The sequence below is a fragment of the Esox lucius genome, chromosome 17, assembly GCF_011004845.1.
Source record: "Esox lucius isolate fEsoLuc1 chromosome 17, fEsoLuc1.pri, whole genome shotgun sequence".
Taxonomy (NCBI): Eukaryota; Metazoa; Chordata; class Actinopteri; order Esociformes; family Esocidae; genus Esox; species Esox lucius.
In genome coordinates, this window is record NC_047585.1 from 17,475,826 (window position 1) to 17,620,004 (window position 144,179).

General features: G+C 42.9%; 2 protein-coding genes across 6 annotated transcripts in view; one reads left to right on the plus strand and one right to left on the minus strand.

The window, feature by feature from the left end:
- The first annotated feature begins 11,707 nt into the window (after positions 1–11,707).
- Positions 11,708–67,852, plus strand: sema3fb (sema domain, immunoglobulin domain (Ig), short basic domain, secreted, (semaphorin) 3Fb). Of its 4 annotated transcripts, none has more exons than XM_010882038.3 (19): positions 11,708–12,138; positions 14,545–14,700; positions 45,890–46,050; positions 46,391–46,453; positions 46,962–47,081; positions 49,402–49,491; positions 51,245–51,338; positions 52,808–52,924; positions 53,178–53,317; positions 55,370–55,484; positions 59,615–59,684; positions 59,818–59,962; positions 60,230–60,452; positions 61,846–61,934; positions 62,033–62,074; positions 62,710–62,867; positions 63,044–63,126; positions 63,499–63,632; positions 67,003–67,852. In XM_010882038.3, the coding sequence occupies exons 2-19, from the start codon at positions 14,583–14,585 to the stop codon at positions 67,444–67,446; spliced, it is 2,406 nt and encodes an 801-aa protein (XP_010880340.1). In that variant the 5' UTR covers positions 11,708–12,138; positions 14,545–14,582; the 3' UTR covers positions 67,447–67,852. The 4 variants fall into 4 exon arrangements, with proteins under 4 accessions (XP_010880340.1, XP_010880341.1, XP_010880342.1 ...); XM_010882039.3 differs by having other exon boundaries at positions 63,059–63,126; XM_010882040.3 differs by lacking the exon at positions 49,402–49,491.
- Positions 67,853–99,992: 32,140 nt separating this feature from the next.
- The window catches only part of camkvb (CaM kinase-like vesicle-associated b), a 59,511-nt gene continuing 15,324 nt past the window's right edge, over positions 99,993–144,179 (minus strand). The window contains exons 2-11 of one of the 2 annotated variants that reach the window (XM_034287120.1): positions 107,482–107,584; positions 107,139–107,270; positions 106,010–106,084; positions 103,291–103,429; positions 102,742–102,862; positions 102,255–102,330; positions 101,833–101,969; positions 101,551–101,629; positions 101,104–101,191; positions 99,993–100,902 (exon numbers count right to left, since the gene is read on the minus strand). In XM_034287120.1, the coding sequence (XP_034143011.1) occupies positions 100,516–100,902; positions 101,104–101,191; positions 101,551–101,629; positions 101,833–101,969; positions 102,255–102,330; positions 102,742–102,862; positions 103,291–103,429; positions 106,010–106,084; positions 107,139–107,270; positions 107,482–107,576 (1,329 nt within the window). In that variant the 5' untranslated portion in view covers positions 107,577–107,584 and the 3' untranslated portion in view covers positions 99,993–100,515. Of the gene's footprint in view, positions 100,903–101,103; positions 101,192–101,550; positions 101,630–101,832; positions 101,970–102,254; positions 102,331–102,741; positions 102,863–103,290; positions 103,430–106,009; positions 106,085–107,138; positions 107,271–107,481; positions 107,590–144,179 lie in introns of both variants that reach the window. The other variant, XM_013138304.3, reaches the window with a different exon arrangement.

Here is a 144,179-nt window from a genome sequence, read left to right on the forward strand (position 1 = left end):
ATCTTTAATTATTGGAGGCCAATAATTGTGAAAGGGATTGTATTCTAGTACAGTATGCTGATTTGTATGTTGATTTATACTCATTAAAATTCACTTAATGTATGCAATAGACAAACAATGGCGTTCTTTAAATAAAATTGCTATAGTGACATAATAATGGAGTTTTTAACATTTCCCAAAAATACTACCAGTCCGCACAAAGCACAGTCACCACATGCTGTTACCTCCCAGCAACTTCTCTTCAACGTACTACATTAATCAATACGGCATATTATACATGAATCATGAACCCCTTCAAATGTTGCTTATTTCCTTTTATCTGAGCTGTTCCTTTTTCCGCAGTATGAAATCACTAAATGTTTGGAAGATGGATTATTTGTTCAGATTTCTATCCCTTGAATTGACTTTAGTAGCCAAGAAGGACCACAGAAGTTGAGGCCTTACCCTTAAGAACAGAGGTTTATTGAGGAACACTGAGTAAGTGAGCCATGAGATATTGTCCTTGTGGCACTGTAATTGTGATTTCATTTCATTAAAGACTATTTACCTTAGACATATTTCAACATTGATGTAGGGCAGTCCTGAGTTAAAATGAACTCACCTATTCCGCATGCGTAAAAAACACACACACATGCCCACACCCAACCAAACACACACATACACACACATTGGGAAGTAGTCCAATGGTCTCTCTGGAATACTGTTTTATTTGTGCAGCTTGGACGAGGGCAGCTTACTGTACTCCTTACCTTCTCTATTTGATGTGTTAAATATGGAAGGAAATCAAATCCATTTCCTTAAATTGGCCTGAGTTTCTGGCCACAGAGGGTTGTGGCTCTTTTGAGAGACTGGCATTATGGAAACATGGGGGGCTTTGTCAGACTCTGTGAGGGAGGTGTTCTGCGTGCAGGGCTCGACACGCTGCCAAAACAAACATGGGATACTGTTGCTACATCACTCCAAACACAGGTATGGGACAATAGGGGTTCTGTAACGTAAGTGTTCTTGTGAGTGCTGTGATATTATGAGAGTTCAGAGAACATTATCAATCCGTATAATCTTTGAAACAGAGTTGATGTTTGGCGTTGGCCAAGCTGAGGGGCCAGCTGTGCAAACAAGCCAGGTTAGGTGGTGAGGAAGCACAAGAGGGTTGTGGTCTGTAGCTGAAGGGACCATCACACTGTGGGCTTGGTCTTCACTGCTGTCTGGTCACACCCACTCATTCACTCACTCACCTCACTCATTCATCTCCCTCACTCATTCACTCACTTATTAATCTCACTTATTCATTCGCTCACACATTCACTTCATTCATTCACCAATTAACTTACTTGCTTGTTCACTCATTTGGTTCTTTAGCCCATCCCAGGCGGACATTGGTGTAATCTCAAAAGTATTTTCATCTGAAGTTCTTGTGTCAACCTTCATTGAACTTTAACTACAGTACTTAGCAATAAACTTACAAACACTTTTTTTTTCTCTAGTCTTTACCTTAAACAATGCCGAAGAATGTTTCTCCAACAATCAGGGTCAGATGCTATTGAAAACTAATGTTGACAGCTACGCCATATGACTTGGAAAACAGCTGGGAAAAGATAGTTGATTGATTAAATCCATGGCAGAGGACTGAATAGTTCGATAATGCATAGCCACACAAGATTTAATACGTGAATATATGCACAGAGAAAGAAACCGTTGACTATTAAATCTGGTATTAAGTAGCTAGTTTCTGGTGAGGTGCTAGAGTAGCTCAGAAAAAATTTATCAATGTAAAATGAACCCTAGAAATAGTAGTGCTGGCAGATTTGGAAATTGGTTTAGTCAATCACTCAACAATATAAAAATGTTCCTCTTTAACATAACTTTTGTGAAATCTATGCATGTTGAAATATTTCTAAATGCATGTGAAATATCACAGTTGAAAGAATTGTGGCTTACACTAATAAAGAGATGGTAGTCTGCTGTGATTTGTTGAAGAGATTGAGAGAGACTTAGAACAGGCATCACTAAATGATGGTATTTTATCCTCTTATTCTATCGGCAGAACACCAGCAGCACCGGGACATAAGCAGAAATTTAAGAGCATCACCTGGGTGTTAGCTCTCCCCACACAACGAGCATGTGAAGCTTAACCATATTTGAATGACCACTGACACTGTAGGAATGTATTCCATCCCCACAGAGGCCAACAGAGTATCACAGGATTTTGTGACATCTACACAAATTTCTTATCCATTCCCTGAGCAAATTTGCTCCAAATAAATATCTTGCAGTTTTTGTGCAAACTAGCTACCGTAAATGCATGATCAGTAGCCGATGTATTGTATTAAATGCATTATAAAGACAATTGTGTAATACACACGAACAACTGAAGCCATTGTTGAAAGAAATAATGAAGAAAGTTGTGTAATATACATAAAAACAAGATCCGTATATGACATGAATCATTACGAAAATCGTGTCCTGTCCACAAAATAAACTGCCTTTTACGTTCACTAGAAAATTGGGTCCTGTACAAGAAAACGTTTTACGTGTGCATGTCACGATTCTGTAATATGGAATTTGTGTAGATCCTGTGATACTATGTTGCAATGGCAGGCAGTGATTCTGAGCTGGTACAACTTGCCTGCACTCTGACTGGAATGCAAACACTAACAAAGTCATACACTGCATAGTTAGATGCCAACGGCATTGTTTAATCATGTGCTGGCAGGATTTTTACCAAACATCTTATAGTTAACAAAATAATTTGGGCTGCAAAATGTTTACAACTCTTCTTGGATCTTGATCGAGCCATAAATTAAAACACAAGCAGACTGTGGGATCAGTTCTGACACCCAAGACTGTCTTCTTTTAGCTAAATGGACAGCTGTAGAATGTTAAGGTGCCTTTGCAGAACTCTCAGGCCCACCTCCCATCTCATCCAGGAAACCCGTTCTGCTTTCACCATTCGTGAATAGATAACTTGTCAGACCCTGCCTGAAGAGCTGAAGAGGAAGAAGTCAACTTGAAAATCATCAGGGCAATGTTTTCCATTCGAGCTCTGCCAAGTGGATTTGTAAGAGGGCCTTCATGGAAGGCAAGAATACATTAGAGATTGAGGAGTATAGAGTGAATGTCATGGCTCAATATGTGTGAACTTGAGAAGGACAGTTTCTTTTGACAGCATTGATTAAACTCTGGCACTTCTACCTAACTTTTCCTAACTCATTCGTTGCTTTAATTGGGAAACGCATGCATTTAATGAGATTAAATATAATAAGGAAATGATAATGCAGGTAGGAATGGACAGTAAAATCACCAAGTCTTTATAAGTAATAACTCAATGAATGCATTGGGTTCTATCAATTTAAATGGATGGGGAAATTAAACATTTAAATTGACATTTCCTAAACTTTGTTAAATACTGTAAATTACATTAGTTACCCTCTGACAATTATTATTTAAGTCATCACCATAAGTACATAAGAAAGATTACACAGTGACATTTCTAATATTAATCAGTGTTCTGTCTTTGGTCATATTAGTGAAAGTCAAACAATAATTGGGTGCTGGATCTGATATAAAGGAGGTTAAAAAAAAGTATGGGATGCAGTCAGAGACTTTTGGAGTTAACAAAATAATTTGAATAGAAATTTCAATAATTTCAATATAAATGTAAATTTCCCATTTTTGCTGGATGTGTAATCTGTTGTTTTTATATATGCGTCATCTCTTAATATTGTGCTGTCTGCTCCGTGTGGTACCACAGCTCCTCTTTCTATCCAGTCTTCTACCTCGCCGGAGTTCTAACCACCGGCCGGACTGTGATGACATCAGCGCACCCCAAGGACGCACAGGTTTCCACTCAGTCATAAGTTGTGTTGTGTTTTTTAGCAACTGCACAGCACAGATTACTGTTTCTGTCTCATTTGAACGTGGGGTTCATTATCTTTATTAAACCGATAAGATAACATAAAGATTTGAACTGTCTCATTTCTACGCCCGCTTGGCACTCGCACCGTCATAGTTAGCCATGACATTCTAAGTGTGGAAGCAAATGGTTTTGATGACATGGGGCACAAATCTGCATATACAGTGCCTTGCGAAAGTATTCGGCCCCCTTGAACTTTTCGACCTTTTGCCACATTTCAGGCTTCAAACATAAAGGTATACAACTGTATTTTTTTGTGAAGAATCAACAACAAGTGGGACACAATCATGAAGTGGAACGAAATTTATTGGATATTTCAAACCTTTTTAACAAATAAAAAACTGAAAGATTGGGCATGCAAAAGTTAATACTTTGTAGCGCCACCTTTTGTTGCGATTACAGCTGTAAGTCGCTTGAGGTATGTCTCTATCAGTTTTTCACATCGAGAGACTGAAATCTTTGCCCATTCCTCCTTGCAAAACAGCTCGAGCTCAGTGAGGTTGGATGGAGAGTGTTTGTGAACAGCAGTTTTCAGTTCTTTCCACATATTCTCGATTGGATTCAGGTCTGGACTTTGACTTGGCCATTCTAACACCTGGATATGTTTATTTGTGAACCATTGCATTGTAGATTTTGCTTTGTGTTTTGGATCATTGTCTTGTTGGAAGACAAATCTCCGTCATCAGGTTTTCTTCCAGAATGGTCCTGTATTTGGCTCCATCCATCTTCCCATCAATTTTAACCATCTTCCCTGTCCCTGCTGAAGAAAAGCAGGCCCAAACCATGATGCTGCCACCACCATGTTTGACAGGTGGCTTGTGGCAAACTTTAAACAACACTTTTTATGGATATCTTTAAGAAATGGCTTTCTTCTTGCCACTCTTCCATGAAGGCCAGATTTGTGCAGTATACAACTGATTGTTGTCCTATGGACAGAGTCTCCCACCTCAGCTGTAGATCTCTGCAGTTCATCCAGAGTGATCATTGGCCTCTTGGCTGCATCTCTGATCAGTCTTCTCCTTGTATGAGCTGAAAGTTTAGAGGGACGGCCGGGTCTTCGTAGATTTGCAGTGGTCTGATACTCCTTCCATTTCAATATTATCGCTTGCACAGTGCTCCTTGGGATGTTTAAGGCTTGGGAAATATTTTTTTATCCAAATCTGGCTTTAAACTTCTCGACAACAGTATCTCAGACCTGCCTGGTGTGTTCCCTGTTCTTCATGATGCTCTCTGCGCTTTAAACGGAGCAGTTGCATTTATACAGAGACTTGATTACACACAGGTGGATTCTATTTATCATCATTAGTCATTTAGGTCAACATTGGATCATTCAGAGATCCTCACTGAACTTCTGGAGAGAGTTTGCTGCACAGAAAGTAAAGGGGCTGAATAATTTTGCACACCCACTTTTTCAGTTTTTTATTTGTTAAAAAGGTTTGAAATTGCCAATGAATTTCGTTCCACTTCATAATTGTGTCCCACGTGTTGTTGATTCTTCACAAAAAATTACAGTTTTATATCTTTATGTTTGAGGCCTGAAATGTGGCAAAAGGTCGAAATGTTCAAGGGGGCCGAATACTTTCGCAAGGCACTGTATATTTTCGTGGACCCTTTTCGCTCAACAGCACCACTTTTTACAGCGAGTGGCCGAACAACACGTACTGCATCTATAAAGCTGATGCTTGTATGTGGTCTCACTGAACTCATGGCTATAGTTATGTTAAAATAAATATTTATAAACTGATTACAAGTAAACTGAATTCAAAATCTGAACTGATTACGACATATACACTGATTACATACTAGCTGAACTGCAGTGGCATTGTTAGGCCTGGGCGTCTGGGGCTATAGCCCCAGCTCTTTTATGAATAGCACCGGATCTCAAATCGACCCAAAGAAATTATAATAGAAAAATATAGCCCCTGATCTATTCATCTATAATTCCGATCGCGCATCATGACAATGTGGACGTGTAGGCCACTAGTGTGTACATCGAAATGTTCCACATGTACATTCAAAACCCTGATCTTTCTGTCCCGGGCTGGGCGGGAGGGTGGGCTAAGCCCCGAATGTATTGTGATCCTAGCGACGCCTCTGCTGAACTGATTACAAGACAAGCATTAGCAGTAATACATTGTAAGCACAGTGCATCTTCATTTGTCAATTATTTTCATGCAAAAAATGTATATAGTACTTTATACAACTTGTGGATCGAACAACCATCAATGTTGGGAAATGTATCCAACTGAGTAGTTAGGTAAAAATAAAGATAAACAATGTCAAAGTCAAGTCACCCAGTAAAAGATTACTTGAACATAGGTCAAAGTAATGGGTTTAAAATGTGCTGAAGTATCAAATGTACCTGTAATTGCTCAAATACACTCACCATTAATGCAACCATTAATGCAATTATCTAATCAACCAATCACATGGCAGTTGCTTCAATGCATTTAGGGGTGTGGTCCTGGTCAAGACAATCTCCTGAACTCCAAACTGAATGTCAGAATGGGAAAGAAAGGTGATTTAAGCAATTTTGAGCATGGCATGGTTGTTGGTGCCAGGCGGGCCAGTCTGAGTATTTCACAATCTGCTCAGTTACTGGGATTTTCACACGCAACCATTTCTAGGGTTTACAAAGAATGGTGTGAAAAGGAAAAAACATCCAGTATGCGGCAGTCCTGTGGGCAAAAATGCCTTGTTGATGCTAGAGGTCAGAGGAGAATGGGCCGACTAATTCAAGCTGATAGAAGAGCAACTTTGACTGAAATAACCACTCGTTACAACCGAGGTATGCAGCAAAGCATTTGTGAAGCCACAACACGCACAACCTTGAGGCGGATAGGTTACAACAGCAGAAGACCCCACCGGGTACCACTCATCTCCACTACAAATAGGAAATAAAGGCTACAATTTGCACAAGCTCACCAAAATTGGACAGTTGAAGACTGGAAGAATGTTGCCTGGTCTGATGAGTCTTGATTTCTGTTGAGACATTCAGATGGTAGAGTCAGAATTTGGCGTAAACAGAATGAGAACATGGATCCATCATGCCTTGCTACCACTGTGCAGGCTGGTGGTGGTGGTGTAATGGTGTGGGGGATGTTTTCTTGGCACACTTTAGGCTCCTTAGTGCCTACCTGAGCATTGTTTCTGTCCATGTCCTTCCCTTTATGACCACCATGTACCCATCCTCTGATGGCTACTTCCAGCAGGATAATGCACCATGTCACAAAGCTTGAATCATTTCAAATTGGTTTCTTGAACATGACAATGAGTTCACTGTACTGAAATGGCCCCCACAGTCACCAGATCTCAACCCAATAGAGCATCTTTGGGATGTGGTGGAACGGGAGCTTCGTGCCCTGGATGTGCATCCCACAAATCTCCATCAACTGCAAGATGCTATCCTATCAATATGGGCCAACATTTCTAAAGAATGCTTTCAGCACCTTGTTGAATCAATGCCACGTAGAATTAAGGTCAAACACAGTATTAGTATGGTGTTCCTAATAATCCTTTAGGTGAGTGTATACTAAAATATAAAAAATAAAAGTATAAAGGAAACCAAATGTATTATAACTATTACTAAATATTTTTTCACCATCGACCGACTATTGTTAAATAGTGTTGCGGTTAGAAGCGTGGACTGCCATGTAGTTGACAAGAGTTCGATCTTCACTACGTCTGAGACCGGGGAAGTTGTCTTTATAAGCATGTTGATTGGACCCTTTACTGTTAAGCATATTAATTGTAACCATGTGACAATTCAAATTTTTTGTGTCACAGAAAATGTATAGAATAAAAAGTATAATATTTTTATTAAGAATGTAGAAGTAACAATAGACGACATTAGCATTTTGAATACTTCACATAAGTAATGAGAAGCAGTCACCTGACAAACATTGATATTCTTAAAAATAAGAAACACATAGCAATTTAGTTTTCCTGTTGAATAACTTCCTTACACTTCATGTGTGGGTGACACATCAGGTTACTGACAGTTGGGGAGTTAATAATAATGCAGGCAGTTAATTAAACATAAAAATGTGCCCTCTTAATGGTGACAGTCAGACATTGTGACAGAAATTCCCAGGGAAGAGATAATGTTATGACACAACTAGAAGATTTTTTACATTACATTTTCAAGAGCTATTTTGTAACATTGGAAATAAAACAGATGTCATTGTTACAAGAACACGCCTGGCGAAACATGTAGATCACTGCTGTTTCATAACTGAAAGGAACCATTCAAAGGTGAATGCAGGACACTAAGGTGAATGATTTATTGAGCTTGTGTTTTAAGGCCATTTTCCAGCCTGATTAATGTGATGAAATACTGTGGTTTTGTACTGGACCTAATGTAAATCTGCCAAAAGTCTGACTTTAAAGTTACACAACATAATCCATTTACCTGCATTGTATTGACTCTTGTTTACATACAGCAAGATGTGTGCCTTCCTGTTGTATGGTTAGTGGTTGTCTGTCTTCAACTGTGTCTGCACCACCCCTACATTCCAACAACAAAGAATGATTTCAGGGAATCAGGTCAGAGACCCATATTTTATGGTTGCATACATTAATGTACTGTATGCTCCATCATAGGTAAAGCAATGTATTTTTATTCCATGTTCGTCTCTGATCATGATTCTACAGACTACCACTGAAAGCCTTAGGGAGAGGTAAGGTCTACAACTATGCTGAAGCAATACACTAGCTGGCTGTTGGATAACAGTGACAAGGTTTTAGGTCATATACAATAACATTATAGCCCAAATAAAACCTTAAATGTGCTTCAAATTGCACATAAAGCAATATTAATCATAAATAACAAAAATAACAACCGCTAAGCTGTCAGTAAATGAGGTAAACTACTAGCAGTGCCCCAAGTCCAATGGGTTGATATGCTTTGCCTTGTAGAAGTCCTGTCACGTTGGTGGTGAGCCAGGACATGGAGCAGAGCTGTACTACCTAGTGTTCTTCAAACACCAAAAGAAACCAAACCAGAGGCCCCAACCGAGAACTGACAGACTAACATGTAGCACAAACAATGATCCACACAGAGTGGAGAAACACCTTAACTTAAACAGGATCCCCAATTAGAGGTAACACAGTGCGGCTGCCTCTAATTGGGGACAACCAAAACTTTATTGCAGAGATGCCTAGAGGCACCTCTGCTGTCAGGCCCTGACTATCACCCCCAGGCGTATAGAGATGCCTGGAGGCACCCATAATCAGGACGTGACATGTCCTTTGTTTCTATAGACTGAATTATTCTGCAGGGTGTGCTAATATTCATCAGAGGAACAGTGAAGTGTGTAACTACAAAAAACATTATACAGATGACAAAATGTTCAGTCAGTAGTCACACATTGTTTGTTTTTTATATATATATACAACGTATACAAATGTGAAGAAAAAAAATCACTTTAGACAACAGTTTTTATACTCAACCCATGTCAATGATGTAAATGCTTCTGGGATGTAACGCCCTGTAAAGTTAAAATGTTCTGGGCATTTGTTTTTGTCATATATTGTATATAAACTGTATACAGCACAAGTCATTTGTACACACCTAATCATTGAAAGGTATTTTCCTTATTTTTCCTATTTTCCAGCAGAATCACTCTGTTGTCCAACTCATCCCAAACCATCTCAACTGGGTTGAGGTCAGGTGATTGTGGATGCCATGTCATCTGATGCTGCACCATCACTCTCATTCTTGTTCAAAAAGCCCTTAAAAAGCCAGGTGTGTTTTGGGTCATTGTCCGGTTGAAAAACAAATTATCCCACTAAGCTCAAACCAGATGGGACGGCGTATCGCTGCAGAATGATGTGGTAGACAAGTTGGTTGAGTGTGCCTTAAATCCTAAATCAATCACATACAGTGTAATCAGCAAAGCAACCCCACATCATCACACCTCCCCCTTCATGCTTCACGGTGGGGCCCACTCATGTGGAGATCATCCTTTAACCCCAGGGCTGCTCAACCCTGTTCCTGTGGATCTACCATCCTGTAGGGATTGGGCAGCCCTGCTTTACCCACTCTGCATCTCACATAGACATGGCAGCTGGAACCAAAAATCTAAAATATGGACTAATCAGACCAAACAGACATATTTCCACCGGTCACTGCACATAATATCCATTGATCATGTGTCTTGGCAAAACCAAGAGTCCTCTTCTTATTGGTGTCCTTCAGTATTGGTAACTTTGCAGACATTTTACCATAAAGGCTTGATTCACACAGTTTCATCTGAACAGTGGGTCTTCCTTTCCTGTGCAGTCCTCATGAGATTCAGGCTTTTGCATGTTTCAAAATAATGATGGACTGTCATTTTTCTTTGTTTATTTGAGCAGTTTTTACCATAATATGGACTACTGCAGTACAGACATTATGATGGTCTTCTGTATACCAACCCTTACACGTCCCATCAACTGACTGGCTCAAAAGCATTAAGGAAAGAAAGAGTGAAAGAAATAAAGTGTCCAAAGTTGTCATCAGGCAAAGGGTGGCTACTGTGAAGAATCTCCAATATATCATGTATTTGGCTCTTTTTAACTCATTTTCGGTTACTACATGATTCTATATGTGTTCTTTAACTTTTGATGTCTTTACTATTGTTCTACAATGTGGAAAATAGTCAAATTAAAGAAATACCTTTGAATGAGTAATGTAAAATAACTTTTGACTGGTAATGTATGTATGTATCTATCTATCCATATATATATATATATATATATATATATATATATATATATATATATATATATATATATATATATATATATATATATATATATATATATATATAAGCTAACACTGTATATTGCTCTGCATAAGGATGTCTGGTAATGACTAAATTATAAATGCAATATTCCCTTGATCTGACTAGTCAACATTTCAAAGCAGTTGTTAACTCACTTCGTTTTCTAGGAGAAGTTGAAGAGAAAATAAATACTAGTAATCATTTCTCTGTTTTCACTTGTTTCCATTTCAGTTCAACATTTTAATCAATACTAGTATTTTTTCAAAACTACTATATCAAAATTGTTACTTATTGCAAATCAATTTTAACTAGTTGCAAAATTCAATGGTGAATGTACATTTGAGTAATTTAGCAGGCACTCCTATTTAGAGTGACATTTGTAAATTCATACATACCTGGTTCGTGAGAATCCACCAGTATTACTTGTTACTGTTAAGTATATGCCAGTAGTATTTCAGCAATACTAGTCCCTAATTAGAATGGAGACATCAACATTTTATGTCATACTAGTCAACGTTTTTTTTTTTACTAATTACAATTACTTATTGATAATTTATTAAAATGTAGAATAAAAGTTAATGGTTTCAAATGTAATAGCTAGTAGGTCAGTTGTATAAATGCATACTAGATTCTATAATTAAAAAAAAGATTTTGTCCAATTAACTTTAGAAAAAGTAGCTAGTAGTTAATTAAATGTTTCTAGTCACCAGTGCAATCTATGAAATGACTTAGGAGTTACATTTTGGAAACCAAGTATTGGAATAGATTTACTACTGGTCACAATTCGGTTTTCAATATCCTCAACTTGAATTACAACGAATTATAATCAGAGAGTTGGTGTAATCTTACAGCTATTACAAGTTTTCTTTTTAATTAGAAAAAGTCTGTCCAAGCCAGGGAATAAATGTAAAGTGGCTTGCAGTTAGACTGTGTCCTATCAGCTCATCTAGAGGCGGGAGGAATGGGCGGTGCCAGTCAAGGTACTTCCCGCCCTGTGGGTGTGTTCAACGCTAATGGAGGCATTGCATCCACCTGCCAGCGCTTTTTCGAGCAGTCAGAAGCGAATACACTTTAACCAGTAGCACTGGCAGCGTGTTTAGACGAGTTTCAGACAACGAGTTCTTCAAGTTATTTTTTTTATCAGCGAACTGATACATTGGAGTTTCCATAATTTCTCGTAATTAAACTTAAGCTATTCGATATTGATTTGGAGAGACTTTCTTTTCAGATGCGCCTCATGAGCATTGGAACGGGCAGCGGCAAAGACACCGGACTCAGGTGTATCTCTACGTAAAGACCGTCCTGCAACGGCACCCCGGATCTTATACATTTTAAACTTGGGAGACTAGAAACTATTTCTTGGAAATCTGTTGGTTTCTTCGATGACTTTTAAGGTTGGACTTGGACTCAAAGTTATTTCTGGAGAGTTAAGCAAGTAATTATTCATAACGTTATCAGGTAAATATTCATAACGTTAATGTTTTTCATTGCATTGGCACGATTTTATTACTTTAAATTAATATTCGGGGTAGGCTATTCTGTGTAAACTACTGGTGTGTTACAGTGGACATTTGGTTGCCTGAAAATACCCTGACAAAATGGTTCTAATAGGTACTGTAGGCCTTACACAACTTATTAATATGTACATTTGAATTGGACAGAATCAGTCTGGAAAACATACATTATAATTATAATAATTCACTTTTAATTTTGAAAGTTACAGCATTAAATTGACACTTATTTTAAGAAGTTAATTTCACATGTCTTGAATGTCTGTGTGTTTTGTGATAATTGTTGATGTAAACAGGACTTAATGAAATACTTTTGATTTTACGCAAGTTCCTGTGCAATACGCAATTTATTTATTATTACATGCACTCCTGTGATCTCCTACCAGCTTTAGGTTGTTTAGCTTTAACTGACAAATGCATTTTCTAACTTTCCCTCTCAAGGCAACACATTGACGTAAGGGACATATTTTGTCGAATTATATATTTAACTTGAAACCTAGTCCTAGCTTGTCGTTTGGTTCGCGATGTAGAAAGTCTGTCAAAATGGGATAATAATTTAATGTTATACACATGATGCGATCTATTTTTAGAATAGAATGGCTATAGCCCCCAAATTGGAATTGGGCAACTGTTTCATAGGAAATCAGTTCAATATTTAGCTGAATGCACAGACACAAAAAACGAATGTGAAAATAAATGGACATATGTAGGCTACACTAAACTACTCTTGGAATACTACCTGAATTTACAAGCGCGCGAGGGTGAATGAAAAAAGCGCGTTTAAGTAGCGGTCTTTACCGCACTGCGCCCTGTAAATCATGTTCAACATGTGGCAGTTGTCTTTACTCTGGTTATTGCAATAATTCATGTTCGGCAGTCTAAAACATGCAAGCACTAGAACAGAGAAATAGGCATCACTTAACGGTCATGAGCATCCACAATGGCAATGAACCTATGAGGTGGATGTGTTGCGTTGTTTGTTTTTTACACTGTTGATCATTTGACAAGCATGTTGATTCCATTTAGTTTCAGTTATGCTTTAAACAGTGCCGTGCTATTAAAGTGCTATAAATTCATTTCATCAGGATAATAAAAAGGTAGATATTTAATGTGTGCCTTTCGATTGTTTCATCTAATTAATTTTGCTAGGATTTTGCATTATTTGCCAATGGGAAATAATTCGGTTTGGAATTTATTTTTTGGACTTATTTTTGTAGTTAAACTACAAAAATATTTGTAGTTTAACTTTCTTTGCTTATGTGAAAGATTGGACCAATCACTCAGAATAAACAGCTGGCCAGTTAACAAATCACCCTGAAATAGCTGAGGTTTGAACAGCTGGTTATAGGCCTATGAACATCACAGTTCAAGGAGAGCTTGGTCTATGCTCTTACTTCAGCTCTCCTGCTGGTGTTTGTGGTGGAACTGCCCTTTAAACTGTGCACCCTGGCAATGTTATGCAGAGTGGTTAGATGGCCTTCTATGTAAAAGTAATACATTGGGATTTATTTTCTAAACCCAGTGTGAATGGGATACATGTATTCTATAATGCTCCTTATGTGGAACTGCTGCTATATCTGTTGCTTTATTTTAGCTTTATTAAACAATTAGAGTTGCATCTGTCCTGCACTGTTTGAAATGAGACACATTTTTCAAATTTGGGTTTGTGTGTCTCTAGGCAACACCGTACTCTTATTAATCACGCATTATTCTGCTTGCCCCGTTTAACTTGATTTAATTGCTCATTTCTGTTAGGGTGGCTCCTAATACAAAATGTAATTGAAGCATTATTAGCGTTGAAATCAACAATACCCGTGGCAACACATCCGGGGATTCCATTCATCCTCCGTACCGTGTTCTCTATCGTTAAGCTGAGATTTAATCAGTGACAAAATTCTTTCACACCGGATTGTGTTCAGACAAGGTGTATTGTGAGAAAACAAGGTTGAACAGTATATTAGGTGACTACATAATTACAGAGTTGAACATAGAGTTTGTGGTCACGAAAGAGGAATGCGTTTGTCAGGACTAGGAGAGAACAACAATATCTTCCACAACAGGAAGGATGTTCGGAACGTTTTGTCACACATTGAGAAATGTCACACATCAAACATGACTTGTGCCAAATGGAATTGTTTGGAATTGGTTCGATTATCTTCTCTCAAAGGGGTTTCAGATCCAACGGCTTGGGTGTGTTCGCCATACATGACTGATTTCAAATGGTTATAGCTTGGATGTAGAACCTCTCAATAAGAGCTCTGTTTTGACATCTGTACCCAGATGCTGTGTTATAATGCCTACCGCTTTTGGGGGGGGCTGTAGTTTTCAATTGTGTAATTCTTCTTTCCTCCAGTGCTTTGTGATTGTTGTATTCCTGGAGGTTGGTTCACCATGCTGTTGGACGGTCTGTGGACGGTCCACATGCTTCTGGCCCTGGTTGTCGGGGCTCTGTGCAATCACAACATCATCGATCCTCACGCTGCACCCCGAGTCTTCATCTCCTTCAAAGGTAAGAGGCGAACGCCCCCGGCCTAATTCTCCCCGCGAACAAATCCCTACTTGTTTAGTGTTAGTGCTTTCCATGTTGGCGTCTTGAATTCATACTGACCCCCTCTGATATCGTCTTTCCTCCGTGTCGTCATTAAAACAATGGCGCCCAGTTGGCTGTTTTCTGCTGCTCTGTGATGTGCCACCGATTATTTGATGACAGGATGTTACTGGCATTGATAAGTGCTCCAGATTCCGTACGATGATTCAGAATATCAGGTTACACCAGCCCTGTCCCGGTGACCACTGACAAATAATCTGATTCTCATTTCACCCCCCCCCCCCCCCACATCCCGACATGGTAATTCTCAGCAGCTGCTCCCACTTGACTATATTGTACGAATGATAAAAAAAATAAACAGGCCGAAAAAAAGCTTCAGATTGAGGTGAACAAAGACAACATTTTATGTTGAGGACCCTTCTGCCTCTGGTAGCGAATGCGGTGGGAAGCGTGTCCTTGAAACAACAGCCTCACACGATTAGACTGACATGTTTTAATTGACTAGGAATGATCTAAAGGTGGACTGTGATTCATTAAAAAGATGTTGCCTGCAGCATATTAGCATGTCATAATAACACCGTGATGGTCCTAATCAGAACCGGGGGTCCCTACACAGAACAACACGTCTCAGGGCTTTGTTCACTCACTCCAGTGGTCATGTAGATGAGGTGGTTTAGGGCTTTGGGGCGTTATGGGGTTTGGGGGGAGAGAGTATTACTGAGAACAAATTGCCTGGTTCAGCCAAGCAGAGCGCTGTCTGTCCCTAAGGTCTGTCCTCTCAGATCCAGCCTACGATTAGCGTCTCGAGCAGAGCTGAGGGACGGAGCATCGCCTCTGTTTGCTTTGCCTTTCATTTCCCAGAGCTCCTCCACAGCAGCCGTGGACTTGATTATCTGGACTGGCACAGTTCACTATGAACGGCTCCTTCCCTCTTTATTAAAACCGGATTTAACGCATCACTGAGCATGTATTCAGAGCTCAGCAATTTATCTCTGCAAATATTGTTTAGTTATCTACTTTACTATATTAAAGTGTATTGTTTTAACTCCGCTGTAGAAACAACATTGGTCTTCTAATTTTCTTGGTTAAATGTTAAACTTAGAATTGATTTATTGTCCTTCAAAAGCTTTTCCGACATGTAGCATTGAAGTTGGGACCTGCTCTTTACTCGCATGCAAGGCTGTTCTAATGTTCTGCAAAACTGTCTTACTATAGTGCTGTTATATGGTTGATGAAAAGGCAGGAGAACCTGGCTCTCTAGCTTACCTGTTTGTTTTGCTCCCCAGTCAAGATGCATTTCACAGTCTACTGACTCTGCTTTTCTCCAAAGCTCTGGAGAGAGCCTTTCCTCCTTTTAATATTGTGAAATCCACTTAATTGCTTTTCTAGTCTTTTGTAAACCTCACCTTAGCAAAGCAGCAGCACTTTCCACCTTGTGTCATGGTGTTTTAATTTGCCACATCAGTTTCAGGGACCCATACTATATTGACCAGCGATTTTTATTATTATTTTTATGGACTGTTGCCAACTGGCTTTACATTTTATTTTAATAATGGCTTTGACATTGCTACATGAAGGTGCTGTATCAAAGGTGTTGTATCAAATTAAAAGTATCCCATATTAAAAACTTCAAGATGTTACCTGATACTCAATTCTCCCACTATTGTGAGGTTGGTTGCCGGCCAAAAACTGATTAATTCTGTTTCTCCCCAGAAGGGTTAAGGACCATGACCTCTTACACGAGGCTCTCACTTCCCTATTAAAACAGGTCATACCCACGTGGAGAGTAAATCAAGAGCCTCTTAATTGTTTTTTCCCTTGCCTTTTATTTTGCGCTCCACTGAAATGTTTCCCTGGGGAACGCGTTCTGGGATGTCCTGTCTGGTCGGCCCTGCCGACTCAGTGTCCATTAAATGCAGGACCCAGGACCATGCAGCTACTCTTCTGTAAATAAAACTATGAGCGTTAGTCTCAAGATACTCTCTATTGCATTGAAGTTGATGTACTGAATGTGTTTTAGAGCTAAATGTTGTGGCTGTTTATATAAACCACAATATTGATGATGTGGAGCCATCAAATGGACAATGCTCTGTAGCTAAGAGTAGACTTTGGTCAGGCTTATCATTGTCTCTGGCTCTGCTTGATCACAGCCAGGTGAAGGACTTTGATAGTTGTGAAGTCTGCCTCAGTTAGAAGAGCTGATAGGAGTCTGTGTAATCAATGCCTCACAGCTTATTTTAAATGGCCAAGCTAACTTGGGCATAAAGTGGAGTCGCCATAGATAATCAATTGCACTATGGGGGAAGCTCAAAGAAGACTTCTGTCGCCAGCATCCTCAAGAGAGAATGTGTATTTTTATGGAGCTTTCGAACTCTATAACCAACATTCTGTATTTCTATGTTTGTGAGGCATGGAGTGTAAGGGGATTATTTCCGATTTGGTTTTAATGAAGAAATTGAATCTAAGCCAACACATTTTGCCATGCCTTCCACCACTGAAGTAAAAGCCAGTGTATTAGCACACCAAAGGACTGTGTGAGAGAATACAGACCGACAATGTGTCAAATGATAGCCACTGTTTACATGCAAGACTCCTTCTAACTCCATTTAGAGATTAGGATAGATTTATCTACGCAATCGTAAAGATTACCCATGCTGTATCGCAGTTTTAATGGAGAACGACAAATCATTTGGCTGAACAAATCCTGGGCATTGTTCCAGGGATGTGCCTTCATTACTATACATTTGGGTATATATTCCACCCCATTTTAGTGGAAAATCACTTGTAGGCCTGTATAAGTGAAGCCATATTTTCGTGGACCGTATTTCCCCCATATTATTTTCGTTCATGCGTTACGGGTGATCTTTGTCTAAATCCTCGCTTATGGCTCTGCCTTGTGAGATCCTAAACTGAGCATGAACCCTGGTTACTGCTGCGCTGGTAGACACATAACTTACTGTGACTGAATAAATGGTCTAAAATGGCCATTGTTATTGTAAAACCATTGACTTTGCAGTATACTTTTGTTTGTGGAGAAAGTGCGAGCTGGGAATAAAAGCCATTACTGTCGTCCCTGCAGACACAGGCCCTTAGCGTTTGTCTGCTCAGATAAGGAGTCACTGTAAACATTAGTTAAGCATAAACAAAGGCACAGGGTCGAGGAGCCACACCGGCTGTAGATAATGACATGGCGAGGTGAAGGTGATGGGGCCCCTCCCCCAGCCTGCAACCGCCGTCTCCAGAAACCTGCTGTTAGATTATCGAACGCACTGTCAGCCGTATATATTCAAATAGTCGTTTCTAGCTTCCGGTAACTGCAGTGCTTTTTGGAATGCCGACTGTGTATTTATTATGCACCCGCACTTTAGCGGGGGGATCGCTTGTCCCTCTTACCTCGATCCTACGCCATTAGCGGTTACCATTCAGTCCTGTCCGGGCCGATTAGGTTTAGTGACAACCTCTCTGAGTTGACGGACGTTATGATTGGGGCATTCACCCAGTAAACAAATGATCGTGCTGGCAGTGATTCTGATGCTCGCATCGCATGTTTTGCGTTCATGTGTATGGACACGGGTCCTACCATGTACCGGTCAGGGATTCATGTCATCCCCGATGTGAAGAGAACGGAAAAAATGGCGTTCCTCCCCAAATTTGTCGGCGGCCACGTGTCCTTAGTTATCTCCGAGTTGATCGAGCAAAGGATACCATGTCAGACTCCTCCCTCTTACTCGACTCCTTTGTCAGCTCCTCCCTTCAAGCGGACGCCATAGGGTCTGTATACATAAGCTGAACAGGCTACATACAGCAGAGCCGTGTCTGTTTTTACTTTGGGGATGTTCAAGTTCATCCCGTCCTGTTTAATCCTTTCCCCTGGTTGGTTATTGACCTCAGAAACGGCTGTTCTCCACTGTAGTCGCTGGAATTATGGACCGTGTTGGGAATTGGATTACACCCCCATTGGCACACGAGACCTGGTTTGACAGGAAGGAGCCGGAATGTGCTTTGCTGTCACCACCATAGCAGGGCTCCTGATACCAGCGCTAGGTGTTTCAGAGCAGGGGTAACTACACTGTCTGGCCCCCATCTTTCATCCACACTTATCTGCACTCCTCTGGTCCGGACGGTGGTTAGCAGCAGGCTCCTATTTATACTGTCAGGCTCTGTCCTTCTATATGTGGTGCTGCCAGGGTTAGAAACACCTGATCAGGGTAAAGGCCCTGAACTCAGGAACGTCTAGGGCCCTTGAAGTCCAGAAGTAATGCGTCAGAATTGTGGAGTGTTTTCTGGGTTAACGCCTTGGAACCTGAACAATAGAAATGTAATAATCATAATATAAAGCAGCGCAAGTCTTTTCTGCTGCTTTTCTTTTTGGGGGGCGAACAGCTATTTTGTTTTTCTCTTCAGTTGATCTGCATGTGCCACCCTCTCACTGCCTCCTGTAGTCCCTGTTTAAATTACTACAAGATTAAATAGTCCCTGTTTAAATTACTACAAGATTCATACTGAGTACTGTAAATGGAGGTTAATACAGTTTGATCTACTAGTCCATCATCACTAGTTCTGCTGAGGCAGCTTCCAGTACATACCTGTCTCTCCTTGTTGCCTGGATTCCTATGGCAACTTGAGTGCTCAGACACACCTTCACACTGGCTGTTTCGCCAACTCCTAAGGGCCTCAAGAAGTGTTGAAGATATGAAACCAAACCACCGCCGTTGTCGTCTGGCATAGATTAGCACATTTGACTGCATTGTCTATTTACATTTAGCGGGCGTTCTTGGTCCCTGTTTCTGTGGCGGAGAGGTCAAGACTGACAAAGCGTATAAAACCACTACTACTTCGGCCCAGACCTCATTTCCTCCCCACAACAGTTATATTCAGTGAGAAACACTGTGCTCCACTAACAGAGTACTCATCTGTTATGCAGTGGTTAACCAGTTAACAGAGACCGCTGGGTTTGGATTTATGAAACACTCATCAAGAGTCACTTCTGTCAGGAAGGCAAGTCTTACTTGCTGTGTGTGCGTGTGTGCGCATGCATGAATGAGGGAGAGATTTGAACAAGAATGGATGTTCTTTTGGGTGGATTCATTTGTTAAAGAGGTAAATGGAATGCAGACCGTGGGGCATAGAAATATGCCTTCATACTTGTCTCCCCCTACAGCAAAAAACAACAATCTTACAAAGTGGAGGCCCGCAAGCAATAAGGAGATTCAGGAGCTTTCCACAACGATACATTTCCATTGTTTTAAGTCAAATCCATTAACTGCTTTACTGCATGTTATGTTTGTTAGCTAGACAGACAGTTTTATGAGACCGATTCGATACAAATATTAAGATAATTGCTAATATGTCAACATTCCATTTCAACATTCCATTCATTGCAGTCAATCTATAGCCACACACAGGCTGAAGTCAGCTGATGAATGAACTTAGATTTGTCTGCGACGGAAGTACTGCTATTGTGCAATAGAACTCACAACTTTCAGAGAACATTAACACATTATCAGTTTACATGTAACATCATTTATATTCTATTTATTGCAAATATTCCTATATAACCTGTATAAAATGTATTTTGAAATTATATAACAATATTGGAAAGAAAGTAATTTATTTGCTCAATTTCTTTTATAGTGAAGGGGTTAGTTATCAGTTTGTGCAACCATAAAACCTGAAGTCTGTTTCATTCAATTAACCATTCAGCATTAAATGGGTGCAGGGTGCCTGCCATGATACGTTTTTGGGTGGCAATTATGTATAACTGCCTTGTTCAGGGGCAGAAGTATATATCTTGTTTTTTTTCAGCCTAGCAACTGTCGTTACTGGTCGGATTCCCTAATCTCTAGGCTATGTGCCATCTTTCACATGCCTGCAAGTAAATTAAGAAAATGCATCACCTCTGCCATTTGTTTTCCCCCTTCTGGATCTTTGAGGGATTATGACATGCAGAATGTAGTAATTGACATTAATCTGTTAATTGAATGAGACTCCTACAGTGTTGAAGCTCTATGCTGTGAGGTCAGTAGTTTGAGGTATTGTGGACCACAACCCGGGTTAATCCTCCACTATAGTCCACATGACCCACAGGAGGAAGTGGAGGGGTGGGGGGTGGAGGTAGTTGCTGGGAGGCTCGGACACATCCAGTAGCTCCATGGTTTATTGGAGGGGGGGGGGTGGAGGTAGTTGCTGGGAGGCTCGGACACATCCAGTAGCTCCATGGTTTTGTTAATCTGCTGGACCTTCAGAGTGGCTCAAGGGAGGCAGTTTTTTACCCAATGGACGGTATTGATGATACCTGTCTTAACCGGGCCCAGATTCTTTTTTGACATTGATGTTCTCCCCTTGTGAGTTGCGGAGAAAGAGTATTCTCTTTTCAGCTGTTTCCAATATGTAGTCCAGGTTTTTCCTGCCGCTGTACTTAGGCTTGCATGCTGCCCAAATTACAACAGATGCAACAGGTCACCAGGCTGAAGTAAGAAAAACAAAGTAATAATAATAATCTTTTTTTTTGTGCTTCTCAGTCCTCCGGTTTGTCCCAACGGTTCCGGCCCCAGTGAATCTCTGCATGTTGTCCAACCCTGGGTGTGTTAGCTGGGTTTGTGGGGAAGTGGTTCAGCCCAGTGGTCACACTGTCAGTTCATATCTGTATCAGCCAGCCATCCATTCCGTTTTTTATTCCTCTGGCGAATCTGTTCTTTTGATTCATCCTCATATGTCAGTCGTTAAAGGCATCATTGTTTTCCCTGCGACGGTCTGTGACTGTTCATCGTAGGGATGAGTTGTAGAGTCACTGTTAAGTGATCTTGATGGGTGGCTTTTGAGTCTGCATGTGTCTTTCTACTGTGTTGCTATAATGTTAGAAAAAGAGTTAGTGTCAGAATCCACATGGGGATCTTTGTTTGATGCAGATGAAGCGTTTGGAATTTATTTGTGCTGAATGTTAGTGGCCTCAGTATATGCACATCTATGCACATCTGGGCCCATGTGATGAATGGTGCTTTCTGTTTCTGGTGCAATTTCTCATGTGTGTGCGTGTAAATGGATCTGGGGAGGAATTGGACACGCAGGCAGGTCCAATCCCCTCTGTGTTGGCAGGGACCTTGCAGCGGGCAGATTTTCTGGGGAAGGGAAGGTGACAGGGTGTCATCTAAATATAGTCCTCCCCGTCTCGGCCCTTCAGTTTCCTGGTGCTGTACCCTCTCCTCCCCCCTCTCCCCTCCTACCTCCCTTGACAAGGTAACAGCAGTTAATGCAGAGAGGGTAGAGTGGTTGGGATTCTTGGAGTGGCAGTTGCTCTTTACACACACACACGCACACAGTGCGGAGGCGTCTGTCTGTGTGTGTGTGTGTGTGTGTGTGTGTGTGTGTGTGTGTGTGTGTGTGTGTGTGTGTGTGTGTGTGTGTGTGTTTCTGACTATATATCAGAGACAAAAACATCCCCAAACTACGATAAAATCTTACCCGTTCCCTGTTTGAAAAATTGCTTTCTTTTCGGGCAAAAGGGCAAAAGTTTGTTGGTTTTAGGGTTAGGCATAAAGTTAGGTTGAGGTTAGGTTGAGGCTATGGATTAGCGTTAGACATTTGCCTGTGGACATCCGCTGAGCTTGATTGCAATGTAGATGGTCCCTTGAAGGAAATGGCCAGTCGACCTGCACTTTCACTGACATGTTGTTGCAAACGTTTCTTCCTCGCCATGCTGGTAAAAACCCCTCAGAATCATCCAGATGTTATGATTCACTTCTCCCTGCTCACTTACCACAGTGGGTCTGTGCACATTTGTTTTTTATTTTAAAATCAGTTTTATGTTGTTGTTTTTTTTACTGAGAAGTCGAAACAGATTATCAATGAGAAACAGATGAGAAACAGCCCAGATTTTGGTATTGTGAAGATTTCCCTGAGTCTTTTACGGAGGATATGTACATAGATTGTGAAGGGTGAAGGGGTGCGCACGTTGAAGATAAATTATATTTAGACTGTTGTTTCCTTTAATCACAATGGTTGCTATGGTTCTTTACTACTTTTTAATAGATAAAAAGAAGTGCCTCAAGAGGTGAAATCCAAGACCTCTGCAAGCAATGTCAGTTTTCTTTTCTGTAGGAAATGAATGTGATAGAATTAACTACACAATGCCTTACTGTATATAGAAAGGCAGACAAAAAACCTGTGATTAGATTCTTACTTTGTGCAAAAGTACGATACAGAAACTGATTAGCTCTGCTTGGGAACAGGCTTGTCAGGTTAAACTGGATCAGTGATTGTGAAGTGTTTCACACAGTTGCATGGTTTTACCCATCATGATGACTGTGTGATATAATTGGCCCTTACTGGGGGATTTGGTGGCTTTTTCACCAGTGAAAACCGAGCTTTAGTGCTCACTGGATGAGCAGGTCTAGAATCCTGCCTTTGTCCCCATGTATCCGGTACTCCATTCCCAGTTTGAGGTCTGAACTGCAGTGTATTCTTAGACGGGATGCCATGCCTGGGGATGATACGATTAAGGCATCAGGCAGGACCATAATCCAGACTGATTAGAGAATTACCTGTACATGGATGAATCCAATCCAAGGCTGAGCTGAATATCAAAGGCCACTGTAAAAATGAACCCTGGTGAAAGAGTGTTAAAACAGGGTCAGCTGAATATTAGGACAAAGAGAGCACAGGACCGAGGGAGGGGGGACAGGTACGGAAAGGGTCGGATAGAGTTAGGGGGGGGGGGGGGGGGGTGAGGTAAGGGGAGTGACAGACGGGGACGACGACATAAGTGGGGTGAGACGGGTAGGGGGAGGGAGGGGTGGTGAGAGACAGGTAAGGTGAGGGAGGAGAGAGACAGGTAAAGGGGTGAGAGACAGGTGAGATGAGGGAGGAGAGAGACAGGTACGGGGGGAGGGACGGATGAGGGGAGAGATGGGTAAGTGGAGGGGTGACGGGTAAGGGGGAAACGGGTATGATGGGGGTGAGACTGGTAAGAAGAGGAGCAGTGGTGAGAGACAGGTGAGGTGAGGGAGGAGAGACAGGCGAGGTGAGGGAGGAGATGGGTAAGGAGGGGGAAGAGAGAGAGTTACGAGGGGGAAGGGAAAGACAGGTAAGGAGAGGGGGATGGAGGGGTGGTGAGATGTGAGTTAGTGTAGTTGTTAGGGTAGGCCAGTAACTGAATGTTGTTGGTTCGATTCATCAAGATGAAAATTGTTTTGTTCTTAAGCAAGTCCATTTGCTCATGGTCTCTCTGGATGTCTGCTAAATGTAAAAAATCCAATTCAAAATGCCAATTACTGAGAGACTGACTGCAAGAGATTGATTGAAAGAAACTTAGAAAGAGAAACTTAGAGAGATTAGTGCTGTTTGATGTGGCCATGAACCATTCAGGCTAATTTTGTCTGATCGTTTGGATACAGAGAGAAGTTAGTGCTGCTCAAACTCTTATTGCCACGAGGGCTAATGAAGGACTTTCATGAAGGGTAATGGCACTGGAGGCAATGTTAGTGCACTGAGATGAATTGCTTTAATGTGAATTCAATATAAACGTTTGTCCACCGACTGTTCAAATCTCCCTTCTCGTTAGGTGTTTGTTTCTTTAGACTTTCATGGTTTCTACCTCTGTACATTTTGAGGTGTAATTCTCAAAATGTCAAATGGCTTACCCCATACTCCATCAGTAACAAACAGAATGTGTCTAACCAAGCACGCACGCGCGCACACGCACGCGCGCAGTATATATACGCAACTCCTTTCCCCCAAGAGGTCAGCTATGTGGGAATTCCTCAGTAGGGTCTTGCCAGAGAGGCTGAGGTCCATGGGCGCTTTCCCCCTATGATCATTCAGCTCACCATCATTTCTCACCCTTCTGTCAGTCTGAGATGATGTTACCCAGGTCTGCTTTCTGGGAGGAGACTGGCAGCACCACACCGTGCAGTTGCAGAGCTGATTTATGGCCACGTTTAGACCTGAACCGAATGGGCCCGACTGATGGGCAGTCTTGGCCAGACACTGCTGCTGCCTGGCTGCTCATAGAGCCTGTCTATAGTTGTGGGCATTTAACCTGATGTGTCATTGTTATCTGCCGACGCTCTCATCCAGAGAGACTTGGTGCCTTTATTTTAAAAGGACTGATGGGAACGAATACTCAACCCTGTTATGGTTTTCACTGAATAAACTCGCCGTCGGAAAAGTAAATATTATTATTTTTTTATCCAAAAAGAATTTGCTAGAGATAGATCTCAATCTTTGTTAGAGGTAGATCTCTTTTCTGACACTTTTTTTTAATAGATGAAATTGCCACCAGCGTTTCACCCATTCTCTATCAGGTCTCTCCGAACCTCCTTTAAGCTGGTGTCATAAATCCTTTGGGTCAGGGGAAGTGAAGCCCCTCTGCTGTGTGTGTGTGTGTATGAGGACTAGACCTGAAGGGCACTCTGGCACAATAGGATGCATGTTGCTTTGATGCTTTTATTTCGCAATGTTTTGAAATGCTGATTTTGACTTCTCCCCGTTGCGGCCTGTTGCTTGTCGGCAGAGTAGGTGTTAATTGTTATGTGAGGAGATGGACTCTGATCCTCTTCCATTGATGCAGGGCCGGGCAGCTCTTTACCCCCTCCGGTTTGGTTTTTGTTTGTGGCCCATCTTTTCAAACAGCCCCCCACGGCGTTGCCTCCTCTGAGGTGGGTGGGGGGGGGGGGACCCCGGCATGCATTCACTTTGTTGTTGTTGTGGGTCTTTGGTGTTGCCCACACACTCGTCCCCTTGTGAAGGTCCTGCAGGCCTCTCCAGCCACAGGGGCGTTTGTGTGGGCCTGCCTCCCATTCACCGAAGTTCATTCACATTCCGGGAGACCCGGGGGTGGGTGTCAAGCTGGCATCGTGCCTTCTCGTACGTGAATGCCCTGCACAGCATCCCGAACGCCCCTCTCTGTGCCGCATAAACCTTATGTAGGCCGGCTCCCCGGAGGACCGCTTTGGACATGCAAAGGGAAGACAGCTGTTTTGAATATGGGTGAAAAATGAAGGCTGTGGGTGGATGTGAGGGTTCTGGGGGTCAGAGGAGCTCAGGGGTTTGTATATCTGCCCTCCCCTGCTGGCTTCTTGACATACGGAGCCCTCTTTTATAATCCCAAATACTGTATCCATGGATATGGGGTTAAAGGTCATTCTGCTTAATGCTGTGACCTAGTGCCATACTTAGTGTTATTTATTCTAGCTATCGAGTTCTGTCTATTATCTTAATGCCTATTCTATCAAGAGTTCATTAGGCGATGATGTCAACTGAAATAGTATGTAGATACGTTTCCAGCTCTGTGATAGGCAGAGCCCATGTGGAGCACCTTGCCTTGCCAAAATATTTGCTCTAACTTTGGGCTAGCTAGCTTGAGCCTGCCAATGAACTGATGTTTTATTTCAAACGGATATAGTCGACCACAGTCACATGGGTTATGAAACCAACCCTAAGGATGGCTCTATGTTCTGGTCATTGTTTTCAGGCAGGTTGCCAGCCAGGCATCAAGCTAAAGCTAATGGAAGCTGTCCCAGCTTCAACACAGTGAAGGCCGACAATATAAGTTCACCTATTTAGAATTAGTTTTAATGCCTGATGCAAATCTGGTGTCATGTCTTGTTGATCTCAGTGAAACGATCACAACGTGAAATGGCCCCGTTTAGAATTGACGAGTTCAGGTGCACCCCAAACCTCAGATCAACAAGAAAGAACTTCCCATTGTTTTACAAATGTAGAATCTCGGGGGAGTTTACAACGTTAAGTCTCTGACTTTGTGACTTTGCTGATTGTTTCCTCTGATTTGCCCCCTGAATAGGGCTTAATGAATACGTTATTGCCACTTGTAAGCATATTTAATTCTCCCCCTAGAGTCGTCCCGTGGCGTTTCCCAGAGTATCACGACAGCCTCTTTTGCATTTCCTTTCTGCGGGAAGACAAACGAACCCAGAGTCTGAGAAGAACATCTCACTGAAAGTAGGGGGGGGGGGGGTGCAAGGGTAGTGGGGGGGGTGAGAGAGAGAAAAGGATACTTTTCCTCAGACAGGCTTTGCTTCAGTCAGACTGACACAGACTGACTCTTGGGCTGCAGTGGAGATCACATTTCAACCACAGTTGTCCTCTTCCACTTCCAGTTTTGACATGTTTATGTTGTATCTTCCAGGATATAACTACAGAGTAAGAGTGAAGTGAGAGATGGAGAGACTAAGTGTGAAGAGTGGAGGAGGATGAAGATGAAGTGAATGTGCTGTTTGGGGAAAGAGCTTTAGGAGTTCTGTGAGGGGAATCAGCTGGAACCTGTGTGACTGGATATGTAGCCTCCTGGTCTACAGTGTGACTGGATATGTAGCCTCCTGGTCTACAGTGTGACTGGATATGTAGCCTCCTGGTCTACAGTGTGACTGGATACGTAGCCTCCTGGTCTACAGTGTGACTGGATACGTAGCCTCCTGGTCTACAGTGTGACTGGTTTACAACAGGACACAGTGAGAGTTAGCCCATGCTAGTGTGAAATAATTCACGACAATTATTAATTCATTAATTAATTCATCTTCTTCCGCTTATCCGGGGCCGGGTCGCGGGGGCAGCAGTCTAAGCAGGGATGCCCAGACTTCCCTCTCCCTAGACACTTCCTCTAGCTCTTCCGGGGGGACACCGAGGCGTTCCCAGGCCAGCCGGGAGACATAGTCCCTCCAGCTTGTCCTAGGTCTTCCCCGGGGTCTCCTACCGGTGGGACGGGCCTGGAACACCTTCCCAGGAAGGCGTTCAGGAGGCATCCGGAACAGATGCCCAAGCCACCTCAGCTGACCCCTCTCGATGTGGAGGAGCAGCGGCTCTACTCTGAGCTCCTCCCGGGTGACCGAGCTTCTCACCCTATCTCTAAGGGATCGCCAAGCCACCCTGCGGAGAAAGCTCATTTCGGCCGCCTGTATCCGGGTTCTTGTCCTTTCGGTCACCACCCAAAGCTCATGACCATAGGTGGCAATTCACGCCAATTAATAGTTTGAAATAAGCCTTTTATCAGCTAAAGTGATTCCACGCGACTGCAATGAACGACCGTGGACTGTTTTAAGGCACCTCCTGCCTTTCTGTGGCAGGGATGGAGGACATCAGCCTCCGAGGTTCCTCTCCGTTGCAACCCTGACTAAGCCTTGTCTTTAAAGTGGGACCTGCCTGCCCCCTCAGCAGAAATAAGGCAGAGTCGGTGGGTCTCATTAGACTCACCTTGGTTGTTGGGCCCTAATGAGACCCACCAACCGGGGGATATTTTATGCGGTGAGCCAGAAGATCAGTGGTGCATAAGCGCCTCGTCCTGTTGTTCGACGTGGAAGCGGCATTGAGTAAATGTAATTGATCGTGACTAATTAGCAGAGCAGAGACGCAGCGGTTTTAATGACACACTGGGGGGGGGGGGGGTGGAAGCGCTCTGGAATTAACTCTTCAACCTCCCTTGTGACACGGCTACAAGCTCATGATGACGCTCGCTGTCCATGTGTTGGGGTGCGTGTGTTGGGGTGTGTGAGTGTGTGCACGTTTGTATGAGTGTGTAGCTGGAACTGCTGTAGAGTGGAAACCAAAATTCAGATTATTGAATTTACAGAATTTTCCAGTCCAGCGTTTATGCCCGAAAGCATTTCCTAAAAGGTTTTGGTGGGAGGACAAGTTTTATATCAATGTTGGCTCTAGAGGACGTTTTAATAGAGAGATGGTTTTTGGCAGCTGTGTCGTGACCTCGAGGAGTCAGAAGTGACTTTATGGTTCCACTTGTTATGATTGATGTGGTTTTATTAGGAAAGAGAAAGGGTGTGTTGTGGTGGATGCCAAAGTTAAGCAGAGGTTTCAGCCCAGTGGTTTAAATGTCATGAATGCATTACCAGTTATACATTTTTACCTACAGTTATTACATTGGGACCTGCTATTTGTATTACTGTAGAAAACTGAGTAAGTTAATGTACGGTAATACTACTGCTCTCTGTGGCTTTCATGACCTTTCATATACAGGTTGATGTTTTTCTATTAACATTTGAGTTGTGGTATAATAAAATGGTCAATGATGATGGGGCCCTGTCATGATGATGGGGCCCTGTTTTTTTTCAAAATGTTTGTCTTTGTCTCTAAAGGCTTATTCAGTAAACCAACAGCTAAGTGTTTTCGTTTGTCGATGTCCTTTGGATCATGTTTCGAGTTGTCACTGTCTTCTGTTTAATAGAATCCAAATCCTTCCTAACCATCCATGGATTTTTTTTATTTTTATCAAAGAATGCCACAATGTACTTTTCAGGTCATGACTTTCAGACAACAGCTACTCGTTTTATGTTTTCTTTCACATCTCTTTATTCATATACCATCATGTTGATTGCAGAATTACAGTTACTGGAGTCTTTCACAAATCTGGTTCACCACAATCTATTTGTATCCGCTGAACAACAAAGTCTGTGCTCTTATCTCTTTAACACGATGCAACCATCCTTGTTTACGGAATGCTTCTCTTTGTGCAACTTCGCAGTGTTTGGTTTGTGTAATGGGAGTATACAGGAGAGCATGTCTGATACGCATGAATGATGAGTTTCACAGTAACTGAAACTGTAGTTGTCACTTCATTCTTGAGGGGCTTGTGAGGGAATAAAAATTCCAGAGGCCCATGGCGTTGTTCGTCGTCTGTACTGAAGGCTTTTCAAAGGTAATGTATCAATGTCAACACGGTGTACTTTTAAGTGGAGGGATAATCCAGCTTGTTCTCGTTCTATTTTCCTCCAGCTTTACTGTAAAATCCGCCTGCCTGCTTGATGAAAAAAAATGGGTTTGCCTCTGTCAGAACAATTGCTTTCATGTGTTATTACAATTGAAAATATGATGTTCCCACGTACGGAAATGTACTGTGCGTTAATTGATGAATTCCATAAAAGAGCGTTCTAATAAAAACATTCTTTCCACACAGCAGCTCTTCCACATCCTGTGATACTTGAGACCATGTGGGGTTAAATCATAAAACACCTGACAAATTGGAGTTAGTACATGGTAATGGTTCATGTACTACAGTTACATTCACATCCCTGAACCCAAGTATTTCCTCTTAAGTGTACTTTCTCTGGCACTGATTTTAGTCAGATCTAAGACGGATATTCTTATTTCTCTCTGAATATTCTGCGGAGAAGAAAGTTGATTACCTTCTATCATACATAAGGCTTTCACAGGAACTGCGTTCTGACTTGTCTTGCTTAATTGCTAATGGTGGTAGGATGAGGGACAGGCAGATTTTCGAGGAAAACATCTTGATGTCGTTTGCAGCTGGTGAACGTCTCGGCCGTAGCAGAGAAGTAAAGCTGGCGAGCAAAAGCAAACGATGGGCCAAGAATCATATCTGTGTTCCCAGAGGAACATATTACTTAGATTGCAATAAGTGAGAGGTGCCTCCTTTATCATGATATACACGTTTAGCTGCGATCCTCCCTGGAGCTCCTGTGATATCTGTTTTGGCCAGATATTGGCCCTTTGCGGAAAGGAGTGGAGCTGTGTTGGCAGCCATCCGTTAACGAGATGGAAATGCCCAGCAGATCTTTATTGCAGCTGAATATCTCTGGGTTTTACCTCAGCCTGCGCTCACATGCTGAGACCAGCTGAAAATCTGTGTATTAAAGGGAATAAAGAGAATCTTGTTTCCCCCAAAAAAAGACAGTGACAAGAGAACAATTTGGCCGCTGTTGTAACCACACACACTTAAAAGGGTTTTGTGTTCGTCTGCTAAGTCATGCTACAGAGTCTCCCAGGACTCCCAGTTCCCTCCCTGTGTCACGTTCAGCTCCCACCGTCGCATTCTGCCTCCTCTTCCCTGGCACATTGTGAGCTCCTCATTGATGCTGGCTGGTTTCAGTCATGGATGTGTAACCAGCACACTGCAGACATTACATTTATGTAACTTATTTACGGAATTACAATTTAGATGTTCAAATGACTTGTATACCTCTGGTGATGTTGTTCTCATGTACTGTAAGTGAATTGTAAGGAGACTCATAGAATTGCCCTGTGATTAATGTTACTTTTAGAGACACGCCTGTCAGTATGTCTTTCCTAGTGTAAACCGTGCCAACAATAACATGCCATATAAATTGCTTTCACACTGGGTTTGGGTTTTGTTCCGTTTGGCACAGTGTGAGGAATCCATTAATCTCTTTCCTCAAAAAGGGGACCCTCTCTTTCCACGGTTTCATGCCCAGTTGATGGTTAATTGCTAAGACCTTGGATGGCCACAAAGGAGTGTGAGAAAGTGGGGAGGTACTTCTGTTCTGGAGCGTGCTGGGCTTTTCCACGGGGCCAGGCCTGACGGATATCTCAGTTCCGCTGAGCTGTTTGGGTGCATCAAAGCATAACACTGCAGCCTCAGCAGAAGAGGGAACGCTGTGATAACCCCAATTATAGACCAACCAAAAGAAGTTAGTTGCTGGCTTTTGTGGCATTTGTCCCTTTACCCCTCTTCCTCCCACGCGCCTTTTCAATTTGACTTCTTCAATATGACCCTCTGTCGTCATTCATTTGTCTATTCTCCATGAATGCCCAAACAGACCCTCTCTGAGGCCAGGTGTCAGGTCTTTTTTATGATTTGCAATGATAGAGTACCTGCTCATTGAGGTAGCTTTTGGTCCCATTGGCTCCCCAGTCAAGGTATTCCCTTACTTGCCTGTAGGAGTTCACTGAGGAGACCCGCCTCCTGCCAAAGCTCCTCCAGAGGTGGGCTATGAGGTCCTGGGATAAGATTTCCATCAGTTTTGACTGCAGAGACTGGCAGGTCAATCACATCTCACTGAATGTTTTGTCTGAAAGGAAGCAAAGGTTTGAGCTGTCTCTGCTGGAAGACGGGAGTTTTTTCTGCTCGTTGACTATGTAGACACTCTCGGGCCTCTGGCCCTGGTTTGATCCTATGTGGGGTTAATGCTAAGGCAGATGTACACTGATAAGTCTGTCCGGAGACGCAGAGCGAATGGAGTAGATGACCAGTATGCTAGCTGGTTTTGGACAGGTCAAACGTGTGATGGACTCATTATAATTTTTGTGTTCCTCACATATTTATTACCAATAAAGATACATTTTATGTAACTATGAGCCTACTCAACCCCTGCTGCATTCTATTGTATGGGCACTCCCAAAAATGGTAAATGAATGGAAATGAGTGAGCCTTGCCATAGATGTGCAGGAGGAGCCCTGCTGTGAGTTTCTAATGTTTGGGGTCATTTCGAGGCTATCGTAAACTGGGGATAAGGTCTGCGTGTCACACTGAGCGAGATGCCAGTTCAGCGCTCGGGATAATCAAAGGACGTCAGAGAGATGTGCGTTTAGCGCTCTTTGACTGGAAGAAGTAGTAGTAATGGATAAGACGCTGATAGCAGGGGATCCCTACTCTCTCTGTGGTAAGTGTGCATGTTCCAACCGGAGAGATGGATGGAGCTTCTGCAGCCAGATTGAGTGAGTGCTCTGCCACAGAAAGCAGCCGCAGCCCTGCCAGTGAACTCTAAGTGCACTTAGTGGCGGTGAGGATTGGAGACGGCTTGTGAGAGATCCCAAGCTCGGCCCATTAGCTCAGATAAACCCAGCAGGAATTGAGGAGCTCAGATCAATTAGTCTCTATGGGGAGAATTTGGCTGTACCTCTGTGCCAATGGAAGCTTATGGGTTTATAGGTCTACACTCTTAATTCAACATTTTCAGCAAGGTATCATATGGAATTGTTTTGAGATGATTGCACTATGATTAATTTTGCGGTTTTAATTTGAGTTTTAGGAATAAATATCTCTAATTTAGTAAATATCTATATCAATCAATAAATCAATCAAATTTATTTATAAAGCCCTTTTTACAACAGCAGTTGTCAAAGTGCTTTTACAGAGACACCCAGCCTAAAACCCCAAGGAGCAAACAGTAGTGTAGAATTATAATTTAGTTAAGTAAATAATATTTAATATTATTATTAATTAATATTATTATTAATATTTAATAATATAGTATAAATAATATTTATATTATTTATACTATTTAAGTGCATGAAATAGGCCTTTACCAGTATGGCACATCGCAATGCATTGATAAAAAAAAAAAAAAGACATTTGTTTTCAAGTTATTTGACCGCTTCACTATTTGCATTGTTCTGCCACTAATTGGATCTCAGACAAGTTGTTCATGATTACAGCGTGCTACTTAACGACGGCTCATTGAAGCTGGTATCGAGCAAAACGTGTGACCTCGGGATGTTCCTGAGTCCACGGAGTCTGCAGTGCCAGATCAATCGATAACAGTTGGGAGGGCCCACGTTTTTCATACTTTCCTGTACTGTTTGCCTGTGGATGTAAAATGGCCACTAAGATGGAGTGCTGATGCAGAGAGTGATTCCTTTACTGAGCCTGATTCAGAGGTCGTGACTCTGATTCCGGTGCTGCTGGAGGGAGTTATTTTTTTGGAGCAGCGTAGATGTTTTCTCTGACCTTAACAGGCTTTTCTTCCCGTTCTCTGTGGCAGTGAATCGTTTCTCACAATCTGGAACTTCTGTTGCAGCCGCGCCAGTTTCATAGTTTCGTTGTTATTTTATCTCTCATAAGGAGCGATTCAGTTGATGCTCATTCTTTTCCTGAGTTTAGTCACTCCCCGTCACATAAAATTCCCATAAAAGGGGTTATTTCAGAGCATTCTGCTTGATTAAGAGTGTTGAGCATAATGTTGGGGTACCACAACGAGTGAAAAGGAAGATCCAGTGCTCCTGCCAACATCACTGTATGAAGGGACAGTGGCCTTTTGTTTGCCCTTCTCATTCATGTCCAATGCCATTATCATCTGAGGCTGGCCAGACTGGCTATGTCCCTGTATTGGCACTAGAATAGTCGAGAGAATGACCTCTCTTTTATACCCGGGGGTCAAGTGTAGGTGGGTCAGATGTTCTGTAGGATTTGACTACCATTCTGATCAACGACTCCATATTTGCACCAGTGGCAATACCTAGTTGTCCATGTGGCGGTCTCTCATCTCCCTCGACTTATTCCCCCTGTTTGCCCAGGGCCAAAAATCATTAATAGAACTGCCTCAGGAGGTTTCTGTCTCTGGTTTGGCTGATTGATCAATGTTGAAAGGGGACCCCTTAAGTTACTGTGCAATGATTGACATTTTGGTTTTCGTCTATCAAGGTCACGCAGCCAGCCTGTCGGAGCCGTAGGCCAATCAAGTGATAAGTAAAATTGAAGGCTGGTTTTGTTGCTTAAGATTGTCTAGTACCAGAGGGATGTGGAGTGTCTGCAGCCAATCAGACAAGGATTTAGTGCTATGAACTGGACAGAACCAGCCCGAGAGGGAAGTGGAACTGGAGAATGACTTTCTCTGCTGCTGGCATTTTTGCCCCCGACAAATGTTCTGCAGCTGCAGGATGTGTTTAATCTGCCATAGGTGTGACAGATGAGGTAGTTTATATAGAGCTCTATGTGGTATATCCAGTCAGTATGTTTAGATCCTACTCCCAAAAGTATGTGTTATGTTTAGTCATCTGAGTTGTGAAATATGTAAACATTATTGTACATGTATCGAGGTGTGGGGGGAGGGGGGGACTAGCAACTAAAGCATATCATAGCTAAAGCAGCTTGCCTCTACCGTTATTTTGGAAATGTATGTAAAAGTAAGGAAATGTATCTGAGAGCTCCTGATGAGGACCTGTTGGCCTGTGAGGACTGTGATGAAATGTAAGAGCGACCACATGACCTTATTTACGATAATATCCCAGTTTTCCTGAGCCATGGGACACTTGGCTGTGGTTGGCTGGCTCGACTCCCTGAGAGGAGATTTGGGGGGGGGGTGTTTGAGGTAAGGGAACGAGGGATACTTCAACTTTCTTGCTGGCTGAGATCCTACCACTCAGGCTGGCTAAACACCTTCTACCTTGGGGAACCGACCTGACATGCAAGTTGCCTCATTCACACGCTACTTGCTTTACTAAGTCTCTGACCTTATTCTGGATTTTGATGCTGTCATTTGTCACATTTACAACACTGCTCTCTCAGCTCTGCCCTTTCATTGAGCTCTGAGTGGGGTTGATCACGAATGGTGGGGTTGATTTGGATATCAGCAGGTATTTGCGTGTATGTCGGAGAGGAAGAGTTGAAGTCCGAGGAAGCACTTCCCATCTCCTGTCCTTTAATTGTCCTGTTAGCTAGAGGGAGATTACCAGTGACTCAGTGGGAGATCTAAACCGGCTTGTCAAACTCCCTGAACTGGCTTCCATTGCTCTATCCTGAAACCAGCACCTCACTTGGCCCAGGAATAGATCAGAAATATTAAGCTCCGGAGACTGCAGTGATATGTACAATCTGTGACACCACGGTTAATGTCTGGTTAACATGTACCAAAACCTATTACAGTTATCCTTTCAGAGAATAAGACCAGTTGTCATTTTGGGGAATTATTATTATGAGTGTTGTAACCTACTGACCAGTATGTAGAAGGACAAGAGCTTTGACACAGAACTGGAAAGTGAACAGACAGGCTTACGGGCCAAATGATAAGCTGGTGTCTTAAGAGAGCCTATTATCTTGTTCTGGCTCCCAAAGCAGATCAGCCAGCCAAGCCTGGGAAGGCCCTTTAAAACAGCCGGGCAGACCTCTATGACCTGGTCCAAGAAACCTCTGCTTGCTGTCCCTGGGCCGGGAGCTGGGTGGGGCAGTGTGTGCCTGGCAGTGTTGGGCTGGGTGGGGCAGTGTGTGCCTGGCAGTGTTGGGCTGGGTGTGGCAGTGTATGTCTGGTAGTGTTGGGCTAGGTGGGGCAGTGTGTGTCTGGCAGTGTTGGATGGAGCGATGTGTGCCTGACCGTGTTGGGCTGGAGGAGTTAACCCGATGACCTCTAATTCCTATTGGAGCGTGTGTTTGGGATGGCCACTTCAACTCCGTCCTCACTGAGGGGCCAAGAGAGGCGGCAGCGGACAAAACACCCTGCTGTTTGCGAATGGGCTAACCCCTTTTATTTCGGATGAGCACCTTCTCAAAGGGGAAAGAAAACGATGAGGCAACATGCGTGATCCCGCTGTCATAAGCGTGGGAAAACAGCCGCTTCGACTCCTAATCCTGCTTCCTGCCCTTCCGGCCTGGGAAACGGGGCACCTGCCCGGGGACTTTGCCACGCCCGGGAAATCTGACCGGGCAACTCCCCCCCCACCCCCACCCTGCCTTCCACCCCACCAGCCAACACTCCGCTTCCCCTGACCACGTCACATGCAGCTCATGAACACTGCTGAGGGTGGTGTACAAATGGGCATGGGGCTCTGATAAGGCAGCATCCTGCCTCGACCCTATAAACAGAAACACTCCGGCAAACGCTGTCCCCTCACGCGACCTCCCACCCGCGGGCCTGGAAGATAAGCGCTGATAAGTGCTTTGGAAGCTGAGGCCGGGGCCGATGTGAAGCAGCAGCAGGTGGCTAGTGTCTGGTGCCAGGAAGAGCCCATCAACATGGCCTCAGTCCCATTCTGTCTGCTCTTCCTGTCCTTCACAGGATGAGGATGAACAATAATGCCCTCCCACACTGTGACCCCACACTGTTCAACAACTATGGAGCTTTACATTTAGCGGTGATCATTTTGGGTCACATTAGGCCACCATAGTGTATCTTCTGGTTTTAAATCCTCTGCAGACATGTCAGGATACTCCTGCACACTTAGGAGGGAGATGTGTACTGTTTTCTGAAAGCAGTCGTCCCAAGCTCTGCGTGTTGTCCGCGTCCTCTGACTCCATTGAAATCCCTTAAAAGGGGAAAGCAGAGGGCACGGACATCCTCTATTCATTAGAGCTCCAAGTACTTGCTGGATTAGCCGCCCTGCACTCTGGAACTTTCCGGGAGTTTCCAACCAACAAACCTGTTATTTCCGTTTAGATGTCTTCCACTTGTAGTTTTCCTTTGGTATGGTATGCATTGAAGATGATATCTATGACTTACGTCGTAACACTCACTATGTATTCATTTAATGGTTTTCATAAAGTTACATGTAGTTTGGTGGAAATAAAAGGCTTTATTGACTTCTGTCGTTTCAGGTGCCAGAGTTTGATGGTGCCTTTTGATATTTACACCCTAGTTTGATTAAGTGCTTTTGAAAACCCTGTTTCTAAAAGAACAGATCTTTTCAACTTCGTTCTGTCATGTTGCTGAGACGAGCTGGTTTAGGTTGATATTAGTGAGACCAAAGGAAAGAATACTATTTGATTTGTGTTTTTTTCTTCAGCCATCGTTGCCTCTTGGTTATTACTGCCATTAATCATTGGTCTACCGTCTTAATATAAGTTGACCAGAGAACTCTGTGTTGTACGGTTAAAGTGTGGTTAGGATATTATACATGGTTTCTGTAGTCTTTACATTATAGTTGTGTTTTCCTACTACGTCTCTTGGCTTTCGAGGTGCCAGACGAGGATGTATTCAGGAAACTGAACGATATGCTCATAAATATGGCCCGACACACATATATGCATGTGATTCACGGTTTCCCAGGGCGAAGTAATTCATAGTCGTACATTGTACATACTGTATTGTCTTCCAGCGAGTGGGGTTCTATGTCTGGGGAGCGTTTTAGAGTGATGCCAGGGGTCATGACCCTGGGCTTATTGAAACATGGAGATTTTTTCTTTTTTAATGCTTTTTCTTTCCTCACTGGAATTCTGTTCAGGCTGTCTGTAATGTCACTTCGCCTCGGGACAATCATGTTTTCCTGGTACTTATCTGGTGGAAGATGTCTGTCCCTGAGCTAATCCTAGATTGTATCGGAGCATAGTCGGCGTTTGCTGACCCCTGCTGACCTTTCACCTGTCTGTCACGAGACTCGATGCCAGACCACGCTCTACACCTCTGATCAGCACTCAAGCACTGAGACAGACAGACACACAAGCCGTTTCATCTCCTCTCCGAGCACTAAAATGCGCTGAAGTAGATTTCCAACGCCTGTGTGTGCGCGTGTGTGTGCGCGTGTGTGTGCGCGTGTGTGTGCGCGTGTGTGTGCGCGTGTGTGTGCGCGTGTGTGTGCGCGTGTGTGTGCGCGTGTGTGTGCGCGTGTGTGTGTGCGCGCGTGTGTGTGCGCGCGTGTGCGCGCGTGTGCGCGTGTGTGTGTGCGTGTAATAATCTGGTTTACATTGACTTACAATCTGCGGCGCTATAGAGATGGAGAACTGGATCCAGTATGTGCTGTTTCGCAGCAGGCCGCGGTGTAGACACAGTGATCGGGTCACAGTGGGAGGTGGGGCTGATGTGGGGGGGGGTTGTGCGGGATAAGAGAAGGGCTGAGATTTGTCACTGTCGGGACGACATGTTCATCATACGCACAGTCGCTCAGAGTTGTATTCTTGCAGATGTGTGTAATTTACATCGAGCCTCCCCAAGGAGAATCACCTTCCCTCTCTTCCTTTTTCTCCTTCTTATTTTATCCCTCTCCTGCTTTTTCTAGTACCACAACCCTCGAACAAGTCTGGCAATTCCTCCCCATCTCTGGTCGTTTCCATAACTCTACTTTGGAGCGATATGAATTATTCAAAAGAGGTTAGCGCTTCCTTAGAAAGCCGTCGCCACCTCCCCTACTTGTTGTCAACCCGATACCGAAACGTCTGCGGCTTCCACATGCAGGCCGGGCATGGAGACCATTGTAGGTCTCCTCCCCCCTCACAGACCCAGACGTGGCTCCTCAGCCAGCCTGTCTCTCCTCGGGGGCCGGCAGCAGTGGATGAGAGGGGCTCATAGGTGACGGGAGACAGGAGGCCCTCTGTGATAAGGGCCATCCCCGCATGACTGCCCACCAGAGCGGACAGTGAATGCAAATTGGTGCCATTAGCTTAGAGGGGCTGGGGGGGTGGGGGTGCATGAGCAGGTCCTAATTATAGAGAGGGCGAGCCTCGGGGTCAGAGTGGCGATAACAAGGCAACAGCATCGAGGCGACGGCAACCACAGGCGTAAGAGGCGCCGAGTGACAGGAGCGTGACAACACAGCTTCCACACGCTATGGAGTCGAGGCGGTACACTAATGACCTTCCTCTCGCACGCGAGAACTAACGCGTTGGTTTGAGACGGCATTCTGGAGCAGTGCCGGTTCACACCTTTTTTCATAGCAAGGGAGGTTACCACGAGGGAGGACAGACCACATGCCATGAATGCCTGGGCAGGAACGCTGCGTTGCGGGCCAGTGTGTGAGAGGAGGGGGGGGGGATGAGTCACCACAACAAAGACACCTGAGGATTTGCCCTGGTTGGTTATATACAGTAGTGTGCAAAAGTCTGAGGCAGCTCATAGTCCAACTAAAGCCTTTCATTTGGGTAGTAAGTGTTTGCTTAGTTATTTTAGTAACAAATTAACATTTGCTACCCAAATAAGAGGAAACCGTAATGGTATGGTCTTCATATAGGCTACTAATGTAATGAAATTGCAAAGGTTATGATGGGCAGGAGAAGGCTGTCATGTCTCCATTCGTTTCCTTCCCCAGCAGCCAGCCACTCGGCTGTCTCTGCAGTAAGACACAGGCATACAGGTTGTGCAGGGAAGCATGGCAACATCGCTGACAGACACATTGGTGAGGTTACCACCCCATCTCTACGGGAACTAGGAAGTGGGATCATATCTCCTTTTAGCCGCAAAGCTCTGCTTTTGTGTCTTTCTTATCTGGTTATTCATATTTTTAACTGATCTGACACCCGTCCATGATCGGGTGGTTCATATTTCTATCTCATCTGACCCCGTTTGTAATCTGTCGATTCGTATTTCTATCTGATCTCACCCTGTCCATCACGCTCTGACACTGGTTTTCGAAGAGCTGGCTAAATAAGCAGCTGCTGTGTTTTCCTGTCCAATGTTCTTATCGTCACTCCTTCCAGTTGAGGCAGCACAGCTACCCATCCGCTCTACATAGCACTAACCTTCAGCCAGAACTAGCATTCTTTTAACATTGTGTAACCCCTCCTCCGGCTCCGTCTGCAGCCGGCGCAGTCGAATAACTCATGTTATTGTTTGACGCGCAAAGAGACGTTGTGTTGAAAGGAGCGGTTGAAGTCAAATTAAAGAGGACGCCAGTTGTTGGACGCTGTAGGCTCTCGTACCGTTGATTAGAAGAGGCCAAGGGGGATGTCAGTGATGGCGTAAGGCTAAACCTTGTCCCACTGTACTGGAGATGCCCTTCAGAAGAACAGCTCGCTGTGTTGTATCGCTAAGTCAGGTCGCTGGGTGCAGGGAGCTCCCTGGCGCGGAGGGACGGGGACACATCCAGTTCACATTTCCTGTCAGACCATCAAGGCATGGTCACGCCATCTAGTCCTTATCTCCCGACATTAGAGGGAGTCACCGTGAGAGAGACTTTCAAAGCTGAGAAAAACAACAGGTCGAAGACATGCAGGTATCTGGAGACGAGCCATATCTGTCGGAACTGGTTTGAATACACAGAGGTCCCTGGCTTTTTTTGGTGTGTACATTCCTGGATGAGAGCGCCTGCTAATTGACTAGAATGTAAAAAATGCTAATGTTCATTAGCATGTCCGTTGTTCAACACCTCCCTAATTTAAACAGCCCCCTTGGTTTTACAACCTCATCCATCCATCCATCCTCATTTTCCTTACCCAGTGACATGTACTAGTGTATCCACAAAGTGCTAAATAAGGGGTGTTTGAAAGGTGGCCATGTCAACATTGCCTTATATTGTGTATTATAGTGGAGACATTCCACATTCCTCTATCTGAAATGGGTATCAGGGTAACTTTGTGGTGTGTTTTTGTGGGAGATATCAGTTAACTACCTGGTCCTGTGTGCTTTTACTGCATTGTCCTGACATTTGGTAGTGTGGTGCCAATTTGTCACACCCAACTGTTAAATCTCGCATTTCCAGAGTTAAACACAAGCTGGCCCATTAACAGCGGATTACCTCGTCTGGAAAAACTCTGATTAGATACAAATCTTCTCTCACATTAGTGGTTAGAGTGTTTAAGCCTACAGCAGACATCTATCACTAGATGATAAGTCAACCCGAAAACACTGCATGCAGCATATTCTCATATTTGCCCGGAAACCTGTTGAATCATGTTGACTGTGTAACTGTGAAGGGAAACCTTCTCAGCGGCGTTGAGCTGCCATGTCACGTTTCTCACTTTGGCCAGGACGAGGACAGAAGGACACAGTGAATGGTTGTAGCTCTTATTTCCAGACGGCAGAGCCAGAGTGTCGCGCTCCCTTCCTTGGTCTACCGTCCTCCTGGCAGGCCTAGCCAACGACGAACATCGTCTGCCGGGGAACAAATGAGCCTTTCTTCCTGTGTACGGCCCTACAGCCAGCCAGCGCTTCCTAAATGGGTCCGGGAGAGAAGAATAACACAGACGCTTTTTAACCTGTGGCACCATGGCCAGGTTGACACGTTACTGCACCTTATAAACAAGTGAGACAACTGCCAACATCGTTCCGTGCTGCTCTGTCCACGCTGGTATTAAGAGGGGGCGGGTACGCAGGACTAGGGGGTGAGCGCTGCGGTTGTTCCTCGCTACATTGGTCTTCAAAATATAAGACCGCCGTTTTTTCAGACGTGGACTTCCTTTCGATGTGAGTGGGTAAAGCATACCTCTTTTCCCAGCCCTCTTCTTAAATCCCTCAATTATCGTGTGTGCGCACGTGTGCGTGCGTGTGAACTCCCACACCTCACCATGCTCCGAGGAGGTGGAAACTGCCTCAGGACTCTGCGTCTTCTGCAGGCTCTTAGTGATATCCATAACCAGCCAACATGTATGTATGTATGTACGTTGTTGCTCAGTCATAATGCATTGGCGTACCTGCAGACGTTTCCAAACAGCATAGTTTGCTTTTCAGTAGGATTGACCCAGTCTCTATGACCGGATGATGCCACTGCTTGTATTCATTTCTTCGCCACAGCACTATGCACAAAATGAAAATGTTGGATACCAAACCACAGAACGTCAATAACTCTGGAGATTTAATCAGACTTCATTGCTCTTCCCAGACAGTTAAGAAGACAAATCCCTAGTAAATATTCACATGTCCCTGCAGGGAGAGAGACAGAGGGACACAGGCTGAATATTTACAGGGGATTTGTCTTCTTGAGACTTCTTCATGCACCAACATGTTGTGTCCTGTCTTTCTTTGGCAGGGCCCGCACTTTTTATTCACTCAATTTGAAACCAGAGAAATGTGTAGCTGGGTGGAACACCCACATCTGACTTGTGTAGTTAATATGAGTCGTACGGCCGTTTGCCAAGAGTATCCCCTCCTTAAGAGTTTTTCCATTGTTCAGTTATTTGCCATTTCCAACTAGTGGATTGACCAGGGAGGTAAATATGGGCTGATCTTTGTACTCCTAATAAATCATGGGAGACGCCGTCATCTTTCCTTAAGGAGAGGAAGTCTTTACGGCTGTTTCTGTGCCCCCCACCAGAACGTGATTCATCGATACAGTCAGCCGTTTAATGTTATAATTTCAGTAGTTATTTGACTGTGCATTAGGTTTTATTTTATGTAAGACAGCATTAGGGTAACCTATAAATGATGTCCAGCTTCTCCCGTGGACCTCAGGAATATATGCCTTTGAACTCAGCATTTTTGTGCTGTGACATTTTTCTAAGTAGATTAGACCCAGGGGTGATTAGGGAGATGTTGGGACTTGTGCCTACGGCCATAGTCAGTTCGCAAGTCTTCTCTCAGGAGGAATGGGCCTGTTTGACTTCTGAGATTAGCCTTTGATTTCTTTGCTTCCCTTCCATAGCCAGCAGAAACACAGCTACAGATTCTCCCTGGCTCCTGGCTGTTTACAAAGAGGAGCTTCCTATGACTTACCCTCAACCGAGGTGCGCATCAAGTTATGCCTTTAAAACCCGCTGTTTCTTCTGAAACTGTGTCAGTGACAATGAGTCATTTCTGACATTTTGGCTTGAGGATTGACAGACATGTTGGGGACATTGGGACTGAGGATATTAGCTCGAGATTACGGCTATTAAAAAACAGCGGACTCGGGTTTCGTCTTACGTGATTCACTGACAAAGAATGGAGGGTTTCGTCATGGGAAGTGGCGCCGGAGACACTGACCCAGCATCACCTAGAGATATCCGGAGTGGGAGAGGATTGTCCTGGTCTGTAGATTAGAAAGAATGGACAGGACTGCCAGCGGAACCTATGCTGAGAATCCAGTGCTCAATCTACAGTGGGGTCACCTTCATGTCTGCGCACCATTGCTCATGGGAGTAATGTTTGCTTGTGTGCGTGTGTGTGTGTGGGATCAGGATTACACAGATCAGGTTCCCTCACCAGCAACAGGCAGTCTCACTTTTCCCACTAATACAGTCATTGCCATTCCACTGGGGAAACTGGTTCGCTCTCGAAACAAAGCCCTCCTTTGTGTCCCACAGACCCCCCAGAGTGAGCTAAAACCCTTCACGCAGTAATGGACTACTTTAAGAGTTTATCTGGCTCTAATAGATACGCTCTTACGCTACTCCAGGCCTCCAAATCCCGGGGCTAAGTCTGTGTGGTGGAAATGCTGTCATGCCCTAATGCGGCTGGCAAACAGCCCTCTGAAGGGTTCAGCCGGGGAGCCCCTTCTGGTACTAAAGCTCCCCTGGCCCGGCGTGCACAGAGACCTTGTCCTGGCTTCACTCTCTTGGATCGCACACCTGTCCTGCATTGGCCTATAGAGAGAACCTGCATGAGCACCTCTTGAGTGAAGTGTACAATGAGTTAACAGATAAGGCATTGAATGAAGTGAAACATAAAACATTTGGGATCCTGTTCCCTCTACACTTTAACAAATCTCCACTCCCGCTTGTCAGTGCAACTGAAGTCGCCTGGTCTAAAATGGCCATACTCCTTAATTGTACACATTTTCCTTTTGTCTTGGGGTGATGTCACTTGTTGATGGTGTTTGCCCAGTCTCTCTGCAGGCCTTGTGTGCTTGTTTCCACAGGTGGCCTGGCCTCTATAGGGTGGTGGAGTCCAGCCTGGATCAACATTTAATATGAGCCCACTCCTTGGTACCTCTGTCCATCTAAGCCGAGGGCCATTGGTAGGAGAGGAGATCCTTTTTCATGTGTATTTACATCCAACAGGACACCAGGAAGTTCTGACGGATACAAGAACCCCTTGGGGCTTGTTGGCTTTACAAATGAGCTTAATCCAAACCCAGAAGAAAGGCCTGTAATGTTAGAACAAAAACAATATGTTCCTCCTCTTTGTAATGCTTGAGTTTCATTTCGACCCGAGCCTAAGGAGAGTGTTAGGTCTGTCTTATCCATTCTTTAAATTGATCGGTGAAATGTAATATACTTTGCAGCCTGGTATACTTTTTATCTAGAGCATACATTTATTTAGTATTATCAATATTTCCTCTTGAAAATTATAATTTGGGAAGCTTGCTGTAGAAGTTTTAAATGTATCATGTGTTTGGTGTGGTGTAGTGTTGGTTGCCACCCTTTGGTGTGCTCTAACTGATTGTATGTGTCCATTATCAGGTGATTATGGGTTTGGATTACCTGTTCAAGAGCTGGATACAGAGAGCTCTATAGGTTTATTGTTGCTCTCTAGCATTCTCCCTACCTCTAACAGTCACATCCAGCTACTCTTGGAAAACAAACAAAACACTGAGGAGTTGCTGACAAGCTGGTTCAAAAAAGTGGCCCCTGGAATGTATGTATGTATGTGTGCGTGTGTGCGTGCACGCGCATTCAACTTCCCGTTCGGTAGCTCATTACCAGTGATATATATACACACCAAGAGAGGTGGAGTACGGGGAGTCATCCCTCAACCCGACTCTCAAACACAAATAATCACAGGTTGGGACCACATGTTGCAGCTCTTACACATAGGCCCCCGACAGCTGTCAATCATACAGACAACCTATAAACAGACCTTTGGCAGGCACACTTATTAAATCAAACTGCACAAATATAGCAGATCTAATGCTATTAATCCTGGGTTATTGACGTAACCTGAAGTTAAATTTAGACCCAGTATGAAAGGCCGGTAATATCAGATTCCGTGGAGAGCTGACGTCTGAGGGTGGAGTTTTATTTAAAGGTCCTGTGGTTTGATGGGGGACATGGGGGATGGCTCTAGCCTTGTCTTTGGTATTCAGAAGACTTCCTGAGAAACAGCCAGACAGACACAGGAATGTATTATTGTTCACTATACGAGTTGGCACAAAGAGGATTAAATGTAAAACTGCACACGCCTGTTATGGTTTTACAGATTTATTTCTCATCGCTATGCTGTATCACTACATTGTGCTGGTTTTAACTTTGAGGCATTTCAGCAGGACCTTTTATTATTATTATTATTATTATTATATTTTTTTTTTTTACATCATCCTATGCACACCTAAGTACAGAATGTGAACATTAAAATACTTTAAATGGACCTCCATGTTTCCTATCTGTGATCAGTAAAAAAATAAAATCCTCACAACAGTTTAACCATTTAAAGTAATGAAAGGGTTTTTACTTTTGGTGGTCACCTAAATAGAATAAAGGTATACACTTAACTGGACATTCCAGCTTACAGAGTGAAGCTCAGTGTTTGTCAGGCTGCTGTAAATGAGTGCCACCCTGCTGAAGACTGTTTGTCTTTGGTGGAGGGGCCCGAGCAAGCAGAGAGACGGCCTGCCTCTCAAGCAACGCTGGCCGCTGACCTGTGCTAGAATGTATCGAACAAACACTCCCAGGGAGGAAGGGTCTGTACGAAGGATCCTGCTACCCTTGACATGGAAACATGCGCCAAATGCATTCTTAATGTAGCCAGAAAAGACACAGTCTGACCTTCTGATGACCAGAGGAAAGCGTCCTGACACAATTCACGAGCGTATTTGACATGCGTCATGGACGAAAGTCGACGGGAGTGACGATTTCTTAGAAAGGTCCACCCTCAGAAACATTATTGAGATGTCGAGAGAATGAGACACTGCAACAGTTGTCGCGGATCTGGTGTATTGGGTTTCAAAAGCGATTTTTAAAAAGCCATCAGACAAACCTCCCGTGTGTGTACGATGCAGGACAGAGCAGTATGCAGAATGCCCTCTGATCGAACTTGGCTGGGTTTAAACAGCTCTGAGATTTATTTTTCTCTCCATTTGTTGTGGGAAATGTGTTTGTGTACAGCTGTCCATTCTTAATGGTTAACCCCCTCCCACTTCTTCCTTATTCTCTCTGCAGAGCTCAGATCCACTGGGACAGCCCAGCACTTTGCCTACTTGCTCAACACATCCGACTACCGTATCCTGCGCATGGACGAGGACCACGACCGTATGTACGTGGGCAGCAAGGACTATATCCTGTCCCTGGACCTGCACGACATCAACAAGGAACCGCTCATTGTAAGACCTGACAGTCGCTAACCGTTCACTCTGTTGTACCATCCCTTTACCTCAGAAACAACCCCTGAGGGTCATATGTCCCGTTTAGCTGCCCTGGGTTGGAAGTTTTGATGAGCCCACCTCCACTTTGCGTCGGACTGCACCATTTTTCTGGAGTCAGGGGTTGTTAAACACTGTAAAAACAAAATGTGGATGTGAGCGTTCCTATGGGGCTAATAGTAGTCTGGGTGGATATCCCTGTGGCAGGTTTTAGCCTGACGTGCCTGAAGTCCAGCGATGTAGAACGGGTTGAGCGATGGATCGGGTTATTGCTGCAAATGACCTCTGCCCCTCCCCTCAGGTCCACTGGCCTGTCTCCCAGCAGAGGAAGACCGAGTGCATTCTAAGTGGGAAGGACACCAATGTGAGTATTTAAGTTGACTCTTAGTCTCCCAAAAAATGATTTGCAAGTTACATTTCCACAATATGCAGTAAATGTATTTTCTGTATTTATCGATAACATATTCTGAAATATTCAATACAACTCACATATGTGTGTGTGTGTGTGTGTGTGTGTGTGTGTGTGTGTCTGTTGCTAGTTTGGTTTGTAATTTAGTATGTGCTTGAGTTTTTAGCTTGACAAATAAGGACTTAAGCCCCAATTAAGTGAGGCTGAATTTAATTGGGATTAATTTGGCCCAATAAAAGACTGGTTCCTCTCTGTCTGGCCCAAATGGGCTGGACTGGCACCGAACAGCTCATAGGAGGCCAGCCACTTGCCAGTGTCGGGTGTGGATGAATAGATGACTGTACTGGCATCTCGACGTACTGACATGTCAATGATATTACACATCTACTGTGGGCCTCCGCTGTTCTTCATGGGTACCACACTGACAGTCCCCTCATGTTGTTCTCTGTTTGTCCCCACGCAGGGCGAGTGTGGAAACTTCGTCCGCCTGATTGAGTCCTGGAACCGGACCCACCTGTATGTCTGCGGTACCGGGGCCTACAACCCCATCTGTACCTACATCAACCGAGGACGCAGACCCCAGGTTTGGAGCTCCGCACCTTTTGTCTTCATGAATCTGGGTTCCCACGGCAACAGGAGTTAGTGGTGAAGGAGGGAGTCTAACGGCCTCGTCTGTAAACATCGTCTGCATACTGACTCTCCGTTACACCCCCAAGTTAACCCCCCCCCCCCTTCATCTTCCTACCTCTTTCCCTCCCCCCCCCCCCCCGTGTCTCTCTGCGTTGTACCTGCGTTCCCACCTCCGGCATTATCTAACCCTTTAGGTCTCTGACCTCGGCAGCTGTTAGTCCGTCCACATCTGGGGTCCCCGGCGCGCTGTTCCTGTTAGCATGACTGTTCCGCCGCTGCCTGTTTAGTCTCAGTCTTTAACTGGAGGTCCTGAGTTTCCTGGAGCCAGGCGTTACCACCCCAGAGCGCTGCCCTGTTTCAGCCCCCCCGCGCGCGCACACTCTCACAGAGACACCCAACACCCCCCAGTCCCTCCGCTTTAGGAACAACACTTTCTTTACAAGGGCTTTGGGTTTTTTTAAACAGAATGCGGACAGAGGTAGAGGCCTGCGCCAGTTGTTCGGAGGCACACCCGGGCCGTGTTGGTTACTTCTGCTCCGAAGAATATCAGTGTGTTCATACCTCCAGACATAATTCATCTATTATTCTTAACTTCAATCTCCTGCTTTAATTTGAGTGTCTGCTTCTTTGAGCCATTTAAGTTACAGTGCTATGTACAGTACACTCCTTCCACGTTTTGCAGAATGTCCACTCATGATCATCCAGGTTGTTGTTTTATCCATGAAACCTTCCAAATAAAGGCAGGGAATTCCCTAGTGCAGCGCCTGTGCACAATGGTGGATTTACTCATGATAACCTTTTGTTTCGCCCTATGGAATTAAATTAGACATTTTCACACCACTGAAATGCTTGCTAGAAAAGTAGAGCTCTATTTAGGCTACCCAGCAACGTATGTCATTCACACGTGAGGGATATGGACGATTCCCGCTCCAATGCCTCGGCGTGTCGGGCTGATTTATCTTTCACACCAGTCAGAGGGGGAAAAAAGTTTCATCTTTATATAAAACGTTTCTGACACACAGAAATTGTAGTTCTGAACCGCAAGACAACCTTAAATTTGGAGAAAAAAAAAGATATTCCACCCTATGAGTGATCTATTTGTTTTCCCGTGGGGATCCATGGGTGACCGACCCGATGCAGGACTCTAGATGTTCCTTCTCTGAGGATCCTGCATGTCACAGAGGAGGAGGCCCCCGGGCTTTTCACATTCCTGCGCCATTTCATATGGATTCATATGACCCATACTAATAAAGGGGAATCCACCCACCCTCCAGATCCACCAGCCCACACCCTATCCACCGGGTCGCACCCCCCCAGCCCCCTCACCGTCCATCCATCCATCCACCCCCTGATGGCTGCAGCAGTCCTTTGTTTCCCATAGTTGGCTCTGCTCCCTCAGTCCCCAGTCCGAGTCCGTACCGTCTGAGACGTTAGATAATTGGCCAAGGGGGTTCCAGTTATCGACCCTGGTGGAATGTTCTATGTATAGTGAATTAATGAATTGGCTTTTCTTTTTCCCTTCGTGTCAACAGAATGCTCAGCCTTTTCTCGGGAGTCCTCTAACCCTCTCGTTCGTCTCTCGCACTCTTTCTCTCGCTCTCACTTTTCCTACTCTCGTCCGGAGTTAAGTGGGGGAACAGAGATCTGAAATGGTACACCTCTCTACACGCAGCTTTTCCAGACAGGAAACCAGGCAAAACTCTTCCTAATGCCAGAAATCAACTGTGCTCATCGTCTCGTTGACATGCTTACACACACGGACACACATCCACATGCCAGGAACCTTCTTTGATATGTGTATCTGAAGACGTCTAGATATATTGTTGCTAAGCCCTTATATAGTCAGGCACTCTTATTCACCCAGCTGTTGAAAATATTCTCTGAACACCTAATGAATAAATGGTAGCCTACAAGTGGCTCTGATGGCTAGTATTGTGTGGAAAAGCCAAATGTTGACAGTGGCTCCAGTCAGGATGAATCCATGTACCATAGTGAGACACTACAGACTCTGCCACGGGCCACAGAACTAATTTTGCCAGTTACCCCCCCCCCCCCCCCCACCCCCGACATCTGGTGAAGTTGTCTGATTTCTTGCATCGTAGGGAATAAGACATCCACACATATTCCTCACAGGACGTCTGACGTCCTTACATGACATTACCGACCGTCGCCGTGGTCACATCAGTACACAGAGACTCCAAGCTCACATCCGGTCTCCTGTCCCGCGGCAGGCCGCGTAACGCTTAGAATGTGTGGTTGTCTCCCGTTTCCAGGCCGCCATGCACCTGCGGATGCCCCAGAATGGAGGGAGGGCTAGCCGGGCTGCCGAACCCCACGCGGTTTCCGAGACACTGGGACTAAAGGTGGGGTGTGGGTTCTGGGTCAGGTGCCCGTCGCCGCCCCGGGGCGGTCTGCCTGCCCGACTGCCCCGACGCATGGGTCCGGCGGGCTAGTCTGGGTACGCCGTGGACCCAGGGGGCCTGGGTCGGCATGCCATGCATCTGCATCTCTTTTCTGTCTCTTGGTTTTCTCAGCACGGGGAGGGCTGTGCATGTCTCCCCAACCCATCTGTTTTGTCACCGTCAGTTGGCTGGCGGAGAGGACTGTTGATCCGCTCGCGCCTAAGCATGTCCGTCTTTGGACCCTGTTCGTCTTTTCATCTTTGCTCGTCGCTCACGCGCCTGTTGGTTTTTGGTTTTCTGTCGTGTTTTGCTCTCATTGTTCATTTGTTCGTTTTTCTGTCAGTCATCGTTTGAGTGCTCTGTCGCTTTCCGATTCAGTTCAGTTTGGAAGGTGCCAGCTTCTTATGCATGTGGGAGAATGAATGTCCAGCGTTTAGCTATTTGCAACACCAGGTCCTAGAACATTTTGACGCTGTACACAATCAATATACAGTAGATGTGTCATTGGGGATTCACACATTAAAACCTAGATATCACTGCGGAAAGATTCTTTCTAATAAGCCTTTGTGGTAGATAAATTAATCTCTTTCGTGTCCTCCTGTCTCAGAGGACACATAATGCCACACCCTCTGATTCTTCAATGGAATGTGGGCCAACTCCTCCCACAGGGCTCCCACTGCAGACCAGCCCACTGTCACCGTGCTGAAGTTGGAGAAAAGAATAGACCCGCATAGCTGAGCATTACACCAATGTCTGAACTGTCCCACCATTCGCAGCACAGGAAGGGACGCTTCACCCTCTGAAAGCCTGGGCCATTATGTTCTCAGCCTTGTTTTGAATGTGTTGCATGCAACATTTAGTCCTCTGTTTGGGGAGAAAGAATAACGTTCATAAAGGGATTCAAACACACGTTCAGAGAATATCCATTGGCACATGTTACCTTCGGTGACCTGTGCACATCAACATCTGGCGTCTCCTGCCTGGAGCTGCCAACACCTTTGGATGTATGTGCGGTTGGTTGATTTTAATCAAAGGCGAGAGGGAATCTCATAAGGGCGTGCGTCGGAGCCACTGGCAAGCGCCAAACTTTCTCCCGCTTGGGTGTTGATGGACGAGGACAGGGATGTCTTCGTTTATCCGCTCCCCTCAGTCATCGATTGGAGAGCAGCTTTGGGTGACTGACTTGTTCTGGTTTCGCGGAAAGGTTACGGCACTACGGGGCATGTCCTGGCATGCCGTTGGCTGTTCCCTCCCGCAAATCCAAAGACCTGCCGCCCTTCAGTGCTGTGAACGAAGATGCCAGGTGTCACTGGCATCAGTCATCCCAGCCGCTCTCCATGCCTTTTTTCCAGGCAGCAGGATGGCTGTGTTATAGGGCTTCATACACACACCTACAGTCGGTGGAGGTGAACACCCGTCACCCCCCCCCCCCCCCGACACCCCCTCTAATCCCCCCTGACATTTCACCGCACCAGAATAGCGGGACTGAGAAGAGTAGGATTGAGATCTTGTTTTTATTGTCTTGTATGAACGCCCGTTATTCCACGCTCATTATTCGGTTTCATCTTCCATAAACTATGATGCCTCATGAGCCCCCAGAGGGCCTCCTAGCAGCATATTGCACTGCCTTGTTTTCCCTCCTCCAGGGAATCAGTGACACTGACCAAGAGCACTGTGAATTTATTGCTTCTTTCTTATGATTTTTCCATTTCAGGAATACATATGGCATTTGGAGCCGGGTAAAGTGGAGTCCGGGAAGGGAAAGTGTTCCTACGACCCAAAGCTCAACAGCGTCTCCGCTTTGATCAGTGAGTATCATCTAAACTTGACCACAGGGCCGGGGGAATGGCTGGAGAGGTCCCCTAGTCCAGTCCACATGATCCAGTTTGCCCCCATGCTTCTCATATTGAAGCTAATACACTCTGTACATGCTCATTGCTTCCCAACTAAAAATGGCCAACTTCTCCCCCACCCTCAATTGTTTTTGACCTTCTTCATTAAATGTATAAAAAAAGTTTTATTGCCTATACTCTTTTCTGGCAGATGTCTTTTTCCGTTCTTTGCCAACTTCCCACAAGATATATAGCAATGGAATCCCCGTCTCATCTCTGATGATGAAATCAGAAAGTAGTTTGTCCTGTTAAAACCCAAGGGGCTGTGGGCGCAGGGCAATGGGTTCAGTGTTCTAATAGGCTAATGTTTTCCCACAGTGGCTTAGTGGCATCCAATGGAAAAATACCAAGAACACAATCATATTTTGTGGTAGACATCCGATAATTGGCTTTCCTGGCCGATGCTCGAAGAACAGTCAAATGATGCCTGGCGACTTTGTTGTAACATCAGTGGCATGGTGCGGGTAAGAGCCGCGTGGATCTCCTGAAAGGAACCGTGAAGCCGGCGTGTCTTCATTCCACCCCCACCTCGGTCAGTCAGCCCGGAGCGGATCTCACAGTTGCCTCCAGTGTAAACTGATCCTGACTCCTGTGGGGTTGGGACAGTCTGTGTAAATGGTCAGCGCCGCCTTCCCGCGTTAGCGCACCGCCAGCTGACCAGGGTGGAACCAGGAGGGAAATAGAGGACTGTTGTCCATCAGTTAGGGGCGACTGACAGCAAGGATTAAGGACTGGAGACTACTTTGACCCCCCCAACGTTCGAACGTCTCAGTTGACCCCACCCCTGGATATTAAGCGTCACTTCAGAGCGGCACTGTATTGACTCTAGTTGTTCCTTAGGACCGGAGAATATGAGCGGTCACATGCTAGTCGTTGCTGCCTTTTGCCCTAAGCCACTGTGGTCCCATTAACCCCACCCTTGAAAACACTCCGGGGCTGCCAAATGCACGCCGGGACACCTGCTGTTATGTGAGGCCAAACCAGCAACTGGAGGACCTCCCCACAGCTTAACAAGGCCCAGGGCGGCCTCCTCTGTGTGGGCCTCATTAAGCCTAGTGGCTAGCCTGTTTGTCCTAATGGTGTGAGCTTCAGCATGTGGATGAGGGTTATTATGTGCCACTATCTGATGGTATTCGTTCTAAGACGTCCTCTACACCGACAGTTTTGACATATTTCTGAAGGAGGGGATTGAAAGCCCAGAGGTTCTGGGCTCTAAGGTCATTCCAGGGAGTCCTGCTGGGGACTGAGGTTTAATTTTGGCGTGGGGGTGGGGTCCTGTGAAAGGAGAGCCTCAGTCTTTTAAGCCAAGGGTGTGGCTGGAGTCAAATGATTTGGCTCTGCTGGTTACGCTCTCGGTCTTACCTTCCTTGTGCCCTGTCTCTCAGATGGTGAGCTCTATGCTGGGGTCTACATTGACTTCATGGGGACGGACTCTGCCATCTTTCGGACTGGGAAACAGACGGCCATGCGTACAGATCAGTATAACTCCAGATGGTTAAATGGTAAATAAGAAACCCAAACCTTGTCTGCGCTTGTATGTTTATTGTTCTGTAATTCATGCATGGGATGGTCTGAAAGTGCCAGTTGTCGACTAATAGTAATAATCATGTGTTCAAAATCCTCAGTAAGTGCCGTTAATAAACAGGAAGTGCAGACTGTTTGTAGGGATATTATATTAGCTCAATGTCATCTTCACTTCCACCATATATATCTCTTCATTTCTCTCCTCTTTCTTTCTCTCTTTCTTTCTCTAAGACCCTTCCTTCATTCATGTGCAGCTCATTCCTGACAGTGCAGAGAGGAATGACGACAAGCTCTACTTCTTCTTCCGGGAGAAGTCTGCTGAGATGGGTCAGAGTCCTCTGACCCAGGCCCGTATCGGTCGGATATGTCTGGTGAGTACCGCCTCACGAGAGGGATGAAATAATGAGACAGCATTCAATTTAAAACACAGGGGACATGCACAACATGAGAGTTAGACCCTAGTGTTGCTAAGAATGGGAAAGGACCCAGTTTCGGGACATTCTGGGTGTGGAACAGATTGTGTTTATCTAACACTGACTTACTGAAATCCAAGTGTATTTAACCTCTTCTGTGGACAATACAGGCCTCAGTCCATGAGATGGTACTCTGACCTACGACCCTACCATCCTCTGACCTCTGCTGACTGATTTTCTCAAAGCTTTAAAGGCTGTAGTATGTTAGGTATTCAGTTAACGGGTAAAGTAAAGTCCAAAGCCTCTGAACCATCCCAAGCGGCTGTCCACTGCCTCGATCTCCGTCGCCTCCGACCGCACCATCTTCCCGAAGCTACGTGCCCAACCCCCCCAGTGGTACGTGGTGGGGTCGGCAAAAATAAACAGCAGACAATGTTTTGGTCCCTGTTGGGTAAATCCTGGTCTCAAGGTGCATCTTTCAGGGCTTTGCTTACAAACATACAGAGCCTTGTGTTTACTCAGTCAGTTGCCACGTGTGCGTGCGTTTGACTGTGCACTTGAGCTCGTGCATGCGTGCGTGCGTGCATGCATGCTCCAGTTCTTCAGCTCCTCACCACTGTGTTTATTTGAGTAGGGCAGGCGGCGACCCAGCACACAAACACTCGACCCCCTGTCCGCGTGTTCTGCATGGGTCCCCTCGGGCTGCATTCGGACCGTTCTCACTTCCACAGACATCTGGATGCTCTTACGGTTCACTTTATTGGCGTTACACGCTCCTCGTACCCGAAAAACATGAACAACTGCGCGGTGTAATTGCTCTGAAAATGGAGCACAAAGTGTGTGAAAGCGATATCAAATGGCAGTGTGGGATTTAGTATGAATACATGTGTGTATTATGTTGTGTGAAGTATGTACAGGCCTAGAACGTGAGCATGAAAAGGACATTTAGCAGAAGTTTGTGTTGTGCGTTTGCAGGTTTTGCAGTATTTACAGTAATAATGGCAGTGGTGGTGGCAGTAATGGTGGTTATTGGGCTTTCATAGGATTCATGTTAAGTGGTATTGAGTCATAATTTACTTTTAAATAGAATTAAAGTAATATGTAGTTGTTTTTTACATTTGAAAAAGTTATTGTGATAGAACTTGGTAATAGGTGCAAACCATGCATGTTAACCTTACATGTTTGCACTCACAGAAAGTGCTTTTGATGAGGTCATTTAACAAAAACAATTGTCTAGCTAAGAGGTTTTGTGTGCCAATGGCCATTATTTCTGGAATATAACATGAAAATTGGTATGACTAGTTCAATATTAGCAACAGTTTGTTAGATTACCTAGCTAACATGTCTGAAATATAAATGCTGCTAAACATTGTGGCACACATGAAGCTGAAGTGTTCTGTGCAGTATTAGCAGTGCTGAATCCTATGGTCTGCTATTGAAATTATTGGGGATACAGCAGTCTTAATTATTTAGTAGGAATGGTTACAAAAAAATGTAGGTTTGATGTTTGTAGCTGAAAGGAAAGTAGTTCTGAATCCAAGTAATAATTACGTGACAGATTTATAAAGTTGTGCTTTACTTTCAGCAAGCACACAATGATATCTGCTTAAAACAATTTGCCCAGCAATATTTTATTAGATATATGACCCGGCACTCTGTTTTCCCCATCAATGTGGAACCTGATTTAAGGGGAATGTGTTGGTTAGGGCTCTAAATCACATCTACTGGGTTTGGCTGTCCTTTACTGGGATGGAATTTGGCCCAGTTTCATGACAGATGGGAGACACTCTAAATAAGAGGACAGTGTTTACGGTCTCACCCCTTCACAAGTAACCGTTCCTCAACGTTTGTTGGCCCTCTCTCCAAACCAGACTGCTTCGTAAAATATGTACAGTGAGTTGTGGGGGGCTCCACCTGTGAGGAAGGAGGATGCGAAGTGTGTGTGTAATAAAACTGTGTTGTCGCCCCCTCTTCCTCCCTCGCTCCCCGGCGCTCCCCGGCGCTCTGCAGAACGATGACGGAGGACACTGCTGCCTGGTCAACAAGTGGAGCACTTTCCTGAAGGCCCGGCTCATCTGCTCCGTGCCTGGTGCGGACGGGATCGAGACGCACTTCGACGAGCTCCGTGAGTTTCCCTTCCTACCTCGTCATGCAGTTACGACAATCCACACTGAAGCGAGGACTGAGAAACCGATTGGCCTGTGGCGTGTGTTGAATTCGCCATGTCGAATAGAGACCCGTGTAATCATGACTGTTGGAACACTGGTACCGACCCACAATACAATTGCACCCAGTCCCCGCCCCTAATAGCGAATTCCTCCTTGGCTCTCCCTTTTCTCGTTCCCCATACGGCCCGACCGGCACGCTTCGACAGGAAGTGTAGTTGTTGTTGTTTTTCTGTCAGATGTCTTCAAACCAAAGGCTCCTTATGTCCTAGCTGTGCAGTTGGGGCTGCCTGAGAAGTGCTCCCCTGCTGTAACGGAGTGGATATAAGGAACTGGCTGCCCCCTGGCCCACAGATCGGATAGCCAGGCAGGAATGTCAAGTCCATTACCCTCTCTGTCTCTCGGTCTGTTTCTCTCTCTCTGTCTCTCTCTGTCTCTCTCTGTCTCACTGCTTCCAAATAAACCATTGGAATGAGGAGGGTTCTGCTGATTCTGCGAAGGAGCCTACAGTTACTCAAGACCTAACCTAAAGAATGAGAAGCTTGTGTGACTTTCTGTTTGACCTCGGCTTTTAGCCCCAGTGTGCTCTGCATTGTGCCTAATTGATCTACGGCGGAGGTCATGGTTGATTAATTCTGCTTGCGTGTGCATTAGTCATGCACTCCCTTGATCGCTGTAGTGAAATGGGAAGGCTTTTCTTCTCAGTCGTTCTATATGACCATTTCAGCCAATTAAATGAAAGGATATCCAAACAGAGTATTCACTCTGGGGTTATGAATGACTGTGTCTTTATTAGGCAGCTCTTTGTTGACACAGGCCTGCTGTGCTCTCTGGGTTTCGAGGAGTGTGGAAAGCTGCCAGAAATTCACGTGTCTAGGGCATGGTTCAGGATATTGTTTCAATAAAGCTGTAAATGTGTAAAAAGCAGGGGCTGCTACACCATCTTAATGAAGAGGACAGACTAAGCCCAGCCATAGGCTGTCCATAGCAACTACATACATTTCATACTGTACCTGACAGTGGGCCCTACTCACCCCTGACCTGATGGCAGTTGGGCCCAACTCACCCCTGACCTGATGGCAGTTGGGCCCAACTCGCCCCTGACCTGATGGCAGTTGGGCCCAACTCGCCCCTGACCTGATGGCAGTTGGGCCCAACTCGCCCCTGACCTGATGGCAGTTGGGCCCAACTCGCCCCTGACCTGATGGCAGTTGGGCCCAACTCGCCCCTGACCTGATGGCAGTTGGGCCCAACTCGCCCCTGACCTGATGGCAGTTGGGCCCAACTCGCCCCTGACCTGATGGCAGTTGGGCCCAACTCGCCCCTGACCTGATGGCAGTTGGGCCCAACTCGCCCCTGACCTGATGGCAGTTGGGCCCAACTCGCCCCTGACCTGATGGCAGTTGGGCCCAACTCGCCCCTGACCTGATGGCAGTTGGGCCCAACTCGCCCCTGACCTGATGGCAGTTGGGCCCAACTCGCCCCTGACCTGATGGCAGTTGGGCCCTACTCGCCCCTGACCTGATGGCAGTTGGGCCCTACTCGCCCCTGACCTGATGGCAGTTGGGCCCTACTCGCCCCTGACCTGATGGCAGTTGGGCCCTACTCGCCCCTGACCTGATGGCAGTTGGGCCCTACTCGCCCCTGACCTGATGGCAGTTGGGCCCTACTCGCCCCTGACCTGATGGCAGTTGGGCCCTACTCGCCCCTGACCTGATGGCAGTTGGGCCCTACTCGCCCCTGACCTGATGGCAGTTGGGCCCTACTCGCCCCTGACCTGATGGCAGTTGGGCCCTACTCGCCCCTGACCTGATGGCAGTTGGGCCCTACTAACCCCTGACAGGTACTGTAAATGCAGGCTGGTTGCTGTCCTACAGGGCATATTTGCTTTATATACTGTAATGATATTGCACCTGATTACTTGGGTTTAGTAAAATGTTGAGACTAATATATGAGATTCCCGTCAATGTCCTGTCTGCATTAGTGTGGTATTAAGGGAAAGATGATCATTGGGTCATTACTGAAAAGTCTCTTGAGCCTTTCACACCTGTAGTGAAACTCTAAGAGTTTTTACAGTTGGAAACAATATAAGATGTGGCTCGTCCTGAGAACTTAATTAATCACAGTAAATGAAAACACCTTGTGTTAAAAGCACATGCTTTTATTCTGTCAAAATTAAGCCGTCAAAGTAATGATGTAGCTACAGGGATACTGAAAACATTTAGGCTGCATGGTTTGATATATTTAAAGAGGTGCATTGCATTAGCTTGAGCTTGTTAGAAGTTACTTTAAATCTCACAGCTGTAACATTTAACACACTCCTAGTCATGGATTTCAGAGAGAAGACTAGAAGGAATGAACAGGACTGCTTCAGAGGAATAAAGACAGAGTGTAGAGAAGAGAGTTATAAAAGGCAATACTCCTTCAGAAACCAACATTTTTTTTAAATTTCCTTACAAAAAGTAATAAGGGGAAAGGGCATTTTTGGAGTCTGGATCCAGTCAGACCACTTAAGATGCAAATATGAAGCCTCCCCAACTCTGTGACTTGTCAGAATAGTTCTACTGAAAAATAAATTTGTAGAAGTTACTGACCTTCTGATTGGTCTGTTTCTAACGTTTTGTAGTGTGTTGGATTTTGAGGAAACAGGTGTGTCTCTTAGAGGGGCTCATCTGCTGTTTGACAACCAAGGCAGTCCTCTCTGTAGCAACCCGTGACCGTTCCGCCGCTCGGTCTTCAGCAGCTGTAAGCCATGGAGTGTGTGCACTGCTGTGTGTCCGTGTGCGTGCGTGGGCATAAATACAGTATGCCGAAGCATGTGTCTGAGGATAAGAGGTGTTTAGGAAGGAAGAAAAGCCATTTGCCCTGTTTCACTCCCCCTCGTTATCCTCTGCTTTGGGAGTGAGGTGTACTTTCCCCTGAGAAAGCCCTTGATAACTATAGACACAAACACACACTCTGTACTCCCCAGGTCCGCTCACCTCTACGGTGTTTCTGTTGCGCGTTTCAAGTCGGAATGATGGGAACCTTTTCATGTTAAATTACTAAACTTAGCGGACGGAAATGTGTCCGGTCACACAAACGGAAGATTGTACTGCCCCTTGATGTAGAGATGCTGCGTTTTTATCCACTGACCAACGGCAGCTCCCCCACTGCTCTCAGGCGGACTGGCCTCTCCCCCACAGACATGGGTTTTGGGAGGTGCGTGGTCGACGGGTCAGAGAGTAGGCACATCTCCATGGCCCTATGTCTTCTGGATCTGTGTTCACCATTACTCGTCGTCTCTTGGGTGTCCTTCTAGGGCCACCTGGGACCTAACCAGAGGTCCCATTCTTATGTGGCATTTCTCATTGGGACCTCTGGTTCTGTGTGTGATGTATGATTTAGTCTTTCTGAAGAGATTACAAACAAAACCCCTCCCAACCCAACTCAGTCCCAGAAGCAGGAACGGGAAAGCGTCTGTTCGGGTATAAAATCACTCCACTTCTGGAGAAAACTCACAGGTGACACTGCAATCTTGGCATCTTACTCAAGACTAGAGGCTGATGTGTGGGCTTTATTGCTATTTTCTTATCTATATCTACATGGTTCTACAAGATTCTTTCTCTGCTGCTTTGTGTATTATTTTATTATATTGTGTGCAATACTATAGCCCTTCACCTTGACCTTCAAGTCCTTCCTGTCTAAGTTAGTTTCCTTTTACTCATAGAGATTTGTTGTGGGCTGACAGCTCCAATTTCCGTCAGAAGGACACTAGATGTCAGTAGTAAAACCCTGGAGGAAGACATCTTTTCCTGCTTTCATCTTGGGTTTGACCCCAGCCAGCTTATCTCCAATCCTATCAAGCCACAGCTTGACTGCGGTCCAGTCACACGACCTCTTTAAGCAAAACAAACCTTGACAGTTCTCTGACCTGCAGTCAGAAACCAGAGACATTATGTGAATCTGCTCGTCCTTTTTGGGTATTTCACTGAATAACATTGTGATGGGTTGACTGGAATATCAGCGGTGTGCTGCAGAAAGTGATGGTTCTTCTGTATGTTCTACTTTCAATGCTGTGATTCCCCCTTTGCACCTATCTGTCTTTTAGGCGATGTTTATATACAGCCAACCCATGACACTAAGAACCCCATCATCTACGGAGTCTTCTCGGTCTCAGGGTGAGTGGCCAAACCTGAGCTCAGACACTTTTATTGGAATCTATTTTCCTTCTTATATGTTCTTATTCAGTTTATATCTGTCTGTTGTTAAGCCGGTGAGTTCTCACCCTCTCTCTCTACCCTCCCCTCACAGCTCCGTGTTCAAAGGCTCTGCGGTGTGCGTCTACTCTATGGCTGACATCCGCCAGGTCTTCAATGGACCCTTTGCCCACAAAGAGGGGCCCAACTACCAGTGGGTGGCCTACACTGGAAAGATCCCCTACCCTCGGCCTGGAACGGTGAGTCTCATCCTGCCTGACCCCGAGTTACCATACCAAGCTGGCATAACAGACCCAGAGACCGCAAATAGAAACCATCTGTCTGTCAAGTGGGAAACAAACATCTGCCTCCATACCCGGCAAAACCGGCCTCCTGCTTTGAGAGTCGTCAAATCTCCCACGTAGATAGAAATTTGTGCCACAGTTTCCCTTAGTCTTGCATTAAGCTATGCCAGTTGACGTTGTTGAAGTGGAGGGTTTTAATGCTTTCTTCGTTGTCACCTTCAGTGCCCTGGGGGAACATTCACCCCCAACATGAAGTCCACCAAAGACTACCCAGACGAAGTCATCAACTTCATGAGGAACCACCCCACCATGTACAACGCTGTGTACCCAATACACAAGCGCCCCCTGGTGGTCCGGACCAACGTGGAGTACGAGTTCACCACCATTACAGTAGATCAGGTGGCTGCCGCAGACGGGAACTATGAAGTTCTGTTCCTGGGAACCGGTGGGTCTCCACTATTGTGTATAATCATGGAAAATGCACTGTAATTAGCCTAGATGGTCATATTGGGTCTCGCTTCTTACCTGGTTTTACAACAGGGGTATTCAAATCTTACCCTACGAGGGCAAGAGCCTGCTGGTTTTCTGTTATACGTCATCATTAATTGGACCCACCTGGTGTCTTAAGTCTGAATAGTTCCCTGATTAGAGGGTTGCAATGAAAAAATGGAGTGGAACTGGCTACGAGGGCCAGATTGGAATACCCCTGTTTTACAATGTCCTGGCAAACGTCCTGGTAGTGTGAGGAGTGGGATAACTGCTTGGCAAGATTTGTTTTGGAGGACACATGTCTTGAACTTCAACTATCCCAAACAGGGTCATTGCCATGAGGCCAATTTGCATATTGGATCATACAATTGAAAGTGAAAATAAAAAATTATATAGCTGTAAAAATAAAAAAATTAACTGTAGGAAGATGTAGGAATACCAACATCCATTCATACATCGTAATATTCAAATATCCGTGCCCATGTACTCTCCTAAAAACCCGACAGCCTCATATTGTTTCTCCCGTTTTTAGTTTATCACCAGGAGAAACGCTTCCAAACCCTGTTTGTCAAGATGAATGTTTAACACACAGCGTCCTCATTCACTTGAAGTAAACGCTATGGCATCGTCTCCCTGCGGGGTAAAGGGACCGGGTAGGGGAAGGGGTTGGCGCCAGGCGCTGGAGGATGCACAAAGGGAATCCATCACACTAATCTCACCACCGGTGCGGTGCAGGGGCAGACATTTTTATTTTTGCCTCCTTCCTTTGAACCTTTCAAAAGCTGAAGTGACATCATTCCCTCAGTGTGCGCAGCCCATACGTGCAGCGAGTTCTCCCCTTTGTGTGCATTTTTCTCCTGCTTCTCTGGCAGACTAATGGGTTTTTAGAAGAGGGCAGCGTGCCCCACTATGTCCTGAGTGGAATGTCTGTCCTTTGAGTCACTGCCAGAAACACGCATTCAGCACTGCATTGGGGCACATTGTCAGTCAGGTATCCTGCGCTCAGGAATGCCTCGGTACAGAAATCAAACAAGGCGCGGCTGGACTGGCTTGGGGGAGTATGTACCTCTGGCCTCCCAGAGTCACATGGAGAAGTGCCCTTCCAGAACGGCATTTCACAGAGAGCTAGTGAGAGGGATGGGGGGGGGTGAACACAGAGAGAGATGTCTGAAAGAAAAGAGTCCTGTGTGGAAAAATCTGCTGGAATGACGATTAGCCTTAACACGAGTAGGCTGAGAGGAGGGGATAGTGAGGGCTGTTTGATTGACAGGCAACAAGCCCAGGTGGTGTCAGGTTACAACAGGTGTGTGTAGCAGTATTAACTCTGAGGTTTTCCCCCTGGGCCACAGACAGGGGGACGGTTCAGAAGGTGATCGTTTTGCCTCGAGACGACGAGCAGACCGAGGAGCTGGTCCTGGAGGAGGTTGAGGTGTTCAAGGTGAGCACTCGCTCTCCTTTATTTCTATTTCCATCCCGTCTCTCTCGGTGTGCACTCAATGAATCACAACGCGCTGACACACTGTTTCCACCATTCAGGTTCCCACTCCCATTACAACAATGAAGATCTCATCGAAAAGGGTAAGGTTCTTTAGAAACCAGTTCCCAATATGAAAGAGTACCTAATAGATATATCTCACATCAAATATTGTCCAGGGAGTGAATCAGTTGAAGGGAAATTATTTAGGACTGCCATGAGCTCCATGTGTACAGCTGTGGAACTAATGTTTCCCATCATAATTCACAGAAGACTTGCAGTCTGGTCAGCACAATGAATAGAGAAATATGGAGAATGCATTACATTTTGGTTTTGTCTTACTGATATAGTTGAAATACAATAAATGACCTTTTCTTAAAAAAGGGTTCATTCATACTGAAGTTGCCAGAATTATGAATTCTAAACAGCTGATTATATGAAACTGATGGTACAATGGTCTTGGGATAATGGAAATCTAGAGTTGTACAATAAATGACCTCTCCCAAGGTCCTTGTAACTTCCAAATAGCTAATAATATTACGTTTTAACAATTCCATTACCACATTACATATTTATAGCTCTGAGGGACTCTTGGCCCCCCGTGCACTGAAGTCGTTCTAAGACTTCATCAAATGAAGTCAACATTGTCAGTTCACTGAGGCTCTGTGACATTAGCTAGATATTTCCCAGATGTGTCCAGCTGGCACCTGACCACCACCTTCACCCTCTCCTCTCACAGCAACAGCTGTACGTGTCCTCGGCTGTTGGCGTGACACACCTGGCCCTCCACCGCTGTGACGTGTACGGTGAGGCGTGTGCCGACTGCTGCCTGGCCAGAGACCCCTACTGTGCCTGGGACGGAAAGTCCTGCTCCCGCTACTCTGTCTCGCAGAAGAGGTGAGCACCAGCATGAGCAGCTCGAATGGCTCTGTGGCTCCGTAGGTTGTTGAGTGGCTCATATTTATATGCAATGTGTTAATGTGGCTACACTGGACATTGACTGGCTGTATGGCATGCTGAATGGCTTTCCCTTTGCTTGGTAATTTATTCTCTTCTCTTATTCGGGAATACTGGTCTGACCCCTTTAGACGCAGCCGAAGGCAGGACGTCAAATACGGGAACCCCATCCGGCAGTGTAGGGGCTTCAACTCCAACGGTGAGACCAATATGTGTCACTACCAGTGGGTGGAAGGGTTAGAACATTTCAGTGGCCCTTTTTTTAGAGGGCTCAAAATGTATTACTGAAATAGGAAAGAGCTCCTGGAGGGCCAAGACAGTTCTGTTTGATGTGTCTCTAGCTGCTAATTAATCTCCCTCACTTGATGTCCCAGGTCTGAATGAGACTCTTAGCCTCTTAGGAGAGGATGAAACCAGAAAAGTTTCGGCCCTACAGGACCAGAGTTGCCTACTCCCGATTTATGGCATCACACCTGACATTGTCAGAAGGATCTGAATTAAAACACAGATTTCTGTTTTTTGTGGGGACATGATATTTAAATCTCTGGTTGCCATAATGTCTTTCTGTCAGCCAATAAGAACACTCTGGAGATGGTGCAGTATGGAGTGGAGGGCAGTAGCACCTTCCTGGAGTGCCAGGCGCGTTCTCCCCACGCGGCCATTAAGTGGCACCTGCAGAAGGACAACAGTGACCGCCGGAAAGAGGTGAGCCACCATGCTGTCCGAACGGTGCACCTCATGCTTTATTAGTTTAAGTCCTTGGAAACCCACTAACCAAGGTGACCTCCGGCAGGGGATCTTTTCATGGAGTAAAATACATGTTTTAACCATCAGTATGTGACGTTTATGTGTCGGCAGTAATTCTGCTCTGATTGTGAATAGTTATTAAAGAATTGGTTTGGTCAAAACCCGGCTCTCTCAGGGTGACAAACCAGGGAGTCCTGACTAGCAAATTCTACTAAAATAACATGAACTATTCGGTGAGAGTAGTCATATGAGTAACATTTTTTTTTCTGTTTTTGGTTAGTGTTAAGATGGTGTGGTTAGTGTTTTTGGTTAGTGTTAAGAAGAGACACACCGACAGAGACAGGCATGTCTATTGCTGTATGTGTGTCAATCGCTGCCTGTGGGTCTGTCTCAGAGACAGAAAGAGACACAGACAGACCGAGAGGGCCATAACACCCCCTCCCATAAAAATCTGAAACCAATAAGGACCCAAAACAAAACCCAACAGCACCTCAAACAAATACAACTTATCAAAAAACATAAATAAGGTTTTAAACCTAAGACTGTACCAACCAAAAGATACTTGAGGTCCACCTCATGACACCAACCAAATCACCTGACTTCTTCCAACATCAGCAATCACAGAGCCTGTAAGTAATCAAGAGAATATGAATGGAGTTAGAGGGACATGAGTGAAAGCCAGAGCAACAGGAAGGGCAAAAGAAAAAAAGGCATCTGAAACTGTACGCACAGGAAATGTCATTAGCAACCACGTTTTCCACATCTTTTACCTTTCATACATTCAGGTGGAACGCCAGAATGCTGTGAAGGAAAGTACGGGGTTTGTGGTCAGCATTAACACCAATAGGTGTCCTCTCCAACTAAATAATTAAACTGATAACTATTAAACTAAAAGTTTAATAGTCAGCTAAGAAGTAGCCTCACATTTTCAAAACCACGCTGACAGCAGGAAGACTAGATGAAATTGTTTCTCTTCTTCAACTGATCAGTCAGGGTTTCTAAAACAGTGGATACATTTCAATTAAGTTTCAAAACCTTGGTACCCAATCGTAGCTAGGATCCGTCGCAGCTGACAAATTAATAGCAGCCACTTTAGCATACACTGGGAGAACAAGGCCCTGCCCGACTACTCAGCCTAGGTAGGTCACTGTTCAGCCAAACGCTCAGAGCTCTTATTCGCACCAGATGTAGCTCCCAAGAGTCACTGTAAACAACCACAACATCTAGTTAAACTGCACAACTTTCAAGGCCAATGATCACCCTATTCGTAGACTTTGATGAGTCCCTGAGATATTTGTCACTAAGCTCAACATAATACTCACTCTAAAAAAGCTGACCATAAATACAATTAGCAATTCTTCAGAAGGAGGCCTAACACAGTACTCAAGACACCACAAAAGTAAATAAGTATCCCAAACCTGCAGATCAACCACCCTAATGAGCAGATCAACCACCGAAAATGAGCAGATCAACCACCCTAATGAGCAGATTGACAGAAGAACAAGAGGCATCACAGCTGACTTGACAGTGGAAAACAAGCAAGTCTGACTTCCCCAAATCCTATAGTTAAACTCAACCCTCATCTCCAGTGGCTTTGTGGCAGGTATTTATGCAATAAATCCCATTGGCAAGGAAGAGGAACCAGCTCATTGATAAAAAAAAAAAAAAAAAACCTTGGATGTGCTTGAGACAATTGCTGACAGCTACACCACACAGTAACAAACAACGCCCAACGTGCTCCCCGACTACTCAAATGAAAATATCAAAACAACATCATAATAATAAAACAGGATAAAAACATAGGAAGCTATAAAAGCTGCAGGGCTAAACAGTGTAGTTAAGTGCTCAGTCAAAGGCGTGTGAAAAGAGTAGTGTTTTTAACCTGGATTTAAAAATGTATACACTTGGGGCACGTCAAAGATCTTCTGGTAGTTTATTCCAGTTGTGTACAGCATAACTGCTAAACGCAGTTTGGCCACGTTTAGTTTGGACTGGGCTCTACAAGCTTACCTGAGTTCATGGATCTAAGAGCCCTGCTCGGTTTATATTCAAACATATCAGGAATTTATTCGGGGACTAAACCATTCAGTGATTTATAAACTAAAAGCACCACTATAATCTATTCTGTAACTGACTAGAAGCCTGTACAAAGTTTTAAGAGCCGGAGAGATGTGCTCTGTTCTCTTGCACCTGGTTAACATTCTAGCAGCAGCATTCTGAATGAGCTGCAGCTGTTTTACAGTCTTTTTGGGGAGCCCAGTTAAGAGGCCATTACAGTAGTCAACCCTACTAGAGAAAACAGCATAGATGAGCTTCTTTTGGTCTTTTTGGGATGCCAAGCCCTTGATTCTGGCTATATTTTTTAAATGATATAATGCTGTTTTGGCAGACAGAGCAAGAGTTCCGTTAGAGTATTTTCTCTCTCTTTCCTCATAATATCCAGTTACTGTATACAAGTGTACAGAAATCATGTATACATATTATTAAAAATATTTAGGCTACAAGGGACCTAAAGTCTCTTAATCAACTTGCCTGGTTAAATAACTAAAATATTTTAAAATGACCATTTGTTGAAAAGACAAATGCTTGTTTGTTACCAGGTGGTAAAGAGAGCACATGTGTACATAGATTATTATAGCCACTTGTTGAAGAGAGAACATCTATACCAATACTATAAACAACCAAGTGTTAAATTAAACATGTATATATTATTATTGCCAGTTGAAGAGTGAGCATTGATACCAATAATATTATAACCAGGTGGTAAGGAGAGAACAGATACTGATATTATTATAACCAGCTGGTAAAGAGAGAACATCTATACAGCCCCAGTACCCAAGCAGAGGGCCCATCCATAAATCAACATAACTCATAGTTTCTTATCCTCTGGCTATATTGTTCCAATTTAATAGTGAAGCTACTGTGAAACGTCTGTTTTATTGGCTTCTCTGTTTAATGCTGCCTGTCCCTATTGGCAAGCCCAGTTGCCTCGTGCTTCCTATATCTGATTCAGAGTGTAAAGCTGTCAGCGCCTAATCACATTGCTGGATACGTTTCAGGGATCCATCAAGAGACCGTAGAAAACTGATGGCCTAATTTAACCGCAGGTTGATGTGGATTGTGTTAAATGGAAGTACATACAGGTAGTCAGAACACTGATCTGTTGTTAATAGAGGATACTGGTTACTGGCCCCTCTGATTGTACTTCCCTAGCTCTAAATTCTGCCTTATTTCGTCCTTGTCACTTCAAGTTATATCTCCCCCTTCCACCCGCATCGATCACCTGTCTCTTTCTTTGTCTCACTCTCTATCACTCTGCTTTTCACAGATGCGCTCGGACGGGCGAGTGCTGAAGACGGAGCAGGGTCTGCTGCTGCGCTCCCTCCAGCCGTCCGACTCCGGGGTGTACCAGTGTACCGCCACAGAGAAGAACTTCAAACACACCCTGGTCAAGCTGCAGCTGGTGGTCCTGTCCGGCCGCGCCGTCAACAACGTCTTGGTGGAGGGCGGGGAACCGGGTCCGTCTCCGCTCCAGGCCAGCGCCGGCCAGTACAAGGATCTGCTGACTATCCTGAGCCAGCCAGAGATGGGCCTGATCAATCAGTACTGCCAGGATTACTGGCAGATGGGAGACCTTATGATGGGAGCCATCAAGGGAAAAGACATGAAAGAGCTCAAGGAGCAGAAGAAACCGCGCAACCGTCGACATCATGGGGAGGACGACGACGACGAGGAGGAAGATGAGGAGAGGGAGGAGGAGGTGGAAACATGAGAGGTCTCTCAACTGAGCCAAACCTTAATGGCACCCCATGGAATCTGGGAAAGACTCAATTAAAGAGTGATGAGGTGAAAGAAAATGGAAAAACTACAAACAAAATGGAACTGGAAAAAATAAACCCCAAACAAACCCCACATCCCTTTTAACAATAAAGTATATGATACACAGTATTTATTGTAGGTTGTATATAGTATCATTCTGTGGATTTCTTTGTACTTATAGAAAAATGCTCTGTGTATAGGTACCTTTTGGGCAAATATTGTTATAAATGTTATTAATTTTATTATTGTTGTTAATGTCATTACAAAAATCGCATTTCCATCGTTTGCCATTGACAGCTCTGTTTAGAATGTAAACTGGCATAGAAAGGCTGAAAGAAGGTCATCATAAAGTAGAGAAATGTCAGAGCGGAACTGGAATACATCTCCTTAACAGTTCCCTTTGACTGAATGTCAGTACTCATTTTGGGCTCACCAGGAATTGTTTGAACTTACAGTAACCCCACCCTCACTGCATTATGACCGTTCACTTCAATGGCAGAAGATGTACAAATAAACCCACTACTTGGATAGCTGACAATTATTCCTGTGAACTTGGGTGCAAAATGATTGTCGAATTCCCCTTTCTGAATTGTTGGCTCCCCAATTATAGTAGGATGATGTTTTTCATTGGACTTCCTCTACTGTCTGTGATATTTTCTGTGGCAAACTAATAGCTATGAATGTGGGTTGCTATGTAGCCTGTTTATACAATGAAAAATTACCACAGGAAAGATGCACAATTCATACAACATTTTCCAGGCAACTAATATTTGTTGGAGTGAAAGGTTGGTAATAAGACTGTCATTGAATGACCAGGGTAATCAAATAGCTAGGTTGTTGAAAAAGGATGAACAAGTTGTGTTTTGCACAAAGGGCATTATTTTTACTTTCAAAAGATTGGCCTGAATCTTATGGAAGGTGTAATATACAGAAAACATTGGCCCGTGCCAAAACTAGCACACTGGCCAGATAAAATAAATTGTATTTGACAAAATAAAGCACAATTCAGTGAGATGAGGCAATGCCCAGATCACAGTCAATAAGCAGCCATGTTGGTCCTAAGACTCATACTTTTTCATGTATCAGTGCATTTAATTTGGATCCTTTGACATAACATGTGAAAAGAAACCGAGCATTGTGACACTAACCAAAATACTTGGGAAGCTGGCTTTTCATTGTGTGCATGAGTATGTATTTGTACTGTAATTATGAAACAAAAAACGGTGGTAGTTTCTGTTCAGATGTACAGTCTGGTCGATGTCAGAAAGCCTGAGGGAAAGCCTCGGAGAAACAAGTTGGAGAACTACTATGTGTAATATACCTGTTGATATGTTCTCTTTTCCACTCATCACTATGGGATATTATTAATTTCCAGAATAAATCCAGACAGCCCCCTGTTACTCTCCTCCAGTTGAAAACAGGGTGTTACAGCATAAAGACGTTGTACATTTCTTGGTATTTTTCAGATGTCCCTAGTTTGAGCGTTTTTGTATTTTGTTGTGTTTGTTTTATTTGTGCTATCAGTTAAGACTTTATAAAAAAAACAAAATGCACCAATGTGATGTTATTGTATTGTGTAAATGATTTTCTCTTCCCTTTCCATTGGTGTTGCTGACTAATAAATTAAAGCTCTATATTTTATACAAATGGAACGCTCTATGTTTATTCTGAAGGTATGATCTTTCAATATCATAGTTTGTGTAAACAACTCTCCAATTCTCTACAGAGAGAATCATTTGTGGAGGATTAATTAATCATTGCAGCTTGACTGACAGTGATGATCTATTATTATATTGGGAATCCTCTGAGGAAATAAGTCTGTAGAGCTGTACTTTATCATTTTTGCATGGGATTATCCACTCACGTTTGAATACTGAATCGCATAGCCTATTCCGCCTCCAGTGGATATCTAGTTGATATCTTCAGGAATAATGTATACTTGAAATCTGATTATACAAGATTCGATTTGTTACCGGATACAGCAATATACAGCACCACTCCTAATATTTCTTAAATCAATATGTATGGCAGCCATTCCATTCCAGTGTCTGTTAAATTCCAACACAAGCACACCTCATTTTACTTAATGAGGTACTGCTTAGGTGATTACCTGAACCCAATCTAATTTAATTTGGGAAAGTATAAAAACCACTTCTGTGGTCATCACTATCCTCTTGCAATAGGACCGGCTGGATGGCAAAAACAGTGCAAGTAGTACCTCAAAGGAATAAAAAAATAAATACTATTCAGCATGACAAAAGAGTTGAAAAGTAATGCTTTGAGTGAGGAAAAGGGTTCAATTCTGGCTTACTGGCAGAGGGATACAGTGAGCGGCAGGTTGCTCCCAACATGACCGTAGAGGAATGGAGTAAGGTCATCTTCTCTGAAAAGTCACATTTTCAGCTTTGCCCAACACCTGGTCGTTTGATGGTTAGAAGGAGACCTGGAGAGGCCTACAAGGCACAGTGTCTCGCAACCACTGTGTGAAATTTGGTGAAGGATCTGTGATGAACTGGGGATGTCTTTGAGAAGGACGCATGAATCAAGCCAAGTACAAGGTTATCCTGGAAGAACACCTGTTACCTTCTGCTCTGACAATGTTCCCCAACTCTGATAATTGGTTTTTCCAGCATGACAATGCTCCATGCCGCACAGACAGGTCAATCAAGGTGTGGATGGGGGACCACCAGATCAAGAACCTGTCATGGCCAGCCCAAGACCTGAACCACAGTGAAAATCTCTGGAATTTGATCAAGATGAAGATGGATGGTCACAAGGCAACAAACAAAGCTGAGCTATTGAATTTTTAAATACACAAGTTAATTAACATAGGCCTACTCATCAGAGGTAGGTTTTCATCCGCTTTCGGAAGATTGCCGAACGTACAGCAAGCATTTTCTGTATTAATGACACATTTGGATCTAATAAATATTTAGGTCCAATTGGCATATTTTAAATTCTGGAGAAATATAGCCAACCTTGCATACCACTGTAAACACCGGGTAGTGATTACACACAAAAAAATGTGAATGTGTAATATGAATTTCATCATAGATACTCTTATGCTCGGAATGTACATATTGGATCTGACGAAGAGGACGTCTAGCTATCAAGTTCATGATGAATCAAGTCCTTGACAGGAGGATTTGCCATGGATAAGACCATGGGTCTTCGACTGTGATCAGGTCAGAATAGCATACATGGTTAAAGCAGGCCCTGGACAATATTCACTCCTCAGTCTAGACGAATTTATAAAGTACCCCTATACATAGGCGCCGATTTATGTTTTCCTCCGTGGGTGCTCATAGGCGCACGCCATTTATATATATATATATATATATATATATATTCGTGGGTGCTCGCTATTTTCCGTGGGTGCTCGAGCCCCGGAGCACCCACGGTTTCGGCGCCTATGCCCCTATAACCCGCACATTTCTAAAGATAGGCCTACTAGTACGGGCCTATCTTACTTCGCAAAATAATGTATCAACAGCTATTTACAACCTGTAGAATATCAGTACGAGTTTACCACAGTTAATCCATAGACAATACATCTATGAATTAATCTTTGCCTCCGGTCGCGATCTAGAGAGCTTCAATAATTGATACGTCATAATAGACAGCCGATTTACAGGAATTTGGTATGGAAGCAGTTAATGTTTGTTACTCCTGATGGTCGCATGCGCGATAATTTTACCAAGTTAATTGTTTTGAGATTAAGGGAAATACGTAGAGAAGAAACCTTTCAGGTAGGTTTATCTTATTAGTAAATATTTTTACTCAAAATCGATTAGCCTATGTGGATAGAATTCTGGGGGAACATTTTTAAATCTGATGCATTTCAAAAATATATTTCCTAGGGGAAGTTTGGTAATTAATGTAGTTGGTACGCTATCCATTCTTTTTTATTTTTGTCCTTGGGAGGGTTTCATATTTTAAAAAGTGTAGGGCAGGGTTGTGTTATTTGTAAACAATTGCAATATTTCTATTAGCTTTTCAGAATAGTTGATTATTATCTCAACACCGTCGCCATCATGCGTACAACCCCTAGCCTACAGGCTATTCAAGATGGGCAAGGAAGAGCGCAGCATTGTAAAGTTCAGACCTAACCGCGGCAGTTGCTGCGTCGTATGCGAGTAGCGAAGAACACGTGATCAAGTGCCCTCTAGAGAGCCCCAACATGCGAGAAAACGTGATGTACATCCCTAATAGGCACCCTTCCAATGGAGAAATTATTATGCAGTGCCCTATGGGGTGCCCCTATTTGTGAGAAAATGTGATTAAGTGTCTTAGTGGACGCCCTTCCAATGAAGATAATGTGATGCAGTGCCATGTAGGCTGCCCTACATGCTAGAAAATGTGTTGGTCTCTACGTGCTCGGACATGCAAGACAATGTGCCCTCATGGGATGCCTCTATGGTGGAAAATGCCCTCCTGGTGCCCCCTGTTTTTATATTTTATATTAACAGTTTAGTGGCAGCATGATTCTATCTCAATTTAATTTCTGTTGAGCCAATAAACTCATCCAGTTTTTCTAATCGTTAGTATGTGGAAGTTAAAAAGTTAGCATGTAGAACATAAAAGTATAAAAACTATTCCAATGAGTTTATTGGTTTCAAAAGTGAGTGGAAATGAGGTAGAATCGTCTCTTGGGTGGAGTACCCTTTTATTTTTGGTACAATCCTCGCCACACCAGCTTTAGAATATTCAGGTGTCAGTGGGTTTAGAGTGCAGTCTGAGCTGTAACCTTCACATCCCACTACAGTGTGTGAAGTAGTTTACTTAGCAATATGTGTTACATTTAAACCAACGGAAAGATTGCAGCTTACTTAAGATACATTACTAATGTGTGTAGACTGCTTTTTCTCGTTTGTTTTGGTTTTTAAGCTGTATACTATGTTATACAATATGCTAGAGTATGCCTTGCTAGGTAGTTTACTACTACCAAGCAGAAAGTGTAGTAATACGATTACCACTTTATTTTAAGAATGTGAAATGTCGTAATAATAGTAGAGAATTATTTATTTCAGCTTATATTTCATTTCATTCCATTCCCAGTGGGTCAGAAGTTTACATACACTCAATTAGTATTTGGTATTATTGTCTTAACTTGTTTAACGTGGACCAAACCTTTCAGGTAGCATTCTACAAGGTTCCTACAATAAGTTGGGTGATTTTTGGCCTATTCCTTCTGACAGAACTGGTGTAACCAAGTTAGGTTTGTAGGCCTCCTTGCTCGTGCAAGCTTTTCAATTCTGCACAAAAAATGTCTATAGGATTGAGGTCAGGGCTTTGTGATGGCCACTCCACTACCTTTCCTTTGTTTTCCTTAAGCCATTTGCCTTGGGGTCATTGCTTGGGGTCCATTTGGTAGACCCATTTGCAACCAAGCTTTAACTTCCTGACTGATGTCTTGAGATGTTGCTTCAAAATATCCACATCATTATCCTTACTCATGATGTAATTTATTTCTGGAGCACAGGTCCCTCCTGCAGCAAAGCACTCCCACAACATGATGCTTCCACCCCAGGGCTTCACGGTTGGGAAGGTGATCTTAGGCTTGCAAGCCTCCCACTTTTTCCTCCGAACACAACATTGGTCATTATGGCCAAACAGTTAATTTTTGTTACATCAGACCAGAGGACGTTTCTCTAAAACGTAAGATCTTTGTCCCCGTGTGCAATTGCAACCCGTAGTCTGGCTTTTTTATGGCGGTTTTGGAGCAGTGGCATCTTCCTTGCTGAGCAGCCTTTCAGGTTATGTTGATATAGGACTTGTTTTACTGTGGATATACACTCACCTTAAGGATTATTAGGAACACCTGTTCAATTTCTCATGAATGCAATTATCTAATCAACCAATCACATGGCAGTTGCTTCAATGCATTTAGGGGTGTGGTCCTGGTCAAGACAATCTCCTGAACTCCAAAATGAATGTCAGAATGGGAAAGAAAGGTGATTTAAGCAATTTTGAGCGTGGCATGATTGTTGGTGCCAGACGGGCTGGTCTGAGTATTTCACAATCTGCTCAGTTACTGGGATTTTCACGCACAACCATTTCTAGGGTTTACAAAGAATGGTGTGAAAAGGGAAAAACATCCAGTATGCGGCAGTCCTGTGGGCGAAAATGCCTTATTGATGCTAGAGGTCAGAGGAGAATGGGCCGACTGATTCAAGCTGATATAAGAGCAACTTTGACTGAAATAACCACTCGTTACAACCAAGGTATGCAGCAAAGCATTTGTGAAGCCACAACATGCACAACCTTGAGGCAGATGGGCTACAACAGCAGAAGACTCCACTGGGTACCACTCATCTCCACTACAAATAGGAAAAAGAGGCTACAATATGCACAAGCTCACCAAAATTGGACAGTTGAAGACTGAAAGAATGTTGCCTGGTCTGATGAGTCTCGATTTCTGTTGAGACATTCAGATGGTAGAGTCAGAATTTGACGTAAACAGAATGAGAACATGGATCCATCATGCCTTGTTACCACTGTGCAGGCTGGTGGTGGGGGTGTAATGGTGTGGGAGATGTTTTCTTGGCACACTTTAGGCCCCTTAGTGCCAATTGGGCATTGTTTCTGACCATGTCCATCCCTTTATGACTACCATGTACCCATCCTCTGATGGCTACTTCCAGCAGGATAATGCACCATGTCACAATGCTCGAATCATTTCAAATTGGTTTCTTGAACATGACAATGAGTTCACTGTACTGAAATGGCCCCCACAGTCAACAGATCTCAACCCAATAGAGCATCTTTGGGATGTGGTGGAACGGGAGCTTCGTGCCCTGGATGTGCATCCCACAAATCTCCATTAACTGCAAGATGCTATCCTATCAATATGGGCCAACATTTCTAAAGAATGCTTTCAGCACCTTGTTGAATCAATGCCACGTAGAATGAAGGCAGTTCTGAATGCGAAAGGGGGTCAAACACAGTATTAGTATGGTGTTCCTAATAATCCTTTAGGTGAGTGTAGATACTTTTGTACCTGTTTCCTCCAGCATCTTCACAAGGTCCTTTGCTGTTCTTCTGGGATTGATTTGCACTTTTCGCACCAAAGTACGTTCATCTTTAGGAGACAGAACACGTCTCCTTCCTGAGCGGTATGACAGCTGCGTGGTCCCATGGTGTTTATACTTGCGTTCTATTGTTTGTACAGATGAACGTGGTACCTTCAGGCATTTGGAAATTGCTCCCAAGGATGAACCAGACTTGTGGAGGTCTACAATTAAAGAGGTCTTAGCTGATTTCTTTAGATTTTCTCATGATGTCAACTAAACAGGCACTGAGTGTTAAGGTAGACCTTGAAATACATCCAAAGGTACACCTCCAGTTGACTCAGATTATGTCAATTAGCCTACGGCACAGTCAACATAGTGTATGTAAACTTCTGACCCACTGGAATTGTGAATTATAGGTGAAATAATCTGTAAACAATTGTTGGAAAAATTGCTTGTGTCATGCACAAAGTAGATGTCCTAACCGACTTGCCAAAACTATAGTCTGTTAACATGAAATCTGTTGAGTGGCCGTAAAATTAGTTTCAATTACTTCAACCTACTGTACACTGAGGGAAAAAAATATTTTATCCCCTGCTGATTTTGTACGTTTGCCCACTGACAAAGAAATTATTATTCTATCATTTTAATGGTAGGTTTATTTGAACAGTGAAAGACAGAATGACCCCAAAAAAATCTAGAAAAACACATATAAATTGATTTGCATTATAATGAGTGAAATAAGTATACGACCCCTTTGCAAAACATGACTGCAAAACCCTTGTTGGCAATCACAGAGGTTAGACATTTCTTCTAGTTGGCCACCAGGTTTGCACACATCTCAGGAGGGATTTTGTCCCACTCCTCTTTGGAGATCATCTCCAAGTCATTAAGGTTTCGAGGCTGACATTTGGCAACTCGAACCTTCAGCTCCCTCCACAGATTTTCTATGGGATTAAGGTCTGGAGTCTGGCTAGGCCACTCCAAGACCTTAATGTTCTTCTTCTTGAGCCACTCCTTTGTTGCCTTGGCCGTGTGTTTTGGGTCATTGTCATGCTGGATTATCCATCCACGACCCATTTTCAATGCCCTGGCTGAGGGAAGGAGGTTCTCACCCAAGATTTGACGGTACATGGCCCCGTCCATCGTCCCTTTGATGCTGTGAAGTTGTCCTGTCCCCTTAGCAGAAAACACCCCCAAAGCATAGTTTCCACCTCCATGTTTGACGGTGGGGATGGTGTTCTTGGGGTCATAGGCAGCATTCCTCCTCCTCCAAACACAGCGAGTTGAGTTGATGCCAAATAGTTAGATTTTGGTCTCATCTGACCACAACACTTACAACAATTTCTTTGAATCATTCAGATGTTCATTGTCAAACTTCAGACAGGCCTGTACATGTGCTTTCTTGAGCAGGGGCACCTTGTGGGCGCTGCAGGATTTCAGTCCTGCGCAGCGTAGTGTTTTACCAGTTGTTTTCTTGGTGACTATGGTCCCAGCTGCCTTGAGATCATTGACAAGATCCTCCCGTGTAGTTATGGGCTGATTTCTCACCGTTTTCATGATAATTGCAACTCCACAATGTAAGATCTTGCATGGAGCCCCAGACTGAGGGAGATTGACAGTTCTTTTGTTTCTTCCATTTGCAAATAATCGCACCAACTGTTGTCACCTTCTCACCAAGCTCCTTGGCGATGGTCTTGTAGCCCATTCCAGCCTTGTGTAGTTCTACAATCTTGTCCTTGACATCCTTGGACAGCTCTTTGGTCTTTGCCATGGTGGAGAGTTTGGAATCTGATTGATTACTTCTGTGGACTGGTGTCTTTTATACAGGTAATAAACTGAGATTAGGAACACCCCCTTTAAGAGTGTGCTCCCAATCTCAGCTCGTTACCTGTATAAAAGACACCTGTCAGCCAGAAATCTTTCTAATTGAGAGGGGATCAAATAGTTATTTCACTCGTTAAAATGCAAATCCATTTATATTTTTTTTTACATGTGTATTTCTGGATTTCTTGTTGTTATTCTGTCTCTCACTGTTCAAATAAAACTACCATTAAAATTATAGACTGATAATTTTTTGTCAGTGGGCAAACGTACAAAATCAGCAGGTTATCAAATAATTGTTTTCCCTCATTGTGAGTAAACTTCCAACTTCAACTGTACAGCTTATTCTCAGTGACATTGTGTGTGTGCACATGTGTGAGTCACATAATAAAACCATTTTAATCTGGAACTGTTTCACCATGAATGCATCACACATTTCTGCGTGTTGGTGCCCACCTTATGCAGCTAGTGCCTTTTTTTTTGCCCCTGCCCCCCCTGCCACAAAGCCTGTCATTGCATACACCAGGGCTTTTCTCTTCAACCTCATTTGTGACTAACCCAATTAATCTTTTCGTACAGCTAATTATTAGAATCAGATGTGCTAAATTAGAGTTGAAGAGGACAGTAGATCTGCAGGAACAGGGTTGGGCAGCCCTGGCATACACAATATGTGCACCCATGTGCAGTTTTGTGTCATTCTTGAACTTAACTGCTCCTAACCTTGTTTCAGGGCTTTTTGCATAGTGTGCACAGCGCATTTGAACGGACATGTTTGGGAACTCATTTGCTGCTGCGTAATCATTGTGGAACAATTTTGCGCGCCAAAAACAAACACGTTTGTACTTTGTCCACCCGCTTTAATGCTAGCAGTCAAGTTGCATGTCAAAAAGAAAATTAAACATCCATTATAGCGCTTCATAAATGAAGGGAAAAAGGCTGGCATGTGGGAATGTTTTGATGTTGCCTAGTTTAAACTTGCCACTCAATTTTGAAGAATGACATAAGAACTGGCAACTCCTGGCCAGCATGAACTTGACTGAAGTGGCAAATTCCAACTTGCAAAACAATCCTATGACATTGTTTCAAACTTTCCCATGATACTTACCACCAAACATAGACCTAAATCAGGGACCATAGCCATTTGTGTTGCTTTCTAAGAGATGTTATGCCATTTAACAAAAATACCTCAGTGAATTATGAAGACCTGGGTCCGGTTGCACCAGATGGATGTCTTGAATGTTTATTTGGCTATGTCTTGATTAGAATTTACACCTGCTACACCAAATAACAATAATTATTTGTAACCAGTCATACTTAAAACCAGTGTAAGCAATTCTGCGTTCATGAGATCAGGAGATTCATGGTGTTAGTTGCTAGGCAGTGACTTTTGATTAGTTACAGATAATTTCTTACAAAGAATAACATCAGGCGCATTGGAGACAAAAAAAAGAAAAGGAATCTTTTCAGACTCAGAAATTAGGACTAAACATCTCGAAATACAACCACTTCAAACAAAAAGACAAATTAAGTCTATAATTATGTCTAGAATCAGGCGTATAGGCTAATTTTACATTACTAATTTTCACCACCTTGTTCAGAAATTGGCTTATAATCAGTCTGTAACGTTCAGGGTAATGCGTGGTTTCTCTTTGACATCCGCAGATTTAATTTCAACAGATCACAGAATTAAGTGGAAAATCTGCACTGAACTTTGCCGATAACACATTAATTGACAATGATGCAATTGCAACTTATCTGTGTGGTTGTTTCACTCAGCTCTTTTATAATGTATGCAGTTACTGGAAGTATGTTTTATTTTGGAAGATATTATCTTGCTTTGCAAAGTAATGTATTTATATGCATTGGTGGTTTTAATGATTTGGGGGCCCTAGGCAGAGACTGGTTGAGGCTCCAAACAATCTATTTTTTACCTATTGTCATTATCAAAGCCATACTGACTGTCACGGTTGAGGGAAATGATGTGAGGCAGAGAGCAGGTAAAGGAAGTAATTTCTTGAATTATCTTTGCCAAAATAACAAAGAAGAAAACAACCGTGAACTGAAGCATCCAATACAATCAATGACCGACAAACTAAGGGGAAAACAAGGGCCACTTAAATAGGATCTCCAACCAGAGGCAATAGGGAGCAGCTGCCTCCGATTTGGAATAATTAAACATAAGCGTGCAGAAACGCCAAAAGGCACCTCTGCAGTCAGGCCCTGACTGTATCCTCCAGGCACATAGAGATGCCTAAAGGCACCCCAGCCAGGACATGACACTGACAACATTTTGAACATACCTTTTTTGTTGTACTGAAGTTTTGTTGTTGTTCGGTCTCAAACATAAAACATTTATTAGAAGGCATGATTTAATTTGAGTATCGTTTTGAGTAACATGATCAGATCTTAAGACAAAAAAATAAGTATAAAAAAAACAATTTATTGTTTTATTTTTACTAATCTATTTCAGTTTGAATTTTCCCGGGGTCCTAGGCCTCCTGGGGTCATAGGCGGCAGCCTACCTTGCATAACCCCCACTGTTTATATGTAGCCTATTCCCAACCCACAGAATTTCTGTGCAAGTTTTCAACTGTTACAGTCAGGGATGCGCTCTCCCTATTAGGCAAGATTAGACAGCCACCCTTTTTCCTGGTAAGGGACCTCCCATATGTGCACATGCTACATGTTTTATGGGCACAATCATAGAATTCCATTCTACGCCTACCTGTTTGACAGACACAATTAGCTTACTGTCTGATTGACTGTCTGATGCACTGATTAAATACCTCCATGCCTGGGAAGGGCTTGGTGTGTTTGGGTAAAACCAGAGCTGGGCACCAAACAGTTAATCCGTTAATCGTTAATTAACTAAGTCAAAATGTTCTGTTACATTTAATTTCCGTTAACTCAAGTGTGCTAACCAAAAATGTTTTTATAAATATGCTTTTAAAACCCTCTAGAGTTTAGGGGAATTTTTTTGCTTCAGTGGGTAAAACAAGACCAAATTGGGGAACAAGACCAAATCCGATGCTTGCTGTGCTGAATATCTATATGCTATGTTTGACGTTGAAAATAGCATATAGATATTCAGCTGAATATCTGTGCTGAATATCTGTGCTGAATATCTGTATGCTATTTTCAACTTCAAAAATGTATTTCTCTGCAGTAAGATTGAATGGAGTCACTGGTAGGCTAGTCTCAACACTTCAAGGTCAAGGTCTGAAGGTCAACAGCAGGGCTGGCCAACCCTGTTCCTGGAGATCTACTGTGCTGTAGGTTTGCTCTTCAACCCCATTTGTGACTAACTTGGTTAAGCTTTTCAAAACCTACAGGACAGTAGTTCTCCAGGAACAGGGTTGGACAGAGTCAAGAGTGAAAAACACACTTGGTAACCCTCATGTTACTTTGGAGCAGTTATTGGTCTGTTGTAGACATCATCTGTGATTGGCCAACAAAGAATATCTCTCAAGTGTCTGTGAAATGTATTGGCTATTCATAGTTATGCTGGGGAGAGACCTTCCAAAAATTTAACTTTTCCTTGACGGAAATGGACGAATGTCGGCTTAGGAAGTCCGTAATCCAATGGGGAAAAAACAAGCTTCTAGCATGTACAGTTAAAAAAATAACAAATGAAAGCCCTAAAAAAATAACTAAAAGGATTGTTCTTTTATTTTTAGCAATTGTAAATGTTTGTTTTTAGAACAAAAATTACCGTTAACGTTTATTGCTAACATCCATTACGCTACATTTATAACAATTTCAATTATTAAGTGTAATCAATGTTAACTTTTTGATTCACTGTGCCCGGCAATGGTTAAAACCAGGGCTTGCTTTGAGTGAGGATATAATATTATAATATTGATATTCTGATGCTGAGCTGCAGCCTATAATATTTGAGGAGATAATATTATATTATTAATAGGGATATTCTGTCTAGATTTTTGGAAGAAATCATGGACTGTGAGTTAAGCAACTTGGTAAGTACAATAAGATAGATTACCCAAGATATACAATATATTAGCATTAGCATATTAGGCTATGTCATATAGTTTCTGAGCATCTTACTGCCAATTGGGTCACAGCAGATTTCAGTTCATAATGCCCTAATATGTAACCAATTGTCTATGTGATTTGGCTATAACATGTTGTGGCTGTTTCTTATGGCCTGTTCATCCCCATATTTCTCCCTGAATCCCCAACAGTTATTCAGAAGGTCCCTCTGGCTCTTGACTCCCACTGTGATCATCTGGCTGGCCATTTCAGAGCTTTCCCAGAAGTCGATAAGTCTCCCCCTTCTTTCTCCTATTCCCTTCTACTCTTCCTTTCTACTCCTGCCAACTGTTTGCTTACTATCTATGTGTGTAAGGAGGCATAGATACCACATATGATCTAAGTTAGATCACTGGATCCGCCTCCTTGACACGCCTCCTGTTAGTACCTTTATGAAGGGAAGCTAATTTTCCATCATGTATAACATTCCTGGGAGTGTGTAACCCTTATTTTAATCACCTTTGTACTGTTGTATGTTCTGGGTAGGTGTGAACTTGAAAATTCATAATGTGTCCAAAGTGTCCAATTTGGCACAAAGTGTCCAATCTGTAAAGGACACTTTGGCCTTGCTTTACAAAAGAGTAAGTAGATCACTGAATTTTGTATCAAATATCCATGAAACTTTACCCAGATCCTGCTGACATATAGTGGATCAAGTGGAAAGTTCCTCAAGGTTCATTATACGTTTGGCCTTCCCCACTGCAATTGAAACATTCTATTGTGTTATACTTTCCTGCATTAATTTATAATTCCTACAAACTACAGTGTCTCCTTTCAAATGGAACCAAAAATATGTTTCTACTATATTTCAGGTTATGAGCTACAAGCATTTAGATTTGGGTACATACTTTTAGGCGGAAATTTACTTTTTATGCCCTTTCCCTAAAAGGTCCTAAACAGGGTAAAGATTCAGCCAGACTGGTATGTTGTGAATGGAAAACGAATTAATTTTAGAACATTTGTCTGTGAAATACTGTATGATTGACATTTTCTGGATTTGGTCCCATTGAGAAAGTGTTGATAATTACATGGATGAAATCAACTTGTCCATCTGGCTGCGGCTGTAGTGCTACATATCTGGGATCCTTGGGACATCCTTCCCCGGAATTCTAACCTCCATAACACGTACATAAGCCTGACTGTATGTAGCCGTAACTGGCAGAGGTTTGGAGGTGTCTTGGCCTATTAAATTTAAAGCTGCCTGTTCTCATACAGAGCTTACCCAGACCTCTGTTAGGAGCCTTTTGGGGCAGGTCCTGGGTATGTCATCCCCTCAGAACAGTGCCATGGATCAGGTCACCAAGATGATGACAGACACAGTGATTGACAGCCTGATGGTTGTGTCCAAGTCTGCAGTGGAGCACGGTAAGTCGAAATATATTCTCTGTATAGAAATGAATTGTAACAAGACTGTTATTGCAATTTAGTGGATGTAGTACAATTACGTGGAAGTCTCTAAAATTTTATCTTATAGGGCTGCACAATATATCGTTTTAGCATCGACATATAGTCACATCGCAGAACGTGCGAGATAGTAAGGTAAACATATATCAGTCTACAATATATATTTGTTTCAAATGGAAAACCAGCATTGTCTCTGTCTGATATAAGGTAATTTACTCAGATTAATGAGTTATTGGATACACAGTTTATTATTATTATTTTAAACAAGGTTCATTGCTGCACGTGGTTGACATGCAGGCTCTGCTTGTGCGTGACAAAATGATGAGCGAGGAACAGGCAAAAAAGACAGAAATGGAGAATTTGGTTGCACAAAGAAATGCATCATCAGTTATATGGAAATATGTTGGCTACAGACAGGATGATGTAGACCAAAAACAGGTACTTTGTCGAGAGTGCCTTGCAATTGTGGCCACAACATGAGGCAACACGAACAATTTGTTCAGTCATTTAAGGCTGCACTACAAATCTTTGTATGACGAGTGCAAAGCATCTCAATGCCGTCCAAAGCAAAAATCTATTTCGGATGCATTTGCCAGCATTACACCATACGAGAAAGGTTCCAAATGGCACAGATTCAATAACATTTCACTTCGCCAAAGGCATGGTACAAATTAACACTTATGCCAACCCAGAGCTGTATGAAAAATGCAATGCAAACGTTGAAACAGAGCTGTCACAAGTGGAATATTATACAGCAACAACAGACTTGTGGTCCAGTCAGAAAACGGAGCCCTACATAAGTCTGACCGTACACTTTATTAATGAGGACTTCCAACTGAAAAGTCGCTGTTTGCAAACTGCATTTTTCCCAGAGGATCATACAAGTGAGAACATCGCAACAGGGATGAGAGAAGCTTTAGCTGATTGGGGATTAGATGAGAGTCGTCAAGTCTGTACAACAACAGACAATGCCACAAACATGGTGAAGACTGCACCTGAACAAGTGGACCAGATTGCAGTGCTTTGGCCACAGACTAATAATCACCAAAAGGATTATTAGGAACACCTGTTCAATTTCTCATTAATGCAATTATCTAATCAACCAATCACATGGCAGTTGCTTCAATGCATTTAGGGGTGTGGTCCTGGTCAAGACAATCTCCTGAACTCCAAACTGAATGTCAGAATGGGAAAGAAAGGTGATTTAAGCAATTTTGAGCGTGGCATGGTTGTTGGTGCCAGACGGGCCTGTCTGAGTATTTCACAATCTGCTCAGTTACTGGGATTTTCACGCACAACCATTTCTAGGGTTTACAAAGAATGGTGTGAAAAGGGAAAAACATCCAGTATGCGGCAGTCCTGTGGGTGAAAATGCCTTGTTGATGCCAGAGGAGAATGGGCTGACTGATTCAAGTTGATAGAAGAGCAACTTTGACTGAAATAACCACTTGTTACAACCGAGGTATGCAGCAAAGCATTTGTGAAGCCACAACACGCACAACCTTGAGGCGGGTGGGCTACAACAGCAGAAGACCCCACCGGGTACCACTCATCTCCACTACAAATAGGAAAAAGAGGCTACAATTTGCACGAGGTCACCAAAATTGGGCAGTTGAAGACTGGAAGAATGTTGCCTTTTCTGATGAGTCTCGATTTCTGTTGAGACATTCAGATGGTAGAGTCAGAATTTGACGTAAGCAGAATGAGAACATGGATCCATCATGCCTTGTTACCACTATGCAGGCTGGTGGTGGTGGTGTAATGGTGTGGGGGATGTTTTCTTGGCACACTTTAGGCCCCTTAGTGCCAATTGGGCATTGTTTAAATGCCACGGTCTACCTGAGCATTGTTTCTGACCATGTCAATCCCTTTATGACCACCATGTACCCATCCTCTGATGGCTACTTCCAGCAGGATAATGCACCATGTCACAAAGCTCGAATCATTTCAAATTGGTTTCTTGAACATGACAGTGAGTTCACTGTACTGAAATGGCCCCCACAGTCACCAGATCTCAACCCAATAGAGCATCTTTGGGATGTGGTGGAACGGGAGCTTCGTGCCCTGGATGTGCATCCCACAAATCTCCATCAACTGCAAGATGCTATCCTATCAATATGGGCCAACATTTCTAAAGAATGCTTTCAGCACCTTGTTGAATCAATGCCACGTAGAATTAAGGCAGTTCTGAAGGCGAAAGGGGGTCAAACACAGTATTAGTATGGTGTTCCTAATAATCCTTTAGGTGAGTGTAGATACATGGTAGAATGCGGTTGCTGACTTCCATTGTGGTCTGCCTACTTTTGTTCACTCACGTGTCTAAAACATGCATACCCTATTGACTCGGGCAAAGGCACGGTCGCAGGTCTCATAGCTCACGGTGCTATAGACAATGTTGACAATGCTAAGGAATTGCAAGCCAGGAACTTGAATCCGACAGAAGCCAATGCGGATAGCATGTGTTGTTTGCCCTCTGTCAGAGGGAAAAGTATCAAAGAGTGCTGGAAGTGGTTTTGTCTTCCCGAAAATGAAGATGCCTAAGATTAGCAGCAAGGTATGGAGCTGTGTGTTTGGTAATTGCTTCTCTGAGGCAGGGCTGCCATTTAGCTTTGCTAATAGACCATGGACAGTATGTTTTCCAATGGCCCCCTATTCCTTTATAGGACACAACTACCAAATGGGCACTTGTCTCAAGTAGTGAACAGTAGTCTGTATGTTTTCAATCTATTTTGTCAGTATAGTATGTTTTCTTAAATGTTAAAGTATCCTATGTACATTTCAAATGTCTTTTTGTTTTTGCTTCTAATAAAACATACTTGAAACCCAATAACCATAAAGAATTTTAGACAAGCTCTGATATCTTGATGCATTTTGTCAACAGGTCAAAGGAACCAAAGAACCACTCTGAAAAGGATGTGCTTCCTATCAAACAGATGTGGCATTTCCTACCCAGAATGTCTAAAATGCCAAAGATCAGAATCAAGGCAGCTCTGTGTTTGTGGATGGTCTCTATAAGGCAAGGTTACATTTTAACCGACAAATGGCTCCCATTTCCCTATGTAGTACCTATTGGCTTTTGTCAAAAGTAGCGCACCCTTTAAGGAATATGTTGCTAACTGGGACCAAACCAGGGCTGAATTTTATCAACAGCTTATTGACCACAACATATTACAGGTAGGCTTTGATGTAAACTGGCATTTTTCCACAGGTGTTTAAGAACAGAGTACAACCAAAGAGCCCATCTGAAAAAGATTTGCAGCCTACCAAAAAAAACCAGAGAGAATCAAATTCCACTGGGTACGTAAACTACTTTACAGACATTTCCACCCAAATTTCCACTGTCAAATTATGCTTCAGTGGTCAATAGGATATTTTTGGTGCAAAAGGCCTTGGACTTGGACCAACTGTCTTCCACAACACCTTCCCCATGTTTCTTGTTCACCAACGATCCATGCGTAGGTGAACAAGCGTTGTTGTCAGCTGAGCTTCTCGTTAGATCCTGCACTCACTCATGGCAGAACAATGCAGTTCTTGCATTGAAATTACATTTTAACTTCTGTGATACATTTATCTTACTACGGTAGCTTCTCTTCTCATCCCATCTTCTCATCTTCATCCGCTTATCCGGTATCGGGTCGCGGGGGCAGCAGCTCCAGCAGGGGACCCCAAACTTCCCTTTCCCGAGCCACATTTCCCAGCTCTGACTGGGGGATCCCGAGGCGTTCCCAGGCCAGTGTCGAAATATAATCTCTCCACCTAGTCCTGGGCCTACCCCGAGGTCTCCTCCCAGCTGGACGTGCCTGGAACACCTCCCTAGGGAGACGACCTGGGGGCATCCTTACCAGATGCCTGAACCACCTCAACTGGCTCCTTTCAACGCAAAAGAGCAGCGGCTATCGAGAGCTTTGCCTTACGGCTCAGCTCTCTTTTCGTCACAACGGTGCGGTAAAACGAATGCAATACCGCCCCCGCTGCTCCGATTCTCCCGCTCCATTGTCCCCTCACTCGCAAACAAGACCCCGAGATACTTGAACTCCTATACTTGAATTCCCTAACCGGAGAAGGCACTCCATCGGTTTCCTGCTGAGAACCATGGCCTCAGATTTAGAGGTGCTAATCCTCATCCCAGCCGTTTCGCACTCGGTTGCGAACTGGTCCAGTGAGTGCTGAAGGTCACAGACCGATGATGCCATCAGGACCACATCATCCGCAAAAAGCAGCGATGAGATCCCCAAGCCCACCGAACTGCAACCCCTCCCCACCCCGACTACGCCTCGATATCCTGTCCATAAAAGTTACAAACAGGATTGGTGACAAAGCGCAGCCCTGGCGGAGGCCAAACCCAACCTGGAACGAGTCCGACTTACTACCGAGAACCCGAACACAGCTCTCACTTTGGACGTACAGGGATTGTATAGCCCTCAAAAGGGACCTCCTCACCCCATACTCCCGCAGCACCTCCCACAGTATCTCCCGGGGGACCCGGTCATACGTCTTCTCGAAATCCACAAAACACATGTAGACTGGATGGGCATATTCCCAGGCCCCCTCCAGGATCCTTGCAAGAGTAAAGAGCTGGTCGGTTGTTCCGCGACCAGGACGGAATCCGCATTCTTCCTCTTCAATCTGAGGTTCGACTATCTGCCGAACCCTCCTTTCCAGTACCTTTGAGTAGACTTTCCCAGGGAGGCTGAGAAGTGTGATACCCCTGTAATTGGCACACACCCTCTGGTCCCCCTTTTTGAATATGGGAACCACCACCCCGGTCCGCCACTCCTTAGGCACTTTCCCTGACTCCCACGCAATATTGAAGAGGCGTGTCATCCAAGACATCCCCTCCACACCCAAAGTCTTCAACATTTCTGGACGGATCTCGTCAATCTTGTCATGCTGAAAGACCCAGCCACGTTTCATCTTCAATGCCCTTGCTGATGGAAGGAGGTTTTCACTCAAAATCGCATGATACATGGCCCCATTCATTCTTTCCTTTACACGGATCAGTCGTTCTGGTCCCTTTGCAGAAAAACAGCCCCAAAACAGGATGTTTCCACCCCCATGCTTCACAGTAGGTATGGTGTTCTTTGGATGCAACTCAGCATTCTTTCTCCTCCAAACACGACGAGTTGAGTTTTTACCGGAAAGTTCTATTTTGGTTTCATCTGACCATATAACATTCTCCCAATCCTCTTCTAGACCATCCAAATGCTCTCTAGCAAACCTCAGACGGGCCTGGACATGTACTGGCTTAAGCAGGGGGACACTTCTGGCACTGCAGGATTTGAGTCCCTGGCAGCGTAGTGTGTTACTGATGGTAGCCTTTGTTACTTTGGTCCCAGCTCTCTGCAGGTCATTCACTAGGTCCCCTCGTGTGGTTCTGGGATTTTTGCTCACCGTTCTTGTGATCATTTTGACCCCAAAAAGATCTTGCGTGGAGCCCTGGATCGAGGGAGATTATCAGTGGTCTTGTATGTCTTCCATTTTCTTATAATTGCTCCCACAGTTGATTTCTTCACACCAAGCTGCTTACCTATTGCAGATTCAGTCTTCCCAGCCTGGTGCAGGTCTACAACTTTGTTTCTGATGTCCTTTGACAGCTCTTTGGTCTTGGTCATAGTGGAGTTTGGAGTGTGACTGTTTGAGGTTGTGGACAGGTGTCTTTTATACTGATAACGAGTGGAGGACAGAGGAGCCTCTTAGAGAAGAAGTTACAGGTCTGTAAGAGCCAGAAATCTTGCTTGTGTGTAGGTGACCAAATACTTATTTTACCGAGGAATTTACCAATAAATTCATTAAAGGTCCTACAATGTGATTTTCTGGAGAAAAAAAAAAAATGTGTCTCTCATAGTTGAAGTGTACCTATGATGAAAATTATAGGCCTCTCTCATCTTTTTAAGTGGGAGAACTTGCACAATTTGTGGCTGACTAAATACTTTTTGGCCCCACTGTACATGATCAAATGTTAGATATACCACTCAATTTGGAGCCATGCCTTGCAGAACAATTACTGCCTTGCAGTAAAATCAGAAGTTTACCCATTGCGGTCACTCCCGTAATATAACATAAAAGATAAAGATAAAATATAAATCGTTTTTGTGCCAGGCTGAAATGTGGTGTGTGTAGTAGCCTTGGGATGAGACTACAGGGTAAGTGATTAGGTATGATGATTTCATATTGCTTTTCCACACTACAAACTTGGTAAGACATAAGGGATGGAGACATAGACAGACTGGCGGATAGACACAAACGCAATGATGGTTCTGGTCTGATTCTCTGTTGTCTTATCACAGATGCTGAGTGTGATGGCCTAGAGATGGTTCTAGAATTTATAACCACATCTCCACCAAAGGAGGGCCTGACACCCAATCTGGCTTCTGCTGCACAGGAGTCCCAAATATTTCCCTTCCTAGTTACAGTGGTCCGGACCACCTTCAAACCATTCAAAGGAGCTTCTGGGAAGAAGGACTAGAAACAAGCATTATTTCATTTCTGCCCTGTTTTAATTCATTTCCTGGTTTTATTTCTACCTTGGTTATATTCCAGCCCTGATTTTTATTTTGATCCTTTTATTACAAAATGTACTGAATAAAATATGACTGCAATCATTTTTGTAGGCGGTAGTTTACTGTACATGTAAGACACAAATGTACTATTTTTGTGTTCATAGTAAGTAGAAATACCACAATGGAAACAAATTACATGTTGTTCAAAATAAAGACATATAGGAGAAAAATTTCTCTCATTCAAACAAAGAAGATACAACATGGTATCTACACATCAATAGTGTACACAGTATAACCCTTACAGAAAGATATTATGTTTTAAAATACATTTCAAAATGTTTGAAATTGGCCACAAATATATTTGTAAAAATATATGTATACATTGAATACATTTTAAGTATTAATGTATTATATACATTTTCATTAAAAAAACTTTTAAGCAGCCAAAACATAAAAAATATATTTCCTTTTCATATGGAAAACATTTTAAGCAATTTAGCAGTAACTTTTTTTCGTAAAAACATTAAACAGAATAAATACATATAATACAACAAAAAATACATGTTCTGTGAGATGGCAATAAAACATAAAGCCATTTCCAGCCATTATTATAGTTTAACCACCAAGGATCAACCATAAACATTAAAGGTGGGTTACTCACATTTAACCTTGGACAGTGTTTGGTACTAAACTAAAGACAAATTAACTCAGGTATTTAATTGGTTGCAGATGTGCTCAGAACATAGATATGTACAGAGACCTCTATTTACGACAGCTGGAATTGCAAGGGCCGCACCATAGAGGTATGAGGTTCTAGACTCCATACATCTCCGAGGCACCTGTAATTGACGGGACAGCTAAATAAAATAAATAAAAATGTCCAGGAGCATGAAAGCCTTTGCAAAAGTAAACTTTATTTAGGCCCTATCTTCATTTTTTCTCTTTGCCCTTGCTTGTCATTTGCTAGTATTCTTATTTATTCTTGCCCTGCATGTTAACAGAGAAAAATATCAGTATACGTTTGATATCGTTGAGCAATATGTGGTACAGAAATGGTTGATATATCTGTTGATATAAAAGATGAAAAATTCCATTATTTCCTGACAATGCCCTAGTACACAACCAATCAGGAGTCACAAGTAGTCCATCCCTGGCTTGTGCTCCAACTTACCTGATTGGTGATGCCAGCCAACATGGAGAAATGGTAAGAGACAGTGTTGGTGGTGGTGAACACTAACCCTGGATTTAAGTTCACCAATATCCTGCCCCAGTCTCCCTTTCAGCAGGGGATTCGGTGGGTGTTTTAGCATCAGACAAATCAATGATGGTGCCAATAAAACTGCTGTATTGCATCTAGTGTGTCTGTAAGTCAGATTAGAGATCATGCATTTACTCACAGCAATCAGTCATTCTCAGTGACAACATTTCTACTCATCAGCATTGCAGTCTTGGGAGACTATTGATTTCTTGTAACTTAGCAGGTCGGTTCTTAGCAGTGCATCTTCTGTGTAATTTGTGGGAGTTACAGAGCTTCAGAACACCCACCTCAAGAGAGCTTTTGCTGTTGGACGTTATCTCAGACATATAACACACTGACATCATTCCAGTGACTTTCCATGAGAGGAATTCTTCGGACAATACAATTCTTCCTTATCAGTCAGTCTGATCGAGGACCGTGGTCCTTATGTAGCTGACAGGACTTTCAGTGGGTATCAACAATCTCCTCTGTCTTTCCCACAGCACCCAACAGAGAGCCCAGACACACAAATGTCTTTGTTGGAGCAGGGAGATGGATTCTAAACATGGAACAATGAGGGCAGTCGTTTGGAATTCCATGAAACTGCTCGATTGTTCTGATGTGACCTTCAGAGGTTTATCAGTTTGTCAGTCAGTGGTCCTAGCCAGTCAGTCACTCCCACCACCACATAGATTTGATAATCCATTGACATCATCAGTGTCCTAACCTGGCTTCTCTAGTGGGGGTTTGGGTAGATCAATTGTTCTCATAGCATGGACATTGTACTGCATGGAATACCACAGCCACGTTCTTCAACTATCATGGGCAAATGTCTCTTCAGTTGGTTTTTTTGCCTGGTGGTCTAAACTTGTAAACTTATATTCCTATATTTTTTAGGAAAATTTGAATATTTTTTTACAAATATGAAGGCCTCAAGGAATAACATGGGCCAGTTAAGGTGCATCAAGAACGAATAAGGTTTGAAGGGTTTGAAATGTCACAGATGATTTCCAGTGTACCACTGATACTTCAGAAAATGTTTTACAACAATTAACAACTACAATTAAACAACTACAATCTTATCAATATGGCTCATTTAGCTATATTCTGTTCAATTGTGTTTGTATTTGAAAAAATCTGTATTTTTCAAATACAAAAGATTTCCCAGATTTACATAGAAGATAGAAACATGATAAACATTTGTGCTTTTATTTTTATTTCAAGTATTGAATGAAATGGGCTTGATGCAGTAACAATCTCAACCCCCCAAAGCACATTGCCTTGTTGTACTAGTAAAAATGCTTTGATGAACTAGGCAAAGGATCTCATAGGGTGAGGGTCGCAATTAGGATTATTTACAATTTCCAGTTCTGGCGGAAACAAACTGCACCTTATATTGAAAAATGCTTGTCTCTACTAACCAACACAACTTTGGTTAGTAATGAGAGACTCTGGATGGTTAGAGATTCTGCAGTGCTTTATACTGGGGATCAAAGAGAAGACAATACAGCTCCCTGGTGGGTGGTTATGGCATAACCCATGTCCTTAGTCAACTAAGACTTTCTCTTAGAATAAGCAACTGCGTGTAATCTGTTATACACACTCATTATTCAGGTCATTAATTTAATCAACTTCAAACAACTGAATGGTAATGGCTGACATTTAAATGGTTCTCCTCTGCTCTGGTTCTATCCCTTGCATGACAGTTATACTGTACTCAGCACTGGAATGTGCATTGACATATTTCACCCAGTAGATGGCAATACACACCAGTGATCATGACAGTAAATGAGTCTTACTGTGGTAATTCAATTCTTTCAACATTCTAAATATCCAGCCCAAAAATTACAAAAATCAGGAGCCACATCCCCGGCTTGTGATCCACCGTACCTAATTGATGATGCCAGCTGACATGGAGATACGGTAAGAGATAATGTTGGTGGTGGTGGTGAACCCTAACCCTGGATAAAAGAACACCAATGTCCAAAATGCACACCAGAGATCAAGATGCTAAATAAATCTTACTGTGGTCGTTAAATTCTTTCAACATTCAATGAAAATACACTCACCTAAAGGATTATTAGGAACACCATACTAATACTGTGTTTGACCCCCTTTCACCTTCAGAACCTCCTTAATTCTACGTGGCATTGATTCAACAAGGTGCTGAAAGCATTCTTTAGAAATGTTGGCCCATATTGATAGGATAGCATCTTGCAGTTGATGGAGATTTGTGGGATGCACATCCAGGGCACGAAGCTCCCGTTCCACCACATCCCAAAGATGCTCTATTGAGATCTGGTGACTGTGGGGTCCATTTCAGTACAGTGAACTCATTGTCATGTTCAAGAAACCAATTTGAAATGATTCGAGCTTTGTGACATGGTGCATTATCCTGCTGGAAGTAGCCATCAGAGGATGGGTACATGGTGGTCATAAAGGGATGGACATGGTCAGAAACAATGCTCAGGTAGGCCGTGGCATTTAAACAATGCCCAATTGGCACTAAGGGGCCTAAAGTGTGCCAAGAAAACATCCCCCACACCATTACACCACCACCACCAGCCTGCACAGTGGTAACAAGGCATGATGGATCCATGTTCTCATTCTGTTTACGTCAAATTCTGACTCTACCATCTGAATGTCTCAACAGAAATCGAGACTCATCAGACCAGGCAACATTCTTCCAGTCTTCAACTGTTCAATTTTGGTGAGCTCGTGCAAATTGTAGCCTCTTTTTCCTATTTGTAGTGGAGATGAGTGGTACCCGGTGGGGTCTTCTGCTGTTGTAGCCCATCCGCCTCAAGGTTGTGCGTGTTGTGGCTTCACAAATGCTTTGCTGCATACCTCGGTTGTAACGAGTGGTTATTTCAGTCAAAATTGCTCTTCTATCAGCTTGAATCAGTCGGCCCATTCTCCTCTGACCTCTAGCATCAACAAGGCATTTTCGCCCACAGGACTGCCGCATACTGGATGTTTTTCCCTTTTCACACCATTCTTTGTAAACCCTAGAAATGATTGTGCGTGAAAATCCCAGTAACTGAGCAGATTGTGAAATACTCAGAGCGGCCCGTCTGGCACCAACAACCATGCCACGCTCAAAATTGCTTAAATCACCTTTCTTTCCCATTCTGACATTCAGTTTGGAGTTCAGGCGATTGTCTTGACCAGGACCACACCCCTAAATGCATTGAAGCAACTGCCATGTGATTGGTTGATTAGATAATTGCATTAATGAGAAATTGAACAGGTGTTCCTAATAATCATTTAGGTGAGTGTACATATCCAGCAATATCATTTAAACCGGACAAACTAGAGTGGCATCTCAATGATTCCTGTAATGAAACAGAATATAATTTAAAGTTTCTAACCAGTGTGATTAAGTTTCGATGGTTGAGGTTAAGTTTGAATGAGCAGTGGACTTTTCTGTTTCTTTTCACCTGCCAGTAAATCAATTGTATAATTCCTCTAAACTTTGTCCCCTGAAATGTATGTACTCAGCTGTCCTTATGACGTATGAAGTTGCTTCAGCATTACCGAAGATGCATTCATAGCGAATGGTAAAGCATAGCAGAGGCGTTGCTAGGATCACAATACATTTGGGGCTTGAATGTACATTAGGAAAATGTAGATGTACATGCTAGCGGCCTACACATCTAAATTGTCATAATGCGCAATTGTTATTATAGATGAATAGATCAGGGGCTATTCTTTTAATTTTTTGGTCAATTTGAGATCCGGGACTATTCATGCCCAGGCCTAACGACACTACTGGAACATAAGATCATTATACAGGACCTGAAATTGAATTGTCACTTCATGATCTCATGTCATGTACAGATACATTGTCTTCATCGAATGCTTCATCATTTCTATGAAAATTTCCTTCAAACATAAATCAGCAACTGCATCATTACACTGTTGACCAGTTAAAAAGAAAAATCCATCTGTTTTAAACTACAATCTTTACAACAACTGACGTTTCCCCACTCATTTATCCAATCAGTGAAATCCAGATGTATGTCAAGTTAAACGCTCATATTAAGGCCATATCCAATGCGACTAAGGACTAGCTCTGATGACTGGTCCTGATCTCAGCGGCCACCAGTCGTTAGTAGGAGCTGAAAACTGACACTAATTCCTCTCAACGCAACTTAATTAACTCATTACATGTTGCAGTAGCTCTGTTTATACCCAGCTACTATAACCCCGATGTTGACCTGACCCTGTCTGTTTACACAAGATCTGATTGCAATCTGAATACAATCCATCTTCTAAATAACTACAGCCTTTCAGAAAATCTGGACACAATCAAAATGTGAACAAAAATCAGGACGAAAGACAGTTTAGAACCAGGTATTAACTGAGCTATCAAAGGCTTTGGAACATTCTTCAGAGGGCTTCCGCTAGTATGGATGGCTGAATACAGATGGAAGAAACAGCATGAAACATGGATGGAGAGCCTATCTAGAGGAATTACATCCCATTCCCATCTTGGCTCAGAGATCCGTTATTCTCCATTACCATTTAGAGACCAATCTGAATGAATTGAAGTGTTCTAGAGTCTTTTGAATTGGGCTAGTTTTGGCATAGCACACTTGGGGGGGTGTTTATGCTTAAAATCATATCAGAGTGACTTAAGCTTGTTTTAATTAAAATATTTAATGACAGATGCTCCCTGGTCTCTAGTGGCGACACTCATCCCATACAGCAGGGAGGAGATGATGCGTTTGCTGTGTCGCTATTGAATCGGTCCATGTTTTCTAAAGAATTTCACGTGCAAGACACTTTTAAGAGTCAGCTTAAACTGCCACTGCCCACAACAAACCTGGACATCCCTGTCCTTGTCCACCTGGTCGTCCCTGTCCTTGTCCTCGTCCTCCTGGTTGTACAGCTGATCAGGGTTCTGCCTAAACACTCTGGACACCACCCACCTGCATTTATTGACCTGCTGGTCATCTGAACATGCAAAAACAGTGTGACTTGGCACAAAAGGTAATTTACTCATACGATCTTAACCTGGCACAGCCAGAAGAGGACTAGCCACTCCTCGGAGTCTGTCTCCTCTCTAGGTTTTTTCCAAAGTTTCAACTAGGGAGTTTATCCTGGCCAAAATGCATCAGTTTCGGTTGTTGTTTGCTCTTTGGGATTTAAGGCTCAGTATTTGTAAAACTAGCGATGGCAAGATCATCATTAAAAAATACATTGGATTGATTAAGTTAGTAATTAGACTTCCCAATCGAGATCTACATGTTCTGGCTTTTACATATTCCTATATTGAAATAAGAAAAAGAAAGATAGCTGAAGATATTCAATGAGCAGGAGAACCTTTATTACTGCCAAAGTCAAATTCAGTCAAGGGCTACAGTACAGAGCTTATAAATGGTAGACAGGACCTGAGGGAAACCACCAGTCCTGGTCACCATCTAGAAATGACAGATAATTGAATGCATGGAGAAATAAACAGACATAAGACTAAACAGAGTGGCACTGAGAGACAGAGTTCCTGAAGCCGTGTACCAACATATATCCTGACAACTTTAAGCCAAAACCTGTAATTCTAACCTTTACCCTGATTAGAACTTTATCCATAAACCTGACACTTCAGCCAAAACATACCGTTTAAAAAATGAGGCCAGTGAAAATGTCCCAATTGATCAAATACTCCTTGTTTGCCAACAGTTTGGGGACATTTCCCATTTATATACACTGAACAAAATTATAAACACAACACTTTTGTTTTTGCCCCCATTTATCATGAGCTGAACTCAAAGATCTAAGACTTTCTCAATGTACACAAAATATTAATATCAAATATTGTTCACAAATCCGTCTAAATCTGTGTTAGTGAGCATTTCTCCTTTGCCGAGATAATCCATCCACCTCACAGGTGTGGCAAGATGCTGATTAGACAGAATGATTATTGCACAGGTGAGCCTTAGGCTGGCCACAATAAAAAGCCACTCTAAAATGTGCAGTTCCATCACACAGCACAATGCCACAGATGTTGCATGAGGGAGCGTGCAATTGGCATTCTGACTGCAGGAATGTCCACCAGAGCTGTTGCCCGTGAATTGAATGTTCATTTCTCTACCATAAGCCATCTCCAAAGGTGTTTCCGAGAATTTGGCAGTACATCCAACCGGCCTCACAACCACAGACCACGTGTAACCACACCAGCCCAGGACCTCCACATCCAGCATCTTCACCTCCAAGATCTCCTGAGACCAGCCATCCAGACAGCTGCTGCAACAATCAGTTTGCAAAGAAATTCTTCACAAACTGTCATCCTCATTGGGGTCTCGACCTGACTGCAGTTTGTCATCGTAACCGACTTGAGTGGGCAAATGCTCACATTTGATGGCATCTGGAACTTTGGAGAGGTGTTCTCTTCACAGATGAATCCCGGTTTTCACTGTACAGGGCAGATGGCAGACAGCGTGTATGGCGTTGTGCGTGTGAGCGGTTTGCTGATGTCAACGTTGTGGATCGAGTGGTCCATGGTGGCGGTGGGGTTATGGTATTGGCAGGCGTGTGTTATGGACAATGAACACAGGTGCATTTTATTGATGGCATTTTGAATGCACAGAGATACCGTGACGAGATCCTGAGGCCCATTGTTGTGCCATACATCCACGACCATCACCTCATGTTGCAGCATGATAATGCACAGCCCCATATTGCAAGGATCTGTACACAATTCCTGAAAACATCCCATTTCTTGCATGGCCAGCATACTCACCGGACATGTCACCCATTGAGCATGTTTGGGATGCTCTGGATCGGCGTATACGACAGCATGTTCCAGGTCCTGCCAATATCCAGCAACTTCACACAGCCATTGAAGAGGAGTGGACCAACATTCCACAGGCCACATTTAACAACCTGATCAACTCTATGCGAAGGAGATGTTGCACTGTGTGAGGCAAACGGTGGTCATACCAGATACTGACTGGTTTTCTGACCCCCCAATACAGTGTAACTGCACATTTTAGAGTGGCCTTTTACTGTGGCCAGCCTATTGTGGCACACCTGTGCAATAATCATGCTGTTTAATCAGCATCTTGATATGCCACACCTGTGAGGTGGATGGATTATCTCAGCAAAGGAGAAGTGCTCACTAAAACAGATTTAGACAGATTTGTGAACAATATTTGAGAACAATTTGCCTTTTGTGTACATCGAGAAAGTCTTAGATCTTTGAGTTCAGCTCATGATAAATGGGGGCAAAAAAAAACAAGTGTTGCATTTATAATTTTGTTCAGTGTAATAAAAACTGTTTTCACACAAACCCTCCCTTTGAGAGGGTTTTATCAGGCCCCTTGACAGAGGAGACAAACATATGTTGCCCATCCCTGCTTTAGGTTGTGTGACGGCATTTATTTGTAGTTCTAGGTCGGAGGATGTACAGCACAAAATAATTTTTTGCATACATTATTTCTGATATTCTGGTTGAGCAGTTTGTGGAAATCACTGTTTCTCTTCTCTATCTTTCCCAAGCTATTATCATAGATGTTCCAGATGAAAAAACAACAAATTATTCACTGAACAAATCTGACCCTCTGCATTTTACTGAAAATAATTGGTTAAATGTTTACTTTTATATAACTTGTGGGTGCACACAGAAACAACAGTCCCTTGATACCAATTTTGTTGAAGTTTTTTGGTTAAGTATCCTAAGAGTTACAGATTCTACTGACAATAACCCAAGAGTCTGGCTGTGACATGGAAGGATCCACCCTGCGCTCTAGTGGGTGACCCAGTAATTACATGGCAGAAGGATGGGAGGTCCAGCATGACTAATCATCTGCTTGTTTGGCACTGCCCATTAGTTCATTAGTTGGGTAACAACAGTTTTTAATAAAACATTTCTCTAACTTTTTATGTTTTATTTAAACAACAAACACTTGGTACATGCTGGTAGGGGCTAAATGGCTTTAACACTAGCACTTTAAAACAACCAATTAAAGTTAACGTTTTTCTTATGGTTTTTCTTCCTAAATTATATAGTAGGAAATAAAATGTCTTCACAAATTGGCTTATAAGCCATATAAAGTATTAAAACAGAAGTAGAATGAAAATAACATTTCATAAATACAGTGCCCTCAAACAATCAAACAGTTACTATAAGGTTAGAGTATACATGCTCAGCTTTTATTTGTGAGAATTTGTGTACATTTTGGTTTCAGGTAATGATGACAAAACTTGTTGTTAGGCCCCATATCTCAGGGCACTAAAAGTATTGGGACAATTAACTTGACAGCTGTTTCTGGTTAGTCAGGTAGGTTTCTTAATTTGTGCAGTCAGAAAAGAACTGTCAATGTCAATTCTTGATTTTAGGCTTTGTTTGCACCTTTTGAATCTAAATAAACAACATGAACATCCTTTAAAAGAAGGCAAGAACAAACCAATCAAATAACTGTCTGACAGATCAAAACAAATCTGCACATACCTCAATCCATCTGAAAATGTAGAAAGAGTTGAAAATTGCAAATATTGACTAAAGGGGTGAATACTTAAATTAGTATTTTTAATAATCAATTATTTTCAGTTTTTTAATTAATTTGTAGATGTTATTTGTCACTTAGACAATATGGACTTTTATGTCGCTCAGTGGCAAAATTCCTTATTATGTCCTTTTTAACTTCACATTGTAACACAATAAAATGTAAAAAAGTCCAAGGGGGGTTGAAATCATTTTGAGAGCCACCTCAGTTACTCAAAAAAGATGCATCCAAGGTGACAATTAAAAAAAAATAGGGAGTTATGACTCGTAAATTTGTATGCATGTTTTCCAGTGAAAATTCGTAATTGTCCTTAATGATGATGTGTACGAATGCAGGAAACGTATGGATGGTGCTTTATCATATCATACAGGCACAGTAACGGAGTAAGGGAGTTCATTTGGACTGTCCAAGTTGGTCTCCAGATTCCTAATGAATTCAACATTACATTTATTTTGCTGCAAATGAGCCTTGTTGCAAATATGATCCCAAAAGAGACAACTGAAGATGTCTGTACTACTGGCCCGGCAGAGCATCAACCACAAAGAGACCTAGTGGATGGTCAATGGGTAGCTATTGCATACATAATATATGGGCAGTTAGTGCATAAAAGGTCTATACAATCAAATACCATACATAAGTGCCTAATTTTCATACCTGTCCCTATACTTTTGGTGCCCTGAAACAGGAGGACTATATAAAAAGTGTGGTCACTTCTAAATGGTAAAACCTATATATGCACACAAACAATTGTGAATAAAATATGAGAATCTACACTTCGACTTTTAGATTTCCAAACCCATCCTTTGGAGTAAAGAGACAAAATAAGTAAAAAAAAAAAATTGATATCATTTTCCCAATAATTACAGTGGTCACTGAGAACCAAGTTTGTCTATTCACACAGAAATGGCGTAATACAGGTAATTTAGCAATATTAGAACTATAGGCTGTTGTGAAATGCATCAAGAGCTACGCAAAAATGTTTAGATGCATAGAACTACTGTAAAACAAGTAAAGAACATTCTATATAAGTTACATTTACAGTAGTGGCACTGGAAATACAGTAAGACGTTCCAAGTGTATGGAATGAACAAAACACATGAGCCTCAACAGAGCACCCATAACACTTGTTTGGCATGAAAATAAATTTTAAAAAAAAAGACTAGGATGCCAGAAAGAAAGACCTTCAATTTACCAGTTTAAAGGCCAGTAGCAGGATTTGCACTTTTCATTCACCAAATGCTTACAAATGTGAAATCAAAAGATTAGATTGCATGCTGCTTCAGCTACCTCTACATAGGTCTTTATATACAGGATCTTTACACTGACAGTTGTGTGGTTGTTTCTTAAGCAGATATCTAGGCAGGGAGGGAGGGAGGGAGGGAGGGTGGTTACTGCCTTTCACTACACTGGCCTGGCTGCTGCCCCCAGTTAACATGTTTTACCGCAGCACACACAGAACTAACTAGTGTATATAACCAAAACAGAGAGCGATGTTCACCGGAACAGGACGGAACATTTGAACAGGACGTGTTCATTGTGTAGAGTGGGGTATTGATGAGGAATCTTCCAGATCATGTAAAATTCATACCACAAGAGAAAAACCATGCTGACCATTACCATATTAATTGTCATAAAAACAGAATGGAGCATTACGAGAGTTGTAGTGGAGGAAAAAGTTCCCAAACCAGGCTAGATAAGAGAAAACCTAAAGTAGGTTTGGAACAATTACAGTATTTCACAGAAGTGAGTACCTCACATTTTTGTAAATATTTGATTATATCTTTTCATGTGACAACACTGAAGAAATGACACTTTGCTACAATGTAAAGTAGTGAGTGTACAGCTTGTATAACAGTGTACATTTGCTGTCCCCTCAAAATTACACAACACACAGGCATTAATGTCTAAACCGCTGGCAACAAAAGTGAGTACACCCTTAAGTGAAAATTAGCCCAATTAGCCATTTTCCCTCCCAAGTGCATGTGACTCGTTAGTGTTACAAGGTCTCAGGTGTGAATGGGGAGCAGGTGTGTTAAAACTTTACCACATTGTAGCAAAGCGTCATTTCTTCAGTGTTGTCACATGAAAAGATATAATCAAATATTAGCAAAAATTTGAGGGGTGTACTCACTTTTGTGACATACTGTATATTTCCATACACTAAACACTGAAGGGGAGACTTCAGAGGAATCTATGTAGCCATTAGCTTAATACCGAAAATCTCTCAACCCCCAAAACAATACTAACATGGCAAAATCTGGGCTGCATTAGACAAAAAACATCTGTTAGTCCCGCGGGCTGTTTTAAAAAGACAGAATACATAATTAAATGTAGCCAGATCAATTCAACACTATGGCACACAGGCTTGTGAGATGTTACTAACGCTGCAAAGGGAGAGATAAGCAGAGTCAGTGTCACCATGCTAGCATCTAATGTACAGTGTGCAGAAAGGACGATCGCTGGGAGTTAAGGAGGTCCTAAACGGCAGGCCTAACCCTGTTCATCACCAGCTTCAGCTGCCAGTAGGTCCGGATTCAAAGCCTCTCCATTACACCGCGACGACGGTTCGACCTCACCTGGGCCCTGGGCTTCCCCTGGGGCTTTGGCCGGGCCAGCCTCCCCAGGGGAGGGGGCCAGGGGTGGACCTGTGACCTCAGCTGGCACCTGGGGAGTGGAATGGCATGCCTCCGCTTCCGTCCCGGCAGGGGGCTCAGAGGCACCAGCAGCCTCCCCCCCAGGGGCTGTGGTAGAGGGCTCACTGGGAGTCTGGGCATCTGCTAGGGCTGGTTCCCCAGCAGCTTGGTTGGTTACCGCTGAGTCAGCACTCTGCTCCGGAGCTCTCAGTCGCTTCATGAGGGTAGTGACCCGCACTGCTTTCTGTAGGAGGAACGTGCTTACCATAATGGGCCTAAAGGTGCTAATAGCTTTTAACAGATATGAATAGAGACACATACAAACCTTTACTGATCGTTTACACAATTTCAAAACCTCAAGACCTGTAAATGTTCTAAAACATTTATTCAATATTTTTAAGTTTCCTTGAATATCTACTTGTGCAACAGCTAAAACAATGCTTACCTTCCACTTAGCTTTGGCAAAGTTTTTCTCTATCTGTGCACACACATTTTCCTTTATGTTCTTATTCGAGGCTGCATTTCCTGAAATCCTGAGGAGATAGAGAAGGAAAAAGAAACATCACTAAAACAAGGTATATAATGTCTCCTCTACATTCACATTTAGGTCATTTAGTAGACTCTCTTCACGAGACCCAGTTACTGTAGTGAGTGCATACATCTTCATAATGGTCCCCAGTGGGAAACAAACCGACAACCTGGGCATTGCAAGTGCCTTGTGCCTACCAAGTGAACTACAGATGACCATGCACAGCCCAGCTGACAGGAGAGTAAAATGAATGAAACAGTATTTCTAACAACCTTCACATACCTTCAAAGTACACTGGTCTTCCCGTACATTACATATACATGTTAGACACTGGCTGGGGTTAATGCGTGTTTGGTTACATACCATTCATGGTTAATGGCCTCCTGAGCAGTCAGCCTTTGTTCCTGGTCCACCTCCATCATTCGAGACACTAGGCTCTTTGCTGCAACACAACAAAAGTCTCATCTCAACAAACAGCAATTTCAAAGTGGTATCAGTCACGTCATAATGCCCCCTGTGAGCATGAGTGGTGCTTAATTAAAAATGCAGGATAAGCTTTTGACTTGAAAAGAATTTGCCTTTTGAATTGTTGTTTACCCAGTTACATCTTCCTCCTGTGTAATTACTTGATCTTAAAAGTCGTACCGGACTCTGAGATGTCATCCCAGTACGGAGAGTCAAATTCATAGTCCCCAGCCAGGATTTTCCTGAACAGGTTCTTGTCATGGTTTTCATAGTCATCATCTTCGGTTTCATCGTAGAAAGGAGGATTACCTGAAAGTCTGAGGGTCACAAGTCAAAAGCTTCTCTTTAGTAATTTATGCTGTAATACCATTTCTACCAATGTGACATTCATTTATTTATAATATCGTACAAATAGCACACTTAGCGCTTGAGCATAGCATGCGTAGTATAGCGAAAACTATTCTTTGTGTTCGATACCATAACTATACCTTTTGGCTGCCTGTTTACTCAAAATCCCTCATCCTCTGAACAGACCCACAACCCAGCCCTCTTGCAGTAGGACAGGACATATGGCTCTGACTGTAGATAAGGAAACTACTCACAGTATGTACATGATCACACCCAGGGCCCAACAGTCCACAGGCCTGCCGTACCGCTGTCTCCCAACTACCTCCGGTGCTGCAGGGACCCAAACACAGTTAAGAGTGTTCTGAACAGGTCAGTGACACAGCAATACAATTTCCCCCATACAATACCCTTGAAAAAAAAGTTTTCTAAGTTTACTATCCAAAATACACTTGAAGAGAATCAAGTGAGCATCAGGTGTTGTGCTATCTCATCCAGGAAGTCTGAACTAATCCCTACCCCGCTCATTCCCCATCCAATCACATTTCTGTTGTCCCATGCTTTGCCTAATACAACAGTGTTAGGTAAAGCATAACACCCCTTTTCCTAATACTGTTATTATTAGGCACGCTCAGAGCTTGTGAGCTTCTGAGCCCTTTTCCAACAATGCTGAGATCAAAGGTATAGAACAAAACAAAAGTGAAAAACAACACTGAAACTGCTTTTTACAGGGAGTAATCTTACCCAGGTACTCTGGGGTTCCACAGGGATCTTTGATTAGCCCAGTCTCCAGCTTGGCCAAGTGAAAGTCACTGATCACTATTTTGGAGTGCTTTAGGCGGTTAAAGTAAACCAAATTCTCCAGCTGAGAAAAAAAAGCAAAGGTTTTGCCAAAGTAATCTCATTAAAAATGGCAGTGACAGGGTAATTTTTCAAGCAGTCAAACTCTTAAATTAGTTTCAAACAAGTGTTTTAGAAATGCCAGCAACATTTTTAAGTTGAAAGCAAGATAAATGTGGTGTCAATCAGATCCATTTTTATATACATTAACATACATGCATTTGCATAAAAAAACATAAAAATATACTGTAGCCATTCACACTATGAGCTACGTTACCATTCCCAGACATTGGTTAACCTTATTGCCATGACGCTCGCGTATCCCTCCCACACCAGCTTCACTCAAACGTCATTCGCTTTTATATGTTATATAGAAAGCACATACATTTCAACACAATTCAACAGGTCAATAGAGATGTCCTGCTGACCATTAGAGGGGCCAGAGTGCCTTACCTTCAGGTTCCTATGGACAATATGCAGAGAATGAAGATAGGCCACGGCCTCCAACACCTGGCGGATCACGTTACTGGTGTCACGCTCTGAATAATAGCCCTGATCCAGGATCCAATCAAAAACCTCCCTGCCTGTAGCCCTGCATGAAAAACAATAGCATGAAACATGGTGCTAATATACTGCAAAGGCTTTGAGGCTTACAACGTCTCTGGATCTAATACTGGGACAAAAGCTTGGCTGTCTAGTTTAATCAATAATGCATTATTTGAAGTTTCCTACACACACGTTGGATATGCAGAAAGGTTTAATAAAATTAAATTAAATCAATTACCATAGCAATGACAACCTCACCAAGGGTGAAGATGAACAGAATCATGTAACAATTTCAGACACTTCAACATTGCTTTCAACTACGGATTCTGGTGACCATAATTAAAGACCCACAAATCAAAGCAATCATGAAGTAGAAGATGATCATATGTATATACGGTGCTTTGGTCTTGTTTTTGGTTTAATTTGTCCTGATGAAAGGTACATTTCCTCCAAAGCTTATTAAACGGAACTGAAACAGATTATATTGCAGTATTTCACTGTATTTTGCACAATCCATATTTCCTTACCTTTTAACAAGAAACTCAATCCCTGATGAGAAGCAACACCCACAGCATGATGCTGCCACCACAATACTTCACTATAGGGATGGTGTGTCTTGGGGCATGAGCAATGTTATGTTAGCACCACAAATAGTGCTTTTAGTTTGGGGCAAAAATATTGATTTAATCTGACTACAAAAGCTTTTTCCCATCGGAAAGTAGCTCATGCTTTCAGATGGTACTCTTTGAGTAACTGCTTCTATCTTGCCACCCTCCAATTCAGGCTAGTTTAATGCAGAGCTCTTGGTATGATTGATCATTGCACCATTACTCTACTCCCAACCATTGAACTATGTAACTCCTTCAAAGTGGTTGTTGGCCTCCCTGCCGCTTCTCTCATAAGTCTCCTTGTTTGAGCACTGAGTTTTGAGGAAGAGCCTTTACTTAGCAGTGCCTGAGTGGTTTGATACTACTTCCATTTCATGATTATTATTATTTCTTGATGAATGAACACTTGGATATTTTTGTCCCCTTTTCCTAATCTATGCAACTGTAATACCCCTACCTCTGAAATACTCTTTGGTCTTCCTTTTCCTTTTGATTCACAGCCTGACCAATATTCACATTGGGGATTTCATCCAGCAAATGTGATAGCAACTTGAATGATTCAACGGTAGAGGCCAATGTTAAGGTACTTGTTTCCTCATTAGGGCAGTTTCTTTCATCTGAGTAAACTGGGAGCTTCCATAGCAGAGGAAGTAATATATTTAACTTTTTTGCTGGACCACGTAAGTGGAGCCGGCCAAGAAGAGCGAATGTCTCTTACTGAGTGACTGACTGACAGACCCTCGTTAAATAGCGTAGTGGTTAGAGAAGCGGACCTGTGAACTATAGATCCCGAGTTCGTATCTCCTCGCAGGCGACGCGAAGTACGCATTATGAATTATTCCATATAGACAAACACTTCGCTGGCTAAAACCTTCAGTAGTTACGTTATAGTAAGTCTTAACTGAAACTGTATACGGTTATATTGCGACTGTTTCTGGCATGGAAAAGTTAATCTTCAGTCTCGCTAGCAATGGCTCAATTCTTATAATTATTCCTAGGAAGTTAGTAGATTACTAGAAAGCCTATTACTGGCTAATAAGCTGTTAAAACGGCCCGTGACAAAAGCCATACAGTTCATAGACACTATGGTGGAGGTTAACTTAGTCAGTTTAACACAATCTTCAATGGAGTCTAGCGACTGCTGAAACTAGTAGTTCCGTGGCGTAGTTGTTAAAGACATTGCCTCATGTGGAAGACCTAAGTTCGAATCCATTGAGAGCAACAAGATGTATTAATTATTTCTGGTAGATTCCATGATTCTCTCATCTTTTCACAAAAAGTTAGTTATCATCTCCTTTATTGATAGTTATTGTATCAATGTCATTCACAAATGAAAGAAAAAAGTATGTTGTTTTGCCATGAAATGAAATAGCTTTGGCAGACTCGCTAGCAATTACTCAATTCTTATGACTATTCCAGTTATTAGATACCGGTAAAGCTTATTACTGGCTAATACGCTGTGAATGTACAGCTCCGTGGTGTAGTGGTTAACCACACAGCCTTTCATGTGGGTGATCCGGGTTTGAATCTCGAGAGGGCAACACTTTCTATTGTGGGCCGGCTGAACTAGGCTTGCCTGGTTTCTTGTTTTTATAAACATTTCACAGCATAAACCCACTATTGCCATACCATAATTGATGTTCATTTTCAGTGTTGAGCATACACCATTTGTAAATCAGCAATATTAGAGAATTGGTCAGTTATTTTTATATTTTTGCAAAGCCCTGTACATGCATTACCAATCAGAAGTTTGGACACACTTACCCTGTAAGTGTATGTAATGTGTATTTTTGATAGTAATGCATTAAATCCAGAAGAACACAGAATGATAAGAATATAGCGCAGACAGAACCGAATTCTACCTAAAAATCGAATTATTACTGCATGAGAGCTCAGAGCTGATATCTACAGAGCCTTAGCATTTTACAGTTCATTTTCCATGAGTGCATTATCAACAAATAAACCCCTGTTGCCAAAAACAGTAGTACAATTTCAACCAATCAGCAAATGTAACTCACAGTTCAAGAAATAAGAAGTACTCTTTTCTGGTCTCATAGACATCCACCAACTGGAGAATATTGGGGTGCTTCACCCTGGAGAAAGCAGGCCACATGGAGAGAGAGGTGAGTCAGGGGTGAAATGAATGGGGGAGACATATGGAACGGTATAAAGGTATAGGTAAATTAACACATGTATAAAACGCTCCATAAGTCAGCCTTGCTGCATTTCATTAAAAAAGTACATTGAGATCTTCATCCTTAAATATATTTTGCGACAATCTGGAGTTAATAAGGATTTTTTATAATGTACTTCATGTATCAGTAGAATTTATGTTGATGATTGCATTTATGTGCAAGGATGAGAACGTGGTGCAGCTCAAAGCATTCCACTTTAAAATATGTAATCCTTTGGCTATATGCAGTGTGTGTTTTACTGGCTCTCAATGGTTATTCAGAGAAAAAAACTGATAAAACAGACTGATATCTCTTCTAGACCCTAAGAGTAATAGATAAATTGATCCTGCTCCAGGCACTGCAGACATTGTTTGAAATAGCAAGCCCACGGAAGGTTACAGTTTTGTGTCTAGGGAGATACTCCATGGTATTCGATAAGCCTTTAAGAAATTACACTTTCATCTCAGGTATGTTTTTATGTTAGATAGAATCTGTATTCTTTTGAGTTTTTAGTCTATTCCCTCCTACCCATAACAAATAGTTTGATGAGGTTGAGGTTATTATCATTTAGGTTTTGGTGGAGAACAACAAGGCAATGAAAGGGAGGCTTCCACAGACTGATCAGTAAGAATCCTGATGGGAGAAAAAAACTGTTGGTAATAAACAACGCAGGAGGAAATATTGCTACCCAGTGAGATCATTTAGCGGAATTACATTTGCTTTACTTCCATAAAAATGCAGCAGACAATTTATTTTCTCTGCTCTTTGCTCTAATGAATGTCCACTGTGTGCATTCAGTCTTTAAGACCATACAGAGAGAGGCTGCAAAATAACGTATTCCTCATAGAGATGACACATTTGCATGGCCTACTAGAATAATACACCATCTGTTATGGGAACAAACTCATTTACAGAAAACAACTTTGTGAATGCAGACACGAAGCAGAGATTAAAATTGATGACAGAAACTCACATCTTTAAAATTAGGATTTCGTTTTTTGCAGCTTTCCGAACTTTCCTCCCATCCTTTTTCAGGAACTTTTTACAAGTGAACATTTTCAGTGTGTTTTTGTCCTTGGCCCTGAAGATCTCACAGAACTCTTCCCTGAAAAGGAAATTTACAAAACCACACATTTATAAAGATCCAATTTAAACGGGTTCCTTAACAGGTTTCTGAAAAGCACTTAATTACAACGCTGTCGTTAAGGCCATGGGAAATCTGCCAGTAGGTTAACTTGAATCAAACATTAGACCCAGGAGGCTGATCAGAGGTTTCTCGCGTTTACTATCTGTTGGGCTACTAGCAACATACTTACGATTTGACGATCTGTCCCAGGTCATATTTATCGGTCACCTCAGAGGGATTGTTGTAATCCTTCTTTTCCCCGAGTGTCAAACAGCCAAATGGCATGGCCACTCCTGCCCTGAGGGAGAATAAGACTTGGCATCATGTAATGTAGCACACTATTTACCAGAACCCCCCCCCCCCCCCCACACACACACACACATACACACACACATAAACTATATATTACTATAAATATTATATTACTTACCAAACTACATCTTTCAATCAGGTTCTGATAAACAGCCGAAGCCGCCAGACAGTAACAATGCTGAGACAATATTGTTTTACGTCACTACTCGAACGAGCCTTTTATATTTTCCATTTAGAAACAACACATTGCGGAGCTGTCGACCATGATGTGAAGAGCTGCTAAGGGACTAACCTTCCAATCTCATTTACAACAGATGTGTTTTCTGGGGGGATGGGTGAACTGAGGCTCCTGAGGGCAGTCTTAACTAAGGGTTCTTGTAAGGGGAGTCTTAACTAAGGGTTCTTGTAAGGGGAGTCTTAATCAAGGGTTCTTGTAAGGGGAGTCTTAATCAAGGGTTCTTGTAAGGGTAGTCTTAATCAAGGGTTCTTGTGAGGGCAGTCTTAGCCAAGTGTTCTTGTGAGGGCAGTCTTAACCAAGGGTTCTTTTGAGGGCAGTCTTAACTAAGGGTTCTTGTGAGGGCAGTCTTAATCAAGGGTTCTTGTGAGGGCAGTCTTAGCCAAGGGTTCTTGTGAGGGCAGTCTTAGCCAAGGGTTCTTGTGAGGGCAGTCTTAGCCAAGGGTTCTTGTGAGGGCAGTCTTAGTGAGGGCAGTCTTAACCAAGGGTTCTTTTGAGGGCAGTCTTAACCAAGGGTTCTTGTGAGGGTAGTCTTAAGCAAGGGTTCTTGTGAGGGCAGTCTTAACCAAGGGTTCTTGTGAGGGCAGTCTTAAGCAAGGGTTCTTGTGAGGGCAGTCTTAAGCAAGGGTTCTTGTGAGGGTAGTCTTAAGCAAGGGTTCTTGTAAGGGGAGTCTTAACCAAGGGATCTTTTGAGGGCAGTATTAACTAAGGGTTCTTGTGAGGATAGTCTTAACCAAGGGTTCTTGTGAGGGCAGTCTTAACCAAGGGTTCTTGTGAGGGCAGTCTTAACCAAGGGTTCTTGTGAAGGCAGTCTTAACCAAGGGTTCTTGTGAAGGCAGTCTTAATCAAGGGTTCTTGTGAGGGCAGTCTTAGCCAAGGGTTCTTGTGAGGGCAGTCTTAGCCAAGGGTTCTTGTGAGGGCAGTCTTAGTGAGGGCAGTCTTAACCAAGGGTTCTTTTGAGGGCAGTCTTAACCAAGGGTTCTTGTGAGGGTAGTCTTAAGCAAGGGTTCTTGTGAGGGCAGTCTTAACCAAGGGTTCTTGTGAGGGCAGTCTTAAGCAAGGGTTCTTGTGAGGGCAGTCTTAAGCAAGGGTTCTTGTGAGGGTAGTCTTAAGCAAGGGTTCTTGTAAGGGGAGTCTTAACCAAGGGATCTTTTGAGGGCAGTATTAACTAAGGGTTCTTGTGAGGATAGTCTTAACCAAGGGTTCTTGTGAGGGCAGTCTTAAGCAAGGGTTCTTGTGAGGGCAGTCTTAAGCAAGGGTTCTTGTGAGGGTAGTCTTAAGCAAGGGTTCTTGTAAGGGGAGTCTTAACCAAGGGTTCTTGTAAGGGGAGTCTTAATCAAGGGTTCTTGTAAGGGTAGTCTTAATCAAGGGTTCTTGTGAGGGCAGTCTTAGCCAAGTGTTCTTGTGAGGGCAGTCTTAACCAAGGGTTCTTTTGAGGGCAGTCTTAACTAAGGGTTCTTGTGAGGGCAGTCTTAATCAAGGGTTCTTGTGAGGGCAGTCTTAGCCAAGGGTTCTTGTGAGGGCAGTCTTAGTGAGGGCAGTCTTAACCAAGGGTTCTTTTGAGGGCAGTCTTAACCAAGGGTTCTTGTGAGGGTAGTCTTAAGCAAGGGTTCTTGTGAGGGCAGTCTTAACCAAGGGTTCTTGTGAGGGCAGTCTTAAGCAAGGGTTCTTGTGAGGGCAGTCTTAAGCAAGGGTTCTTGTGAGGGTAGTCTTAAGCAAGGGTTCTTGTAAGGGGAGTCTTAACCAAGGGATCTTTTGAGGGCAGTATTAACTAAGGGTTCTTGTGAGGATAGTCTTAACCAAGGGTTCTTGTGAGGGCAGTCTTAACCAAGGGTTCTTGTGAGGGCAGTCTTAACCAAGGGTTCTTGTGAAGGCAGTCTTAACCAAGGGTTCTTGTGAAGGCAGTCTTAAGTCTAGAACTGCTAGGCCTTTTTTACCCCCTATAATCGGCAGAGCCGAACACCGTTTGGCATCATTAGCATACGAATCATCCAGCCAGAGCATCAGTTCATCTACTGGGTCGTTATCAAACTATATGGAATATTCTAAAAAGAATTATGAAATACAGAATATGTTTGTTTGAAATGTTTAATGAATTTGAAAAATACAAGAACGTGTTTGTATGGAAGGTCTCATCATACTAAAAAAATTAAATAAAAAAAAAGAATACATAGAAAAAGAAGAGGTCCGAAATGAATAGGCGGTGATTTGCAGTAGTGGGGCTATCGGGTTGATTTCAACGCCAAAGCATAGCTCTAGTCTTCTAGATTACTGGCATATAAGATCTTTCTATAGGTGACATTAAGAAGTTAGTCTTAAGTGAGGGGAGTCTTAAGCAAGGATTCTTGTGAGGGGAATCTTAAGCAAGGGATCTTGTGATAGGCCTGAAGCTGGGTTCCTGGTGCTAAAGGAGGCTGACCAGTAGAAAACAACCACTATTGTAATGTTGCTCTCTCAGTACGGCCGCCAGAAAGTAAAGCATTTCCAATAAGGGAAGAGGAGCTGGCGATTATGGGCAGAGGACCCAAAGACACTTGAAAATGAAAAAACATGATGAGCTCCACATCCCGCTGATGGACCTAATTGCAGGGCAAATGATCTCTCTGATAGCACTGAATGAAACCATCCAAGTTTATTGCAGAGGATTGGGACTTTCTGGACAGCTTGTTGGGAATGTTTCCACCTTTTAAAGAGAGGGCCATAGAGAGAACAGACAGGGAGGAGAATGCATTGTTATGAAAGTTTGCGATGATGGGATGTTCATTCTTCAAACAGTCATGCTGCAGTAAGTCATGAAGAGAAATGAGTGTGTGGACACATTTTGTCCCAGATTCACTACAGCAATGTTTCAACTACCATGGCTCCATGCTGTGAACAATCATTAAGACAGAATCTGTCTCTAAAGGTGAATAAGTTAATGGCTATAGTTGGCTCCCAGTCTGGGCAAAGCATTACATTGTGTTCAGTGCTAGAGAACCCAACAGATATCATCTTAACCACTGTACGTATTTGAAGAGGGAAATCTGAACATAATTACCTTCCCATTCTCTACCTGATCTGTCTGATATGGTTGTATGGGAGTGAATGTCTCTACGCAGTAGCTGACTGTCAGCTATTAATTAATCCATTATCATCTGTGAGAACAACTTGGACAGAGGAAACAGATTGTGAGCGATAAGAAGATAAAGTGAACAGAATCATAATCGGCTTTTCTCACCCGATAAGTACATTTACACATACTTCCCCAGAATGTGTACTTCTAATAGGGAGAAAGGGAAGGAGAACAGAGCAGGAGAAAGTGACAGAGAAAACCAAGGGAGAGGGAATGGGGAGAGAGAGCAGTCAGATGTGAGCAATCTGTTGAACAGTGCCCTGCAAATTGACTGGGAAGTAAATCTGTGTCAGAGACATCCGAAATGCAGCGAGGGAACACTACTCTGTGTAAGCTATGTTTTCATGTGAGGAGAGAGTGCTCTGTGTGGTAAAAATAAGTTTAGTAAAAGAAAGGATTTGGCAGCATCATTTAGGGCTTAAAATAAAGCACACAGTTTGAATGACTCTACCTTGTGGATATAATCACATTCAACTGGTAATGAGTATATTATGTCTCACAAAAAAAAAAACATGTTTCATTACAAAGTTAGTCTACATAAAATGAATAAGATATTACAATGAGGCTAAAGTGTCAGACTAAACCGTGATCTGTGCTCTGAGAAAAGTGCCTTCTGACACACAGTATCTTTCAGCTGAAATTTACATTAACCAGCTCAGTTAATGTTATAATATCAAAATATTTTAGTATTATCTCTTCTATCTTTTCCCACATCTACAGTGTCATAATTACAGCCATTAATCACAGTATGCACAAATAGGTCCAACTAAAACCTTTCCATTGTACATTTATGAGCCAAAATTCTTAGATTTTATAAAACAATTTCCACAACAATGAAAAATGAAGAAGTTCTTTAACACTAGGTTTGCAGCTACAGTTCTAGTTCATTATGGATGCACAGCTCTAATAAAAGGTAGCAGTACTTTTAAAAAGACATTTGTGAATAGAATAGGCATTTTTATGTCACAATATGGCAGCTCCCCACTCCCCAAAACAAAATTAAATACTCTGAGAAATAAACCTGTTTAGTCATGAGAACAGCCGATCAAGCAGATAATCAGCAAATGGTGTGGGCCTCAAAAAGCAGATTGATGAGTCACTAGTACTCAATCTAGCCTTTTATTAGGATCAGCTCTGTGCACTGCTTTCACTCTCAAAATAACCACTCTTCAAAACACTTCGGTGAGTAACAGACATATTTTGACTTTATTTCCAAAACTTGATGTGTAGTGTTTGCTGCCCACCTTGACTGTCCTGAATAAGCTTTGAGCCAGGAGGACGAGAGGTTTTGGGCTCCATCGATGGGCTGCCGATCAGATCTTGGCATACTCTTCCAATTCATACGAGATTGCGGCAAACCCAGAGATACAATTTAACGCTGCTGCCCAAAACTGAAAGCACATACATGTTGGTTGATGGCTTTCACAGGCTCGAGGAGTGTGTGAGTGGTTTCAGTCAGAGGGCTCGTTTGGTGGGATTTATGGAATATCCGGACTGGAGCCTGGTAGATTGGAGTCTATAGGTAGCTAGGACACGTTTTTCCTGAAGTGTGAGTATTACGTTTATTTGTATAACAATATTTAAATGCATCACCAATGGGTAATACAACGCCGACTTGCACATTGTGCTAACATTAGTGGTTATAAAAGGAAAGCTGTATGCATGTCTTTGTCCTTAGAATGTGTGTAAGTACAGAGTGATAGCACACCAACATCATGGTCCACCTACATCTTTAGTTTGTTAGAAGTTTATGTATTTTTTATTTGGCAAGTATATGTCGCCACTTGTCAACCTTTCATCACACATCCAATCAGAGATAGAATTCTATCTACTGCACAACACTCACTGCACTTCTGGCTCACACAGGTTATTTGAGAAGGGTTTCCAAATGCTTTAAGTTTAAAACCAACTGGAATATTGGATCTTTTTATCAAGAGTAACCCTTAATGTAATGTGTTTGTATTTCTCTTTGTTTCCCTCCTACTGTAGTTTGTGTCATTGTCCCCTCACAATGTCCTTCAATGTCCCTCACACCAAATCTCAAGGAAATAGGTGAACACTTCAGTTCCTTTGCAGTATTTTTAGAATGACATTCCCTAATATTCAAAGTGTTTAACTTACTAAATGCATGAACTATACTGTAGTGATCTCTACGGACTTCTACACTACCTGAATCTCATTGTTATTACCATTGATTTGATACTGTTACTTAATTGCACAAAAAAGATCAATCAATCATGTGACATTACCCTGCTTCTATGTCCAGTTTTTTTCAGCAACGTGTTTTAAAGACCATCCTCTTTGCCACCACTACCAAATGATGGCCCGTCATTGAACTTCTAAATTAATCTGTCTCCAAGTCATCAGGAACTAAGGATTATTTTTCAGAGAGGAGACCATAACATAAAAAATACTGTATAGTTATTAATATTGTTTTTATTAATATATATTTTTGTTATGAACCATGTCTTTGTTTGACATCATGTTGTCAGTATGATTGCACAAAATACTCTGTATTTATTAAATCCCCATGAATTAGTAATTACATACTGGAGCATCCTTGTTACAATAAATATTATGGTATATGTTTTATTGTCACAAGATTCGCTGTTGTCTTAAGAAATAATGTTTCCTAAAGAAATGTATCCAAAAATATAAACTTCACTTTGATCCTCCATTCACAACTGTCAATAAGCAATTACAGTTGTGCTCAAAAGTTTGCATACCCTTGGAGACTTGGTAATATACAGCCCCGGGAAAAATTAAGAGACAACTGCACCTTTTTCTTTCCTTTCCTTTTTCTTTTCCAAAAAAGTTGAAAAGGAAAGTTTTGAGTGAGGAACAGAAGCATTCAATTTGCAGTGGTCTCTTAATTGTAACCCTTCTGTCCCTCACTCAAAATCTTACTTTTTTGGAAAGGAAAGAAAAAGGTGCAGTGGGTTTTAAAGAAAACATGAGTGAGCAGGCAAAACAATTATTTTATTTCTTATGGGATTCATATTCAACTGTAGGTTATAACAGAATGGCATAATCATAAAACAAAACATGGCAATAAAGAAAAAAATGAAATGACCCCCGTTCAAAAGGCTACATAGCCGTAGTTCTTAATATTGTGTATTGCCCCCTTTAGCATCAATGATAGTGTGCAGTCTTTTGTAATAGTTTTCTATGAGGCCCCGAATTCTTGCAGGCGGTATAGCTGCCCATTCGTCTTGGCAAAATGCCTCCAGGTCATGAAAGGTCTTGCATGAACCACACGTTTGAGATCTCCCCAGTGTGGCTTGATGATATTAAGGTCAGAAGACTGTGATGGCCACTCAAGAACCTTCACCTTTTTTGACACTAATTGCAATTTAAAAAGCCACAGGTGTAGGAAATTGCAATTTTAACCTGTGTGTGTCACCTTGTTTGTCTGTAACAAGGCCAAACATTCAAGGGTATGTCAACTTTTGATCAGGGCCATTTGGGTGATTTCTGTTATTATTATTATTTAAAAAGAGTCAAAGCACCAATTTGTTCGTTTATGCATCATTTTCAAAGTCCTCTGCTACAGTGAACATGAATGTAATGGAAATAAGAGTAAAGAACAGTTGCATCAATTATATTAAGTATTATAACATCAGATCATAGCAAGATGTTTGGTCTTTCAAAATAAACTATTTGGTGTATTTAGAAGAAGTAAGAACCCACCCTCCAGGAAGGATGATGTAGCCTAGTTTTGTCTGTTGCTGCTCCCCTCCCACATTAAGTCCCGTTCCACCATTGATAATTTTAAATCAAATTTATAGACACACCTTTTTTCTCCTGCTTATAGTTCAGTCTGACATTGTCTCTTGGGTTTTGTCAAGTCCACTCTTAACTGATTTTTAACAAGTGTTTTCCATTTTATTCTTGCCCTCTATGTATTATATGTAATATTGTATTATAGTATGTATTGTTGCCTTTTATGCATTATTCCTTTAATCATGCATACAGACCAGGTGGCACAGGGGCATTGCCTCCCAACTAGAATTATTTGCCCCCCCAAAAATACTTCATTAATACTTCATTAATTACTGTTGGGAATGTAGGCTAGCTCTCTTGCCTTCATCTGCAAATGCGATCCAATATTTGATTTAAATGATGTGATCACTAAGCTACAGAGAATGTGTAACTACTGCAGTTACTAAAGCTTTCAAATTTGATTGACAGCTGTGTATTTTGCTAGTTTATAGCCTCAGCGAGCCATGCATGCGAAGGTAATTTGCTTTCCGTCCGTCGTGCTCTAGCTACTATTCTATGTTGATAAATAGGACAAATGTGCAATTAAAACCCCGTCCAAAACGTTTGTTCTAGCGCCTGCACGTACTGTACCTGTTTTGAGGGCAGATAATCTATCTGCCTCGAATGTAAAGCACTTCGGGTCAACTCCTGTTGTTTTTAAATGTGCTATGTATTTTTATAATTTTTTGTGTCAATCTAAGCTTAAATTAAGGTGTTCATGAAAATCGCGTCCCGTATTGATTCTGTAAGGGACAGTGCATTTTATTTTTCAATACGGGACGATACCGTATTATACGTGACGGGTGGCAACCCTAGGTTAGATACCTTCATTACTTTAGTTATGCTACAGTAATCTACTAGCTGGCTAGCTAGCCAACCAGATGTAGGCTGACATAACTAACTGTGCTTAAGTTAGTAGCCTGAAGTCGAAAACACGCTCGGCGTTGTATTACCCATTGGTGATGCAGTCAAATATTGCTATACAAATGAACGTTATATTCACATTTCAGGAAAACGTGTCCTAGTTACATATAGACTCCAATGTACCAGGCTCCAGTCCGGATATTCCATAAGTCCCACCAAGAGAGCCCTCTGACTGAAACCACGCACACGGGAGCTGGTCGACCGAAGGAAAATGTTTCTGAAAAGTGTAAATATAAAATTCAGATCCGTAAATGTAAGTCAACACTTTAAAATCCTATTTTTATTTGTGAGTTGTGATGAATATACGCACAGATTTTCTAGATATATTTACGAATATTGAGACACATCGAACTCCATACTCACAATGCATTTCACATCTGTCAAACCTTTTAAGCTTCAAATTAGTCAATATTGCCAAGTGCTCCAAGCTGATGCAAGGCGTGTCTCACCCTCAGCCAATCAGCTCTCTAAGCACTATACAGAGTGCTGATGGAAGAATTTGAACCACGTGTTAAATTATTGATGTTTTGTGTTCACAATGAAATATTTGTTTAATCAGAACTAATCTTTATCTGACATAACAGGTTTATAGTTACTAATTCCATATATTGGTTTAGAGGAAAAGATAATAAATAAGTGAAACCCTTATTGTCTTAGTTAAATCGAGTAGGTAGAATCAGGTAGGTAAATAATTGGCCACTAAATGAACTAATCAAAGGAGGGATATTTACCAAAGAGTTTGGGTGGGAGTCTGATAAACAGAAAAAAGAACCATGGTCAGTTTGCTGTTACACATACAGGTGGATGCAAAACACCATGGAAAGAGGAAAGGAGATCTCAGAGGACATCAGGAAGAGGGTAGTGGCAGCACATTAGTTTTGGGGAAGACTAAACAACCACCTAAAACACAACAGTCCATTTCCATATGAAAAGCATTCAATGTGACAGCAACTTGGCATAGAAGTGGACACCCTTCCAAAATATCCAGAGCCACAAGAAAAATAATAAATGCCAAACCAAATATAATATCTGGAGATTTGCAGACCTTCCTTGCTGCAGCTCAGGTCAGTATGCATGCTTAACTAATAAGAAGAACACAATCAAAATGGCACTCAAGTAAAGGTTGCAAGGAAGAAGCCTCTGCTGTTAATAAAAACCCAACTGCGACAATCCAGGACTGCCACAAAACAAAAGAACCCTTCCAACATTCAAGATTGGTGGTAGGAATGTCAGCCCTGACTGATGGACAGCACATGATCAGGGAAACTAGGAATTCATTTGGTTGAAGTTAAAGGCATCCCTCCCCAAAAGAAATTTCTTAGTGCCTGATAAATGGATATAGGTGACGTTTACACCAAGTTATCGCTGCTAATTAAGGTGTCACAAGCAATTGAATGAGAGGGTATACATATCTTTGCACACATGAAATCTTTTTTTGTTAAATAAACAATTATTTTAAAAAAATGTCATAGTGTTAGTGTCTTATTTGGAATGTCTTTATTATGAATTTGGGTTTAAATAAGGTTTTTATTATGATTATTTAAATGTTTTATACTTTCAAGTAGCACTGTAGATAATTCACATACCTCACAAGTTCATCAATCCCATCACTCACACACACCCAACTCTTAAACGGCATACAAGGATTGTGACTCAGGAATGTACTGTTCTCAACAACCCCCTTCACACAAACCCCCATTATCACACCTCTGAAAGCAGAGGAGCTGTCTATGCCACATTCTGAATAGGTCCGAATTCTCATGCAGAGTTAACTTCACAGTTATGCTCTTGGTCAAGTCAAGATTTTGACTGAGATGGGTTTAAAAGGATGTAGAATATTTTATTGATTCTGTATAATGTAATAATTTATTTACAATGATCAATTCTCAAACCCGTCTTGCAGCCAACTCACTCCTTAATATTGATTGCTTGCATTTGTCTTTGTCATCTTTCTATATTCAGATAAAATATTTGAATAGTCATTATTCATGAATCTGCGTAATTCTATATAGGTCATGGGTATATACTATACATATTGAATATTACTACAATACAGTAAATGGTTACTCCATTCTAGGATTAATCTTATGGTATATCCTGATTCAAAACAAATTATTGTAATTATTTTTCTCAAAAGCTTAAGACGAACTAAGCAATTCAATCTTCAAAAGATGCATTCTGTGATTTTTTTGGTCATTGATTTTAAAAGCAACCACCGCTCACTAGGAACATGAATGCTTGTCTCGACTTATCATCAAGAATTCTGGTACAACGTTTTATGGACAGATGAGTCAGAAGTGTAACCTTTGGGGCAATAGGTGCCCTGTAATGTCTGGTGAAAACCAAACACTGCATTCCATATTAAGAACCTCACACCAATGGTCAAGCATTGTGGTGGAAGTCACGGAAGCAGTTCTGCACAGAGGAGAGGGTCAAAATTCCTCCACAGCACTGAGAGACTGATCAATAAATACAGAAAGCATTTTGGGTATGTTTTTTCATCTGGTTATGTGTTACCACACAACCATAAATGTTAAGACCAAATCAGACCAATTTTCTAATCTTCATTGACAGCTGGACTCTCCCAAGTTACTCTCTATTGATTTTCTAATAATTTGCACCTTTTTCTGGTGCTCCCGATTCTGATTTTAGCCATTGTATGTGATGGTAAGTACTAACTCTTCTCCATAAGGAAACTGCATTTCAGTTTATTTCAATTGCATAAATGATTTCACATTTATTTTTTGTATGAGATTTGTAAAATAGGGTTTATTTTGTCAATGAATGTATCCATGAGTCCAAAGTGTTATTTTGGGTGTACTTACTTTTGCACATGACAGTAGTTCAACATAATTTGACTTACAATCAATACATGTGAGAGATTCTCTTTTGGGTAGATGCCACTGACCTGACAAAAATTGTGCAGTTTATTTCAACCTGAAAATGACCATTTCAATTCCCCAATTAGTTAAGATAGCAAAAAGGAGATGGAGTAAAATACAAAATATACATAGGAAGAGTGAATAATTAAAAAGAGAGTATGCACAATAAAGAGATAATATAAATGAAAACCTGTCTGTTACTGTCCTCTTTTTATAATGTTTATCTTTTTTATATATAAAAGCACTGATGAATTCAGACGCTGTCGAGGTAAAATGTATGTCCATTAAAGTAACAGATCTAAGCAAACAAAGATGAATCGTAAAAATTGATGTGATTTTAGCTTTCTACTCAGTCAGTATAAAGTCATGCAACACAGGTTCACAGAGAGTGTTCTGTCTTTGATCTGTAACTGCAGAGGCAAAAAATGAGATCGCTCTCTGATGGCTGGGTTAGTTTGACTAGAGGTTTATTAGAGGAAAAAGTATATAGTACTTCATCTAAGATTCTCGAAAAAAAAATCTATTAACTTAAAGAACTCACGTTAAGCTGCTACCCTCTTATGTAATGGAATAATTAACTTAAGGACAAAAGCACAAGGCAGTTGCAGTATGAACAATGCAATGACATTTTGTAGCATCACATCAGTGACATGTTTTAATGTCACATTTGGATTGACAACCATCAGCATTATCACCCTGTACTCTTCTAGTAACCTTCCAATTGGGAGTAGCAACTGATTGCATGAGATGCAATACATGCCTATGCAGTGTGAGCCCTGCCCAGCCAGCAGTAGCCTTCCATATCACTAATGATTTTCTGAAGACACAGTAATACATGACGCCGGGAAGGAACATTTGATGATGATAAAGAATCAGGCTTGTAACCAGCAGTAAGCTTTTTCCACGGAGCCACTGTGATGAACACATTAGACATTCCACCTTTCAATTGAAGTGTAAACTCTGAACTGATGTTGAATAAAACCGGATGAAGTTAAACACAATCCTTCAGTATATAGGGCTATGTAGAGACTAAACACTGCACCTGCCGGTATGACTTTAAAGCAATAGGGAAACTCCACCATGAAATATATCTGCTGGTTGTTTAGTTTTCCTGATTTTCTTTCCCCCGTTCTCACTCACGCAATAACGGAAGTGTGTTTGATGCATGTCCTTTTCTCTCCCTCTGCCCCCCATCTCCTCCTCTTATTCCTCCTTTTCTCTACCTCTCTTTTGGACACATTTTGTCCGTTCTAAGATGACAAACCCTGACGACCCTTGGGGAATATAGAATCAGGATGACTCTGATGTGTATCTCTCTCCCCTCAGTGGATCCGATAAGGTCGGTATGGAAGAACGAGTTGTCACCCTAAGGAACGCCAGGCATTAGAAGGCGGCTGACCTCATAGACCCAGTTATTGTCTTGCACTGTTATTAGAGAGAGGGTCACCAAAATGAAGGGTAATTATGGATTGTTGGCTTATAACTATGTTGTGCATGTGGTGATGGCGTGACTCTGAGAAGTATTGTTACTGCAAGCACTTTGCTAATATTAGCAAATTGACACAAAGATGGGTGGAAGAAAAGCAAGCAAACAAGAGTAGGGGAATACAATGCAAATTGATGAGAGGTTACAATAAAGTTCTCTCTCAAAATGGCCTTTTGGATTTACAAACAGTCTGCGATAATTGTAGAGAAACTGCCACTGTAAAGACAGGTTGGTGAATGCTCTGTTGTTTTCTGGGTGTAAAGCTTGGCAGTCTGGAGGAGAAGACCAAGCTAGGGGCTGGCTGACTAGTTAAGTGTGGGCTGAATGTCAGTGCTGTCAGACGCAAAACAGACCCAGCCAAAGGTCGCTTCAGGCAAACACTTTGAAATGAAATGAAGCAACTTGCTATAAAGAAGTAAACAAAAAGGGCACCCTATTTCCAGCCTCACATTTAAACCATCTTCTGTGTGGTTCTCTAAGCTCCCTGAGCTGTTTTGTGTGTTTAGCTGTATTGCTTGTGGCTTGAATAAGTGTACTACCAGCAATAGAGGATGAGTCCTAGTCAATCCCTCCATGTATTTGGGTTGAACCTCGAAGATCATGCAAGTTGAATTTAGGCTACTACTATAACTGATCAATTCTCTCACTTTAGTTCAGTGTGGTGCCTCCAAGGGGATACGATCCTTGAGTAAACAAAGGAACCCCATACCCTTCTCAGTGCATAACTGGTTGTTACTGTGATGGTTCATGTAAACTGGTCTATTATCTAGGTGAAGCGGTGTCATTTTGTTGGATATGAAATTTACACCACACTCAAGAGTCTATCGATTGTGGGTACGTTGGAGTGTACCGATTTTGGCTACATTGGTATTTAGGCCCCAAAAATTGGGGACTTCTTCCGATGCTGTTTAATCCTATCTGTGGTATGGTGTAGGTGAGCTTCATTAAGATTCACTGTAGACTATAGGTGAGTAGCCTATTGGCCTAAATCTGGCTTTGGCGTTGTATCTAATAGCTAGAGCCTATAACCAGCCCCCAATCTCACTGCATATCATGGACTGTATTTTAAGCATTAACACAATGGTTTGACACACCACACTTTCTATCTAAGCTCCAAGGTATATTATACATAATTGCATGTCAATTGTTTACTTTGTAGCCTAGAGTTTATATTAGACTACTAAGCTGGCATTGTGTCAAATGTTATCCACAGAAGTGTGGACTATTGCTCCATATAGCATTGTGTAGCTGCACTCATTATTAACTACAATAGAAGTCATGGGTGTATTTCACAGTAACCAGCTGCAGGATATTTTGGTTAAAACGGATCTTGTTAATTTATTTATAATGTAATTTGCATAATACAGATTGTGTCATGCCATTATTGATAAGAAATTTTATCCCAGCGATATGTAACATAGCCTAAATGGGGTCCCAAATCAACACAATTATTTATAAGAAAAATGTGAAATACTTTTTGGGAAACTTTGTTGGGCTCACAATAACCTGTTGAGAGAAAATATGAACCAATAATTTTCAAATAAGGAAACCATACATTCAATAAAAAGACCTTGCTGATTATCCCGTACAATCAATATTCCTTAGACCTTTCTGAATATTTCTAGTTTTATTAGAGATTTAATATAAATGTTATGTAATTAGCTATATGTTATACCATATCAAGTCCAACAGACATTGTTAACAAGCGAGGAAGATTATATCAGTGAGACGATAAGAGTACTAGTAGAACAGACCGATCTTTTAATCTATGCCCATCCAGAGGGATGCACAGATAAATGGGAATAACTTGGGAATAAATTGCTTCATTTATTTAAATCATTTTATTTTCTTAGTGAAGTAATATACCTTAGATAGCAAGGCTAGCTTTGCGAAGAACTTACAACAAGTCAGCTTGGCTGGTAGGTAATTGTAGGGACTACAGCAGGACTCAAACAGTGGACTCACACAGAGTCATTTGACTGTGAGGGAGTGACTTACCCACAGCACTATTCAAAGGCCCCACATCATGTTAATATGTTGTAAACCCACTGTATAAAAGTGAAAATGGCCTTGCAGCCATGGTTTGGAGGATATATAAGGGATCGGTTTGAGTAGCATTCCAACATAACTTATTTTTCTTTAAACCAAGGCTTCACAGGCAGTAAGAAACATTCCGAAAATATTGCCAAAATCAAATTCTATTTTCACCATTGTTGAACTTTTAGAAAAAGATCTGTCAAAGGTATAAACTACAAGACATTTAAGTTTCTAAAATAGAGAACGTTACAAAGCCAAGCAACTATGCACAAAAACAGGTAGGAAAGTTGTATGCTAAATAACCAGATAACAGATAGCTGGGTCATTACTGCATCTCAGAAGGATAATGCCTGCATAAACCTTAAGCTGTAATGGCTTCCTAGTTACTTTATTTTAAGATGCCGCCGCCGCCCCCCCCCCCCCCCCTGCATATTCCCAAGGGCTTTGGGCATACTAATTAACGTTGCAATGCAGCATACCAGAATTACTCGCGAACCATTGGAGGCCAAGGAGGAACGTTGATCTGTGAGAAAAGACCATAACGAGGAGAGAGGAGCAGGGTAACAACCCTGGATTGGGAATAAACGGGGTGAGGGGAATAGACATCAATCATCAGAGGCCGTAACATTAATGCTGAGGGAAAGAAGGGGGAATGTGGAACAAAATCAGATGAATTATTCACACCGAGCAGTTTGGTCTCCCTACGCCCGTGGTGGTTCGCGTCTCGTTTATCTGCGAGTCAGCGCGCCTGTGTAGCACCGCAGAAGGCTCGGAGAGCGAGAAGGCAGGCGGCGTTCTCTCTTTCCGTGTCATAATTATCCTCCCTCTCGCGCTTTCCGTTCACATGTTCAGACTGAGTGTCTCTCGGTCCGTCTGTATGCGCGTGTACCCCACTCAGGCGGCCTGCCTCTCTGATGAATACAATGCATTCTTAATTTGACTACCAGAAAGTGCCTGTCAGGGATCATAGCTGATTGACGGTTTTGCAGAGCAGCCAAACGTATATTATTTCCTGGAGTTGATTTAAGGTCCTTCGCCCGATGTTCAGGGCTTTTCCCCGTGCAGCTGCTTTGAAAGACGTCCTATAGTCATGCTTTCTCACATTGATTTTTTCAGCTAACCGATTCATTGAGTGTTATAGTTCTGTGTGAATAATCACTTACGTGAATCTTCGCTGTATTCTTGTAATTGGTAGAGGAAATAATGGCATTGACGTCGTTTGTAGCCATTCCTACCGTACACTGTCATTTATTTCAGTCGTCATGTGTCACTTTTTACATGACTTTAGGTCTCAGAAGGTGACTTAATCTACAGTGGCCACGTCATTACACAGACAAATCGCAAAAAGAGAGGCTACTACGATAACTCTGGAGCGTCTCCTGTGTGGATACCATTGGGGACCATTAGGGTCATTTAAATAATGTAATTACTTTAATATGGATTTAATATTTTTGTCTTCATTTTAATGGTCCTTCAATTTGTGATGGAAAAGATTAATACCAAAAACAAAAGAATAACAAAATCTAGCTAGGCCTTCAGGAATTGTACAGATTGATTAGAGGAATATTTTGGAATGACAGTAGAATCAACCAATCATTGTTTGACATCATTGGATAGGACTGTTTTGGAGGAGGCCCAGAAACGTGTCACTAACTGAGAGCAAAGAAAAGCTCTGACCAGTGCCCTGACTGACATCACAGGGGAGTTGGTTGGAATGTCCGAAGCGGAAGCAATGTTGGAATTGGATTGGCACCAACACGTAGTCAGGATTGACAAATAAGTTAAAAGAAACTGAGGGAAAATGTGCTAAAACAAAGCTTGAAAACCAATTCATGGTTGGGATCTGAGGGTAATTTGAGCGATTTGTTGGTTGTTACAGGAATGAAGAAAGTAGAAATGGAAAAACTGAAGTTGGTTAGAGTGACCATGTCAGAGACCAGGTGTATTGTTATAGTGTGTGCCAATGACTATTTATTTTTGCCTTTTTGATCAGTTCTGTAAAATGTGCCTATGTGATGTTCATCTGGTCACTGTCGGGACTCAACGGTCTCATCCTTTATGTTCCAGTCAGTGTGTCTTGTAAGCGCTGCTGCTAGTCACATTATTCTGAACCGGTTGGCATACCCTGGTCTTGTTGCCCAAAGCACCGGCCAAACTAAATCAGAAGATAAACTGTCTGTAATCCCACTGTAATGCTCACTCACTCACTGTGATGTTCACTCCATACATGTGCTTCTTTGTTTTAACAAACACTGTTTTTTTTTGTAATTATCTATGCTATCATTTGCTTTTGAAGTAGGCTGTCTGAGAATAATAGGGAAGGTGACGAAAGAAAACTGTTTAAACCGATTTGTGCTGTAAGCGAATGACACGCGCTCCACTCTTGCTCCACTGAGCCCACACACTGCCTCATGTCTGGTTGATTAATTTATGATGTCATCAATAAATATTAATGTTGTGTTTCTTGATTATTCTGTTCGTGTTCAAGGATACCACTCCCAACCCCCCACGTTTGGCCAAAGGTGGATATATTATAACACTGGCCTACTGTGCTACTGCCATCTTAACTTACTGACAATGAAGCCCATCTATTCTAAAGCACCTCAAACCCCCTGAGGTCTGAGAGGCCGCCCACACTGCTCTGTGCCAGTGTGAGGACGGATACACAGTGGAGAGCCATAACGTCAGGGTGGATGAGGAGGGCTTCCGTTACCCATTATTCCCATCTTTCAGAGGCAGCTCGCTGACACCTCCTCTGAGTCTGTCCGCATTATACAGCCTTTGGAGCTGCTGCCTCTCACCGTCTCTCCAATGCCCCAGCAGTGTCTTTAGTCATTCCATGGCAAAGGGCTGCCTTCTCAACCCTGCCCGTTGTCACACAATTTGAGACACAGGTGTTTTTATATGTATTATTTCCGTTCTATAAAATAACTTTATGTGGAACGATGACAGATCTTACGTTACACAACACTATAGCTAGCTTTTCAGTCGTATTATGACAGCATGTCTTCTCATGATCCTATGTGTTCTTATGACGTCTTCTCGTTACAACGCGTCTTCTCGTTACAACGCGTCTTCTCGTAACAACAAGTCTACTTACGGCAACTCCTGGGTGGTAGAGTAGAGCTCCTACTCTTTAGTCCTTGTAATCCTTGAACTCAACAGTGCAATGTGAGATGACAGGTTGTGGTTGTCGATTTCTAATGTATGTCAGGGGATCATAGTGCATTTTGGACTGCTAATTACTTTTGAAAAAAACAAGCCCTTGTCCAATGGAGCTAAAAACATCACAGCAAATAATTATGTAGGGTAGCATGGTGGAGCCCACCGATTAGCAAATAAGACCGGGCTAACTCAGGCCTCTACAGAGTCCCCAAAACAAGACATTACACATACAAACACACCTATACAAAAACCCACGTCACATGCAGACACAACCCATTTGTAGGAGGTGACAATGGGTTTTAAGTACCTCCCTGTGCACACCCAAGACCACAATCCAAAGGTCTCTGCCAAACAGTGGTCACTGGTATAGATTACATATTTTATTATTTATCTTAATTTATTATTGGACTGCAGGTAAGGTAGGCATGGCTATGGCTGTGGTAAATGGAGATCCTAATGAATACCAAATACCAAGGCTATTTTGTTTGCCTACTTTTTACTTTAAAGTGATTAGAAAAATGTGCAATGATTGTATGCAGGATATCGTGATGTAGTAACAAAATGGATACGCACTAATATGACTGCAGTAAATATGCCTCCAGTTGATGAGAAAAGGCAGCATTCATGGGTTGGACGTCTCCTCTCTTGCCCCTCATATCACAGCAACGTGCATCTAACCTCATTAGAATTCTATCCCTCCATGCTGCTTCAGCTACACATATTTTAATTGCTTCACATAAAATTGACATTACATTAAATATTTTCATCTTACACCACAGATAAATGACTGCAGACTCAGTTTTAATGTGGGCTCCACTAATTTACAGTCCCTTCAGAGCGCTGACTATAGTGTTGAGAGCAAAATAGACAAATCGAGTGCAGTAAATTCATGAAATCCCATTTATGAAGCTGAAGGAGAAAGTGCAAAGCAATAATATATAGGAAAAAGATGACAAGTTATGATAGACGCTTCCCATTGAAATGCGGTGGATAGACCGCTTCCTATTGCTGAGTTCTTGGAAATAGTTACACTGTACTTTTTTATGACGCATTGTTGAACATATACTTAATAATTAGTAAGATACTATTTTAGTGTGAATATTCTGTATTGGTACAGGTTTACCTCATTTCAAACGAGAGCTGCTATAAGCTAACTCTCTGACAGCATCATTTCCAGTGTTGAAACTACTTACATCCAATCCTAGCCACGACAGGCAATGATGGGCCCCTCAGGACCTTGACACATATTGTCCCACCTGAGGGTATAATATCCACAGCCCTGTTGGATAGTTCCAGTCTTGCTTCATTCAGCCATCAACGCTTTATGTTAGAAGTCACAATCATTCATTGTTCATTCATTTTTCTTTAATCTATTTGTTTTATATAGTTTTCCCCCTACAAACTAACTTCTGACAACCTATGCCTTCAATAAACAGGGAAAAAACACACTTTGGGATGGAATTTAATTGAAAATGTCATCTCAGTCAGTTAGCTCCCAAGCCACTTAAATATTGGCTGCTTCTACAACTCCAGCATGTGATCAATATACATGTCAGAGAAGGATGGAAGGATGGTTTTCCTTCTCCATGGAGCAGGTAGTTATTTCCGGATGGACTGGGAGAAGAATGCACTGATCAGTTCTCCCCTTACGGTATCAGGCCTCTTTGGGCCAACTGTCAATACCATCTCACACAAATGTGAGCAGCAGCAAAGGGAATCTGCAGCCTTTAAACCTGGAAGGCACCAGGTTACTTTCACCCACCATGGCTTTATCGCAAACTGCCTTGCAAACACAGGGGAGGCCAGGTTTCTCACCCTCACTCTGAGTATGTCTGGGCCCTGGACATACCTGTTCCATTAGTCCTTTCTGCCATTAACAGTTGCAAACTGCTAAGACAGACAGAAACAAAAACACAGAGGGCCTTTCTGGGTGGGTCATCATGTTTTTTCCGACTATCAGATTTTAGCCCCATGCCAGGTAGAAACACAAAGGAGAAAACTAGCTGCATATAATACAACATACACACATGCAACCCACACAAGATCACGGGTCCCTCCCACACACGCAAAGTGTATCCACATCTGTCTCTCTCATCCGTTCTCTTCGCCCTGGTCCACTCATTCCTATAAGTGTCACACTATAAGTCCCGAACACTACCTGTTACTATTTATAATGTCAGTCCCAAACACTACCTGTTATTATTTATACTGTGAGTCCCAAACACTACCTGTTAATATTTATAATGTAAGTCCCAAAGACTACCTGTTAATATTAATACTGTAAGTCCCAAACATTACCTGTTAGTATTAATACTGTTAGTCCCAAACACTATATTACCTGTTAGTATTAATATTGTAAGTCCTCAATATTACAGTACCTGTTACTATTAATACTGTCCCAACACTACATGCAGTGATGTTAAAAATGTTCTACAGTTTTGTCTCAAGCATCACCTATTCTTGAACAAGCAATAATACCCTCTCTATAAAGCAGACAATAATCTGGGTCAATCAGAAATATTTTCTAGTGCCAAAGAAAGACTAAGCAAATCTCCAATTTGAGGGTGTTGAACAAATCCTTCTTGAACAAATCAATCAACTACCTTCTATCATAGGAAGGTTTGTGGAAAAACTGATTTGGTTTTCCAGTGGATATTTCATTATTTTGCACAATAACAAATCTAAAAGAAATATAAAAGAAACAACTAAACGTAGTTCAGATCTCTGCTTATGAGTGCACATCAAACAGTAAGAAGATTATTATGACTACAGCCTGGGTCCAAAATTAACACCAGCCAAGCTGGCAAGTAAATCTCAGAAGGCTATCCGCCACACTGGCTACAGTATGATGCGGAGGCTGTCATGATGAGTTGTTTGGTGTGACACAAAAAGGCAAAAGTATTATTTGGGTGGGTAAAAAAATATGCTTGGGTCTTGGCAGGTGAGCCAAAAAGTTAATTTCGGACACAGACTACAGCCCACACATTCCACCCGAGCCGAAGTGTCTGGAAACGGCGAGTTATGGACAGACTAGGGCATCAGCAGGACCATGTAAAAACTGCATCACATTTGTCTCATCCTGCTCTTGAATAAGTTACATCACACATATTCCTTGACCACTGTGTCAGGCTGGATGAACAGAGGTTCAATCAAGGTTGGGTAAATAAGATATAACATAGCAAGAATTCAAGTTAGAAATCACGCAAAACAAATAGGTTGTGTTACATCCCTGGTTTTACAAATGCAGAGCTAGAGTTGTTAGCAAAGCAGCCATGCTGGTACCCATTACAGGGATTGAATGGTGCACCAGAGTGACACTGTCTTGCATGGCATGGTGTACTACATCCCTAGGCAGACCAGAGGGACCAATCACTGCCTGTTGTTGCAAAGACGTGTGGTTTCAACGTTTAAAATGAGTCAGCAATGCTTTCTGGGAGACCGCTTAAAGCATAGTAAGAATTCCTGTTCTTCATAAAACCAGGGGTTTAGCAAAATTGTGGTAGTTCCCACCACAGTTCCCCCTTCTTTCCCAATTGAATGTTTAACAGTATTTGCAAGTAAGGTAATCCTCCTCTAGCAGTTGTTTAGTTCTGCAAGCAGTCTTGAATGGGACGGCAGTAAGTTCCTGTTAGTGTGATCCATTAGCTCTGCATATCAAAGGAGATTCTTTGGACAGATAGTCAAAGCTATACACCAAAGCAATAGCACCGACGGGCAAGCATGCTTCTTTGGTTTTCTAGTTCCTATGATGAAGGTCCTGTTCTGTCACCATCACAAACCTTTACCAGCACAGCGTATTTGCTTAGGAATACACGCTGCTGCACTAAAATATAGAAATCGGATGATAACAGTAAAATTGCAATCTAAGCATATAATCTAACACTAGCTATGTAATCTAAACACCCATGAGGGGGAGATGGATCCAAGATGGGCGAGAAAATTCCTGGTTCAACCACTCGAGGCAAAGCTTCTGGGGTTTCAGTGAACCGTTACATGCAGGATACCCAAGAAGTGTTAAAAATGCTTACCCAGCAGTTCCGTGCTGTACGCTACACACCATTGTTGTTTTGGATCAAAGAGACAGAACCATGGAAACTGTAGCTATCGTGTCATTACTATAGTAAACCATGAGCACAGAGAGAGTGATTGACATAAATTCTTTGGTGAGAAAAACATTTTCTATTTTGTCTGCTTATCATACAGATAAACATTTAATTGCTGTTCATCAACTCGTAGACAAATCATATTTCTCATCGTCTTGTTCTTTTGTGTACTTACCTCTCTGTGGAGTAAATATATTTCTCTACCTATCTGAAGTGTAAATCCATTTCCACTAAAGCACTCGTTATTTTTCTCAGCAGCACTGCATACACCAACCATGTTTTGTTTTTCATTTTCCTTGAGTTTTAACTGCTCCACACCCATGGGAGAAAAGCCTCTCATAACATCCCTCCACTGAAGTGGGGAAGGTGCTGAGTTTGAAGCATTCAAGATGAGGCTGAAAGGATTGTCAACCTCCCGGGCTTTGTCCAAACTTCAAGATGTCCGAAAGATTAATTATATAGAAGACAGACATTTCTCACAGTTAGATGCAGAATGAAAAGAATGTAATTAGGTCATACAGTAGTTGGGTTCATGTTTTAATTGATATCTTCTAATTGAATGACCCAAAATCCAGAGGGAGGATACTATTACTTCTTTAAAACAGAAAAGGAACTGTCCATGGCAACGCATTTTTGTTTCTAAGTCGTTGGAAAAAGTAATTCAAAGATCCAAACCCTCAGAAGTCAAAGCGGTTCAAAGCTTATCACCTCAGGATACAACACTTCAGAGTCTTCATGACTTCACTAGCTTGGATTGGCCCTGACATCCTGATTTTGCTGGACTGTGTAGTAGCAGCGTTGTGCAGTTTATAGCAGAAAGACAGGAGGGATTAGTTTATGGCAGAGTCTTACACATATATCCTGTACTATGATAACACGCAGATACGGTATACACAAGCTAAAATCCCTTTCTACCTGTAAACAATACGGAAATTAATTTCCATTACTATACTATGCTATGCTATGTTTAGTATGGCCACTAGGGGCAGTAGTATGTGTTTGAAAGTTTTACTAAGGGATGGTGGTGAGGCTCAAATGCCAGTGACTCAGATGCTAACGCTTGAGAGTTTGAATTGCGAGAGATGCACAATATTTTCTTCCTAACCATAACCACAACAGAGTTAAAAAAACGGAACCCTTAACCGTTGTTTTGTAGCACAGCGCTGTCCTCCGTGGTAATCCGAATGTGGGCGACAATGTCACCAACATTAGTGTCATCAAAAACAGTGTCACCAACACCAGCGTCACCAACACCAGCGTCACCAACACCAAAATGACACTCCATTGCATGAAGAATGTAATGCATACTCTGGGCATGTGGAAGGCTATTTCAGCATGTGTATTACACGTAGTGCGACATTTATACCGAGTGGTACTGTATACACAGGCCATATGAGTGACAGGTGTGACCATGCAGTATAGTAAATAAAAGCAGGTCAGGAATTGGAACACACAAAACAAAATAAAACAACAGCCCAAGGATTAAGAAATATTTTGTATATGGCCAGCTGCTTTATTATTAGTAGGGACCCTGTGTGACAAACCTTGGTGGACGGCTAGCCAATATGCCTCTAAGCAGGAATTTGACTACTCTACTTCATCCTAATGAAAGTTTAGTTAGTCTTTCCACCTTCAAAAACAAAACCAAAGGGCCACCTGGTCCATTTGTACTTTAATGTTGAAAGCCTTGAACTGTTCATTTGAATTCTCTTTCAGTTGGCAAGATTGGTGCTCTCCTAGAGCCACATGTGAGGAAAGGGCCGGAGCATCATGAAGAGATTCATCAAGAGATGTATGTGCAATGGATCTCTCACTGAACTGGTGGAATCTGGGCACAGATTTGAAGCTTTTTGCCAAATCCAAACAAAGCCAAAAGGCATTACATCCAGGCTTTTAAAAATGCTCCTCCCCTGATGATTTCAGGTGGTATGTGTTGTGCCGTCAGCCAACAGCTTAATATAGCCATTGTGGAACATTCCAAGATTCCAATTGCTCTTTGTCCTAAAATCTGTGTTTGCTAACAAAGATACATGGGCTCTGTTATACACAGAAATCCCTTATCTTATCAGTTTTGACCAACCTCACAAGATCTTTTCACATCAGACAATTCTAGAGGTTATCTAACCTCGATGAAGATGATGGTAACCATGGCAATAGAACAATATACAAAGGTAGGGTTCAAACTGAAGCAGACAACCCCTTGGCCACACCTTCAGCATTGAAAGAAGCACAATGAAAGAAGCACAAGGGAAAGCAATGATCAGAGTTAGCCAACCACCTACAAAGAACTACACACTTCACAGTAAGTCTTACCAATGAGGTTTTGAGTCCAACTCAAAACATAGTTATGTTGACTGTATGACACTTCGGCCACTGCCTCAAACAACGTGTCTGCAGTTTGCACTGAATTGTGGATGATCCCAACACTGTAAATGAGCTACATTTTTCACAGGCTAACGCGAAGTCTGAGAGGGCAGCTTTTGTAATTTGAACTGGCATTTAAGATGACAATCAAAATTGGATCCAGTTTCGATAAGGATTCCCTTCAGGGAAAGTGGCGAGAGCTGATGATGGAAAAACATGGTGTTTGGAGTGCAGCCAAGGGCTATCCAAAGGGTCTATAAACCAGTTAAAGGCATTAAATTGTAAGGCAATGCAATTTCATCATAGGAATAAATTGTAGACAAATGTACCTCAAATCCCTTTAACATGTATTCAATGGTGCACTGTATAAACACATCACTTAAATGATAATGACTTTGTAATGTTTTTATTGACTTTAATATATTTAGAATTAGACAGGTGTAACCAAGGCAACCGGGTTGTAAATGATGTATCTGCTGAGCCCAGGGTCTGGGAGAAGACACAAGGAGGCATTGAGAGCTGCTCTACATATGGCCCTGGAGGAGTCCTGGAGGAGTCACGGCAACGACTCCCCCTGCCCAGCTGCTCTCCTTCAGTGCCAACCAAACCCTGTCCCCATGCTGGCTACATTTCCTGACTAATAGACTTAGTCACACGTACACACACACAGTGTGTTGTTTGACACACAAACCACCATTTAAATCATTACGGTCAGTGATGCATGTCTCACACACAGTGCGATCACATTTGTTCTGTCCCGAGATAAGGATCAGGGTTCTCACTTACCAAGATGGCATGGAAACAATTTAAAAAATACAGGTGCTGGTCATAAAATTTGAATATCATCAAAAAGTTGATTTATTTCAGTAATTCCATTCAAAAAGTGAAACTTGTATATTTTATTCATTCATTACACACAGACTGATATATTTCAAATGTTTATTTCATTTAATTGTGATGATTATAACTGACAACTAATTAAAATCCCAAATTCAGTATTTGAATATTACTTAAGACCAATACAAAAAAAATATTTGTACAAATGTTGGCCAACTGAAAAGTATGAACATGAAAAGTATGAGCATGTACAGCACTCAATACTTAGTTGGGGCTCCTTTTGCCTGAATTACTGCAGCAATGCGGTGTGGCATGGAGTCGATCAGTCTGTGGCACTGCTCCGGTGTTATGAGAGCCCAGGTTGCTCTGATAGTGGCCTTCATCTCTTCTGTTTTGTTGGGTCTGGCGTATCGCATCTACCTCTTCACAATACCCCATAGATTTTCTATAGAGTTAAGGTCAGGCGAGTGTGCTGGCCAATTAAGAACAGGGATACCATGGTCCTTAAACCAGGTACTGGTAGCTTTGCCACTGTGTGCAGGTGCCAAGTCCTGTTGGAAAATGAAATCTGCATCTCCATAAAGTTGGTCAGCAGCAGGAAGCATGAAGTGCTCTAAAACTTCCTGGTAGACGGCTGCGTTGACCTTGGACCTCAGAAGACACAGTGGACCAATACCAGCAGATGACATGGCACCCCAAAACATCACTGACTGTGGAAACTTTACACTGGACTTCAAGCAACGTGGATTATGTGCCTCTCCTCTCTTCCTCCAGACTCAGGGACCTTGATTTCCAAAGGAAATGCAAAATGTACTTTCATCAGAGAAGATAACTCAGCAGCAGTCCAGTCCTTTTTGTCTTTAGCCCAGGCGAGACGCTTCTGACACTGTGTCTTGTTCAAGAGTGGCTTGACACAAGGAATGCAACAGCTGAAACCCATGTCTTGCATGTCTGAGCGTGGTGGTTCTTAAATCACTGACTCCAGCTGTAGTCCACTCTTTGTGAATCTTCCCCACATTTTTGAATGGGTTTTGTTTCACAATCCTCTCCAGGGTGCGGTTATCCCTATTGCTTGTACACTTTTTTCTACAACATCTTTTCCTTCCCTTCGCCTCTCTATTAATATGCTTGGACACAGAGCTCTGTGAACAGCCAGCCTCTTTAGCTATGACCTTTTGTGTCTTGCCCTCCTTGTGCAAGGTGTCAATGGTCGTCTTTTGGACAGCTGTCAAGTCAGCAGTCTTCCCCATGATTGTGTAGCCTACAGAACTAGACTGGGAGACCAATTAAAGGCCTTTGCAGGTGTTTTGGGTTAATTAGCTGATTAGAGTGTGGCACCAGGTGTCTTCAATATTGAACCTTTACATAATATAGAAATTTTCTGAGATACTGAATTTGGGGTTTTCCTTAGTTGTCAGTTATAATCATCAAAATTAAAATAAATAAACACTTGAAATATATCAGTCTGTGTGGAATGAATGTATAAATTATACAAGTTTCACATTTTGAATGGAATTACTGAAATAAATCAACTTTTTGATGATATTCAAATCGTATGACCAGCACCTGTATTTTTTGAAAGTTTATACCCAATGATTTCTCAAACAATCCCTCGATGTCCACCAATATGCCTGCAGATCACCACTTACAAATAACAATTGTTCTCAATGCCCAATGTCAAAACACCCCTATTAATCACACAGTCAAAAATCATCCTTTTAAAGCCTGATGGGAATTAATTATATTCCATTACACATTAATTCTAGACTAAAAGAAGTGCTAGTGTTGTGGCCTGACAAGCAAACATATCGCTACAAAAGGAGGACAATTCACTTTAATTTAGCAATGGCTAAATATACAATATATTTATTATATACAAATACACAGAGTAAGCAACACCCACTATTTAGCCATCCATCCTCAACTGCTTCCTCATAAACATATATAGGGCATAGGCCAACTTTGCGATAGCATCCTGTAGAACTAACTAATCATTCAGCAGCATGTTTTGCGCACAACTAACCTCACCTCGGGTCATTTTTGCTAATGTTATCTGACCAGATGAACCCAATAAAATAGGATTTGATGTTAGAAACTGTTTTTCAAAAATGAAAAACAAGATTCTGAACCTTCAGAGAGGAATAAGGATTTAGTAATCCGGTTTCAGGGATTGTAGTTAATTTTGTGTTTTGATAGTAGAAAGGTTATAAATAGCCTATCATTTTGATCCTAGAAAAATCTATTCTCTTGAAGAGAATTAGGATTAGGATTTGTATATCACTTTTACAACAGTACGGGTATATCACTTTTACAACAGTACGGGTATGCAATAACTGTTTTCAATGCAAAGGCAAAATCCCTAAATCGCTTCCACCTTGTGGAAGTTAAATTGTACCAACAACTCCTTACAGTGCATTCGGAAAGTATTCAGAAGCCTTAATCATCTCCAAAATATTTTTCCATATGGACTTATTTTATAATATATTATTTTTTAAATGTGAACTCTAATCATGTTGTAGAGACTTCTCAAGAATTATTAAAGGACACTGAATACATATGCACATGAGATATTTTACTATCCAATTTTCTATAAATTGGCAAACATTTCTAAAGGACTTTTATTTGTTGTTATGGGGTTCTGTGAGTGAGCCATGCTTCACAAGCATTTCCCATATACTAATCGGTACTGTTTCCATACATGGTCATGGCTGCTTGTGAATTTACGCACTCTCAATGAAACATTTATATTGGTAAATCTCACAGGACACAGGAAATTATCCCACGCATGATGTACACTGATTTGTTCTTATGCATGATTGATAAACGAGGCCCTGGGATCCCTAAGTGGGCTTAGCCCAAACAGCCACCACCTCCCCTCGTCTATCAGCTGCCTCAGTCCAGGGAGGTTTATTGTGTACTCTACACTGGGATGGTGGCTGTCTAAGCCCCTGCATCAAAAGCTCATGTTTTACATTTCATAATGGCCCGTCCTTCTGTCCCCACACGGTAAAGACAAAATGTGTCTTTATCGGCCATGGCAGAAAGGACATGATGCAGTCATTATGATGCATCCCAACTGCCGACAAAAGCCCACTATTTCGTATGTTTAACTTTCAGTATGTTTATACAGTGGATATAAAAAGTCTACACACACCGTTAAAATGCCAGGATGTAAAAGAATGAGACATTGATAAATCATGTCAAAACCTTTTCCAATTTTTATGTGATCTATGATGTGAACAATTCAATTGAAAAAAATAACTGAAATCTTCGAGGGGGAAAAATGAAAAATAAAAACCTTACAATAACCTGGTTGCATAAGTGTGCACACCCTCTTATAACTGGGGATGTGGCTGTGTTCAGAATTAACCAATCACATTCAAACTCATGTTAAAGAGAAGTCATAACACACATGCCATCATTTGAAGTGACTCTGATTAATCACAAATAAAGTTCAGCTGTTCTAGTAGGATTTTCCTGACATTTTCTCAGTTGCAAAAGCCATGGTCCGCAGAGAGCTTCCAAAGCATCAGAGGGAACTCATAGTTGAAAGATATCAGTCAGGAGAAGGGTATAAAATAATTTCCAAAGCATTAGATATACCATGGAACACAGTGAAGACAGGCATAATCAACTGAAGAAAATATGGCACAGCAGAGACATTACTAAGAACTGGACGGCCCTCCAAAACTTATGAAAAGATGAGAAGAAAACATGGTCAGGGAGGTTTCCAAGAGGCATACAGCAACATTAAAGGAATTGCAGGAATTTCTGGCAAGTATTGGCTGTGTACTACATGTGACAACAATCTCCCGTATTCTTCATATGAATGGGCTATGGGGTAGGGTGGCAAGACGGAATCCTTTTCTTACAAAGAAAAACATCCAAGCCTGCATGAGGTTTGTAAAAACAAACGTGGGAAAATGATAGCCTGATGAAAGCAAGGTTGAACTTTTTGGCCATAATTCCAAAAGGTATGTTCGGTGCAAAACAACACTGCACATCACCCAAAGAACACCAAACCCACAGTGAAGCATGGTGGTGGCAGCATCATGCTTTGGGGCTGTTTTTCTTCAGCTGGAACCAGGGCCTTAGTCAGGGTGGAGGGAATTATAAACAGTTCCAAATACCAGGAACTTTTGGCACAAAACCTTCAGGCGTCCGTTAGAAAGCTGAAGATGAAGTTCACCTTTCAGCATGACAATGACCCAAAGCACCCATCCAAATCCACAAAAGCATGGCTTCACCAGAAGATGATTAATGTTTTGGAATGGCCCAGCCAGAGCCTAGACCTGAATCCAATAGAACATCTGTGGGGTGATTTGAAGAGAGCTGTGCACAGGAGATGTCCTCGCAATCTGACAGATTTGGAGCGTTTTTACAAAGAAGAGTGGGCAAATATTGCCACGTCAAGATGTGCCATGCTAAATAGACTCCTACCCAAAAAGACGGAGTGCTGTAATAAAATCAAAAGGTGCTTCAAGTATTAGTTTAAAGGTGTGCACACTTATGCAACCAGGTTATTGTGAGTTTTAAATGTTTGCTCCTCAAAGATTTCAGTTTGTTTTTCAATTGAATCGTTCACGTTATAGGTCACATTAAAGGTGGAAAAAGTTCTGACATGATTTATCCTTGTCTCTTAAATTTACATCACATGAACCTGGCAATGTACCAGGGGTTAAGTAGACTTTATAGCATCATCTTCCGCTTATCCGGGGCCGGGTCGCGGGGGCAGCAGTCTAAGCAGGGATGCCCAGACTTCCCTCTCCCCAGACACTTCCTCCAGCTCTTCCGGGGGGACACCGAGGCGTTCCCAGGCCAGCCGGGAGACATAGTCCCTCCAGCGTGTCCTAGGTCTTCCCCGGGGTCTCTTCCCGGTGGGACGGGACCGGAACACCTTCCCAGGAAGGCGTTCCGGAGGCATCCGAAACAGATGCCCAAGCCACCTCAGCTGACCCCTCTCGATGTGGAGGAGCAGCGGCTCTACTCTGAGCTCCTCCCGGGTGACCGAGCTTCTCACCCTATCTCTAAGGGATCGCCCAGCCACCCTGCGGAGAAAGCTCATTTCGGCCGCCTGTATCCGGGATCTTGTCCTTTCGGTCATGACCCAAAGCTCATGACCATAGGTGAGAGTAGGAACGTAGATTGACCGGTAAATCGAGAGCTTCGCCTTGCGGCTCAGCTCTTTCTTCACCACGACAGACCGATACATCGACCGCATTACTGCAGACGCTGCACCGATCCGTCTGTCAATCTCCCGTTCCATCCTTCCCTCACTCGTGAACAGGACCCCTAGATACTTAAACTCCTCCACTTGAGGCAGGCACTCTCCACCAACCTGAAGTGGGCAAGCCACCCTTTTCCGACTGAGGACCATGGCCTCGGATTTGGAGGTACTGATTTTCATCCCCACCGCTTCACACTCGGCTGCAAACCGTCCAAGTGCATGCCGAAGGTCCTGGCTTGAAGGGGCCAACACGACAACATCATCCGCAAAGAGCAGAGACGAAATCGTGTGGTCCCCAAACCTGACACCCTCCGGCCCCTGGCTGCGCCTAGAAATTCTGTCCATAAAAATTACGAACAGAACCGGTGACAAAGGGCAGCCCTGCCGGAGTCCAACATGCACAGGGAACAAGTCTGACTTACTGCCGGCAATGCGGACCAAGCTCCTGCTTCGGTCGTACAGGGACCTGACAGCCCTTAGCAAAGGACCCAGGACCCCATATTCCCGAAGCACTCTCCACAGGATGCCGCGAGGGACACAGTCAAATGCCTTCTCCAAATCCACAAAACACATGTGGACTGGTTGGGCAAACTCCCATGAACCCTCCATCACCCTGTAGAGGGTATAGAGCTGGTCCAGTGTTCCACGGCCTGGACGAAAACCACACTGTTCCTCCTGAATCCGAGGTTCTACTATCGGCCGTATTCTCCTCTCCAGAACCCTGGCATAGACTTTCCCGGGGAGGCTGAGAAGTGTGATCCCCCTATAGTTGGAACACACCCTCCGGTCCCCCTTCTTATAAAGAGGGACCACCACCCCGGTCTGCCATCCCAGAGGCACTGTCCCCGACTGCCACGCGATGTTGCACAGGCGTGTCAGCCAAGACAGCCCCACAACATCCAGAGACTTGAGGTACTCAGGGCGGATCTCATCCACCCCCGGTGCCTTGCCACCGAGGAGTTTCTTAACCACCTCGGTGACTTCAGCCCGGGTGATGGACGAGTCCACCTCTGAGCCCTCATCCTCTGCTTCCTCAATGGAAGACGTGACGGCGGGATTGAGGAGATCCTCGAAGTACTCCTTCCACCGCCCGACGACATCCCCAGTTGAGGTCAACAGCTGCCCACCTCTACTGTGAACAGCGTTGGTAGGGCACTGTTTCCCTCTCCTGAGGCGCCGGATGGTTTGCCAGAATCTCTTCGAGGCCAGCCGATAGTCCTTCTCCATGGCCTCACCGAACTCCTCCCAGGCCCGAGTTTTTGCCTCCACAACCACCCGGGCTGCAGTCCGCTTGGCCTGTCGGTACCCGTCAGCTGCCTCTGGAGTCCCACAAGCCAACCAGGCCTGATAGGACTCCTTCTTCAGCTTGACAGCATCCCTTACTTCCGGTGTCCACCACCGGGTTCGGGGATTGCCGCCTCGACAGGCACCGGAGACCTTACGGCCACAGCTCCGAGCGGCCGCTTCGACAATGGCGGTGGAGAACATGGTCCACTCGAACTCAATATCTCCAGCCTCCCTCGGGATCCAGTCAAAGCTCTGCCGGAGGTGGGAGTTAAAGATCTCTCTGACAGGAGACTCGGCCAGACGTTCCCAGCAGACCCTTACAGTACGCTTGGGCCTGCCGAGTCTGTCCAGCTTCCTCCCCCGCCATCGGATCCAACTCACAACCAGGTGGTGATCAGTTGACAGCTCCGCCCCTCTCTTCACCCGAGTGTCCAAGACATGTGGCCGCAGGTCAGATGAAACGACAACAAAGTCGATCATCGACCTGCGGCCTAGGGTGTCCTGGTGCCACGTGCACTGATGGACACCCTTATGCTTGAACATGGTGTTCGTAATGGACAAACTGTGACTAGCACAGAAGTCCAATAACTGAACACCGCTCGGGTTCAGATCAGGGGGGCCGTTCCTCCCAATCACGCCCCTCCAGGTGTCACTGTCGTTGCCCACGTGGGCGTTGAAGTCCCCCAGTAGAACGATAGAGTCCCCAGTCGGAGCACTTTCCAGCACCCCTCCCAGAGACTCCAAGAAGGTCGGGTACTCTGCACTGCCGTTCGGCCCGTAGGCACAAACAACAGTGAGAGACCTATCCCCGACCCGTAGGCGCAGGGAAACGACCCTCTCGTTCACCGGGGTAAACTCCAACACATGGCGGCAGAGCTGGGGAGCTATAAGCAAACCCACACCAGCCCGCCGCCTCTCACCATGGGCAACTCCAGAGTGGTATAGAGTCCATCCTCTCTCAAGGAGTGTGGTTCCAGAGCCCAAGCCGTGCGTAGAGGTGATCCCGACAACCTCTAGTCGGAACCTCTCAACCTCACGCACTAACTCAGGCTCCTTCCCCGCCAGCGAGGTGACATTCCACGTCCCTAGAGCTAGTTTCCGTGTCCGGGGATCGGGTTGTCTAGGCCCCCGCCTTCGACTGCCGCCCGATCCTCTCTGCACCGGCCCCGGTAGACTTTATATCCACTGTAATTCTAATGAAAAAACGGCACTACAGACACAACAGATTTAGATGTTTTTGGAATAAACATTTCCAAACCACAGCAGAAAAATCACCAGCTTCATATGTGATCTGAGTAAAGTGGGGCCAGAACTGAAAGCCCTAGGGACAGTGTTCTCAGGCATCTCACTTGCCCTTTACAAGGAGTTAACAGTGCTGGGAGAGTAGTCTCATTGCACTGATCTACAAAGCCTACTATTCTCTACAAGGCAGTTAAAATGCTTATTTACTCCCATGTGGATGGTAATGCCCAACTCTCCTGCCATTTATTCCAGCCGTCTGAGTAAAAATACATCCTTTGTTTGTTTTTTTCATTCTGTTTAGAGACTTCGACTCAATTTAGTTTGTGGAGTACTGTGGTGCTGCTTACTGAAGAGCACTCAGACGTAACACTGAGGTAAGTTAGAGAGGCAGAGCAGCGGTAGGGTCAGCTTGGTAGGAGGTGGTGACGGGTCAGTGTGGTATGAGGAGGTGACGGGTCACCGTGGTAGGAGGTGGTGACGGGTCAGCCTGGTAGGAGGTGAGGACGGGCAGCCTGGTAGGAGGTGGTGACGGGTCTGCGTGGTAAGAGGAGGTGACGGGTCAGCACGGTATGAGGTGACGGGTGAGCACGGCATAAGGAGGTGACGGGTCAGCGTGGTATAAGGAGGTGGTGACGGGTCAACCTGGTAGGAGGTGGTGACAGGTATGCGTCGTAATAGGAGGTGACGGGTCAGCGTGGTAGGAGGTGGTGACGGGTCAGCGTGGTAGGAGGTGGTGACGGGTCAGCGTGGTAGGAGGAGGTTACGGGTCAGCCTGGTAGGAGGTGGTGACAGGTACGCGTCGTAATAGGAGGTGACAGGTCAGCGTGGTAGGTGGTGACGGGTCAGCGTGGTAGGAGGTGGTGACGGGTCAGCGTGGTAGGAGGAGGTGAAAGGTCAGTGTGATAGGAGGAGGTGACTGGTCAGCGTAGTAGGAGGAGGTGACAAGGTCAGCATGGTAGGAGGTGGTGACTGGTCAGTGTGGTAGGAGGAAGTGTCGGGTCAGCGTGGTAGGAGCATGTGTCGAGGGTCAGCGTGGTAGGAGGTGATGGGTCAACATGGTAGGAGGAGTTGACGGGTCAGCGTGGTAGGAGGAGGTGACGGGTCAGCGTGGTAGGAGGAGGTGACGGGTCAGTGTGGTAGGAGCATGTGTCGGGGGTCAGCGTGGTAGGAGGAGGTGATGGGTCAGCGTGGTAGGAGGAGGTGATGGGTCAGTGTAGTAGGAGGTGACGGGTCCGCGTGGTAAGAGGAGGTGACGGGTCAACATGGTAGGAGGTGGTGACAGGTCAGCGTGGTAGGAGGTGGTGACGGGTCAACATGGTAGGAGGTGGTGACAGGTCAGCGTGGTAGGAGGTGGTGACGGGTCAGCGTGGTAGGAGGAGGTGACCGGTCAGTGTGGTAGGAGGTGCTGCTTAATGACTGAGGTGTGAACCCTGCCTGCCGTTAATGGAAACACCCATCCAACCATGCCCATCACGTCCTCAACTGATTTTCAGTATCCCTCCACCATGTCACAAATTCACCTTCAATAAATGATTATTATTATCATCATCATCTCATGATGACAATCTATTATAAATTATCCCTGTTCTAGTTCAGATCTTTGGTACCTATAAGAGGTGTCCAACTTCAGCGTGTTGACACCATGCTGACAAAATAAGTGTTGCAAGGTCAGAGAGTTTCACACTTTGAAGTGAATAGTCCCAATTGTTACCCATAAGCGATACCGGCTTAAATGAAAATGGAAAATGCTTTTGTTCTTTACACTTCAACAGTTAATCTTACCGTTCATGGGTACGCTGTTTGTTGCCTTGGTAACAAAGTCCTTCAATGGCATCATAGCACTGTTAGGAGTTCCTACTGAATGCAGACTGCAGCATCACTTGGTTTGGAGGAGAGGATGTACTGTTATTGCTGTATGGGGCTAAATTTAGGAGCAGCTCATCTCTTTGAATTGGCTAGAGGAACATTTTGTGGTTTGTTCTGCGGCCAGTAGAAATAGTACATTTACATATAACACATGGATGTGAAGAGAAAGGGTTCAGTATGAATTGCGGCACAAATTGAGGTAGAGGAAATTTAGCAACACTTGAAGGAGAATGGAATCAAACAAAACTTTGCTTAAGTTACAGTATTTTGGAAGAAATAATTGTTGTTTGATTCAGTTGTAAACCATTCTTATTATTGACAAACATTGGCAGGACATTCTATAAAACTGACTGGCAATTTGAGCCGTTTATAAGTACATTTAATATAACACAAACATTTAGTGAGAAGCATGGATGGGAAAAATGTCCATCAGCGTCACAAGCCCTAATCCACCCAGGCGGTACGGAGGTTTTCAGCACATCGCGTTGACCTCCTACAGAACCTACAGTATTTCACAAACAGTGTGTAGGCAGGTTAGAATTCTCCTCAAACAGCCTTAATTCATCTTCTCAGTAATGCTTACTGGGGTCACGACCTGACTGCAGTTCAGCCTCGTAACTAATTTCAGAGGGCAAATGCTCTCTCTCTTTCAATCCCCACTGGCATGCTGGAAAAGTGTGCCCTTAACAGACAAACTCTGGTTTCCACTGCAGCGTGCAGGCGGCAGACAGTGTACGCTGTTCTGTGGGTGAATTGTTTGCTAACGTCAGTGTTGTGGTGTTAGCGAACACAATTTTTCAAAGGGGTTTGGAATTTTTTTTTTTACGGTGTCCAGTATTCCTACAACAGTCAGGCTAGGTGTCCAGCATTCCTACAACAGTCAGGCTAGGTGTCTAGTATTCCTACAACAGTCAGGCTAGGTGTCCAGCATTCCTACAACAGTCAGGCTAGGTGTCTAGTATTCCTACAACAGTCAGGCTAGGTGTCTAGTATTCCTACAACAGTCAGGCTAGGTGTCTAGTATTCCTACAACAGTCAGGCTAGGTGTCTAGTATTCCTACAACAGTCAGGCTAGGTGTCCAGTATTCCTACAACTGTCAGGATAGGTGTCCAGTATTCCTACAACAGTCAGGCTAGGTGTCTAGTATTTCTACAACAGTCAGGCTAGGTGTCCAGTATTCCTATATGTAAGGCTAGGTGTCCAGTATTCCTACAACTGTCAGGATAGGTGTCCAGTATTCCTACAACAGTCAGGCTAGGTGTCTAGTATTTCTATAACAGTCAGGCTAGGTGTTGAGCTGGGCAAGAGAACCTAAACAAAAATAGAAATCTTCTTCAGGCAGTAACCCCTCTCACTAGAGTCAGTTCAGGGCATGTCAGTGTTTCCTGTCAGAGAAGTGACAAACCACCTGAACAGAGCAGATCTCTCTCCATCTCTTGGTACAAATCAATGTTTTCATGGAGTGTTGTCAGAGCCTGTAATGCAATTTCAATAAAAATTGATTTTCCTGTCCTTCACCTGGAAAAATTGCAGCCAGAGCTTAAAGAAATACCTCACCACTGGTCATTTTCAGTCAAAATGTTATGATCCAATTGTTGACAGGTTCTCTCTCCAAAACCCAGATGAAGAGTGACCTTAACTAAGCCAAGTTTATGTGCTACTAGACAGTCAATTAATGTTCACCTCATATAAGAAATGTTCAATATGCAATAAAACTATAATTACCAGGGTAGATTTGGATGTCATTAGAAATTCTATCACTGAAAAGCAGACAACACAGTGTTTAGGAATTTAATTGAAAATGTCACTTTCAAATGACCCTATTACCACAGAAAACTTCCATCCTTTCAACTAAAGAATGCCACACATCTCTGGTTTGTTACTTACTTGTCAATAATAGCATCCATTCATCATCTTTTCGCCCCAACAATTCAAAAACATTGATTTGAATGAGAAAAGTACTGAGGAGAGGTTGTTAGTGCACATTATTTCACTTGCACAGTGGAGATGACATACAGCCGATTAACCAGGCAGTGACGTCACCGC

Bases quoted from the DNA above. Each gene is read 5' to 3' on its own strand.
- sema3fb (XM_010882038.3), top strand. From the start codon at position 14,583: ATGCTGTTGGACGGTCTGTGGACGGTCCACATGCTTCTGGCCCTGGTT. The intron at 46,454-46,961 runs GTGAGTATTTAA...GTCCCCACGCAG, and splicing joins TAAGTGGGAAGGACACCAAT to GGCGAGTGTGGAAACTTCGT. The intron at 62,868-63,043 runs GTGAGCACCAGC...TCGGGAATACTG, and splicing joins TACTCTGTCTCGCAGAAGAG to GTCTGACCCCTTTAGACGCA.